Source organism: Bos indicus, chromosome 2 (genome assembly GCF_029378745.1).
Source record: "Bos indicus isolate NIAB-ARS_2022 breed Sahiwal x Tharparkar chromosome 2, NIAB-ARS_B.indTharparkar_mat_pri_1.0, whole genome shotgun sequence".
In the NCBI taxonomy this organism is placed as follows: domain Eukaryota; kingdom Metazoa; phylum Chordata; class Mammalia; order Artiodactyla; family Bovidae; genus Bos; species Bos indicus.
In genome coordinates, this window is record NC_091761.1 from 103,928,904 (window position 1) to 104,073,082 (window position 144,179).

At 42.5% G+C, this 144,179-nt stretch overlaps 2 protein-coding genes and 1 non-coding gene across 3 annotated transcripts in view; 1 reads left to right on the plus strand and 2 right to left on the minus strand.

The window, feature by feature from the left end:
• Nucleotides 1–1,146: 1,146 nt before the first annotated feature.
• MREG (melanoregulin) lies at nt 1,147–70,873 on the minus strand. Its single transcript, XM_070771891.1, has 5 exons — nt 70,398–70,873; nt 51,114–51,273; nt 5,527–5,617; nt 4,243–4,406; nt 1,147–2,990 (listed from the first exon to the last, which is right to left on the minus strand). The coding sequence occupies exons 1-5, from the start codon at nt 70,490–70,492 to the stop codon at nt 2,856–2,858; spliced, it is 645 nt and encodes a 214-aa protein (XP_070627992.1). The 5' UTR covers nt 70,493–70,873; the 3' UTR covers nt 1,147–2,855.
• Nucleotides 70,874–94,010: 23,137 nt separating this feature from the next.
• LOC139179219 (small nucleolar RNA SNORA40) lies at nt 94,011–94,131 on the plus strand. Its single transcript, XR_011563640.1, has one exon. It is a non-coding gene; the product is annotated as a small nucleolar RNA SNORA40 (small nucleolar RNA).
• A 5,747-nt stretch (nt 94,132–99,878) lies between these two features.
• PECR (peroxisomal trans-2-enoyl-CoA reductase) overlaps nt 99,879–144,179 on the minus strand; it is a 50,938-nt gene continuing 6,637 nt past the window's right edge. Inside the window, exons 2-8 of the mRNA XM_070771881.1 lie at nt 139,705–139,838; nt 137,574–137,739; nt 128,985–129,066; nt 122,468–122,564; nt 119,332–119,442; nt 103,698–103,809; nt 99,879–100,379 (exon numbers count right to left, since the gene is read on the minus strand). Coding sequence (XP_070627982.1) covers nt 100,294–100,379; nt 103,698–103,809; nt 119,332–119,442; nt 122,468–122,564; nt 128,985–129,066; nt 137,574–137,739; nt 139,705–139,838 — 788 coding nt within the window. The 3' untranslated portion in view covers nt 99,879–100,293. The remainder of the gene's footprint in view (nt 100,380–103,697; nt 103,810–119,331; nt 119,443–122,467; nt 122,565–128,984; nt 129,067–137,573; nt 137,740–139,704; nt 139,839–144,179) is intronic.

The window sequence follows — 144,179 nt, forward strand, 5'->3', positions numbered from 1 at the left end:
TTGTTGTGGAGCTCGGGCTCCAGGGTGCATGACCTTCAGTAGTTATGGCTCTCAGGCTCAACTGTCCCATGGCATGTGGGGATCTTCCGGGACTGGGGATCAAACTGGTGTCCTTTGCACTGCAAGCTGGATTCTTAACCACTTGATCACCAGGGAAGCCTTGTCCTTGAGATCTTTTGATGGTAAAGTGTGAGGAGTATTCTTATTGGCTGCCCATCTATTTTGCCCCTAGAGAGGCCATGTTTCATCAACCATCTCCAAATCTCTCTACAGGTACTCTTCAGATCTGGTCACTCATTATAATTGTGCCACTTGGCTTCTGACGGTGAAGCCTTGCCACTGAGCACCTCTTCTTCCATCCCCATTGCTACCAGTGAGTGCATTCCTGGAACAGCCCCTGCCCTACAGGGATACACCAAACTTTCAGTGATGTTAGTGACTCCTCACCAAAGCATTCTTTATCACTTTGGTCAGTGTGTCCACTCTGCCTTCCTGGGGGCCCCTTTAAGGAAACACAAATACTTTTTATTGTTGGTTGTAATTATATTCATGGAATAGGAAATCTCATGATCTATCTGCTAAATTACAGCCTCCTCCCCCCTTGCTGCTGCTTAGTCACTTCAGGCATGCCCAACTCTGCAACCGTATGGGGTGCAGCCTGTCAGGCTCTTCCGTCCATGGGATTCTCCAGGCAAGAGTACTAGAGTGGGTTGCCATGCCCTCCTCCAGGGGATCTTCCCGACCCAGGGATCGAACCCAGGTCTCCTGCATTGAAGGCAGATTCTTTATCACTGAGCCCCCAGGAAGTCCCCACCCCCTTGCTTCCTTGGTACATGTTAAAATAAATAACTATTAATATAAAATTTTCCATCCGTCACCTGAAACTGCCCTGCATATACACACGAACCCCTGGATCCTGTTCCTGCTGAGCACCCTGTGACTTCTGAAGTGGTCACTCCCGTCACCCTCAAGCCCCTCTCACATACTTCTCAATGGACTTGAGCTCAGACTGGCCCCTTGACTGGCTTTAGAACAACCAGAGGTCCTTAAGCCCATCTCTCTCAGCCTCTTTACCTTTAATTTAAAGGGATTAAGGAAAGAATATCTGTTTCCTCTTTATTCTCGGAAATATAACACACATTCAACTGAAAAGTAAATATAGAAACTTTTTAATTCTTTGCAATGAAAATTTCCTGGATAATTCCATGAGTTTTTATAATCATAGAGACAGTTTTAACCTTACTTATTCATTACCAAAAATAAAGACTATCGTTACAACTTATTCTCTATAGATGCAAACAATCTCCTCTATTTTGACATCAAAAAAGGCAAAGACAAAACACAAATTCCATGGACAAGGATGAAAACAGTATGATCTTCAAATGTATTTTGTTAATTTACTGTTTCTTTTTGGTTTTGTTTGTCTGTCTCACTGTATGTTTATCTTGCAAGAGCCTACAGAAGTGAGAGAAAATATCTGCAGGCTAATTTTAAACAACATGAGAGAGGTATTAAGAACTAAACAAAACAAAATAAAAATGGATTATTTATTTTAAAAAATAAAACTTTTTGTTTACTTATTCAACTACAAAAAATTTTCCTGAAACATGTCAGTTAATTGGTCTGCAATGTACTCATAAATGGATAACATGGATCTCCTCTGACAAATATTTTAAACAAAGTATTCACTACCAAAAGAGTTAGTTGGGGTAGGGAAATCTTCAAGTCACAATCCCCTGCACAGACTACATACAAGTTACTTTTAAACCTGAAGTCAGAAAAGCAAAATCTGTAAAAGTAAGAATACTGCAATTATTTTCAGCAGTCTACTGATAAACCTGAAAAGCTCTTTTCAATACAATGAACCCTGATTTCATGACAAGCTCCTTGCTTAAGGGGCTATAACTTTTGAAGCTGAGCTACTCAACCTGTGGCAAACTGTATTGACAGAAATGCTCCATTCTGAAAATCATCTTCAGGATGGAAGAAAGTCCAGCAATGACTTTCTTCAATGCAGCACGGCCTACAGAGTTGCAAATATGCACGAGAGGACTCTGGGCAGGTGTAACTTTCAGTCAATAAGCTGGAAACAGGCTAAAGAGTAGAGAAGACAGTGAAGGTAAAATATGCCTGATAAAATATCAGGCAGGGGCTTGTGGCCCAGAGCTGGACACTATGCAAAAATGACATAACCAGATCTCAATAACGTTAAGAATTTGAGATGCCTGTACCACAACTGAAGACAGAGCTTTTTACATGGAGTTCTGCTTGGGATCATTCTACTTAGGACTCCCTCCTGAGCAGCACTCCTAGATATTTCTATTATTTGGTACACCTAAACTTCTGGATATTCTCCAATTGATGCTCTAAACACCTCCAAGGTTCTGTAGGTGCTCCAAAATCAAGGAAGGTCACATCATGCCTGGTAGTGTTTTGGTGTTAGCCTATATTATATAACAGTTATTTAAAAATTGGTAATCCATATTTAGGCTCAATGATGGCTCCAGGAATCTTATTAACTGGAATATCCCATTCTCCCAATAGGATCAGTGGTCAGAGCTCATTATACAACCAAAACCAAAATGGGGGCAACAGAATCTAATCACCCATGATAAAACAGCCCACTGACCAACTCTCTGATGCAAGATCACCACGATGTTTCAATGCAACTTCAACATTTCATAGAGTTTCATGATGACCAGCTATCCAAACTCTTAGGTTTTAGTAGGATTCAAAACCCTTTTTCTCTTAGCTAGCTCTCTCCTTGCTCATTCTCGTTTGCATGCATTTGCCCAACTTTGGTTGGCTGTTGAGGTCCAGCGGAAGAATTCCCATTCTGCCTCGTAGCTTCTCCTTTAGGGACTTGGAAAAGGAAAGTAGTGCAGTTCTTTCTGGCCATCTGCCAGGCATGGGACCCCAGCCTTCTTGGGGTAAGTTCGACTGGCAATTTTAAAGAACTCTTCCGCAGCATCAAGTGCAATGAGACGGTCCTGCCAAAAAATAAAAAACAAAAGTGTTGTCAAAATGGAAACAAAGCCGTGCCTGTGGCAAAAATTCATCTAAAAATCACATCCATCTAGAAATAACAATGAATGAGTAGAACATTTATTAAATTTTTCTCAACAAATTTAGAGACACTCCTTAATGACTTACATTCTCCAGAAAACATTCCCCTGCTCTTCGAGTCCTTTCAAATCATTTTTCAATCTTAGGCTGTATACCCAATTTCTCACATCTCTTTGACCTAAAAATGGCTCAAAAAACTGACTACCAAACAAAATTGGCTGAAAAACACAGATTCTTGAACTACAACCCAAGTCTCAACTGCTCTAAGTGTATTCCAAAAACCTGAATTTTTAAAGCCCTCCAAGTGATGATGATGTGCTGGCTACTGAACACCAAGGCATAAGATGCCAGCACCATCTCCCACACCTCATACCACGGTGAAGTTCATGGGGTCAGAATGATGAATAAGTACATGGACAACAGAGAAGCAAAAATTTAAAGCAAAATTGGGAACCCAAATGTCCATCAATAGAGGAATGGATAAAGAAGATGCAGTACATCTATACAACGGAATATTACTCAGCCATAAAAAAAGAACAAAATTGGATCATTTGCAGAGATGTGGATGGACCTAGAAACTGTCACTCAGAGGGAAGTAAGTCAGAAAGAGAGAAACAAATATTACATATGAATGCATATATGTGGAATCTAGAAAAATGGTACAGATGGTCTTATTTGCGAAACAGAAATAGAGACAAAGATATAGAAAGCAAGTGTATGGGCACCAGTGAGAGGGAGAGGGGAGTGAGTGGGATGAACTGGCAGGCTGAGATCGACATACACACACTAGTGACACTATCATAAAACAGACTAACTAATAGGAACCTACTGTATAGCGCCGGAAACTCTACTCAGTGTTCTACCAACACAACATTTTAAAGCAGCTATGTGAGATAAGTTGCTTCAGTCGTGTCTGACTCTGTGCAACCCTATGGACTATAGCCTGACAAGCTCCTCTGCCCATGGGATTCTCCAGGCAAGAATACTGGAGTGGGTTGCCATTCCCTTCTCCAGGGGATCTTCCCAACCCAAGGATAGAATCTGGTCTCTGAAATCTTCTGGATTGCAGGCGGATTCTTTACCATCTGAGACACCCTCCAAAAGGACAAAAGCATCTATACTCTAATAAAAATTAATTTTAAAAAATTACTAAAAAATAAGCAGATGGACACTTACCATAACAAAGAGATATCTCTCCGAGAGCTCCCAACTGGTAGGGAAAATACTGGTCTCTTCAGCCAGTCTCAACAGTATTTCCCGAGCTTTCCTTGTGTTTTTAGAATCACTGATGGTGCTCAGTTTTGTCACTGACAACAAAGAGTCTGCTTCTCTTTGAAAACCTGTGTAAAGAAATTAAACCCTCACGTGAAGCAGTCACAAGGAGACAACAGCCTGCAAGGGATGAGGGGACCGGCGACAGCTGTGAAGCAAATACGAGAAAGCTGAAGCCCAAAGCACCGCTCCCTTTGCTGCCCTGCAGCTCAGTGAGGTTGGTCGGGTCTTTAATTAAAATGCTTTTGCGGTTTCTTCGTATCAAATTTTCTTTGTCAACTTTTCCCTCCAAGTTAAGCCTCTGCTACTCACCCACTGACTGCCTGCCACCCACTTTATCAGTTTGGAAACCCTCCTCCCATTTCCTACTCTTCACCCCCTCCCCTGTCCCCAGAATTCCTACTTGTCCCCTCAACCTGCAAAATGGTCATCTTCAGGTCCAGACTCCTCCAAGCCCAGGTTCCCTCCCCCAGGGCAATATCGTTGGCTGGCTAAATTACTTATACAAAGGTCTAAAAGACTCATAGATTTAATACAAGCATAATATAAGCAACAGGGGATAGCAACTTGGTACCCACATTTGCAAAGTTATAATGCCAAGGTGTAATGTTCTGTTTCAAAGGAGAAGGACTGAGGACTTCAAAATTGATAAATCCATTTTTTCTGAACATGAAAACAAGCTTCTTTATAATGTGAGGGCCATATTTACTGAATTACAAGCCTGGCAGAATTAAGAAAAATCAATACCAAATAGCTACTCTAATACCACAGGTATTTGCGGTCTCTCTTACAAATAACATTTCTCCTAATCTGCTCTATCTTATAAAGCTATGAGTAATTGGCCAATCACTCCATTTAAATCAATCAATGTACAATGCCCCCAAATTCAATGATCTTGATTGAACGAATATCCCGTTATGATTTCACTGCCCTGTCCTACTTGATACTGAAGACAGATGGGGTAACACATGGCAAAATATGTCCTCAAGACAACGGCTGATGATAAGAGAAACATCAGATGTTTATGCTGGAGGATACAGAGAGGATGGTATTGGGAAAACAATTAGTACACAGTAGCCTTAATCATCAGTTACTGACATTCCTTTTATAAAAACCAGGCTGGAGAAGGTAGAGAGGAATAACCACAACTGGTTATTTTTGCCATTTTATAATCACTTTTAGACTCACCTAAATCTTCTAAAATATGTTTCCATCTACTTCTCACTTCCCTTCGAATCTGTCGCAGGGTGTAGATATCATAATTGAGTTTTTGCCACTCCTGTAGGAAAAATTAAACTTCAGTTTTATTTTTACACTTTGGTCTAAATCTCTATCTAATTCCCAAAGTTAAGTTGTTAATGCATGCAGTTCTCCTCTTCACTAATCTTCAAGGCATATCCTAAAAGAAGAGAAGGAGCTGGGTGAGATGAAGTCAGCAGGAATACATCACCTCCATGTCTGGGATATCAGCTATGTACCAGGTGATGTAACATATCTCAGAAACTATCCTAATTAACCTCTTCACATTATCTAATTTCCCAACTACAGTGATAGCACCTATAAAGTGGGGATAACAACAGTGAATATTCCATTTAAGGATGTTATAAAGATTAAAGGTATAAAAAAACTTTTATATATAAAATACCTGCACACAGTATTACTAAAGACTTTTTATAGATAAATAAACTGACGCCCAGAAAGTTTACCTAGCTAATACAGTATCATCCAGCTAATAGGTACTGGACTTGGTATTTGAATCCAGGTCTGACTCAGAAGTTTCTGAGAAAAAATGAGACCCAAAGAATTTGTATCTTCCTTTGTTATCAGAATACAGTGGAGTTGGGAATCCCAAGTTTCTTGATTTCCAGCCAATGTTTCCTTTACCGTATTTCAGCATTGCTCTCTTTCATTTGTATTCCCAAGACAGGATAAATTTTCAGGCACTCAGCAGAACTATTAAAAGGTTATCTTTTTGAATACTTCAACCTTATGGGTAGTAGGTCATCTTTGTTGTTGTTCAGTCACTCAGTCATGTCTGACTCTTTGCAACCCCATGGATGCCAGGCATCCCTGTCCTTCACCATCTCCCGAGCTTGCTCAAACTCATGTCCATTGAGTCCGTGGTGCCAACCAACCATCTCAACCTCTGTCATCCCCTTCTGCTGCCATCAATCTTTCCCAGCATCAGGGTCTTTTCTAATGAACCAGCTCTGCACATCAGGTGGCCAAAGTATTGAGCTTCAGCTCCTCAAACAGAACTTAAATCTTCCAGGAACGTAAGAATCTTTACTGCAGAGAAGGAAATGGCAACCCACTCCAGTGTTCTTGCCTTGAGAATCCCAGGGATGGGAGAGCCTGGTGGGCTACCGTCTATGGGGTTGCACAGAGTCGGACACAACTGAAGTGACTTAGCAGCAGCAGCAGCAGAATCTTTACTGAGCTACGGATTTCTTTTAAACACCATGGAAATATGTTTTCAAGGAGCCTTATCTACATGAAAAATTCGTTTTATAGAGTATACCTTTTCTGTGCTAAAGTACAGCTTAAAAGAGCATCATTCTAAACGCTCAATTTGAGACTCAGATTATATGGTATTTTGACTCCTCTAACTGAAAATGTTTCAGTGATGCCAGGCTTGCCTTGCTCATCCCTAATCAACTTTCATGACTGGTTAAGAGAAATCAATTTAGCTGCCATTCCCAAACATTTATAGATACCACTCTAAGAAGGAAAAACTAGTAAAATAGAGCATATTTGGTTATGATTGCATTTTAAATCTTGTATCTGAAGGTACAAAGCTATCAGAAGGTCACGGGTTTCACAAAACTATAATTCAAAAAGATACACGCACCCCTATATACACAGCAGCACTATTCTCAATAGCCAAAACATGGAAACAAACTAAATGGCCACGGACAGAGGAAGGGATAAAGATGATGTGGTACATATACACAACAGAATACTGCTGCTGCTGCTGCTAAGTCACTGCAGTCGTGTCCGACTCCGTGCGACCCCAGAGACGGCAGCCCACCAGGCTCCCCCGTCCCTGGGATTCTCCAGGCAAGAACACTGGAGTGGGCTGCCATTTCCTTCTCAACAGAATACTACTCAGCCATAAAAGAGAATGAAATAATGCCATCTGCAGCAACATGGATGGACCTAAGTATTATCACATGAAGTGAAGTAAGTCAGAAAGACAGACAAACAGTCTTTCGTATCACTTACATGCGGAACCTGAAGTATGGCACAGATGAACCTATCTATGAAACAGAAACCGAACTGTGGACATAGAGAGGAGACTGGTGGTTGCCAAGGGGAGGGGGTGGGAAGGGGTGGATTAGGACTTTGGGGTTAGCAGATGCAAACTGGTATATATAGAATGGATGAACAAGGTCTCACTGTATAGCACAGGGAACTATATTCAATATTTTGTGATAAACCATAATAGAAACGAATGTGAAAAAGAATGTGTGTGTGTGTGTGTATATATATATATATATATAAAATGAATGAACTGCTTTGCTGTACACCAGAAATTAACACAACATTGTACATCAACTGTACTCCAATAAAATAGAACTGTTTTAAAAGTTCATGAATTTCAGCTGTTGTTTATCAGTCAGGAAGTGGTGAATCTGAGTACTCTTGCCTGGTCCTCTGTTTCTGACCAAAGGTGTGTATGCACATGCATATGCATGAGTGTGCAGTGACTGGAGTCAGGGTGAAGCCTGTGACACTGGAGGGCAACGTAAACTGGGTCATCTCAGAAATGCACAGTCCTCACCATGTCCTTAGCACCATGTTAAAGCACTCCTATCCAATGCCCTACAGACTGTCTAAGTATTCAGTAGAGTATTGCCATTTTCATTGGATGTGCCATTCAGTATACATAGCATCTTGGAAAAGGGCACAAAGGGGTTGAATTCCAGTTCCATTACTCATTAAGAGCTTAACTTTGGGCAGGTTCATAAAGTGACAGCATGTCACTGGCCTACTCTGCAGTATGGGATAATAATATTGGCTTCCTCTCGGGCTTATTATGAGGATCAAATGCTTTCAGGCAAGCCCTGAAAATACAGCTTGGTGCACATTCTCCTCCAAAGCAGTGCAGCCACAGCTACGAAACAATATTCCAAGACTCAAGATTGATTTCTATTACAAGGACTGAGGACATTATACATGGCATGAGGCAGTATCTCATCGGTGAGGACCTTCAGAAGAAACATTTCTCTGTTCTTCACATCAGGTAGGATTTTGCCTTTCCCCAAAATTATTTCACTGTTCTGAACACTGAATTTTTATAACTGATCGGTTTCCATGCTTTCCTGAAAACGTAGAGTCCTATCATGGAAAATGTACAGAATCTCGAAAACGTTTTTTAATTAACAGAAGTTTTTACTACTTTTTACATATTTTTTTTTCCTCTTCTAGTTTGTGCTCTCTCACAGTAGTTTCATATAAGTTAACTTAACTCCTTTCTGATTTTAAAAAAGATTATAAATATATAAAAGATTACACAGAGCACCGCTGTGCTTCTTCTCAATGAAACTGACCCTCCTTGCCGGACTAAATGATAAATGATCAAAGTCCTATTCATGCTTGATAGAGACCCGCTCAATCAATTCACAAGACACTTTATACATTCACATAACCTTAAATTATCTAACAAACCACTAGGTGGCTTCACTACCTTGCGATGAAAAGTCTGCTAATTTTCCTTTAGCTCCTTGGGCTGATGGTCAGAACTTCTGTCCTGAACTAAGTGTAGCCAAATCTCTCTTTTTCAGACACCCATTCATCATTGGGTAATCTAGGCTTCAGGTTTTTTAAGTCTTTTCTTGCTGTCCATATGTTGGTTATTTTGCTATTCCTAAACACTAACAATGCTACACAATCTCATTGCATTTTACTGTCCGTTCCTCTGATAAACTGTCAAAGGAGAAGCAACGATGCAACGTTTTAAAATCTGCCGAGTATGGATGCATGTGATAAGTGCCTATTAAGATTAACAGAATGAAACTCAGCATTTCATAAATCCACATTTCTTCTTTTGACACAATAGTCATGGATAACCATATATGAAAGCATTCTGAAAGCTTTGTGCAAAATGTAAAGCTCTAAAACCAGAAGTAGCTTGGGCAGAGTTTTAATAAAGAATTGGCTTTTGAAAACATAAATGATGATAAGAGAGGATTTGAATTTTTTCTTAGCATATGATCCCAAAGAACAGAATCTAAATGTAGCAAATAAGAAACAATGATGAACAAAATCTTACCCACAACTAAAGAAACTAACTCATTTATTCCTTAGTATTAGAGAAAAACAAGATTTATGATGTCCTTCTACATTTTAAAAACTGCAGCAATTTTCTTCAGACAAATAACTTGAAAATAACAAGTCAAATATTCTTCACAAATGACTTGACACTCAAATCTACTAGACATCAAAAGTTAACACTCTTACCTTCTAAAACAATCTTTGTTTACTCATAATTTCTGAAGTAATGCAAGGTGGTCATTGTGTCACTGTGGCCTCCAAGTTGAACAATGAGTACATTAGCAGAGGTGTAATCAAAGAAATCATGCAAATTTAATTTCATAAGGTATCTGGGAACCAAGTCAAACCGAAAAACATCTGATTGAAAAAGAGCAACTGAAGATACTTAGCTGAATCCTTGAGGATTTTCTCCTCTCTAGTTTTTGGCCAGATCAGATTAGAGCTGCTAGATAAGAAGGCTGAGGTCAAACATGAACAGCAGAACAAAGAACAATCGGCTTCCACAGTCAGGAGCCAGCTTTCCTGCGGCTTCTCCATCCCATGAGCTGGTCTTGACCTTGAGCTCTGATTTAAGCTCCAGGGGTCATCTTCTCAGACATAAAATTAAAACATTTTATTCACACCTATTCTGTGTTACTGTGAGGTTGTAGATACATGGCACAGTTAAAATATACTTCTTACTTCTTCCTAAAATGGAGATTTGTACATTTGAAGAAATGTACTCTAACAATAGATGACATATACTTTAAAATCATCTTATGAGCAACTTCAAAAGAGATTAATTTACTTTTAACTATACAAATATAACTAATATATAATTAATATAATCACAAAGAAATAAAAATTCAAAGAGAACAGAGGGCATAAAATGAAAACTTGCTGCATCTGCTTAGCTTGAGTTGGGTTACGTGCCCATCCTTGAGCCAGGGGGATATGCTGATTGGCTTATGTTATTGGATTTCAAGCCAAGCACCCCTTCAAAGGATTCTGATTTTGTTGCTCTGAGAGATAGGTCCCACACAGATATTTTAAAATAGTCCCTTATTGGTTCTAATATCCAGCCAGGGTTGAGTTTATTAGCTTAAGCCAATCAGTGTCCTGTTTGAGCTGTGGTGCTGGAGATTCTTGAGAGTCCCTTGGACAGCAAGGAGATCAAACCCGTCAAAATCAGTACTGAATATTCATTGGAAGGACTGATGCTGAAGCTGAAACTGCAATAGTTTGGCCTCCTGATGCAAAGAACTGACCCACTGGAAAGGACCCTGATGCTGGGAAAGATTGAAGGTGGGAGGAGAAGGGAATGACAGAGGATGAGATGGTTGGATGGCATCACCGACTCAGTGGACATGAGTTTGAGCAAGCTCTGGGAACTGGTGAAGAACAGGGAAGCCTGGTGTGCTGCAGTCCATGGGGTCACAAAGAGTCAGACACGACTGAATGACTGAACTGAACTGAATCAGTGTCCACTCTTAGAACTGAGAATGTAACTGTTCTCTCCAAAGGAAATTTGGGACAAACCTGATAGATTGATGAGAGAAGAGGAAAACAGGTCTTGGAGAAGCGAACATCAAGCATCTGCTTGTGGCAGACAGATCAGTTACCCCAGGGTCTGTATTATGTCTTTCTTTTTTGCTACTGGAACCCAGATTTCACTGGGGGCTGCAATGTGCCAGCCCCAGGGAACAGATCGTGATCTGTGCAAATGCTAGTGAGACTCTGTATCCCCACTTGTCCTCCTCCCTTGCAATGAGAGACAGAGAAAGATGGAAGAGCTATATTGCCCCAAGTACCAACATGTATCATACACTGTGTATATCCCTATGGGAATTCCCACTTCAACTCAACATCCACATTAAAAGAAGACTCCATACGACTGTAGTTATAACAACATTATATTGCTAATATTAAACATCTAACTCAAGGAACTACAAGGTGCAGAGTAGTCAAATACTTTTACTTGAAAGTGATAGCTTTTTGATAAAATGAATTCTTTGAATATTGTAACTGCTATCTCTTTCCTTTCAATTTTCACCAATTCGTATCATCTTATGCTACTTTCTATTCAAAATGGAGTTTCCAAAAGATATTTAAAAAATATATATATTGACTGCTTCTCCCATTTCATTTTCTTTCATTCTGCAGGTAGATAAGTAAGAAAGACATGTGATATATGGGGGTGGAGGAATATCTGCATTTTAACAAGCCTCTAACGGATTCTCTCATGCTTGCTTTTCACAGAGAAATGTGAAGTGGATAACACAGACTAAGGTAGTCTTCAAGCTACTGAAGAGCATTCAAAGCTGTTGACGTCAGCTTGGAGGAAGGTTTTTAGTGACACAGGAAAGGGCTTGGTTTCTGAGCTTAGCCATCATTTTCATCAGGTACTGTATGGGGTCAAAGTTCACAAAAGTAGCAGAGATGACTAACACAGGGAATGTAAGAATCAAGGCTTGAAACCTGTAACAAATAAGGCCTATGATATAAAATCTACAAGTTGAAATTTATTAGCAGCAGTTCATGCAAAAGACACGTCCCTGCATCTGGTCCTTTGGCTATGTTGACTTTTTTCAACCTAAGAGTTGGGTGCATTTTTATTTGCTCCTAATAACAAGAACTAATAACTTTATTTATTCCTTGTTCCAGTAAGACTTGTTCGTGTTAGTGGAAGCCACAGAAAGATCGATATTAGATGGGACTTTCCACCCAGGATGAAGGTTTTCTAAGAGAATGGGCTCTCCATCACTGGAGCTCCATGTGATAGCTGCTGTACTTTAGGGGCTTCCCTGGTGGCTCAGACAGTAAAGAATCCACCTACAATGCAAGAGACCTGGGTTCAATCCCTGGGTTTGGGAGATCCCTAGAGGCAAGCACGGCAACCCACTCCAGTATTCTTGCCTCGAGGATCCCCATGGACAGAGGAGCCTGGTGGGCTACAATCCATGGGGTCGCCAAGAGTCAGACACGACTGAACGACTAAGCACACAGCACGGTGAAAATACACTATATAATTTATCATTTCTAGAAATATAACTTCTGTAGGCTCTTTCAACATAATATATTCCTTCTGTGTCACCTGGAAAAATTAGAAAAGGATTTGAAGGCATTTACAAAAAAAGAGAGTCAGACAGACAGTAGACAGATATAGATAGATAATATTGACAGAGTACCTATAACTTCCCAGGTACTACTCTAAACTCTTTATATGTATTTATTTAGTTAATTCTCATAATATGACATGTATGAGATGGATTTTCTAAAATATTTTTATTTATTTATTTGGATCTTATTTGCAGCAGGATCTTTAGCTGTGGCACGCAAACTCTTAGTTGCAGTGTCTGGGATTTAGTTCCTGGACCAGGGATCGAAACCCTGGCCCCCTGCATTGGGAACGCAAGGCTTTAGCTACTGGGCTACCAGGGAAGTCTCAATGAGATGGATATTATTATAACATTTGAAAAATGAGGAAACTGAGGCTCAGGGAGATGAAGTACTTGCCCAGGTGTACACACTAGTAGATAAGGAGCTGAGATTTCTGACCCAGGCAGTCTGGTTGTAGGGCCAACATGCATAGCCACTGTCCACCCTGTCTCTTCAAACAGGAAAGTGCTGGGAGGTGGGGGGTGTGGGGAGGAGTTGGTGCATGAGCAAGGTAAGAAGGCAGTTAAAGACAAAAGAGCAGATGATTAGAACAGAGGTCAACCTGAAGGAGGAACAGAGGAAACACAATTAAAATCATGGAAGAAAAAAGAACTTTTCTAAAAGCAAAGTATCACCAGGCTTTAGGCAAGAATGCAGCCACGCAAGAACATCCTTCTCAAGGGTTGACTCCCTGGGAGTCCTTCCTTTGGGGACTTCCGTTCCGTCTCCCCTCCTCAGAGCAGGTGGAGGGACCTCAACCCCCTGAACTACCCCTCTCCCACACCCTCCTGTCCACCTGGCTACTGTCACCTCTGAGGAGTGAGACAAAGGCAAAACCACTCCCTTCAAGATGCAGATGGGGTGGGCAGTAAGGGGTGGCAGAAGCCAAGGTCTGAGATTCCGAGGACAGAGGAGAAAAGGTCAATGTCTGGGATCGGGCTGTGCTTGTCTGCAAGGCAGAGACAGCTGAGAAACTGCCCACACTTTTCTGAAACTAGGCTTCGAAACTGAGAAAGGCCCCAAGGTTCTTAGACTCATCTACCTACTGGATACTTCCTTTGCTCTTCCCTTGAAGCCCCATCACTCATTTCAGAAGGAGACAGGTCACACTGTCTCCCTTCCCTTGGAAAAGTCCCTGGAAAGCCGGCGGCCCTCTCCTCCCAGGCTTTCAAGATGACTGGGTCACAGGACATCTAATTCAGAAACCCGGCCGGGGCCCCAACGGGCTCACAAGACCAACCACAGTTTCCCTGGCTCACGTGACAGACTTCTTCCTTCCAGAGTGCATCGGCTGGCATCTCTGAACAAACACCCGAACGCTTCAACCCCAGATGCCAAATCCAAGAAATGGATTTCTGCCAGGAACTAGCTCCCTCTTCCTGAGAGGTCAGAGGGTTTCAGTGACGCACTACCAAGACGCCCTTCCCTTTACCCTGCTTCCTCTAATGCCACGTGGTTGTCCACCCTCCCTTCTCGGCTACGTGGTTTCAAAGGGAGCTTCCAGAGCCTTCTCTCTTCCTCCTCATCCCCTTACTCATCAGCGCCTGGCTATCAGCTTTTCAGACCTGCTACCCACGGCAAGTCCGTCCCCCATCTCCTCAGCTCAGGAGTAACCCAACAGGAGTGTCCTTTCCTAAAGCATAGGATGCTGATGTGCCCCCCACCCTACTTCTTCCCATGCCTCCCCAGGTCTCTACGGGAAAGAAGCAATAAGCATCTACTAAGTGCCCTTCAGGACACCTGGTGGGGTAGGGTGGACATTAGTACCCCCATACGGCAGTAGAAAGGTCTGGTTCTTGCCTGGAGTCAGCCAGCAGGAGGTCAGAGGTTCAGACTCCCTGCCTCTAAAGTGCCTCCTCCGGCTCCACTTCCTCACTCTCCTCCCTCCCTCTGCAGGTCTTCTTCCTCCTCTGCCTCTTCTTGTGTGGTCCTCTCCCAAGGCTCTGTGTCGGGTCTTTCCCCTTCCACCTACCTGGATGATTTCCTCTAACGCCCCACCTCTGCTGTCACTACTTCTCGGCCGGTGACTCCCAGGCCTCCTTCTGGGGCCCTGAACCCAAGCCCCAGGTCCAGGTTTCTATTGTCCCCTTTCTGTCAGATGCCTCCACATGGACGGGTGGCTGACCCGGCCACTGGACAGAGCCCAGTCTGACTCCCCACCGGCCTCCACCAAGCCAGCACAGGCCCTCTGACACTCCCAACGTGGCCATCTACCGCTCACTTCCCTTCCAGCCCACCTTCTCAATGCATCCAAATCAGTCACCCAGTCCTGGTCCTTCTGCCTCTGTCACAAGATTCCTCTCATATCTATCACCACTGTCTCAGCCTTCATTGGCCTAAACAGCTCCAGTAAAGGTCCCTCTGCTTCCAGAAGCTAACTACTCCAGTCTCCTCCCAACCAGCTATCTTCCTAAAGGTCAGACTGGGTCATTTCTCTCACAGAGAACTCCAGTGGGTACCACTTACTGAAAAAGCAGTGTCAGTCCCAGACAGGCTCTCCATCTTGACCCTGTCTGCCTCTGACCACATTCTACTGTCATCTAAATCCTACCCTGTCTTCCAGGATGATGCTGTGAAAGTGCTGCACTCAATATGCCAGCAAATTTGGAAAAACTCAGCAGTGGTCAAAGGAATGGAAAAGGTCAGTTTTCATTCCAATCCCAAAGAAAGGCAATGCCAAAGAATGCTCAAACTACCTCACAATTGCACTCATCTCACACGCTAGTAAAGTGACACTCAAAATTCTCCAAGCCAGGCTTCGGCAATACGTAAACCGTGAACTTCCAGATGTTCAAGCTGGTTTTAGAAAAGGCAGAGGAACCAGAGATCAAATTGCCAACATCCACTGGATCATTGAAAAAGCAAGAGAGTTCCAGAAAAACATCTATTTCTGCTTTCTTGACTATGCCAAAGCCTTTGACTGTGTGGATCACAATAAACTGTGGAAAATTCTGAAAGAGATGGGAATACCAGACCACCTGACCTGCCTCTTGAGAAACCTGTATACAGGTCAGGAAGTAACAGTTAGAACTGGAGATGGAACAACAGACTGGTTCCAAATAGGAAAAGGAGTATATCAAGGCTGTATATTGTCACCCTGCTTATTTAACTTATATGCAGAGTACATCACGAGAAATGCTGGGCTGCAGGAAGCACAAGCTGGAATCAAGACTGCCGGGAGAAATATCAATAACCTCAGATATGCATATGACACCACCCTTATGGCAGAAAGTGAAGAGGAACTAAAAAGCCTCTTGATGAAAGTGAAAGAGGAGAGTGAAAAAGTTGGCTTAAAGCTCAACATTCAGAAAATGTAGATCATGGCATCCGGTCCCATCACTTCATGGCAAATAGATGGGGAAACAGTGTAAACAGTGGCTGATGTTATTTTTCTGGGCTCCAAAATCACTGCAGATGGTGACTGCAGCCATGAAATTAAAAGACGCTTACTCCTTGGAAGGAAAGTTATGACCAACATAGACAGCATATTAAAAAGCAGAGACATTACTTTGTCAACAAAGGTCCGTCTAGTCAAGGCTATGGTTTTTCCATTGGTTGTGTGTGGATGTGAGAGTTGGAGTATTAAGAAAGCTGAGCACCAAAGAATTGATGCTTTTGAACTGTGGTGTTGGAGAAGACTCTTGAGAGTCCCTTGGACTGCAAGGAGATCTAACCAGTTCATCCTAAAGGAGATCAGTCCTGGATGTTCATTGGAAGGAGTGATGTTGAAGCTGAAACTCCAATACTTTGGCCACCTGATGCGAAGAGCTGACTCACTGGAAAAGTCCCTGATGCTGGGAAAGATTGAGGGCAGGAGGAAAAGGCAACGACAGAGGATGAGATGGTTGGATGGCATCACCAACTCAATGGACATGGGTTTGGGTGGACTCCGGGAGATGGTGATGGATAGGGAGGCCTGGCATGCTGAGGTTCATGGGGTCGCAAAGAGTCAGACACAACTGAGCAACTGAACTGAACTGAACTTCCAGGCACAGCCAAATGCCGCCACCTTGAGAAGGCTTTGCTTTTCTTACAGCTCAAAGGAACTGCTGCTTCTTTTGAAATTCCTCAGCCCCTTTATGGGAACTGCTGTAGAGTTATTTACTGTCAAGATATTGTCATATAGGGGTTTCCCAGGTGGGTCAGCAGTAAAGAATCTGCCTGTCAATGCAGGAGACACAAGAGACATGAGTTCGATCCCTGAATCAGGAAGATCTCCTAGACAAGGAAATGGTAATCCACTCTAGTATCCTTGCCCAGAGAATTCCATGGACAGAGGAGTCTGGTGGGCTACAGTCCATGGGGTCACCAAGAGTTTGATGCAACTGAGCACACACGTTGTCATCCAGGCACTTGTAACATCTCTTTCACTTCTAGACTGTGGGCTTTGAGGTTACAAGAGTCTGAATTCATCCATGCCGTACACAGTCCTCTGTACACAGCAGGCGCCCAGTGGGCTGGCTGAACCCAAATGAAAATGACAATTCACAGAAAGGCCACCTTCTGCTGATGACTGAGTGCCTGCTTTGAATCTGGAAAGCAGCACTAAATTTTATCAGAAAAAGCCACATGAGTTCTACTCCATGTGGATTCTCAACAAGGGAGTTTTATATAATCAAGGTATTTTGATCCCCATATTTTGGGGAAGCAGAATAAATTCAAGAAAGATGAAATAAAACAAAATAACCCATTCACCTCTCCTGCTGTGTGCTGATCAAGCAGCTGACATTTGAAAAGTACTTTTCACATAAGTCTCTTTAAATAACAATAGATATTGAGGCTAGACGGTGAGGCAGGCCCTGTCCTGAGCACTCCACATGTGTCCTTGTTTTCATTAGAAAATCTGATGAGCTGGGTTTGTGGATCCTTTTCTAGAAGTGTGTTAAGTGAGACCCTGGGAGGTTAAACAACTCAGCTGCGACCTCACAGCTGTTAAGTAGGGAACCTAAAATTTCAACCCAAGTCTCTTTGACTCCTTAACCCAGGCTTCTCCCAGTATCCTAAGCTGCACCAATTAGGCCCAAATTTAGCTCACTCCATGGCCCTTCCCTGTCACCAATGTGGAAACTGGGACACAGAGAAAGAAAGGGAACATAATGCAGGGACTTTCACTGCTGAAGCGGCTCTGGCAGGGCCACTAGGATCCAGAGGACAGACAGGCCCTGCCCTGCTCTCCACACCCTGGACCACACCCCCCTCACTGCCCAGCAACCGGGTCCCGGTGGGGAGAGGAGGAAAGAGGAGATTATGCAGAAGAAGCTCAGAGCTTGGTGTGGACAGAGTCAAGGCCACCCACCCAAGAGAGGCACCCTCTGTGGGGACTATAAAAGCCCATTCTCTCCACCCTCCACCCCACGGTGTGTGAGCAGCAAAGACAAGACTGTATTTCACTGTTCCTAGATTGCCGCTCCACTCATCAGCTTCTGCTTCCACCTCAGCCCAAGATCAGATGAGAAAGTCGGTGTGATAGAGGAGAAACCGCAGACCAGATGAACACTGCAGGAGGTGGCAGTAGGGAGCAGAGGCCAAGGAGGAGCCAGTGCCTGGGGCCCTGGTGCTCAGTCCTTGGAGGCTCCAGAATTTGGAGGGCCCTCCAACAGCTCCCAACAAGGCTTGGCCTGATCGAGGCAGGAGAAAAGGGGATAGGACACAAACTTTAAATGAATGACGTAGTGGGGCTTCCCTGGTGGCTCAGTGATAAAGAATCCTCCTGCCAATGCAGGAGACACAGGTTTGATTCCTGTTCTGGGAAGATCCCACATTCCTCAAAACAACTAAGCTGTGTGCCACATCTATTGAGCCTGCGCTCTAGAGCCCGGGAACTGCAGCTATGGAGTCCGTGTGTCGCAACTATTGAAGCTGGCATGCCCTAGAGCCCGTGCCCCACCACAAGAGAAGCCACTGCAATGAGAAGCCCGCCCACCTCAATGAAGAATGGCTAGCTCTCCCCTCACCACAACTAGAGAAAAGCCCTTGCGGTGACGAAGACCCACAACAGCCAAAATAAATAAATAAAATTATTTTTTAAAAAAAGAATGACATAGTTGTTCAGGATGCAACATGAACTGGTTAGAACCTAACAGGCCCAAGATGGCAAAAGATTTAACTTCCAGTAGACCTTGAGCCTCATTATATGCTTATTATAATACATTAGCATATGCTAAATGACACACCCACCAGCACCATGACAGTTCCAAAGCCAACCATCAAAGTGGGCACTGGCCCGATTCCTGGAAATCTCTGCCCCTGCCCTAAAATAATTGGGATAATCCCCCCACTCATTAGCCTATGAAATTACCCAGCCCATAAAGAATAACCAACCTCACACCTCGTGGCCTCTTAACTTCTGAAACAGCCCACACTCTGTCTGTGGAGCATATCCCTCCTTGAATGAACCTGCTTTCCCACTTAGCTCTCAGGGCAGAGCCCTCCTGCCTGCCCATTTGTGTCTTTCACAAGCATTCTATATCATTAATAATAAATCTACTTCTTGCTTATCACTTGGCCTCTTGCTGAATTCCTTCTGTGCTAAGACGTGGGGTTTCCTTTCTTTCTTTTTTTAATATTTATTTGGCTGCATCGGGTCTTAGTTTCCAGCCTGCAGGATCTTTAGCCAACTCTTAGTTGCCGAATCTAGTTCCCTGACCAGGGATCAAACCCAGATCCCCTGCATTGGGAGCATGGAGTCTTAACCCTGGACCACCAGGGAAGTCCCAGACTGTTTCAACTGGGAGACTGTGGGTTCGAGTCCCCTTCTAAGCCAGAGATTGTGGGTTCAAGTCCATCTCACGTGCGGCTGAATTCCAGCCCCTTCCAAAGGAGAGAAGTTAGAAGACTTGGGCTCAAGTCCCAGGTGAGGTGAGCCTGGGATCGGGTTCCAGTCTGAAGTGTGTAGTTTCATTACTGCTTCAGCCCAGACATCTCGCTACTCTGGAACGTCCGCTCCACACAAGACCTATGGGTCGGTAACTAAGGCCTATGGAAACGAGCCTTTTCAGTTTGGAAGGTCAAACTCTGATGAGGTTCTCTCTCCCCTAATCTCCTCAGACCCACCAATCCAGGGAGATAAGAACAAGCCTCTGGGGACTTCCCTGTCATTTCAATAGTTAAGACCTCACTTTCCAAGGCAGGGTGTGCAGGTTCCATCCCTGGTCAGGGAGCTAAGACTCCCACATGCCTTGTGGCCAAAACAAACAAACAAACAAAAGTTGAACAGAAGCAATACTTTAACAAATTCAATAAAATTTAAACTTTTAAAATGGTCCGCATCAAAATAATCTTTAAAAAAAATAAAGCTCACATTAAAAAAAAAAGGGGGAACAAGCTTCTGACTTACAGGTTTCCATCTCTGAGCAAACTCTGGGAGATAGTGAAGGAGGACAGGGGAGCTTAGCGTGCTGCAGTCCATGGGGTCGCAAAGAGTCAGACATGACTGAGCGACTGAACAACTCCTTCCTCCTGACCTTCCAGAGCCATCTACTTGCCTTCTCTCTGAATCCCAGAGAAAGCTGGGCCTTAGTTGGGTAAGCTTGCTGCACAAACTGCTAGGCTCTGAGACCCCCACCCCAGATGCTCTAGTTAACAGGAGTCCCCAGGCTCCAGGCTGCAAAGTAGTACCTCCTGTCAGATCAGAGGTGGCATTAGATTAGAAATAAGTGCACAATAAATGTAATGCACTTGAATCGTCCCCAAACCATCCCCCGATCCCTGGTCTTTGGAAAAACTGTCTCCCACGAAATCGGTCCCTGGTGCCAAAAAGGTTGGGGACCTCTGCTCTAATACTTAAAAGACAATAAAGTGAAACTTGCCCAAGGTCTGGCAGATTGGGCAGTTTGACCCGACCTACCAGGCAGAGCCTCAAACCCCAAACAGCATTCTGCAGTTCCTGCCCGAGGCACCATGGAAAAGTACATCCTGAGATGGTTGGGTGGCATCACCGACTCAATGGACATGAGTCTGAGCAAACTCCAGGAGACGGTGAAAGACAGGAGAGCCTGGTGTACCGCAGTCTGTGTGGTCGCCAAGAGTCAGACACAACTGAGCTACTGAACCACCACTACCCCTGGTTGCTAATGTAGATCCACTGCCCTCTGCGAGCTCTTGTGTTAAGACCTAGAACCAGGGCTAGAAGTCGGACCCAGAACAAGTCAAATGCAAGTACCAAGTAATGCTTTGCCAACTCTCCCTGCTGATTTATATTCCGCAGTTCGGCCGGAGTTCTGGAAACAGACTGCCTTGCAGCCAGTGGCCACTGACCTAATTCTTTTTCTGGTTTTAACCAGATTAAGCCGAGGGATAACTTGCAGCTTCGGCTGTGGATGGATGCCAGCAAAGCCACGGATGGGGCCGTTAAGCAAAGAGATTTCAAGTCAGTCCTGTCGAATTTGCGTGGTTCCAGCCTACACACAATTTTAGCAATGGTAGAAGGGCCCCACTCCAGGAGGCAATGTGGCCAACACAGCCAGTGCAAAGAACTGGGCCTCGGTGTTTTCCTGTGACACTATAACTCACTGGAACCCATTCTCGGATCTGCTGCTCAGGCCACAGCAAGAAAGAGACAATTAGTTGTTGTCACTAAAGGCATAGGATAATAAGTCAATTCCTGTGCATGGAGTGGAAAGAGGGGCTTGAATTTCTGGCAAGACAGAAACAGCCAATTACCTTAACTGTGTACCTTCAAGGAAGGCAGCATCTTCAAATTACCTAGCAAGTCTGGATGTAACCATGGATTGTCTTCGTGCAGAGTCTAGAGGGCATCGCAAAGGTCAGCCACCCAACCTCAGCCTCTAGCCCTGGGCTGTGCAATATGGCAGCTGCTGACCATGCCTGGCGAGTCAGCACCTCCAGTGAGGCTCACCCAAATGGAAAGATGCCATAAATGTAAATACATGCTGAAGAGTGGCAGTTTGCAAAAGGACACCTCTTTATCCAGACCTTACCAGAAAACATTTCTATGTGGGTCTGTAAGAACTGCAGGTTCTTTCCAGGTGACAGTCGGGGGAGAAGTCACTGCCCCTATCATTGGTAGCGTGTCTTTCACTGTCTAAAAATGCTTTTGTACCATAATCTCATTGAACTGATTCCTATACCTGGGCAAATGTCATACTACTTTGAAAGACCTCCAAGGCAACAGAAAAATATATAATTTGACTAAATAAAAACCTGAAACTTAGTCACGGAGAAAAAATAATATTAAAAAGACAAGTAACATAGTGGAAAAAGCATTTGATACAAGTATGGTTGTTTAGTCACTCGGTTGTGTCTGACTCTTTGTGACCCCATGGGCAGAAGCCATGGATAGATAATTCATGAAAGGATCAATTAGGAAATAATTATCTACCCTTCAAGAATTCTCAATGAAACAATAAATTTTGTCTTGTTGTTGTCTAGCCAAATTGTATAAGGGCTTCCCTAGTGGCTCAGATGGTAAAGAATCTGCCTGCAATGCAAGAGACCCAGGTTCAAGCTCTGGGGTGGGAAGATTCCCTGGAGAAGGGAATGGCAACCCATTCCAGTATTCTTGCCTGGAGAATCCCATGGACAGAGGAGCCTGGTGGGCTAAAGTCCATGGGATTGCAAAGAGTCGGACACAACTGATCAACTAAGCAACCCTTATGAACCCTTACAATTAGCCAAATTATCTATTAAAAATAAAAGAAAATGAGAACATCCAGTGCTGGGAAGGATGTGGTGAAAGGCGCTCTTTTGTATTGAGAGTTATGAAACTGGTGTTACTTTATTTTTTTCACAGATAGTGAAAACTATTTGGCAGTATATATCAGAGTATATAAAAATGGATAAAATCTTTAATCTATGAATTACAGTTTGAAGAATCTAGCCTAAGGAAATAATCTCAAATGCAAAAAAGGTCAATGCAAATAATGTGCTTTAAAGCACTAATTAAAAGATGATGGATGAAAAAAGACTTAAATGATACATTAGTGATCAGTGTTAGTTAAAGCAGACTATATATATTTATCATAACATATTTTTGAAACAAGTGTATATATTCACATTAGTATATATACATTATATACATATATACACACACATAATATACAAGTGTATACACATAATATATATAATACATACATATATATATGTATGTATAGTCTATATACATAATATATACACTATATATAATATTATGTATATATGTAATATTATGTATAGTGTATATACATAATACATATATATATTCTCCCTTCTGGAGAAAGGAATGGAAAATATTCTTGCCTGGAGAATTCCATGGACAGAGGAGAATAACTACATACATGTCTGTGCATATCTATATATATGTATATTTTGTCTCAAAAAAAGCAAAAGAAAAATGCAATAAAGTAGTATAATAGTGTTTAATCTAAGGATAAGATTATGTGTAGATGATTTTTTTCCCTATATGTTCCAAATTTTCCATAATGATCATGTACTTCTTTTATATTCAGAATAGAAACTTTAAAACTTTAATATCCCCAAGAATTATTTTTATTGATTTTTGTTATTTTTAATGATTTCCTTTATTAACCTAACCAAGTATCTAACTGCTTCAAAAATAGAAAAATCTAGCTATGGGTATTACTGTAAGTCGAATTTATTTTTAAAAGTATTTACCGTGTTCTGGATTCAATGCACAGACCTTAGGTCACCTGATGCTGAAGTGAAAAGCCTGTCAATAAGTCTGCAAGTTCCTGTGCATGTTACAATATTTAGCTGAAAACACTGTTGCTTCTGTGGGCATTTACTCTGAATTCAGGATCTCTGCCAGCTTCAAAGAGAAGGAAGCAAAAGGGGAAGGAGCAAGGACAATATGATAACCCGGAAGGGGGTGGCCGGTACATGCAAAACTCAGCAGAGCCAGGCAGACAGACAGCAGAGAGGAGGAAGGAGAGAAAGGAGGAAGCTGTCATTTGCTTTGAAAAACTAACAACCCCCCAAATCTGACCATTTTCTACTTTTTTTAATGAAAGTAATTGTTTATAGTGATAACCCTTTCTGTAATTACTCTTTTTCCATACTTTATTACCAGGAACCCAAATTATAACTGTCCTTCCTTTATTTGAAAGCTGCCAAATTGCTTTTATTTCTGCCTAACCCTGAATAATTCCACTTTTTTATACCTTCAGGAGTTAAATAGCTGGCCTGTGGTCCATTTACTGGCTATGTGTGTATGTGTGTGTGTTGAGGGTAGGCGTGGGTAAGCCTCCCCAAAAAAGGAAAGAAGGCAGGTGTGTGCATTCATGCTATGTTGCTTCAGTCATTTCCGACTCTACGTAACCCTATGGGCTTCCCCAGGTGCTCAGGAGTAAAGATTCTGCCTGCAGTTCACAAGCCACAGGAGACACGGGTTCGAACCCAGGGTCAGGAAGATCCCCTGGAGAAGGGAATGGCTACCCACTCCAACATTCTTGCCTGGAGAATCCCATGGACAGAGGAGCCTGACGGGCTACAGTCCATGGGGTCACAAAGAGTCGGACACTACTGAATTGATATCATGGACTGTAGCATGCCAGGCTCCTCTGTCCACGGGGATTCTCCAGGCAAGAAGACTGGAGTGGGTTGCCATGCCCTCCTCCAGGGGATCTTCCCAACCCAGGGACTGAACTCGCTGCATTGGAAGGTGGATTCTTTACCATGAACACCACCTGGGAAGCCCAAGAAGCCAGGTAAATCTATCTGATTTTCTTATCAAGTGAACCTCCAGGTAACTAGACTAACAGTATTTGCTAGGAAGAAGGTTTGACTATAGAATACCCTTAGCAGGATGTCTCTGGCCATAGGATGACTTGGACTCAAGACATCAAATATCTTTGGGGTATAGTCCCTGGAGAATGTCACATATTCTACAGAATAATGAGGGGGCATACACCAGAGCTCTTTCATAATTTAAATGCTTTGCACTGTGTGAGGTAACCCCATGAACCTCATCTAGTATTCTGAGTCAGGGGTACATGTCCTGTGGGGTGCAGGGGGCCCTGGGAGACATTCTCAGTGTGCCAGACTTCTCTCTGCTTCTCCCAAGCCTCTCAATTGTCTGTGTCACTGAAAGTGCTAGTAAAGCCTGGAAGAGGTGGTGGTTTAGTCGCTCAGTCGTGTCCGACTCTTTGCGACCCCATGAACTGTAGCCTGCCAGGCTCCTCTGTCTATAGGATTTCCCAGGCAAGAATACTAGAGCGGGTAGCCATTCCTTTCTCCAGGGGATCTTCCTGACCCAGAGATTGAACCTAGGTCTCATGCATCACAGGCAGATTCTTTACCAACTGAGTTCTCAGGGGAAGTTTGACGCTGGGTAAAATCTATGATCCGTGTGAATCTGATTTAACAATCTGCGTTCACCCCACCTCTCCCTCACTTGACTCCTACTTTCTAATTTTTCTGTATTTTCATTGTCTACTCCAGACCTGCTCTAAGTGATCTATGTATGTCTTTTTGAAGACACGGACCTGTAAACTGAACCACTGCCCAATCACTCGAAGAACATCTCCAGCACGGGCACACCGCGGAGTCACAGAGACCCTTTCAAAAGAGGCACAAAATGCTTGCTCTGTCAGCTGTCAATGACGACAGGGTTCCTATAACAATCGGAAGTTATTATTTAGAGTCAAGCCTTGTAAAATATTTTTCCTTACAACTCCAGTATCTCGCCTGCTGTCCATGTTTTACTCCTCTACCATCTTCAGCAGAACCCAAAGATGACGCTCCCCTATTCAAGTGTTTGGAGGTGACTCTGACAAAGTCCCTAGCGTGATGTAATGCCTCCACCTCAAGGCAAAATAATGGTTTAAGTGGAAGCAGTCCTGTAATTGCCCAGAAACACACTGGTTAACACATGGTTTATAATTACTTCAGTCTTCACTGGCTGTCATAAACACATGGATGACCCTTTGTCAAGCCAATTAGGAAGCTGCCTTCATGAATCCTAAATTCGGCAACCATTTCCAGTTTTCCAGACCTCTGCCTTGTCAGTCACCTGCCTGTTTCCTTATTAACATGGCAGGCTTTAATTAATTCAAACAAAGCCCCTAAAACAATCCCTCTGCATTTAAAATTCTCAGATTGTTAAAACAGTGGCACCCATCCATGGTAAAATTAACATGTTTAGAAATGGTAGGTTGTTTTTTAAAATGTTGACTAATCTAACATGATACATAATTTCTAGGCATTTTTCAAAAGAAAAAAGCATCAGGAATTGACAGCTGTTTTGCACCCATAAATGAAAAGGCTCAAAGGGTCTCTCAGGTTCCAGAGAGGATGTCTTCTTCCAAAGTATCATCAAGCAGTGGATGTGGGGAGCCCTCCTCAAGGGGCGTTGATTATGTGTCCTTGTTGTTTGAAAAATTTTATCTGCCACACAAGCATTTGAGCCAAGTATGTTGCTGTTGTTTGGTTGCTAAGTCGTTTCCTACTCTGGGACACCATGACTGCAGCATGCCAGGCTTCCCTCTCCTTCACTATTTCCCAGAGTTTGCTCAAATTCATGTTCATTGAGTCAGTGATGCTATCTAACCATCTCATCCTCTTCTTCCCTCTTCTCCTTTGGCCTTCAATCTTTCCCAGCATCAGGGTCTTTTCCAATGAGTTGGCTCTTTGGATCAGGTGGCCAAAGTATCGGAGCTTCTGCTGAGCACCAAACCACAAGCAAAGCTTGGATGGCATCAAGCCAGATACTAAATATTTTAGGGTTTACAAGACACATTTAATGGCTTTTCATATTTCACAACACATATTTGACAAAACATATTTCATATGTTTACAAGATGTATTTAATGGTTTTTCGAGTAGTCATGTATGGATGTCAGAGTTGGACCACAGAGACAGCCGAGTGCCAAAGAACTGATGCTTCTGAACTGGGGTGTTGGAAAAGGCTTTTGAGAGTCCCTTGGACTGCAAGGAGATCAAAGCAGTCAGTCCTAAAGGAAATCAGTCCTGAATATTCATTGGAAGGACTGATGCTGAAGCTGAAACGCCAATACTCTGGCCACCAGATGCGAAGAGCTGACTCATTGGAAAAGTCAGACACAACTGAGCGACTGAACTGAACTGAACTGACAGAACACAAGGTCTCCATCACAATTACTCATCTTTGTCACTGAAGCACCAAAGCATCCAGAAAACACATATAAACAAGTGGGAGTGTCTGTGTTCCAATAAAACTGGAATTTGGCCCGTGGACCACAGCTTGCCTAGACTGTGGAGAGAGACACGTGGCATGGAGGAATCCAGTCCACCTGACTTACTCTCAGAAACACTCCCACCCCCATTTCCACAGTGCACACATCTCACTCAAAGGAGGTCTGAATCCTTAAAATGCAGGTACCCAGGATGACAGCACTTAACATTTCTTACATTAAAAGCCGCGTCAGTGCTCCATGGTTCACAGGCCATTAAGCAGAGAAACTTCTGAGACCATGTCCTCACCTTGCCCTCTAAGTTCTTGCCTTTCCTCAGACTAGGGCAGTTTCAATTAGATCTGTTTTCTGGTAGGTTTCATGGAAGAGGGAAGTGTGAAGAGTTCCAAAAATAACAGAAAAAAAGTTTAAAAACCACACACATACACCAAAGCATTGACCCATGGTCAAACTTTCAGTCATGATGCCAACATGAGAACTATTTTAAGGGTGTTGAGAATTGTCAAGCATCTGAGATTTGACTCACAAGCTTAGAAACTAACATGGTCTTCTGCCACAGTTTCATGAGTGTTGGAAAAAGACACAAGACTCCAGGGTCAGAAACAAAGACTCCAGCAGGAGCAGATCAGCATTCTTCAGGCCAAATCCCACCCAGTAATGAGAAGAGAGCTAAATGATGCCTACACGTGCAGTAGGCTACATTACAGGAAAGGAACCCTAAACTCAGGGAACCTGACCTTTTATAATGGGAAAGACCCACCCACCCTTTGCTCCAGAAGGAGACCTGGCTCTACCTCCCAAGGCTGTTCACTGTAAAACACCCTGACAAGACAGTCCAGACAAAGGGCAGACAGTCTCTGCTCAGGGTGTGTGCAGAGATCAGGGTTCCCGTGGAGACGTATCTCGCAATGCGGAGGAGAGGCACAGTGCAAGGCCAGGCCTGCTCGGGACTCCCAGGGAGTGCAAGTTGCCCAGAGTAGAAGTAACTGGGGCCAGAGAAGAACAGATCTTGCAAAGGAACAAAGTAGCATTTCCTATTTGATTAATTCAAAAGCACTCCCTACCCCTCTTAGAATTCTAAACCCTCACAGTGCCTATCAGGCCTGAGGGGTCTGGTCCTTGCCAGTCTGCTCAGGGTCATGCAGCACAGACCCTCCCCTGGCTCCCTCTGCTGCAGCCACGCTGGCCTCCTTGCTGTCCCGGCACACCGTGCTCATTGCTGCCCTGAGCCTCTGCACGTGCTGTCCCTCTGCCTGGAATGCCCTTTACAAGGCTCAGTTCCCAGCCCAATCAGGTCTCTGCACTGAGCCCAAAGTCACTTTCTGTTCCCTCATATTATCTTATTTTTCTTCCAAATGCTTATCACAACTGAAAGGGGAGAAAGTTTTGTTACCCTAAAACATATCTCTTTGGCATAAGGATTACTGGGTTGGCCAACAAGTTCATTCAGGTTTTTCCATAAGATGTTCCAGGAAAATTTGAATGAACTTTTTGGCCAACCCAATATTTGAGGGTAAAGGCAATCAAAACCCATCACATTTAAGAAAAGTCAACCACCTAAATTTATATTGGAAAGGTGGCCTGTACCCATAATTATTTTTTATCTAGGAAAAGTATCTGCATAACAGGGAAACTTGTTTTTCAAACATCTCCTCTGCCTTCCCATGAATGGCTTTCCTCCAACTTTGAACCCCCAGACTTCTACACCCCTTTTCTTCATTCAGGATGTTACATAAACTTCAATTATGTGGTTGCCCTTTGAGTCTTCATATCTTTATGGGAATCTCATATATACATAATTAAGTTTATTTTTCTCCTGTTAATCTGTCTTATATCAATTTAATTATCAGTCCAGCCAAAGAAGGGAAGAAAGGAAAATTTTTCCACCGCTACATAACCTTGTGTTGTTGCTCAGTCACTAAGTTCTGTCCAACTCTTTGTGACCCCATGGACTGCAGCACGCCAGCTTCCCTGTCCTTCACTATCTCCTGGAGTTTGCTCAAACTCATGTCTAATAAGTCAGTGATGCCATCCAACCGTCTTCATTCTCTGTTGCTCCCTTCTCCTCCTGCCTTCAATCTTTCCCTGCATCAGGGTCTTTTCCAATAAGTCAGCTCTTTGCATCAGGTGGCCAAAATATTGGAGTTTCAGCTTTAGCATCAGTCCTTCCAATGAATATTCAGGGTTAATTTTAATCTTTAGGATTGACTGGTTTGATCTCCTTGCTTTCCAAGAGACTCTCAAGAATCTTCTCCAACACCACAATTCAAAAGCATCGACTATTTGGTGTTCAGCTTTCTTTATGGTCCAACTCTCACATCCATACATGACTAATGGAAAGACCATAGCTTTGACTATACGGGCCTCTGCAGCCAAAGTGATGTCTCTGCTTTTTAATACACTGTCTAGGTCTGTCATAGCTTTCCTTCTAAGGAGCAAGCAAAACCTGCATTATTTGTTGTCAGTGTCCTTTTAATAGAATGTAAGCTCCCTGAGGGCAGGCTCTTTAAACACTGCTATAACCACAGGGTCTACATCTGATGACCAAACAAAGTAACTATTTCTGGTCCCCACAAAATTTGTATGCCAAGTCCTAACCCCCAGTGCCTCAGAGTGTGACTTTATTGGGAAACAGTGTCTCTACAAAAGTGATCAAGTTAAAATGAAGTCATTAAAGTGAGCCCTAATCCAACATGACTGATGAGCTTGCAAGGAAGGTGACATGTGCCAGAAGCACACTGTACACGGCCACGATAGGTTGAAAAGGTGACAGACAGCGCCAGACGTCCCTGGTGATCCACTGGCTAAGACTCCACACGCCCAGTTCCAGAGGCCTGAGTTCAATCCCTGGTCAGGGGACTAGTCCCACATACCACAGCTGAGAGCTCACACCCCACAGTTAAAGATGTCATGTGCCTCAACAGAGATCAAAGGTCATGCATGAGGCAACAAAGACCAGGTGCAGTCAAATAAATAAACACTTTTAAAAAAGAAAGGAAGAAAGGAAGAAAATAAGTCACTGCAGTGAAAAAAGAGAAGCAGCAATAGTAACTACTCTCCACCCAACAGAGAATGGTCCCTCTGAAACACTTCTAGTGTTTATGTTCAAAGTGTTAGTCATTCAGTCGTGTCTGACTCACAGCGACCCCGTGGACTGTAGTCTGCCAGGCTTCTCTGTCCGTGGAATTCTCCAGGCAAGAATACTGGAGTGGGTTGCCATTCCCTTCTTCGGGGAATCTTCCCCACCCAGGGATCCAACCTGGGTCTCTTGCATTACAGGCAGATTCTTTCCTGTCTGAGCCACCAGGGAAGCCCAAATATGTTTGAAGATGCTTTCTATCCCCTAAATGTCACTTTAAAGCAGGTAAAAGATAAACAGCATGTCATGGATCAAAATACGAAGGTGAGAACTGAAGCATCAATGAAAATGCTGAGAGTTCAAAAACACTCAGCAATGAAAAACCTAGATACATGTGGGCTTGAGCCAGTTCCTCTCAGTGACTAAATCTAAGCCCGCATCAGCCGAGACGTTCACTTTAAATGCAAGCCCAGACAAGGGTGAAAATATGAGCAAGCAAAATGCAGAGAAGGATGGACAAAAAAAATCAGGTTCTGCTTGTTTCCCTGCTGGGACACATTACAAAGCCCTGCCCTCTGCTTTCCATGGCTGGAAGAAGAGCCAGGAGCAGGAGAAACCAGAGAGGAAGGAAAGACCTTTCCAAACTAGGGCAGAAGAACAGGCAGAGTGAGTGGTGTGAACGGCAGCCAGTGTTTCCACATCAGCAGAAGATCTGCCAGCTCGAAGGGAGATGGTGTTCAAATGTCCCTGCCTTACCTGACCTGTCAGATGGCTAGCATACCCAGGCACCCCCAGCTCACTGTCCACATTCTTATGCAGCTCAAGGCTGGTGCTTGCTGTGCTTGATGCTGACTGCCAGTCTATGCCAAAGTCCACTCCTTTCAACAATTCAGCCCTTAGGCCCCACAAAATCCTTTGGGATAAGAGGCAGACTGGCTCATCCAGTGCCCTGACCTCCATCCTCAGGGACCTCAGACAAGATTCTGTCCCTACCCCAGGAATCTCACATGGCATGCGTCTGGCAGTGTTTCCAAGGTGATGAGGTTGCTCCAACCCCATCAGGACCAAAAACCACAGTGACAACAGGCATGAATACATCTGGATGCCCAGCAAGAAACCACCACACTGAGGGACCTCTCTGCTCAGAAAACCTCCGCTCTTTCTCACATTTCACCAGTGATGATGAGTTCAGGGTCACACATTTCCTCCTTCAAGTCATTCATACTCTTCACTGAATTCCTCTAGCTTTGACCTAATACTTGTTTCTTTTTAAATTTCCAGTTGAGCTGAGCCTACAGAGAGTAAAAGGATGTTGAATTGGGTGGAAAGATGGGAGGAAAAAAATGTTAGTGATGGGATAACTGGGGGTAGGGGGCCCAGGCTTGGTGAGGAGCCAACAAAAGGGGCATGGCCAGAGGGCACCATGAGAAGAATCCTGGTGGGGGCAGGGGGCGGGGGGTCGAGAAGTCAATGGGGTCCCAGAAAGGCAGGGAGAATAGTTCTGCACTCGAAGGTTGCCCATCTTGGGAGTGACAAATACATTCCTGGGTAGCTCAGTCTTACTTCAAGCAGTCTCCTGTTTGCACATCACCTTTTTCCTCACACCCCATCACCCTTCCCTCCAGGCTTCTGCCTAGAGGCAAATGGATGATGGCTGAAGAGCATGGCCTACAGTCATTTCCCAGAAGGAAAAAATACAGAAACCACACTGACTTTAGACAGATGATAGTCTATGCAGTGTAAGATGACAAGAGGGCATTTTAAAACTTATTTTCGCACATTGCCAAGGCTGGGCTGGAAGAGCAGACACCCTGACCAGTCCCTGGTCTGAGGGTCTCTCTCTTCTTACAAGCTGTGGACACTCCCATCCATAGCTCTCCTCGGAGTCCACCAAGCTTTAAGTGACTGCTGGCAAAGAGTCAACAGATAAAAGCTCGTGTCCCTGAAGCATGTCCTGTGTTTAACAACAAACTCAACCACAGGGACATTTTATGTCGACCACTTGTACATGGTTTCAAAACTTCCTGGTAAACTCGCCAAGGCTGGCAAAAACAAGTAAGAGTAAAAACTAAACTCCGAGAGACTGAGGTGCATTCAACTGCACAATGAAACAAAAAGTATCCTGGTGGGTCTGTGAGCCCTTCCTCCTGCCTGGCCCCTCCCTGATGACTGCCCAGCATCGGGGCCTGGGGAATCGGCAGGAGCACAGGATCTTCTGGTTCTTGGATCCACAGCCAGGACAGATGACGTGGGGCCCAAACACACACTGCTCATTGCGTGTGGCCTCCTACCGCAAACCACATCCATCGGAGAAGGAACCAGGTAAACTTGACTCAGGTCCACTGAAACTAGTTACAAGTTATTTACTTTTTTAAGGTTTTGTCTATGTTTACTTAATAATAATAATAATAATAATAACTCGGAGCAAGTTTCAGTGGATTTTTCTTTTTAAATCTTTGTTTATGCTTACCTACCTACTCCAGTTATGCCTTAAATCAAATCCCTAATGATTATACAGTGGAAGTGAGAAATAGCATATTAAAAAGCAGGGACACTACTTTGCCAACAAAGGTCCATCTAGTCAAGGCTATGGTTTTTCCAGTAGTCATGCATGGATGTGAGAGGTGGACTCTAAAGAAAGCTGAGCACTGAAGAATTGATGCTTTTGAACTACAGTGTTGGAGAAGACTCTTGAGAGTGCCTTGGACTGCAAGGAGATACAACCACTCCATCCTAAAGATCAGTCCTGGGTGTTCTTTGGAAGGACTGATCTGAAGCTGAAACTCCAGTACTTTGGCCACCTCATGCAAAGAGCTGACTCATTGGAAAAGACCCTGATGCTGGGAGGGATTGGGAGCAGGAGGAGAAGGGGACAACAGAGGATGAGATGGCTGGATGGCATCACGGACTCAATGGACATGAGTTTGATTAAACTCTGGGAGTTGGTGATGGACACGGAGGCCTGTCATGCTGCAGTCCATGGGGTCACAAAGAGTTGGACACGACTGAGCAACTGAACTGACTGATCCACTCCAGTACTCTTGCCTGGAGAATCCCATGGACAGAAGAGCCTTGTGGGCCACAGTCCATGGGGTCACACAGAGTCAGACACGACTGAGCAACTAACACACACACACACATTTAATTTTCAAAAAATATTTTAATGTTGTTGGAGTATAACTGATCTACAATGTTTTGTTAGTTTCAGGTGTACTGTAAAGTGATTCAGTTACACTTATGCAAATAGTCATCACTTTTTAGATTCTTTTCTCACATAGGTTATCAGATAATACTGGGGAGAGTTCCCTGTGCTATTCAGTAGGGCCCTTCGGTCATCTACCTTATATATAGCAGTACTGGTGTGTGCATCCCAAACTCCTGATTTATCCACACATCCCTCAACATTTCCTCTTTGGTACCCGTTAAGTTTTTTTTCAACATTTATAAATCTGCTTCTGTTTTGTAAATGAGTTCATTTGTATCTTTTTTAAAAATTAGATTCCACATATGAGTAGTATCATATGGTATTTGTCTTTCTCTGTATGTCTTCCTTCACTTAGTATGATAATCTCTAGGTCTAGGCTCCAAGTTATTTAATAATGACAACAGCAATGTGGTAAACAAGCTTGGGAGTGACTTTACCTCACCTCATTTCTAATTAAACAGAAGGATTATTTCAAGAGGGCAGACCCAGTTTGTATTCATTCATAAGCCACCTGACCTGCCTCTTGTATTGCAAACCCATCAAAGGGCACAGCTCCCTCCAGGGTTTCGGGGACAGCATGGTCACATGGTCTAATTATGATGTAAAAACAGCTACCCAGGGACTGAATACCTAAATGGAAGGTTGGTTTCATTTCAAGAAAAATATGATCTCCTTTCAGAACACTCTGGGGATTTTAGGGCGGAGAAACGACAGATCTGGGCCCCCAACAGAACCGGGCGGGTGCTGCCATCCACCCCGCCTCCCTGCCAGCTCCCACTCCCTGCATCCACTCAAAACCAGAAAGCTGTTCTTACAGAGGACTCCCCGTAAGCCTTCCGAGATTCCCCAGCTGAGCACATTCACACCCTGCAGTCCCAGCGCACCAGTATCCAGGGCTCTGGCAGGCTCTGTGCAATTAAGAGCCGTTTTCTGTTACTCTAAGACAACCAAGACCAATCAAAAGAAGTGGTGGGGGAGGGGTAGTGGAGAAAGTGGGGGTGGGGAGGCAGCAGACAACCACAGCTCTGTTAATTACCATGTGAATTCACAGGCGGTTGGAGGGGAGGTAAGCTCCAGAGAAAGAGCCTGCTTTATCAGATGAATCTTAGAATGTTAAAAAGATAAATACCAACTGACTGCTTCATGCACATTCTGCCCTTCAGTCCATTTTGGCAGGATTCCTCAAGGCGTGCTCCAGTTCCTCCTAAGGTCTCTCTCATTTTCTCTTCTAATCTCTTGTCTCTCCCTTCCTGTCTCTCTCCTTCTTCCCACTTCTTCCCCTTTCTTCAAACATACCCACACCAAAACAAGACAGATTAGAAAGACCCAGGGAAATAGCCTCCACAAAATGTGCTGTGAAATAATTATTTTATACCAAGTAGACGTATACAGATGGAGAAGGAAATGGCAACCCACTCCAGTGTTCTTGCCTGGAGAATCCCAGGGATGGGGGAGCCGGTGGGCTGCCGTCTATGGGGTCGCACAGAGTCGGACACGACTGAAGAGACGCAGCAGCAGCAGCAGCAGCAGCAGCAGCAGCAGCAGCAGTATACAGAAGCAACACAAACGTATGCACTGCGGTCAGACAGTACAGAAGATCGTGGAATTCAAAGAGAATGTATCCTTTTTTCCACCCACTTCTACTCCCCAGAGGTCACCAAGGCTTAAAAAAAGTTCATAGGTGACCTTCCTACAAAGAAATTGTTAGTTATATATTAGCATACATATACTTTTATACAAATGGGACATTTTTCTACACATTATACATACCCACTTAGCAATAGATCATAACTATCTTTCCAAGCCAGGATCTGTAAATCCTACCTCATTATTTTTCTCAAGACAAATATTTTAATGCAATATTTTTTAAAAATAACATAAAAAATACACAGTGAACAAATAATAACATTTTTCAATACAAACAGTATAACTGACCTTTCTTTTTGCCTCAGGCTTCAGACTGGCTCATCACAAGCACTGCTTTCTTTTTTTTTTTTAACCTCATTATTTTTTAACCATCAAAGATTTTTATTTCAGATGTTTACTTTTCAAAATACTACTGCAAAGAACACGTATCTTTGTTTAACGGTAAAAGAATATGTATAGGATGGACTGCCAACAGCAGAACTGCCCCGTGAGTTGATGTAACTTGGATTTGATACTTAGGCTACTCCACCTTAAAAGAATTTCAAGCCAATGAATGGGGCCAAAAGGACTGATGAGGAAGCAAGGAGCTATTTTGATCACAAGGGATACCACTCAGAGGCCACCACTTCCCCTGGGCTCTCTCCTTTCTGCCAAGAGGAAAACATACTTTGCTGAAGGCTGCCACAGTCTATTTAGGCAGAGATTCCTCAAAGCTCAACAGCCTCCTCAATTTCTATGCTCTCAGTCCAGCTTTATATATTAAATAACAAATTAAGAAAATGAATGTGTCTTCAATTTTAGAAGTGTAGCTGTCCATAGGCAACACGCATGACATCACTATTGGACTGAGAAAAGAGTCAAGGGGTTCCATGGGAGAAAATGGGATAGGGAGGACTTGCCGAGCCTTGGCAATGCATTAAATCATATCTGCAATAAATCTACATAGATTATTTCCTTGGAACTGAAATGTCTATAGATCTTACCTTCCATTACTAATCTGCTGGCTCTGTTGGGTATCTGCCTAGCCTCTTCAGTTTAAAATATCTGAAATATCTCCCTTGCTCTCTGGAGAAGGAAATGGCAATCCACTCCAGTATTCCTGCCTGGAGAATCCCATGGACAGAGAAGCCTAGAGGGCTACAATCTGTCAGGTCGCAAAGACTCGGACACGACTTAGTGACTAAACAAACAGCCCCTGCTCTCAGTCTGCTGCTGCTGCTAAGTCACTTCAGTCATGTCCAACTCTGTGTGACCCCATAGATGGCAGCCTAGATTCATCTAATATTACATTATTCTGGATCTCCCTTGATTCCATATCCTATTGCCTGCCCTCCCAAATCCCTGCTTATGTCCAGTTCCTGAAGCTACAAGTCACCTGGAGGTGATGTTCAGAAACCTCTATCCACCACCATCAAGGGGCCAGGTGTCCTAACCAAATCAGAGGAATAACTTTATACCGGGGGTGAAAGTTCTAGGTTATCACATCTGGAGGACAACAGCTGTCAACACGGTATATGGATGGCTTCCCTGGAGACTCAGTTGTAAAGAGACACAGGAGGTTCAATCCCAGGTCCAGGAAGTACCCCTGAAGAAGGAAATGGCAACCCACTCCAGTACTCTTGCCTGGAAAATTCCATGGACGGAGGAGCCTGGTAGGCTACAGTCCATGGGATCGCAAACAGTTGGGCACGACTGAGCAACTTGGCTTGGCCTGGAGAAGAAAATGGCAACGCACTCCAGTATTCTTGCCTGGGAAATCCTATGGACGGAGGAGCCTGTCAGGCTGCAGTCCACAGAGTTGAAGAGTCAGACATGACTTAGTGACCGAGCTCAAGCACAATGTCATGTACTGAGAGCAGCACTGGGTGCACAGCAAGTACTCCACTGATGTCAGTGCTGCTGATCTCTGATCCCTCTTCCCCAGGCACCTTCCAGTATGGTCACTAGTTTCCTTTACATATTTCATTATATGGGAGAGGCTGGACAGATTAGTCAACTTTATGGCCCATCAAATGGTTACATACATTCGGGTTTACATGGCAGTCTCTTGCAAATTTGGTTAGTGTTAGTAAAATCCTCTATGATGGTTCATCTATGTGTCAAGTTGGCTGAGTCACAGTGCCCAGATATTTGGTCAAATATTCTGGATGTTTCTCTGAAGGTATTTTGTGTAAGAGATTAATATTTAAATTATCACACTGGGAGTAAAGCAGATTACTCTCTATAATGTGGGTGAAGTCAAAGTCACTCAGTCATGTCTGACTCTTTGCAACCACATGGACTATACAGTTCATGGAATTCTCCAGGCCAGAATCTACTGGAGTGGGTAGCCTTTCCCTTCTCCAGGGCATCTTCCCAACCCAGGGATCGAACCCAGGCCTCCCACATTGCAGCCGCATTCTTTATCAGCTAAGGAAGGAAGCTCAATGTGGGTGGGCCCTACCTAATCACTTGAAGGTAGTGATAAAACAAAGATTACCCTCCTCTCTGCAGGAAGGAATTCTGCCTTTGAACTTGAATTTCAACTACCCCTAAATCTCCAGCCTCCCCCATCAGATGCTGACTCACCAAGTCTCCACAATTGTGTGAACCATTTCCTTTAAACAAAAAAATGTAAATAGATAGGCAAATATGATAGAATGATAGAGACAGATAAGATAGAAAAGTAGAGAGAGATAGATATAGGGGTAAATATACAGATATAGAGATATAGATACACACACACACATCCTCCTGCTTCTGTTTCTCTGAATAATATGCCCCCTAAATTGAAACAGCTCTGTGTGCCCTGAGAAAATCAAGTGCAAGACCTGCAAAGCTGATTACTAGATCTGGGGCGGAAGTGACACACCCAGGGTATCATAAGCCTGTGAGATTTGCATGAGCAAACAACCAGGTCCCCTGGCATACATGCCCAACATGTTGACCTAAGAACAGTTGTGAAATTGAAAGTGGGTCCTTACTTTGATGAAAGCAGAAATTCTAACTGCATGGCAAATAGAAATCAGTTTGTCCTTATACTGAGTTGAGAGGAAGGAGATGCAGGAAGAGCATAAAGGAGTTTTCTGCATTGTTAACACTAAATAAACATCAAGACTAGAAAATACTTGATTCTCGGGGATATGAAGAACTGAAAGTACTCATTTGAAATCAAGCTTGCCTAACTGAACATTAGACACATTGTTTTTAATAAAATTAACTAATAAATAGGTTAGACACATTAGGCAGAATTTTGTTGAAACAAACCCTAAATAGAAGATACCTTGAAAAATTAGACACACTGGTATTTTTTGAAGAGGGAAATAAGCTGGAAAGTGTTTTACAATCTTCTGTATAAAGTTCTAGGGCCATAGACTTATTTTACCACATGATTATTTTTGCTCCCATTTAAAATATAGAACAGAGACAATCATATAGCTATCTGCCCTAAATCCTCAGATCCTGTAGCTCTGCTTCTCCTCCCCAGAGGGAAGGGCGTCGAACCCTGAGTCACAAGCCCATTTCTGGATGCTATCAGGAAGAGAAAACCTCTTAGGGTCTCTCTCTCACATTCTTTTTTTTTTTTTTTGGCTGAACAGGGTCTTAGTTGTGGCATGCAGGATCTTTAGTTGTAACATGTGGGATCTAGTTCCCTGACCAGGGACTGAACCCGGGGCCCCATGCACTGGGAGCTCAGAGTCTTAACCACTGAACCACCAGGGAAGCCTCTCTCACTTTTTTTAAATAACTCATTTATACCAAAAAACTGCTGTGAAAATCCAGGTATTCTGTGGAGGAGTCTCCCTGACTCTACACAGGCAGGTATTTCTGATGATCTCACTTGTTCAAGGAAAAACCAAAGTCATCACAGAAGTAGTTCACTGAAGGCTTAATTTGCTGATAATCCCTCATGTTTCAAATTTATAACTAGTTAACTATAACTTAAAAAAATACAACTTGAGGCACTTGGATCACAACAAACTGTGGAAAATTCTTCAAGAGACAGGAATACCAGACTACCTCACCTGCCTCCTGAAAAATCTGTATGCAGGTCAAGAAGCAACAGCTAGAACTGGACATGGAACAACAGACTGGTTCCAAATCGGGAAAGGAGTACGTCAAGGCTGTATATTGTCACCCTGCTCATTTAACTTATATGCAGAGTACATCATGCGAAATGCCAGGCTGGGTGAAGCACAAGCTGGAATCAAGATTGCCGGGAGAAATATCAATAACCTCAGATATGCAGATGACACCACCCTTATGGCAGAAAGTGAAGAAGAACTAAAGAGCCTCTTGATGAAAGTGAAAGAGGAGAGTGAAAAAGTTGGCTTAAAGCTCAACATTCGGAAAACTAAGATCTTGGCATCTGGTCCCATCACTTCATGCAAATAGATGGGGGAACAATGGAAACAGTGAGAGACTATTTTCTTGGACTCCAAAATCACTGCAGATGGTGACTGCAGCTATGAAATTAAAAGATGCTTCCCCCTTGGAAGAAAAGCTATGATCAACCTAGACAGCATATTAAAAAGCAGAGACATTATTTTGCCAACAAAGGTATGTCTAGTCAAAGCTATGGTTTTTCTAGGAGTCACGTATGGATGTGAGAGTTGGACCATAAAGAAAGCTGAGTGCCAAAGAACTGATGCTTTTAAACTGTGGTGTTGGAGAAGACTCTCGAGAGTCCCTTGGACTGCAAGGAGATCCAACCAGTCAATCCTAAAGGAAATCAGTCCTGAATATTCATTGGAAGGACTGATGCTGAAGCTGAAACTCCAATACTTTGGCCACCTGATGCGAAGAACTGACTCACTGGAAAAGACCCTGATGCTGGAAAAGATTGAAGAAGGGAGGAGAAGGGGACGACAGAGGATGAGATGGTTGGATGGCATCACTGACTCGATGAACATAAGTTTGAGTAAGCTCTGGGAAATGGTGATGGAAAGGGAAGCCTGGAGTGCTGCAGTCCATGCGGTCACAAAGAGTTGGACACAACTGAGCGACTGAACTGAACTGAAGCGAACTGAGGCAGCTTTATGGTTTCTGTTTCTTCTCAGGCCTAATTGCTTTATGCAAGTTGTAGAAAAACTAATGGAGAGATACAGCTCTTATCATCAAATGATCCTGCACATGAGCACCAATAAACATGTGGTCTGCCTTCTGGAAATTCACCAGCACAAGCACGGTAACTTAGGAAACCCAAAAATGCAGCCACTAGTTACTGTGACAGTGAAGTTCTAGTAATGGAAAGAGATGGACAGCTCCCTGCCCTTCTCCTCCAGGCACTGCATCTTCCTGGAGGTCCCCAAGGCATTGTCCATCTTCTCTGTCACTGACCTGTCAGTACTCCCAAGGTGTATTATCTACTACCTTTCTGGAGCTCCAAGGATAGGAGGCCAGTAAGGACAATCTAAGGAACAGGAATAGAAAGAGGGCCTGGCCATTACACGTTAGCATGTGGATGCTTAGGAAAAAAACAGAACTAAATTCACATACAAAGAGCTCTCCCAGTCTTCTCATCCTCTATTTATCTTCCGTGGACAAGTGGCTCAGAAGGAGGCTCTGCTAAGACATCAGTTTCTTCTGGGTTTATAACCCTAATGCTAATATTCAGTGGTGATGAATGGTCCACAGCTGCAACTGTCTCTATCTGGATGTGAAAACTGATCAATCTGAAGTCATCAGCTGTTTCATTGACCAGTGTGGAGGTTAAGAAAGGTGATCTTACTAACAAGTGTTGGTGAGGCTGTGGATAAATTAGAACTCTCATGCTTTGCTACTGAGAAAATAAAATGGTACAGACGCTGTGAAAGAGTATGGTGATTCCTCAAAAATTAAACACAGAATTATGGTATGATCCAATTACTCCACTTCTGGGTTTGCACCCAAAAGAATTTAAATCAGGGACTCAAACAAATATTTGTATACCCACATTCATAGCAGCATTACTCACATTGGCCAAGAGTTGGAAGCAACCCAAATGCCTGCTGACAGAAGAATGCATAAACAAAATGTGGTTTATACATACAATAGGACTTCCGCGGTGGCTCAGATGGTAAAGCGTCTGCCTACAATGCAGGAGACCTGGGTTCGATCCCTGGGTCAGGAAGATCCTCTGGAGAAGGAAATGGCAACCCACTCCAGTACTCTTGCCTGGAAAATCCCATGGATGGAGGGGTGTGGTAGGCTACAGTCCATGTGTATTCTATACACACAATAGAATGTTATTCAGTTTTAAAAAGGAAGGAAATTCTAACACATGCTACAACATGGATGAACTTTGAGGATCTTAGGCGAAGTGAAGTCAGCCAGTCACAAAAGACAAATATTGTATGATTCCCTTAATACGAGGTACCTAGTATAGTCTCATTCATAGAGACAGAAAGTAAAAAGGTGGGTTTCAGGGGCTGTGAAAGGGTAGGAGGGAGTTATCGTGTAAGGGTTATACAGTTCTACTTTGGGAAGATGAAAAGTCCTGGGGGTGGATGGTGATGACGGCTGCCCAAAAATGTGAACGTACTTAGTTGCCACTGAACTGACATTTAAATATGGTTAAAATGGCAAATTTTATGTTATTTATATTTTACCACAATTTTTCTAAAAAGTGATCATACATCCCAGTTTATCTAGAGCAGTTTCAATTTCTATCTTTGGCCTGGCATACTTGGCTCAGTGGTAAAGAATCCACCTGCTAATGTAGGAGACTCAAGAGACACGGGTTCGATCCCTGGGTTGGGAAGATCCCCTGGAGTAGGAAATGGCAACCCACTTCAGTATTCTTGCCTGGAAAATTGTATCACAATAAACTGTGGAAAATTCTGAAAGAAATGGGAATACCAGACCACCTGACCTGCCTCTTGAGAAATCTGTATGCAGGTCAGGAAGCAACAGTTAGAACTGGACATGGAACAACAGACTGGTTCCAAATAGGAAAAGGAGTACGTCAAGGCTGTATATTGTCACCCTGTTTATTTAACTTATATGCAGAGTACATCATGAGAAACGCTGGACTGGAAGAAACACAAGCTGGAATCAAGATTGCCGGGAGAAATATCAATAACCTCAGATATGCAGATGACACCACCCTTATGGCAGAAAGTGAAGAGGAACTCAAAAGCCTCTTGATGAAAGTGAAAGTGGAGAGTGAAAAGGCTGGCTTAAAGCTCAACATTCAGAAAACGAAGATCATGGCATCCGGTCCCATCACTTCATGGGAAACAGATGGGGAAACAGTGGAAACAGTGTCAGACTTTATCTTTGGGGCTCCAAAATCACTGCAGATGGTGACTGCAGCCATGAAATTAAAAGACACTTACTCCTTGGAAGGAAAGTTATGACCAACCTAGATAGCATATTCAAAAGCAGAGACATTACTTTGCCAACAAAGGTTCGTCTAGTAAAGGCTATGGTTTTTCCTGTGGTCATGTATGGATGTGAGAGTTGGACTGTGAAGAAAGCTGAGCACCAAAGAATTGATGCTTTTGAACTGTGGTGTTGGAGAAGACTCTTGAGAGAGTCCCTTGGACTGCAAGGAGATCCAACCAGTCCATTCTGAAGGAGATCAGCCCTGGGATTTCTTTGGAAGGAATGATGCTAAAGCTGAAACTCCAGTACTTTGGCCACCTCATGCAAAGAGTTGACTCATTGGAAAAGACTCTGATGCTGGGAGGGATTGGGGGCAAGAGGAGAAGGGGACGACAGAGGATGAGATGGCTGGATGGCATCACTGACTCGATGGACGTGAGTCTGGGTGAACTCCGGGAGTTGGTAATGGACAGGGAGGCCTGGCGTGCTGCGATTCATGGGGCTGCAAAGAGTTGGACACGACTGAGCGACTGGACTGAACTGAACTGAACTGAGGAGCCTGCTGGGCTATATTCTGTGGGGTCACAAAGAGTCAGACATGACTGAGCACACATGCCTATACATATTCAATATTAGGAAACTTCTTTCTTCTTCTTCTTTTTAAAAATTTTTTGGCCACAGCATGCAGCATGCTGGATCTTAAGTTTCCCGACCTGGGATCGACCCTCCGTTCCTACACTGGAAGCAGAGTCTTAACCACTGGACCACCAGAGAAATCCTCCCCCTGTCCTCTTAGTTTAAGACCTTGCGATCGTGTCCCAAATTGGACAATAAACAGTAAGAACTCCCTGAGGTCAAATAACTGACTATTCAGTGTCATCTCAGGACATGGCAGAGGTATGCCTCTCATCCCCAACTGTCTAATTCCAAAACGCATGCTTTTCACCACCTCACATCCTACTGAATATCTAATGATTTTCCCTTTGCCTGCTTAATTTTCTGTCTCAACTTTGTTGGCTTACATAGAGTTTTGATGTGCTACCTACTTGCTAAGAAACACGTAAGACCTTAATGCTAATATCCAAAATGCTTAGATTTTTTAAGTCAGGGGTGGGCAAAGAATAGAAAAGAACATTACAGACAGACAGACAATGTCTTTGGTGGAGCCCAACAGATCTTTTGTACCCAGAATGGTGCCCGAGGTGTTAAAAGTTCCCAGGCGGCAGCACCTGGAGGCTGTTGCGTGCACTGCACAACAGAGGTTTGCTGTTTTGTTAGTCTCTCAGTCGTGGCCAACTCTTTGTGACCCCACAGACTGTAGTCCACGAGGCTCCTCTGTCCATGGGATTCTCCAGGCAAGAATACTGGAGTGGGTTGCCATTCCCTTCTCCAGGAGATCTTCCTGACCTAGGGATCAAACCCAGGTCTGATACACCACAGGCAAATTGTTTACTGCCTGAGCCACCAGAGAGGCTGATACTAAACAAATACCAACATCATCCACTCTGTGATTCAGCTGGTGCAGGGTGAAAAACAGCTGACAAATACACAGCCCAGGGCAGCTACTTTGGCAGGAAGTCAACACCCATTTGGCTTCCCTACTGGCTCAGATGGTAAAGCATCTGTCTGCAATGCAGGAGACCTGGGTTTGATCCCTGGGTTGGGAAGATGCCCTGGAGAAGGAAATGGCAGCCGACTCCAGTACTCTTGCCTGGAAAATCCCATGGACGGAGGAGCCTGGTAGGCTACAGTCCATGGGGTCGCAAAGAGTCGGACACAACTGAGCGACTTCACTTCCCTTCACTTCAACACCCATTTGATTAACACCCATTCACTTTGTCTTTGACCAAAAAGATTCCACTGAAGCTCTTTCTAAGCTCAAGAGAGAGATGGCAGCAAGTGTTTCTGTTCATAGAGATTTCCAGGTCATACACACAGACTGAACTACCATCCCAATTGTCCCACTCTCAATGCCTTGGACAGATGGTCAAAGTCTCTGATCTTATGTGTCAAAACCCCTTCTTCATAGGGTTACTGTGAGGCTTGAGTTTTTGTCTGGAGCACACACATTAAGAAGGGCGCTTCTGCTCAGCACCCAGCATGAACCCCCATAAATATTATTACCTAGAACACAGAGGGTAAGATGGCTTGATTCTCAGATCCTAATGAGTGTTTTTATTCTCTCCCCCTCTAACCCAAACAGTCACTAGCAAAGTCAAATAAAGAATGCTTGCATGCCTGGATGGGAGGGGCGTTTGGGGGAGAATGGATATGCATATGTGTGGCTGAGTCCCTTCAGTGTTCACCTGAAACTACCCGCATTGTTCATTAATCGGCTGTACCCTAATACAAAATAAAAAGTTAAAAAAAAAAAGAATGGTTACATTAAACAATCTGGATCATCTGCATCCTAAACAAAGAGGCCTTTTGAGAAGCCCAGAATTATCTAGAGAATCACTTCCATTTTCCACTGTTATTTTGCTCCTTGACTGCTTGACTTAAAACTTACAGTCCTATCGCTAACTGTAGCCAGTGTTCACCCACGTGCAGAGAAGTCAGAGGGCCCGACCAGAGCAAGCCCCACCCAGCACGTGAAGACTTGGAGGGAGTCATGCTGAGCCCAACCAGAACATCCCCGCTCCAAGCGCTTCCAAGTGATGTGGCTGGTACCCAATCAACTCAACCCTCTCTCCACCTCCTCACATCCTCTGACCAGATATTCCACTTAACTCTCTTTTGTCCTTTCTTTCAGTACCAGGGATATGACAGGCTGAGCGTATAATCCAGACGTTGCACACAAACCCCTGGGAACATCTGTCGCTCTTTTAAACATTTTATAGGAACTGTTTACAATGCCTGGCAACACTCTGCCAGCAGGGAGTCCTGACACACAGGAAGAACAAATTGTAAACAGGAACATTTTATGTTTTTGCCTGTAAAGTTCTGAAAAACAGTAACATACAGCCCATTCCCTGGGGCTCAGCAGAGGGAGATTTTCAAGTTTTCACGGGATTCCTTGAGCCACATAGCATCTGGTGTTCACGTGGCTCCTGCCAGTGCATAAACACTACTTCACTCATCATCAGAACGAGGTGTGTTTCCGAGCGCGTAATTATTTGATAGATTTAAAAACAAGCCTAGCACTTCTATCACCGATTGTGCCAAATAAACATTACCTATTTTGAACCAAAATAGTCCTTAATCGTTGTTTATGACAACGGTTTGATTTTCAGCACTCACATTCTTAATAAAAAATGTAAGTATTTTTGAACAGAGTAAAAATCTTAAAGCCATGCACAGACTCCTAAAAGATCTATTACTGAACCATCGAAAGAGGCACCAAATAACAAGAGAACACTAAACAAGATGAAGAATCTTGGAACTAATAAAACCGAAACACTTGGTTGGAGTCTTAACCAGCTGTACTTAACCAGTCTTAACCAGCGTGTAGATCCATAATGTGGGAAAGGTGGATTTTGACAGGGACCACTTTATGAACTTCGGTCACAATCCCCAAACCACACACAGTTCTCATCCCACTGATGTGAGACTGCTTTTCACATCACTGGTTTCAAAAAGTCACAGAAATAGACTCTGGATAGATTCCGCCCGCGCATTCTGAAATCTTCCTGGAATCACAGACAATATCTAGTCCTCTCTTACAACTTCAATCATGGTGCTCATTACATTTTGCATCTCTAGATTCACAAAGTCCAGATTCAGATCCTGGCTCCACATTTCAACGGTGTGGCCTTGAACAAGGTGATTCAAAAAGAAGTAACAATGGCATCCACCTCACAGCTGTTGTGTAGAGGACTTAATGTATGTCAAGCAGCTGAACAGTGCTTGGCACGGTTTTCATTATTATCTTAGAGGGCAGGGTGGGTCAGTATGATTAGAATTATTTATAGAAAACAAATAAATAAGGTGCAATGATATTTCATTAACCATTATTAGGCCCCCTAGAATACAGAGTGTTATATGAAGTATACAGCTAGGTTAATGAGAATGAACATAAGGACAATGATTTATTGACATGATTTTGTGGTTGTTTACTATTTAAAAAATTTTTTTGGTGGTTTGGAATGTGGGGTGTTAATTAGTTCCCCAACCAGGGATTGAACACATGCCCCTTCCATTCAAAGCACACTGGACCGCCAGGGAAGTTCCTATTGTTTCTTAGTTAAGCATAAAATATTTTCCAAAATTAAAGACAAGAGCAAAATTTTTCCACTACTTGGCGGTCTATAAATGTGTCAGTTCTTCTGCTGTATTCAAGCTTTTGAAGGTTTGCGTAAATGAAAGTGGATTGTGTTAGAATTAACTAATGTTACTATTTTATTTTCTGACGCTGCAAGTAACTTTAAATTCAGGCCATGTTTCATTATTTGCCCTCGTATATATCATCTTCTCTGATTTTTTTTCCACTTTGGGACAACACTGCAAATTTAGCCTTAACTATACTCATAGCCCTTCTCCCACCAGCTCCAGATTCAGTAAGGGAATGTCGGTGATACATACACTGTTTTGAAATTACTCTTCAATTTTCAAAGAATTCCAAGTACAGACGTTCCTAGGTTTTTCACGATATTGCTGCTCAAGGAAAAACATAATGTTCAATTTTCCTTAATGCCTTGCTTGAGTTTCTAAATCGTCCTCATGCAAAAATATCTAGGGTTCCTTATTCCTTAGTAGGTGGAATTTGTTTTTCTCTCAAAAAACTAAAATGCTCTATTTTATTAAAATTTGTGCCAATTATATCCTGCATGAAAAAGAAAATAAGCAACAGGTACACCTACCACCAGCTTTCTACTTCTGCCTTCTAAATTCACAGTTAGTTCATTTTTCAATCCTATTGAACAAAGTAACAATAATATTGAATAGTAGTAGTCTATATTCTTGTCTGGAGAATCCCATGGACAGAGGAGCCTGGTGGGCTGCTGTCCATGGGGTCACACAGAGTCGGACACGACTGAAGCGACTTAGCATGCATGTATGCATGCATTGGAGAAGGAAATGGCAACCCAATCCAGTGTTCTTGCCTGGACAATCCCAGGGATAGAGGAGCCTGGTGGGCCGTCTATGGGGTTGCACAGTCATATGACTGAAGCGACTCGGCAGCAGCAGTCTGTATCGTAAACATTAAGTATATAGCCCATAAACATATTTTGTTTAGCTGACACATGTTTAATCTGAGCTATCATTTAATAATCTGTACATTTTATATGTAAATTTAGGGTTTTAGTTTCTCTTAAAAATCCAGAGTTCTGGCACTTCCAGATCCACAGTCTCAGCAAGGCAAACAGCTATCTAGAGATCAGCAGCTGCTCCTCTTAAACACTGTGTGAATTTCCAGTGCTAGTCAGTTCTGCACCTTAAAGTGTTTTTCCTAGGTTCTTCCACAAAGGAAGCACTAAGACAATTGCTACAATTTAAATACACGTGTACTCTCTGATCCAGTAATTCTATACCTGAAAAAGCAACTAAAGATCATACAAGTATATATGGATACCCACTGAGGCATTGCTTCTGTTCCTAACAACAAAAAACCTGAATCAACCTAAACAACAATAGGGACTGTCTGAATAAATGATGGGAAATCAATGCAAGAGAACAGAGAGCCCCTCAAAACAATAAGGGAAATCTACACATGGTGAAATGGAAATATGTCCAAAATATATTATTAAATGGAAAAAAAAACAAAGTACAGAATGATATATAATATATGATCCAATCTGTGTGGAGAATGATGCTGGGAAAGATTGAGGGTAAGAAGAGAAGGGGGCAACAGAGGATGAGATGGTTGGATGGCACCACTGACTCAGTGGACGTGAGTTTGAGCAAATTCAGGGAGATAGTGAAGGACAGGAAAGCCTGGCGTGCTGCAGTTCACAGGGTTGCAAAGAGTCAGACACGACTTAGCAAGTGAACAACAATCCTTTTATATGCATATCATACTTTCGGTAGAAAATAAACTTTTTTTAACCACGTGTATATATATTCTTGCCTGGAGAATTTCATGGACAGAAGAACCTGGCGGGCTACAGTCCATGGGTCGCAAAGAGTTGGACACGACAAGACAACTACCACTTCCACTTTCTTTTTCATATATTATGTATGTATGTACAGATACTGCTGCCACTTAGTCACTTCAGTTGTGTCCAACTCCATGCGACCCTATGGACTGCAGCCTTCCAGGCTCCTCTGTCCATGGGATTCTCTAGATGACAGTACTAGAGTGGGTTGCCATGCCCTCCTCCCGGGGATCTTCCCGACCCAGGGATCGAACCCAGGTCTCCTGCATTTCAGGCAGATTCTTTACCACTGAGCCACCAGAGAAGCCCATATACCTTAAAATACATACTTTATAAACACCTTTATATGTGTAGGGCTTCCCTGGTGACTCAGCTGATAAAGAATCCACCTGCAATGCAGGAGACCTGGGTTTGATCCCTGGATTGGGAAGATCCCCTGGAGAAGGGAAAGGCTACCCACTCCAGTATTCTGGCTTGGAGAATTCCATGGACTCTATAGTCCATGGGGTCACAAAGAGTCGGCCACGACTGAGCGACTTTCACTTTATGTGTATATATGTGTATATATTTATGTATACACATAGATATAGTGTGTTAGTCACTTCAGTCATGTTTGACTCTTTGTAATCCCATGAGCTATAGCCTGCCAGGTTCCTCTGTCCATGGAATTCTCCAGGCAAGAATACTGGAGTGTATAGCCATTCCCTTCTCCAGGGGATTTTCCTGATGAAGGGATTGAACCCATGTCTCCTGCACTCCCGGCAGACTCTTTACCATCTGAGCCACCAGGGAATATATTTGTATACATATTTTACACCTAAAAAGAAGGAAGCACTATGAATAGACATTTCACACCCTTTCATCTTCATCATCACATCTTCATGTTGTTGACCTGATGGCCTGTCCTGGTTGCAGGGTTTCTTTCTCTAGAGTTAAACTTGACTTTACTTCTTAGGCAAGCCTTCTGGAAGGCCCTTCACACGGCCCAAGAGCAGCACAGAACGACACAACGGCCTCTTTGGAAGCTGTGCTTCTTCAGAGCGATTTGCAGCTCACATTGCCTCCTGCACTGATTCAATAGCAAAGGTAAACAGGGCAGAGAAGCTGGAGCTCCTCTGAGAGCTGCCAGGCCCAGTGCAAACACCCTTCACGCCCCTCTCCTAGTTGGCATGAGACCCTGTCGGGGAGAGAGAGAGGAGTACTATATGTTTCATTTCCCTATTACAGTCACAGCTTTGAAGAGTGTGGAAAGAAAAGGGAAAAAAGAACTGGTTCCATGCTCACCAGCAGAAACCCTAGCTGGTCAGCCCAATACAGTAGGGTAAGGACTACCTCTTCCCATTAAAGGAAAAACTAGGTCATGCATGCATTCCCGTCCATATGCTCAGGAGCGGCAGCCAGGATGGCTGTTCCTGGCCTAAGCAGCCTGTACGATGTCTTTCGAACGTTACCAGTGGAGGAGGGGATTGCAGTGGGGATAAGGGAAGCCGGGGTAGCAGGTGCACGGCCACTAGTAGGATGCTGGTGGTGGTGGTTTAGTTGCTAAGACATGTCCGACTCTTTTGTGACTCCATGGTCTGTAGCCCGCCAGTTCCTCTATCTATGGGATTTTCCAGGCAAGAATACCAGAGTGGCTTGCCATTTCCTTCCCCTAGTCTTTGACTTAAGCCCTGTGACCAATATTTTGTAGAAGTGGTCCTCAGCAAGACCCCACAGCCAATAAAGGATGCTCATCAAAGCCACTGGGGGACTCTTCAGCTGCCCTTCCCCAAGGTCTTAAGAACCAGAGGCAATTGTGATTCCTCACTTCTATGTCTACCTCCATCCCCGTAAGGTACTCCAGGTCACACCAGAATAAAAGGACTGGGACACGAGGCTCTTCTAAAAGTTACTGGGACTTCCCTGGCAGTCCAGTGGTTACAACTCCTCACTTCCACTGCAGGGGGTAGGAGACTGATCTCTGGGCTGGGGAGCTGAGATCCTACAAGCCATGTGGCCAAAAAAAAAAAAAGTTATCATATCCTGCTACAGCATGTTTTGGAGAAAAGACAATAATCAAAAATATAAAGAAACCTACATAAGAAACAGACCTCCCTTGCCATAACTGCCCCATACACACACGCTCTGGTACTTTACTTCAAAACAAGAGCCTGACGTTTTAAATCTCCCTATTCTTCTCAATTACTATAAAATACAAAGGAACACACAAAGTCATATCTAATATAGGTATCTACTCAGAACTAACAGTTGAACACAGAGGTTAGAAAACTCAGGCTGTATTATATGAAAAAAAACACCTATAATATAACATTATACTGTATTGTTATAGTACATAATACTACTTTTGAAAAAAAAAGAGAAAATAAAATATGATCCCTTTTGCTGTTTTCTCTTAATTTATGAAGTCATCTCCTTTTCAATAGTCTAGTGTTCCTGTATCAATAACTTTGATTAAAAGTCCATTAAGAGTGATTTCAAGCCTTATTACACAAATCATCTCAAATACACCAGATATACTATTTGATCAATAAGCACAATTCAAGAAGATAAAACAGAAAAAAAAAAAAAAACAATTCAGGCTCCATTAATTCAAACTGGGGATAATGCAAAGTACCCTCCAACCTTCAGTTTGAATGTTGAACTGCGGATGGCCAAACAACTGGAAAGATTAGACATGGAATGGTTAAGCTATTTAAGACCATAAAGTATCTTCATGATCTGAACAGCACTGCCTTGCTTTTTCCATACAGTTGTAATTTATATCATTAAAGCAACAATTAGAAATCAGTCTTATCTGTATATTAAGCAGGTATACCAAGACCAGCTATAATTCGTGACTAGATGCTGCTAAAAGACCTGCCCTTCGTTTCACACATATCACGCTTCATTCTTTTCTCTACTTCAAGCTGTTCTTCTCTGTCATTGCTCTCTTTTGCTGTGCATTACCATCTGCACATAGCAAGATCTCAAAAGCTGCTTACCTCTGAATCTTTGGCCTGCTGATTACGAACGACAATCAGGTTGTACAGGATCCTGTCGTCGTCTGCCTCTGTGTGGGACACATCGTGAGGCATGCTCCACAAATTCTTTTCATCATCCCTGGCCAGCGTGGCTCCAAACGAAGAATATGGATTGCTACCACTACGGGATAAGAAAAGGGGGAATAAGGGCTTTGTAATACGTATTACATGTACTACATACATCAGGCTTCCCTGGTGGCTCAGTGTAAAGAATCCACCTGTCAATGCAGGAGACATGAGTTCAATCTCTGGTCTGGGAGGATACACATGTCACAAAGCAACTAAGCCCAAGAGCCACAACTATGGAGCCTATGCTCTGCAACAAGAGGAGCCGCACACCGCAACTGGAGAGCAGCCCCTGACTTCCACAACTAGAGAAAAGCTGTGCAGCAACAAAGACCCAAAATAATCAACTAAATATATATATACGCCACATGTAAGTAACACATAAATTAAAATATATTACGTATTACATAATGTAATGATAGCTTACGGTGAACAGTGCCACTGGATTCGTGGTCTCCAAAGGAGAAGATTTAACCCTGGGACCAAAGACAGGTCTCAGTCACTCAGAGCTCTGTATGCACAATTTTATTTAAAGTGACAGGACAAAGAAAGCTTCTGACATAGACATCAGAAGTGGGTAGAAAGAGTACCCACCTCACTAGTTTAGCAGGGCATTATATACTTTTCTGCCAGCTGCTGAGAACAGAAAAAAAAATACCTCAAGGCTGTGAGAATTTTGTCCAGACTGTTCCCCATAACATAAGTCCTAGGATGACATCAGCATGAGATTAGCCAGAAGAAACAGGTTAACGCAGAGCTCAAGGCTGTTAAAGTTTTTACCCAGATTTTCTCCCATAACATACATCCAAAGCTCAAAAAAAGGCAGGTCCTTGAACAAGAGATACTGCTGCCTATGAGGCCTACTTGTCTAAGGCAAAAGAATGTGAAAAAGAAAAAACATTTATCTCTTCCTTAAAGGGGCCTTAGGCTTGGACTTCTTATCAACCTGCCTGTTAACTCTCCTTAATGCTTGCTCCTTGGAAGAAAAGCTATAACCAACCTAGACAGCATATTAAAAAGCAGAGACACTACTTTGCCAACAAAGGTCTGTCTAATCAAAGCTATGGTTTTTCCAGTAGTCATGTATGGATGTGAGAGTTGGACCATTAAGAAAGCTGAACGCTGAACAATTGATGCTTTTGAACTGTGGTGTTGGAGAAGACTCTTGAGAGTCCCTTGAACTTTCAAACCAGTCAATCCTAAAGGAAATCAGTCCTGAATATTCAATGGAAGGACTGATGCTGAAGCTGAAGCTCCAATACTTTGGCTGCCTGATGTGGAAAACTGACTCATTGGAAAGGACCCTGATGCTGGGAAAAATTGAAGGCTGGAGGAGAAAGGGACGAGAGAGGATGAGGTGGTTGGATGGCATCACCGACTCAATGGACATGAGTCTGAGCAAGCTCCGGGAGTTGGTGATGGACAGGGAAGCCTGGTGTGCTGCAGTCCATGAGATGGCAAAGAGTCGGACACGACTGAGTGACTGAACTGAACTGAACTGAACTCTCTCAGTAACATGTAATAGTTGTGGTGGCAGGGTTCACCTGTTGTGGAGCACAGGCTCTAGAGCACAATGGCGCTAATGATAAAGAACTTGCCAGCCAATGCAGGAGGCTAAGAGATAGGGGTTTGATCCCTGGATCAGGAAGATGCCCTGGAGGAGGGCACGGCAACCCACTCCAGTATTCTTGCCTGGAAAATCCCATGGACAGAGGAGCCTGGTGGGCTGCAGTCCACAGGGTCGCAAAGAGTCAGACACGACTAAAGCAAGTTAGCATGCACACACAACATATAAACATATATTCCAAGCAAAAGAATCTGCACTGATTTTAATAATGAAGCATAACACAACAGAACAATTAAAAGTCACTTTTAAAACAACAGAGGACAACTAAAATAGGATACCTGGCAGAGGTAATTTTACCATGTTAAACATGAAATTTATCATGAATACCCTGGCAGATAAGACAAAAAAAAAAAAAAGGAATTCCAATGAGGAATACAATTCTCATGTGATTAAAAGGAGCAAACAATTCATACAAAGAGATGAAATTTTTACTGGTTCTGAATTCAAGGAAATAAGAGTGAATTCAAAGTACAATGGTATGTATTAATATTATCTATCAAATTCCTTACAACAAGAAAATTAAGGAATAAACATGCACATCTGAATACTTTCAATAAGCAGTACTAGATGTTGAGTAAGGATTTTAGGAGCCACATGCTGACACCTGTGTCATGATTTACCCTTGATGAGGCCGTATCTATGTTTACGAGGAGCTGAGTGGCAGAGTGTCATACCTAGGACATGCTTGTACAAAGACCTGGTTAACTTCTGTGGGACTGGTCAGGTCAGGTCATGCTGGGGTCATCCCCTTAATCTGATGCTAATAATATGTACAAGTCCCTGACTCCACGTTACTCACAGGGCTTATAAAATTGTGAACAACACAGATGTGGTCCCTATCCTTGGACCTTGGAGTCTAGGGAGGGACAGAGAGTAATGAATGATCACATGACAGTATAATTAAAAACAGTGGTAACTGCTATAAAGGGGGAATTCAGGGAGCTGTTAGAGGCAGTGGGGGTAGGCATTAGGTAGGCGTTGTGAAAAAGGGATTTAAATGGGTTTTAAGCTGAAAGACAAGAAACAGAGTTCCAAACAAAGGAAATGGCATGTTCAAAGGCCCCGGGGTAGACTGAAGCAGGGCCAAGGTAGTAAAAGAAGGGGGCTGTTGGCTTGTGAGTGAAAGAGAAGCTGAGGAGACAGCTGGGGCCAGATACTCTTGGCTCTGTAGGCCATGTTTTCTAACATTCTTTAGAAACGTGGTCTTTATTCCTAGGAGCTAGGTAAGATGCAGAAGGGCTTTAAAGCAGGACTGCAATGTGACATGAACAACATTACACCTTTAAAGATTTTTCTAACTTACACACAAAAAAACTAAGAACATGGCATCTGATCCCATCACTCCATGGCAAATACAGGGGAAAAAGTGGAAACAGTGACAGATTTTCTTTTCTTGGGCTCCATCACTGCGGACGGTAACTGCAGCCATGAAATTAAAAGACGCTTGCTCCTTGGAAGAAAAGCTATGACAAACCTAGACAATATATTAAAAAGCAGAGATATTACTTTGCCAACAAAGGTCAGTATAGTTAAAGCTATGGTCTTTCCAGTAGTCATGTACGGATGTGAGAGCTGGACCATAAAAAGAGCTGAGCACCAAAGAATTGATGCTTTTGAACTGTGGTGTTGGAAAAGACTCTTCAGAGTCCCTTGGACTGCAAGGAGATCAAACCAGTCAATCCTAAAGGAAACCAATCCTGAATATTCACTGGAAGGACTGATGCTGAAGCTAAAGCTCCAGTACTTTAACCACCTTATGTGGAGAGCTGACTCATTGGAAAAGACCCTGATGCTGGGAAAGACTAAAGGCAAAAGGAAAAGGAGGTGGCAGACGATGAGATGGTTAGATAGCATCACCAACTCAAAGGACATGAATTTGAGCAAACTCTGGGAGACAGTGGAGGTCAGAGAAGCCTGGCATGCTGCAGTCGATGGGGTTGAAAACAGTCGGACACAACTCAGCGACTGAACAATGACAACAACAAAGAATACTCAAGTTCATCGAGTCAGAAAGTACACTGGGGACTTCCCTGGTGGTCCACTGGCTAAGGATCCCAACTCTCAATTCAGGGGATTCAGGTTCTATCCCTGGTCAGGGAACTAGATCTCAGATGCTGCAACTGAGACCCAGCGCAGCCAAATAATAATTATTTTTTTTTAATAAAAGAAAGTCATTGGTAGATGAGAAGAGCCAGGAGTGGGAGGAGGTGGGGAGCGGGAAGGGAGTCTTAGTGTTTAATAGGGATAGAGTTTCAGTTTAGGAAGGTGAAAAATCCGAGAGGTGGATGATGGTGAGAGTTGTACAACAATGTGAATGTGCTTAGAGCCACTGAACTGTACAGTTAGATATAGTTAACACGGCTTCCCTGATGGCTCAGATGGTAAAGCGTCTGCCTGCAATGTGGGAGACCCGGGTTCGATTCCTGGGTCGGGAAGATCCCGTGAAGAAGGAAATGGCAATCCACTCCAGCACTCTTGCCTGGAAAATCCCATGGACAGAGGAGCCTGATAGGCTACAGTCCATGGGGTCGCAAAGAGTTGGACACGACTGAGCGACTTCACTTTAACATGAAAGTGAAAGTCGTTTGGTCGTGTCCAACTCATTGCAACCCCATGGACTGTACAGCCCATGGAATTCTCCAGGCAAGAATACTGGAGTGGGTAGCCTGTCTCTTCTCCAGGGGATCTTTCCAACCCAGGGATCAAACCCAGGTCTCCCGCATTGCAGGCAGATTCTTTACCAGCTGAGCCACAAGGGAAGCCCAAGAATACTGGAGTGGGTAGCCTATCCCTTCTCCAGCAGATCTTTCTGACCCAGGAATCGAACCGGGGTCTCATGCACTGCAGGCAGATTCTTTAACTGAGCTATCAGGGAAGACCATGGTTAACATAGTATGCTTTATATTATGTGACTTTTACCACAATTAAAAAAAAAAAAAAGATCTTTCTGGCTACAGTGTGGAGAATGCTTCAGAGGGGTGAAGAGTGGACCTGTGGGATTCATTAAGATGGAACTGAAGCAACTCAGGTGAGACAGGATAGGTATTACCCACATAATCCAGGAGCAGGAGAGGTTAAAAGCTCTCTGGCTTTTCACCTGCACGGTGAGTGATGCCCTCGTCTGAGGCAGAGCTACAGTGCCCCACAGCCACAGGGTGGCCAGCACATCTGCAGGTGTGATGGGAGGAAATGGCAAAGGAGGACAGACAGTGGGCGCCTGATAAGCAGACAGCATCTGGGAAGGAAGGATAAGAGTAACCGACAACTGGGCTGAAGGTAATGTTAAGGCTTAAACCAACATGAAATATTCAGAAGTTGGCACTAAGGAGATGTTGCAACAGGAAGCAAAGTTTGGGTCTCCAAACTGGTGTTCAGCACAGGAACTCTCCCAGCTAGGGACGGACTCCAGCACTTGAGTGATGAGGTCTGGGTCAGGCTTGGGAGAGCCAACCACGGCCGGCTCATGAAAACTGGGACAGAGAGGGGATGGGAGCTTGGAGCCAAGGTCTACAGGAGGCCAGCTACCTGAACGGATATTGAAAAGTGCTCTTGAAGTCTCTCCAGTTCAGAAGTGCAGGGGCTGAGACTGGATAGAGTGATCAGAACTATGGAGAAGGAGCGACTTTCAGGGAGTCAGACACACATCAGCCACAAGATTGTCAGAAATGCCCTGTTTTCCCTTAGCTGCCTGACACTGCAAAAGCTGAACAGAGAGACCCACTACTCACTCCTTTTAAGAATGATGAGCCAACAAATAGGGAGGCAAATGATGCCTTGGTGCCCATGTGAGCTTTACCAAGCATGTCTATCTCATTCATTCATTCATTTATTTAACAACCGTAAACTGCTACTGGGCTGGATGCTCTAGAAACTCACAAATAAACAGGGCATTGCCCCTGTTGCTGGTGTGACTATAATGCAAGGAGGCAAGTGAATTTTAAGTGCAAACAGAAAGTTGTAGGAACAAAGAAAGAGAGACACATTATGTGTGATGAGAAGGAAGTTGAAGACAGGTTACATGGAGTAAATACTAACCCAGACCTGAGGAGTACAGCCTTTCTCCAGGAAGAGAAGCAAAGGGAATGGTGTTCCTGACAGAGGGAACACCACCTACAGCGTATGGAAACTCAAAGTGTCCGCAGGGTGGGGGAACTCCCAAGTGTTCACGCAGGGCTGACCACACAGGCTCCCAAGGAGGGAAATGGACAGACAGAAAGAAAAGGACATTTGGGGTCTGCTGGAGTTCAACTTTTGTTCTGGGAACGGTGACAAGTTATCGAAGCGATTTTGAGCCTTGTCAGGTCTGAGTTTTACAGCAACAACTCTCGATAAAGAAGGAACAGGGCTTAGGAGGCTGTCACAATCAACGGTCACAAGAGGGTAGGTGTGGCTTTCCTGCCGTGGTCTTCGAGTTCCTAGTGTCGGGGGCCTCGGGGCCACTGTGGGGGAGCGGTGGGGCAGGAGATGAGCAGGGCTGCTCGGCAGAGAGAGGAAGATGCTCATAAACCAAGCACAACCACAACAGCTGGTTCAATCTGTAATTCGTGAGAGTTACAGAGAAGATTCCTTTGGGGCATAGGAAAGGTGGTATTCTATTGCTAAATCAGTCCACGTTTAATTCGAAACATTTTGAGATACTGGTTGGGGCACTAGTGAAGGAGGGCGCGGGCTTGAGGAACAAGAGGAAGGAACAGCAAGCATGGGTTCCTGCAGCATCAGAGACTCAGTCATGGCTGCCCTATTGACCCCAGATGGGTGACACGGAGGTGGGAGGAGGGGAGTCAGTGCTGACCACATGAGGGTGATGCCTTTACGGATGATGGGAGGAGCCACAGCTGACCTGCATACCTGCAGGACACGCAAAGAGCACTCAGGATCTGGGCTTAGGACCAAGGACAGGGCAGGAAACCTAGATGTGGGATAAACACTCATGCATTTCCATCACCGCAGAAGCCAGGGGAGCAGAGGAAGCATCTGGGAACAAGGAGGAAGGAAAGGGAGGGAATGAAGAAGGACCTCAGAGGAATGGAAAAGGAGACTACAGAGAGCAGGAGAGCCCAGGGAGCGAGAACGCTGGACAAAGAGGAATTCTCCAGAGCAGGCGGCACCGGACAGTGTCAGAGCGTGAAGAGCATGAACTCCAACATCTTTATGCCCAAACAATTTTGTGGCCAGTAAAACCACACAGCGCTTTACCCCAGGCCCTCCACACTCTATCCCTCCCTCTGTACAACCATCTGAGGTCTCAGGGGGGCAGGTGACAGTGACGCTATCCCACTTGGCAGATGCGGACGAGACTCCACAGTTGTTTGACTTCTCCCGGGACAGGATGGTCCCCACCCTCCAGCACAAAGTCCTTGATGGGACATCTCTAAGCACCCACAGTCATAGAGTTCATAGAGTGCGTCCAAGTGCTGTGATGGGATGGGTCCTCAAACATAGGGGCTCAGATACTGACTCCAGGTATGAAGTGGTTCCCGACTTCCCTGGGAAGCAAATTCCCCTGGGACTTCTCCTCAAGGCATCCAAACCCCGGGGGCACAGTTTTCACCAGGGCAGTACACATCCCTCTCAGATCCTGAAACCTGAGTTACATTCCAGAAACTCAGTCTTTCATTTTTCCCCAAATCTGTTTCATTTGCTTGTCTCAACAAGTTGATAGGTTCCACTCCTCTAAGGTAGGGATGAAAAGTGAAAGTGTTTGTTGCTGGGTCGTGTCCAACTCTTTGCGAACTATGGACTGTAGCCCGCCAGGCTATCTGTCCATGGGATTTCCCAGGCAAGAATACTGGAGCAGGTTGCCATTTCCTTCTCCAGGGGATCTTCCCAACCCAGAGATCAAACCTGGGTCTCCTACATTGCAGGCAGATTCTTCACCATCTGAGTCACCGGGATGTACTCAGTATTTCTTCACAACCCACATCACCTGGTGAGGGCGGGCACAGAGAAGCTGCTTTACAAGTACTTTTAAAAGTTACAGAGCTGTTACCTCAGTGTACTAAAGGAAATCCCAGACATAACTCATTACAAGTTCCCTAATGCAGGAGGTTTAGACATTAGCCAGAATCCACTTGAATGAGTGTGTGCTTAATCGCTCAATTGTATCAGACTCTCTGCGACCCCATGGACTCTAGCCCACAGGGCTCCTTTGTCAAATGGAAATTTCCAGATAAGAATACTGGAGGGGGTTGCCATCCCTTCTCCAGGGGATCTTCCTGATCCAGGGATCGAACTTGAGTCTCTTGTGTCTGCTCTGGCAGGCAGATTCTTTACCACTATGCCACCTGGGAAGGTGATAAACAGCATCTGACCTTGAATAATCTGGCCACTTTTGGCTTCGTAAGCCACAATTTCCTGGCTTGTTTTGAGAAGATTATGACAAGTGCCTTCTTGGCCAGTCTCTCATTGTTGTTTAGTAGCTAAGTCATGCTCTTCTCTTTGCAACCCCATGGACTATAGCCTGCCAGGCTCCTCTGTCCATGGGATTTCCCAGACAAGAATACTGGAGCAGGCTGCCATTTTATTCTCCAGGGAATCTTCCCAACTCAGGGATCAAATCCGCATCTCCTGTATTGGCAGGTGGATTCTTTACCACCGAGCCACCAGGGAAGCCCCTTGGCCAGTCAGTCCTACCCTCTCACCATCAGTTAATCAATATTTCTCTGTCTTCTCTCTCTTCTCCCCACCCCACAAGCACATACACATACACACAGACACACACATACGACTCCAGCCAACATCTAACAGTACCACCCATCCTTAACCTAAAATCCCGAAGGCAGCTGTGTAGGAAGGTCAACACTGGCCTGCTTGGATGTCTCCAGACAGGCAGTGCCTCTCCAGCAACCCCTAATTAGGAGCAGTGCTCCCCTGACAACCCCAGAGTCTCAGACTCTGCCTGCCTAGTCACTGATCCTCTCCCCAGGGGACAATATAAAACAAGGGAGAGAACCAAGGGCTTCTGCCCCAGGGTGAGCAATGACTCTCATCCGAGTGATGCTCTCAAGCTCGGGATCTGGGCAGTTGTTCTCCTCTGCAGAGCAGCCCCCTACTCCACTTGGCTGCCTCCTCACTTGGACCTCACTCCCACCACCTTCTTCTTATCTATTCAAGTTACAAACCTGGTTTCTTTGAAGGCCTAGAGAGGTGGGAGCACACCACTAAATAAATCATTAAGTTAATAATTTCACGAAAACACCAATCAAGGTAAAAGTGAACGAGGGCTTGAACTCATAGAGAAGGACCTGTCAGACCAGCCTGGTTCCCAAGATCCCTGCTCCCCATTCCTTTCATCCTGCTCCATCACCCAGGCAAGGCAGTATCTGCTTTGTTTTAAAACTTTGAACCCTTAGTGTGGAGAGTCCAGAGTGAAGAAAAACCTAAAGCGAACTAAAGCAGCAGCTCGGGAAACCTCTGTGCACGCAAGCCTGCAAAGCACTGTGGGATCTTTGTGTAAAGAGAACTCCGTGCGAAGGCCCTGGGGTCTGGGAGAGAGCCCAGGACGACAGACGGCAGGGAGAAGAGGGCACTGGATCGGAGCTTCATTCTCCCTCCCTCCCTCCCCTGTGAAATGATCTCTAAAGGTTCTGAAGAAAGTGAGAGAGCCCGTTTTGCCCCTGGCCGCCATCTGCTGATGATAAATATTTTATGAACTTAGGGCATCTGAGAGGTGACTCTGAAGTTACACACGAAGCGAAGCAAAGGCTGTTTTTTCTCCCAGAAGGTAAGATGAGCAAAGTTTCAGCTTCCATCCCCAACCCCACCGAGGGTGTGAGGCCAATCCTCTCGGGATTCTTTTCTTCCAGTACCAATAGGGCTAAGGGAGACTCCAGGCTTAGAAACATCAGTATTAATCCAATGTTTGAACATGATTGAACCCCAAGTCTAAACATCGTCCCAAGGATTCTGGCGCTTTTCTCAGTGTTTAAACACTTGGTCTCATGACATCCTTCAACAGCAGAGGTATCTACCTTCTCAATATGTAAGAAGAAAACTCCGGGTGCTTTTCTGGGCCCCTCTTGCTCCCTGACATGCTCTCACCCTTCATGCCTTCCCATCCCAAGGCTGAAACAGAGTCTCACATCATCACGGGTTTCATTCACTGCTTTAAAAGCCTGAAGATGGTTCTGACAAGAAGTCTGTGAAGAAGGCAGGGGAAGCCTGATTTTTCTGCCAGATGAGGAAACACTGGGGCTCGGGAAGATTAGACTCAGCCCTTGGTCTCTGCCTTGTTTACACTAACTAACTCCTCGTCTCACGGCTTTAAATGCCATCTTCTTGAGGAAGATTCTCAAACCTGTAACTGAATCCCCAGCTCAGACCACGTTCTCAAGTCCCAGACTCCTGCACGGCCTGCCTTCTTCCCTTCTCCATGAGGATGCCTGGTTCACAGCTCAAGTTCAACATGGTGCACCAAGCCGCTGACCTTCCCTCCAAACCTCCCCACCAACAGTCTCCCCACCTAGAAGATGGGAAACCTATCCTTCCTCAGGCCAAACCCTTCAAGTCATCCTTGGCTCTCTCACTCCCAACATCTAATCCAACAGAAAATCCTACTGACCGTACATTAAACAAATGCCCATCTCTAGCAGTACCACTCCTCAGGTCAAAGAAGAATTCCTGCAATTTTTTTTTTCCACTGATCTACCTTTTTCCAGGTTTGGAAGATCCCATGGAGAAGGGAATGGCTACCCACTCCAGTATTCTTGCCTGGGAAATCCCATGGACAAGAGAAGTCTGGAGGGCTACAGTCCGTGGGCTTGCGAAGAGTTGGTCGGACACGACTGATCGTCTAACGCTTTCTTTCACTTTCACCTTTTTCAACCACTGTCTCTACCAATTCTCTTCTTAACACAATTAAAGTGATCTTTTCAATATGTCAATCGATTCCTGTCACCCCTCCCTCACAACCCTCCAGGGGCTTCCATCTGACATAGAATATAAGCCCAGGTCACACCGTGGTCTATAATCCCCACATGACATGCCAGCCACTCTGGTCTCTCTGCTGTTCCCTGAACCCACCAGTCACGCGGCCATTTCCAGGCCCTTGCACTGGCTGATCCTTCTACCTATGATCGTGCTCCCTCCCCACCCCCACCCCTATATCCACATGCCTCGCTCCCTCCCCTCCTTCATATCACTGTTTAAATATCCCTTCTTCAATGAGGCTTACTCTGACCAATCTATTTAAAACTGCATGCATGCTCTCCTGCCCCGACTCGATTTACGGGGTCTACATCCCTGGGTTGGGGGAGGTGCAGAGCAGATGGTGGTTTTTGGAATCAACTCCCTGCAGATACTTAGGGATGACTGTATTTGTTTACCTTCTGATTTATTTATCAATACTATGTTTACTGTTTGTTGTGCTCCCCTAAAACCATAATAAAAGCCCCCTGAGGATACAATCTGTATCTCTTTTGCTCAATGATGTATGTGGAGTGCTTAGAACAGGACCTGACACTTAATGGATGCTCAATTTGCTGAATGAATGAATGTTGACTTCCCAACATCAGAGGACTCTGAATGGCAGAAACGAGGCTGGAATCCCACTCTCCAGACTCACAGACAAGCTCTTAACATCTTTGAGCTGTTTAAATTCATGAAGGTGGGGCTCAGAGTCTTCCAGACGAAGGAGACAGTAAGCATATATATTCATGTCTGGTGGTGATCAGCCTCTGAAGGAATAAGGGCCAGAGTGAGGGTGAAAAGTACTGTTTGAAAGAGTGTGGTCAGGGAAGATCTTTCTGATAAAAGAACTTTAAATAGAGACCTGAATTGAGGAAGGGAGTTTCCCAAGTAAGTGAAGAAAGAACACGCTAGGCAGGGAGGGCGCTAAGAGTGTATCTGAGGACCCAGGAGGAGGCCAATGTGACTGAAGAATGAACAATTTGCCCCCTTGTGCTGACTTTAAAATCTATACCGTGTATAATAGCCCCAAACTGGAAACCACCCAAAAGTCCACCAACAGAAGAATGGGTGAACCAAAGGGAATACACTATAAAATCCACTAACAGAAGAATGGGCCAATCAGTGGGAATACACCATCAAGCAGTGAGAACCACTGCATGCCCCAGCTGGGGCCGAGCTCACAAAGTCAAGCACACACACAGTTTGACTCTACGTATGTAAAGTTTAAAAGCAGGCAAACTAAAGTCCATTTTTAAGGTGCATACATAGGCGGAAAAGCTATCAAGAAAAGCAAGGAAATGACTATCACAAAAGTCTAGATATAATCAGGGGTGGGGGGTGGGGTTGCCCACAGCTATCTCTTGCCTTGGGTGGTGATTATAGGAGTATCCATCTCGTAGTTTTTTTTTTTTTAAAGTTTGTGTGTGTGTGTGTGTGTGTGTGTGTGTGTGTGTGTGTTTTAATGTGGACCATTTTTTAAAGTTGTTATTGAATTTGTTTCAATATTGCTTCTTTTTTATGTGTTTGGTTTTTGGCCACCAGGCATGTGGGATCTTGGCTCCCCAACTAGGGCCTGAACCTGTACCCCGCGCATTGGAAGGCAGTCTTAACCACTGGACCACCATGGAAATCCCTCTAGTTGTGTTTTACACTGTATATGTGCTTGTATATTTTCAGTCTTTGATATACAAACACAAGATTTTAAAAGTTAAGAAAAAAATAATGAGAGGCAATACAGCAAACTCTTAACTCCTTTCCAGGCAGTACAGGGGTTCTTTAGATATATACAGTCTCACCAAAATTATTTTCCAAAAAAAAAGACACCAAAGAACAGAGTGCAGGGCCTATTACTGGTTGTAAAACAAATATGTACTGTTGTTGTTCAGTCGCTCAGTTGTGTCCGACTCTTCACAACCCCACAGACTGCAGCATGCCAGACTTCTCTGTCCTTCACTATCTCCCGGAGCTTGCTCAAACTCATGGTCAACCAGTGAGTGATGCCATCCAACCATCTCATCCTCTGTCAACCCGTTCTCCTCCTGCCTTCAATCCTTCTCAGCATGAGGGTCTTTTCCAATGAGTCAGTTCTTCGCATCAGGTGGCCAAAGTACTGGAGTTTCAGCTTCAGCATCAGTCCTTCCAATGACTATTCAGGATTGATTTCCTTTAGGATTGACTGGTTTGATCTTGCAGTCCAAGGAACTCTCAATAGTCTTCTCTAACACCACAGTTAAAAAGCATTGATTCTTCGGTGCTCGGCTTTCTTTATAGTCCAACTCTCACGTCCACACATGACTACTGGAAAAACCATAGCTTTGACTAGACAGATCTTTGTCGGCAAAGTAATGTCTCTGCTTTTTAATATGCTGTCTAGGTTGGTCATAGCTTCCAAGGAGCAAACGTCTTTTAATTTCATGGCTGCAGTCACCATCTGCCATCAGCTATAAGTATACATAAAACCCCTCCCTCTTGGACCGCTCTCCCACACTCTCCCTATCCCACCCCCTAGGTCATCACAGAGCAACAAGCTGAGCTCCCTGTGCTATACAACAGTTCCCACTAGCTGTCTACTTTACACATGGCAGTGTATATATGTCATCCCCAATCTCCCAAACGATGCCACCCTCCCCTTTTCCCACTGTGTCCACACATCTCCTTACTACGTATACGTCTCTATTCCTACTCTGCAAATAGATTCATCTGTTCCATTTTTCTAGATTCTACATATATGCCTTAATATACAGCTATCAAGTTTGTGGCAACTTGTCACAGCAGTCCTGGAACCTAATAACAGGTACCCCACTGTTTCTTTTAATTAGCAACATGAAATCTTGGGTCAAAACGTCATTCGCTATTTTACAGACAAATAAATAATGATCCAGCCATTCCAAAATGATCCATTTGCATCATCGTCCTGTCCTCAGCACATATGGATATTTTGTTGTCACTGTGATCATTACTTACTCTACTTGAGAAAAACAGTGCGGAGAAGAATGGCTTTCAGAACTTCAAAATTTACATAGATGATGGACAAGATGAACATTCCATGATTCATTCCTAAACCTGGGATGAAGGTGAGGAAATAGTGAGACTGAATAAAACCTTTGGCTTTTTTATCACAGAAGCCTGGTGTCAAGCCCACATCCGGCCATGGATCATTTCTCCAAGCCTAGACTTGTTCTAAGCTTCCTGTGTTAGAAATGCCTACTCACATATTTGCTGGTGAAGCCGACCTTGGCAGCTGGATCACAGTCATGATTCACACATTGTAGGCCTTCAGGCTCCTTCCCAGGACTACACACAACCTTGATGCCCCTGTATTCCATGTCAAACAGAATTTCAGCTGACATAAGGCCACAGAAAGAAGACAGTCTGCATCAAGCCTGGAACAGCGCTTCAAGGCTGCACCTTAAAGTCAGATGCCTTCCCTGGACAGAAGAAGAAACTAAGATTCAAGGAAGTTACAAGACTTCCCCAAAGTCCCACAGACAACTAATAGTTGGGACAAGGACTCAGGTTTCTTAACTCCCCCTGGGCTTGGCTCTCAAGGTGAGGTTGCCCCTGCATCCAGGCAGAAGAATTAAACTAAGGAAGGACAAAGAAGAAAGGAAAAGGAGCAAAGAGTCACCATGGGCAGGAGCTAAAGCTAGTGACATCTACCAGTGTCTAGGATATAAACACCATCAGTTCAATTTGGAAACTGTTTGGTAGCTTTCTAAATTTTCTGCAATGCAAGGAATAAACTCTGAAGTCAAACAGACATGGATTCAAATTCTGACTCTCCAACTTACCAGTTGTGACTGTGAACTAATTATTTAAACACTCTAAGCCCTGAGTTCCTTCCCTATAAAATGAGGAATAAATAACACCTATTTTATCTGGTCACTATTGCTGTTCAGTGGCTAAGTCGTGTCTGACTCTTTGGGACCTCATTTAACTAATTAACTGCAGCACGCCAGGCTTCCCTGTCCACTATCTCCCAGAGGTTGCTCAAACTCATGTCCGTTGAGTCGATGATGCCATCCAACCATCCCACCCTCTGTCGCCCCCTTCTCCTCCTGCCCTCAATCTTTCAGCATCAGGGTCTTTTCCAATGAGTCAGCTCTCCACATCAGGTGGCCAAAGTATTGGAGCTTCCGCTTCAGCATCAGGACTTCCAATGAATATTCAGGGTTGATTTCAATTTTTAGATCCTGGTTTGATCTCCTTTGCTATTCAATGGACTCTCAAGAGTCTTCTCTAGCACCATAGTTCAAAAGCATCAATTCTTCAGTGTTCAGCTTTCTTTGTGGTCCAACTCTCACATCCACAGATGACTACTGAAAAAAACTGGAGTTTGCTCAAATTAACGTCCACTGAGTCAGTGATGCTATCTAACCATCTCATCTTCTGCCACCCCCTTCTCCTTCTGCCTTCAATCTTTCCCACAGTGACAGAGGATAGAATGCATGGCTTGTAATCTTTCCCATAGCAACAAATGACAGAATGCATGTAAAAAACCTTATACAATAGCACAGTATAGTATGCGCCATTTATATAAGCTTAAGAATGCTAAATACAGATTTGGTGTAGAGGTTACTTATGCAGGACAAGGACAATGCAGTCATGGATGGATACACAGGGGGGTTCCACTCTACTGTTAATTTTTTTTTAAGGTGGGTGCTGGTATGTGGGTATCTGTTCTGTTATCCTTTATAACATTTTGTTCCAAATATATTTTTTAAAATTACACATAGGAAGAAATTCATAAATTAACAGCTATTATAATTTTTATTAATCAAAAAGTATTTATTCAGTTCTGACTCCACGTGGAGGACTGTGCTGGACACAACAGGGGATGCTAAAGTAGTAAGATTCATCCCCCCCAATCTAGATTAAAATCTACAGTCTGACAGGGGTCACAGCCCCCACCTTACAAGTGAAATAATACCAGGGAGAGTGCAGTAAGGGACTTGAGGGGTAAACAGAAAAAAAAGAGACACCATAACTGTCTGGGGAGACTTTCTAAGACTTCATCATATAGGCGGCAACTGAAATGGACCTTAAAAACCAAGCAGAATGTTCCACAGTAGAGCAAACAAAAAGATGTCTAGCTAACAATTATGCCATTGACAGCAACACCAGAAGGGAAACCAGCAGGATTAGATGGATCACAGGCACAGAGACGAGAGAATGAGAAATCAGAGGCCAGAGAAGGAGGAAATAGGAAATCAGGCCTGGATGGTCAGCACAGGGGCACTCCATGTACACCGAGAAAAGAACAGCAGATTTCTTTCTCTTGTAACTTTCAAGAGAAGAGTTCTCATGTAGTCATGCAGGGGAAGGAACCATATCTCATGATGAGTGGGAGGTGAAGGAGGAGGTGGGGGTACAATTGACTGCACTTTAAAGACATCTGCGCCCGACACAAGGGAAAGCAGAGGATGCCAGCTAAAGAAAACAGCAACATGGGGATGAATTTATAGTCAGGGGAGGCCCCAGCATACTTCAAGAGAAAGGGCAAAGAAAGAACTCATGGGACAGAGAAAAATATAGATGCAAGCCAGACAACTGACAGCCATTCCCTTTAGGTCCAAAATTCCAGAAAACGCAAACAAAGCAAGATCAAAAACACAGGGACTTTCCTGGTGGTCCAGTGGTTAAAAATTTGCCTTGTAATGTGGGGGACACCAGTTGGGTTCCTGGTCAGGGAACTGGAATCCCACATGCTGCGGGGCAGCAAAACCCATGCATTGCCACAACTTCCAAGTCTGTGTGCCCCAACTAAGACTCAACGCAGCCAAATAAATCAATAAACATTTCTTAAAAACCACAAGCGGCAATGTCAGATTGGCATAGGAGCTGAGATTAAAAACTAGTTTTGCTGAACTAATGAGGTTCCCTGGTCCGTTTTGGGAAAGGACTGCAGGTGACCACGCACACAAGTGACGAATGTCTTCCTTTCGACCATACCTCTTCCAGCACTATTGCCTTGGGGTATGACATAAAGCCTGATAACCACTGTTTTATGATGGAATAAAGGATTCAGCTGAGGGCAGGCAATGTCTGTACAAAATCTTTTTTTTATAAATGAAAAAAAAATGACATGAAGAATGAAGTTCTTAATAAAATAAAAATTAAGACCATCTGGCCATATGACTTCACCACGTCAAGATTTCAAACCAGTCACTTTGGAAAACAGCCTGGCAGCAACTCAGAAAGTTAAAATGTAAAATTTACTATGTGACCTAGCAATTCCACTTCTAGGTGTATACCCAAGAGAATCAAAAACATACGTCCACACAAAAATGTGTACACTAATGTTCACAGAAGCATTATTTTTAAAGCCAAAAAGTGGAAATCACCCAAATATCTATCAATTGATAAGTAAAATGTAAAACATCTATGCACTGGAATATTATCCAACAATAAAAAGAGTTAAGTGCTGATAAACCTACAACACAGATGAAACTTGAAAACATTATGCTAAGTGAAAGAAGTCAGATGCAAAAGGCCACACATTGAAGGATTCCGTTTATACAAAATGTCCAGAAGAAGTAAATCTCTAAAGACAAAAAGTAGATCAGTGGTTGACTGTGGGCCTGGGGGATGGCAGGGAGTGGGCAGGGAGGGGAGGGCAGCAAGTGACTGCCAATGAGTATAGTGCTTCTTTTTGGAGTGATGAAAAATGTCCGGAGTTAAGAGTGTTGATGACTGCACAGCTTTGTGAATGTATTAAAAAGCACTGAATTTCACATTTAAAAAAGATTTCAATCTAGACCTTCTAATGATTTGGGCAGGAAAGAACATGCAGGTATCTATACACTGCATCCTTCTGAGGTACATACTATTATCATTCCCGTTTTACATATGAGGAAATTAAAGCACAAAAAGTTTCATAACTTGTGCCAGGTCACCCAGGCTGGAATTTAACCCCAGGCAATCTGGCTCATGAGAACCATGCTATTCTGCCTCAACTGACTCTAAAGCCTTAAAATCACTTGAAAATTCTCTGACTTACAATGTAAACCAAGGCAGGAGAGGGTTGAGATTTTTTAAGACAACCAAAACTATTATCTTAAATAGCAATTCCCAACAGAATATTGGAAAGACCCAAGGCTCTGAGAATGAGACCAAGCTGAAGGCTGTTATTTCAAGTTATTATGAATATTGACAAATTGAGGGTATAATCCAAGCCTGAAATTCCAGACTGCGAGTCTGAGTGAACTCCGGGAGTTGGTGATGGACAGGGAGGCCTGGCGTGCTGCGATTCATGGGGTCGCAAAGAGTCGGACACGACTGAGCGACGGAACTGAACTGATCCACTATTTTAAGACTAGGGGTAGATTACTGGGTTTCTCCCTACCCACAACAATCTAATAATCGAAGTGGGAACACCATTGCAGGAGCAAACAAAAACATTGTGTATGGTGTGTATATTATACACAGAAAGCAAACAGGACATACATGTTTATGTATATATGTGCTCACTAAACCATGAGGAGCAGATAGCAAGTTCTAAACCCTAAGTCATAGGCGAGAAAGATGAATAAGGACGAAAAAATCAAAGACCGACTGACTGAGGGGGACTTGAAAACTAGCATTTAAGAACAGGCAGGAAAAATAAAGGTCACCACTTTGAACAAGCTTGGAGGGAATAAGAAGCTTAGATTGTTCCTAGAGCAGTAAGGATGCCTGTCTGATTAAATCAAAGAGTGCACAGCGTGTAATATACCGGAAAACAGGAGTGGACAGGAGGGAAGGGGTTATGTAAGATCTCAAAAGTCATGGGGAGTGTTTGGACTTGACAGAGTAAGAAAAGGTAAATCGTGTTTTTAAAAAGTTGTGAAAGCTTTATCATATTAGTTGCATATTTCATAAGAAACACTGGCTTCCATGTTTTTGTCTACGAAACCCTGGAATTTTGCCTCACCTACTATTTCCTAATTTCATTTCAAATATTTTGTTTCTAACCTACCTACCCCCAAGTCATGCCGAAATGAAACCTTGATTTCAGCAGTCAAGATATAAAATAATTGCTTACAATCACAGCCCTGAACAAAGCCGTGTTGTATGGTCCCTTCACAAAGGCCCTTAGCGCATTGCTAACTTGCATTAATTTCCTCACACTTAATAGCTTAATCTGTCATGAATCAACGTTCCAGTGTCCCCTGAGAAAAATATGTACTTTTTTTAATGTAAAAAATATTTCCTTGCTCTCCGTCACTGTAAATGTCTTCTCTTCCTAATAAAATTGAGTAACTTTTTTCCTGGGTGAAAGAAATTCACAGTCGCCCATTTCACTGAAATATGCCTATGAAACAGACAATCACAGTTGTATTTAATAGGACCCCTGTGCAAACTTCTCTCCGGTAGTTCTCTGCCCGGGGAACTGCACCCGAGCTCTTGCCGTTTCCCACACACATCTTCTTGGGTCCCAGGCGCCTCCAAGAATTTGTGCATTCTGGCAAAAACTTTACCCAAGGAACAACCCCCAAGGACCAGGATCTTCTTTAAGGAACCAAGGGGCTTAGTCTGTGCCTCCGTGTGAGCTTAAAACAAGCGCACCTCCCCAGCTCAGAGGAGCACACGGGAACCCCGAGTCCGTGATGCCCGGCGGCGGCCAGGGAGCCCCAGATTACGGCCGGGACGTGCGCGGCACCCACCTGACCAGAGGCTCCTTCTCCGGCACGGCGGGCTCCTCCAGGCACTTGCAGGGGCAGCAGCAGCACGCGGTCCTCAGCCAGTCCCTCAGCCCCATGGAGAGCGAGGTGCCCCGCCGGCGCCGGGCCACTCTGGGGGAGCCGCGGCGGCGAGCGAGCGCGACTGGGGCGCGGCCACCCGACCGGCGTCCAGGTGCGGGCACAGTGGCGGCCGGGGCGTCGCGGGTCGGTCCGTGCGCATCCCGCCGCGGCCGGGGACGCGAGCGAGGCGGGAGGCGCCTCCGCTGCCCCGGAGCTGCGGAGCCGCGCGCTTTCCTCCACTTGGGTTTTGTTTGGGGCGCGGGTTTCGTTGGGGCTTTTCTTCTCGCTCTTTAATTCCCCGGGCGCAAATTGGGGCGCATGCGTCCCCGAGACGCTCCGCTGCTGCCCTCTAAGGAGGAAGCCGGGACTCCAGCCGCCAGATGGCAGAATCCGAGGGCGCAGCTGGGGATGGGGCTGGGGGAGGGAGGAGCCCGCCCCCGAGTCACAGAGCACGAGGTTGGGCTGGATCTATTCACACGTTTTATTGGCTTCACTGCCCGAGGAAATAAAAGGTCCTCCTTCCCACCCCCACCCCTTGCCTTCAAAGCAGAGGTTAGGGCATATTTTTAGCCTGTCAGCGCCACACGGGGTAAAAGTTAGCAAAAATGGATTCATGCATTATAGAAGTGAGCTTTTTAAGTACAACGTTCACAACGAATTTTAAAAAATTGTTTACAAGTCACCCAGCCCTTGAATAATTTTCTGAAAAAAAGGCAACCTCTGTCATTAGCTTTTTGACTTCCCCAGTTGCTCAGTGGTAAAGAATCCGCCTGCCAGTGCAGGAGAGGCTGGAGAGCCAGGTTGGATTCCTGAGTCAGGAAGATCCCCTGGAGGAAAAAATGGCAACCCACTCCAGGATTCTTGCCGGGAAATCCCACGGACAGGGGCCCTGTCCATGGGACTGGGGGGCTACAGTCCATGGGGTCCCAAAGAGTTGACTGCGACTGAATTTTTTACTATTTTCCAGATTTTAAACACACACACACATACACTTAATGCTTATGCAAACATGTAAGTATAGGCACCCATAGCCTTTTCCCTTTATACTCAGTGCCATACTCCACACATTTCTGTCCCTGGCTTTTTTCACTCAGTTTACAACACAGACTGTCCCACCAGCACATGAAGAACTTCTTCTCTATGATCTTTAACGGTTGCATTTATGTAGTTGATGCCCTTATGTTTTTTTAACCAGATGCCAATGGATGAATAACAAGTTCATTACAGCCATTTATTATTAAAATAATGCTGCAGTAAATATCCTTGAACTATGTGTTTGGACATGTATATCTCTTGAATAAATATTTGGCAGTTGAATTTCTAGGTCACAGGTAAGATGCCTTTTTAATTTTTGATGGATCTTGCCAGAAAGTCAAGTGAAGTGAGGTCGCTCAGTTGTGTCTGACTCTTCGCAACCCCATGGACTGTAGCCTACCAGGCTCCTCCGTCCATGGGATTTTCTAGACAAGAGTACTGGAGTGGGCTGCCACTTCCTTCTCCAGGGCATCTTCCCACCCCAGGGATCAAACCCGGGTCTCCTGCATTGCAGACAGACGCTTTACCATCTGAGCCACCAGGGAAGCCTGGATCTTGCCAAATTGCCCTCCAAAGAGGTAATTCCAATTCACACTCTGACTGGCCACATCTGAAAGTATATTTCCCTAGACAACCACCAATACTATGGAATTTTCATCTTTATCAATCATGTTTATTCAACAAATGTTTATCAAACATCTGTAAGTTCCAGGCATGTTCTAGGCTCTGGGAACACTGCAGTGAATGAAAGAAATAAAAATCCTTACTTTTTTGAAGCAAACATTCTACTAGGGGAGTTAGACAAATGAAATACATTATTGAGTGTGTTAGAAGGTGATGTGTACTATGGAGAAAAGAAAGGGGATAAGCAGTGCCAGGAAGGCGTGTGTGTGTGTGTGTGTGTGTGTGTGTGTGTGTGTGTGTATGTGTGTGTAGTGTAGTGTACTGGGGAGAGGAGTGGTGGCTGAAGTTCTAAATGGGGTGGTCAGGGAAGGCCTCCCTACATGGTGACCTTTAGGGAAAGATTGAAAGATGATGAGCAAGCTAACCCAGGTTTCATGGGGAAGAGTATTGCTGGGAGAGTGAAGGCTGCATGCAAAACCCCAGAGGAGAGAGAATAACAGTAGGGTGCCCAAGAAAGAGCAGGGGTTCCAGGGGCCAGAGAGAGGATTGGGCCACGAGGAAGAGTAATAGGAGATGATAGAACCAAGTGGCCTCTTAGGACGTGGTAAGAACTCGATTTTGTCCCATGTGAGTGAGCAAACCTTTGGAGGCTTTTGAGTAGAGGGAGAGATGTGGTCAACATGGATGGCGATAGGATCCATTGACTGCTGTCTTGAGAAGAAACTGGGTAACAAGGACTGTTTTAGAAGAGGCGAGTGGAGGCCATTCTAATGACCCACGTGATAAATGACCATCATTTAGACCAGGGAGGAAGCAACTAGAGGTGGGAAGAAATAACTGGACTCTGAATGGAGTTTGAAGGCAGAGCCAATGAGATTTATAATGGATTGGAAGTAAAGTATAAATGAAAGTCAGCAGTGAGTCCAACGTTGGGGGCTCACAATTTGTGAGAGTAGAATTGTGTTATTGATTGTGATAAAGATGGATGTCGCGTGGGCAGGTTTGAAGAGGCAAGGAAGAAGAGCAAGAGTTTATTTCCAGAAGTGTCAATTCTCATGGGCAGTGTGTTCATTTAAAAGTGTGTTACTACACCTAAGTTTATCCTGTTCTGGCTACATTATGAGGCCGAGGGAACTAATCAAGTGCATATTCATTGAGAGGCTGACTACTGAGAGTTAAGGAAGGATAAGAGAAGTTTCCTTAGAGCTCTGACTTAGCTGGGGAAACAGGATAGGGACCCATCATGAAAAGTTAAGAGGACATAACAGAACACCAGTTGTCACCAGGGAGCACAGGGCTGTGGTATCGAACCCAGCACCGTGTCCTTGATCACTTACAGCTGTGCCAGGATGGAGACTGTTGTTCTTGACAGCAGACTTGCTAGCAGCTGGGCAGTCCCTTTGGTGGATGAACTTTGTTCTGAAATTGGACGTTGGATTGAGTTCACTCACCTACGTTCAGGTAGAAAGTGGACCAAGGGGCTGCTAGCAAGAAGATGAAAGCCAACATCGGACAACTTGTATTAACTGCTGAAGTTGGATTTGTTGAGAATGGAGAAATCAGAGAAGGTGTTTAGTTCCTGGAAAATACAGGTTCTCTGCCCTTTACTAACCTTGATTTTAGATAAGTCATTTAACCTACCTTTTTTAAGAAGTTTTATTTATTTACTATTCCTTTTTGGCCGTGCTGGATCTTCATTACTACACTCAGGTTTTCTCTAGTTGCGGAGAGTGGGGGCTACTCTCTAGATGAGGTGCGCGGTCTTTTCATTTTGGTGGCTCCTCTTGTGGAGCACAGGCTCTAGGGGGCAGGCTGAATAGTTGTAGCGCATGGGGTTAGTTCCCTGGAGCAGGTGGGATCTTCTCAGACTAGGAATCAAACTCAGGTCCCCAGCATTAGCAGGCAGGTTCTCAACCACTGGATCACCAGGGAAGTCCCACCTCATTTTTCTGAGCCTCAGTTTTCTAATTTGTGAAATGGAGATGCTGAGTCGTGAGACTCAAATGAGACCATTGGAAACCCATAAAGTACTATAGGAAGTCGTAGAATTCAACACAGTTGACTAAATCCAAATAGTAAGGCCTGCTGAACAAATGTCAGTTCCAGTACTACTTTGCTGACATATGACAATATTTCTTTTCACATTTGTACCTCTGCAGTGTGTGGGCATCTTTCATGTGGCCCGTTTCAGACTGGATATTTCTGGAAAGCCATAGAACTATGTCCATTTTAACAAACTTGATCAGAAGGTTAATGCTCTTCCTTACTAAGGATTACATCTAGTGTTTGCTTGCTCTAACAACTATTAATATTTTTAATTAATGTTAACTGTTAAAACTTTTAAATGAAATATTCCTCTAGAAGATTGAAATGTTACAAAGTTCCCCGTGATCACTATCCACAGTCCTGTCTCCTTTCTAGCCTCCTCAGGGTAACCATTATTATCAGTATGCTACAAACCTTTTTTTGGACACACACATACACATATGTTCCCTGTAATGTATATATACCATCATTGTGTGTGTTGTCTTTTTTTGGCCGCACCATGAAGCATGAGGGATCTTAGTTCCCCAACCAGGGACCAAACTCTCTCCCCCTGCAGTGGAAATGCAGTCTTAACCACTGGACCACAGGGGAGTCCCTATCCATCATTTTTGGTAGTGAGTTTGGTTTTAATATACAGGGCATGCATTCATCTACCTGCACGCTTTCTCCACTTAATGTCTTAGAGACATAGCCTTTTAGTACACATAATACTACCTCATTCTTCTTAACCGACGTGCATCCATGCTCAGTCGTTCAGTCATGTCCAACTCTGTGCGACCCCATGGACTGTAGCCTGCCAGGTTCCTCTGTCCATAGAATTTCCCAGGCAAGAATATTGGAGTGGGTTGCCATTATCTCCAACAGGGTTAAAAGATGTGGATGTTCTATTTATTAGTTTTCTAAAGATTATCATATTGGTGTTCTCAGGTATTAATCTTCCCAGAAGTTAAATACCTTCATGATTTCCCTGGTTTTGTTTTGGGGTTTTGTTTTTTTTGTTTTTTGGTAACTTGAGGAATGACAGTGTTACCAAACCCTGCAGCTTCAGCTAGTAGATAGCTGAGACCACATTTTGACACCCCCACTTCCTGTTTCAGATTTCATTAGCAGGAGAGCAGCAAGCTTTCCTTTTTTTAGAGTGATGTTACATTGTTCCTCCTGTCTGAATTGACGCCTACACCACCCACCACTGGCAGCAACATCTGACATTTACCAAGAGCCCTTGAGCACCTGATGTTGCAGGAGTGGGCAGTCCCCTGGAACAACTGGTGACTCAGAGACCCATCAGCTGCTTGTTACAAGATAGAACTGCCATCCTATAGTTTTCGATTTCTCCATGGCATAGAAAACTAGAGTTTTCTTTTGAAAACAAGAACTGGACACAACTGAGCAACTAAACAACAATATAGTTTGAAGTCCTATTTCTTTAAGAACTTACTGAGAACTGGAGGAAAAGGCATACTATATGCAGGGTGGGGAAAATTTTTGCATTCCAACACCATACGATTAGCATTCCACAAAAAAGCTATGCTTGCAGCAACATAGCTCAAGTTGGTATCATTCCGTTATTCATTTAACAAATATTTATAGAGTCCAGTACTAGGATACAATGGTGAACTAGAATGTAGGTTCCACTCATGAAGGTGGGGATATTGTTGTTCTTTGCAATATTCTAGCATCTAAAATATCAATAACCTCAGATATGCAGATGACACCACCCTTATGGCAGAAAGTGAAGAGGAACTCAAAAGCCTCTTGATGAAAGTGAAAGTGGAGAGTGAAAAAGTTGGCTTAAAGCTCAACATTCAGAAAATTGTAGATCATGGCATCCGGTCCCATCACTTCATGGGAAATAGATGGGGAAACAGTGGAAACAGTGTCAGACTTTATTTTTGGGGGGCTCCAAAATCACTGCAGATGGTGACTGCAGCCATGAAATTAAAAGACGCTTACTCCTTGGAAGGAAAGTTATGACCAACCTAGATAGTATATTCAAAAGCAGAGACATTACTTTGCCAACAAAGGTTCGTCTAGTCAAGGCTATGGTTTTTCCTGTGGTCATGTATGGATGTGAGAGGTAGACTGTGAAGAAGGCTGAGCACTGAAGAATTGATGCTTTTGAACTGTGGTGTTGGGGAAGACTCTGGAGAGTCCCTTGGACTGCAAGGAGATCCAACCAGTCCATTCTGAAGGAGATCAGCCCTGGGATTTCTTTGGAAGGAATGATGCTAAAGCTGAAACTCCAGTACTTTGGCCACCTCATGTGAAGAGTCGACTCTTTGGAAAAGACTCTGATGCTGGGAGGGATTGGGGGCAGGAGGAGAAGGAGATGACAGAGGATGAGATGGCTGGATGGCATTACTGACTCTATGGACGTGAGTCTAAGTGAACTCCGGGAGTTGGTGATGGACAGGGAGGCCTGGCGTGCTGCAATTCATGGGGTTGCAAAGAGTTGGACACGACTGAGCGACTGAACTGAACTGAACTGAGCATCTAAAATAGCACAGACCTATCACAGAGAATAAATAGAAACATATGCTGTATCACAACTTTTAGAACAATGTAGGTATATGGTAGACACTCAATAAGTGTGTTGAATAAATGTGTGTATGAAGACAGAAAAAGAGCTAATGAACCGAGAGTTTGCATTATGCCCTTTTGTGAAGAATCTGTTAACGAGCTTCCCGAATCCAGTAAAGACTTCAAAAGCATTGTCTTCCTTAGAGAAAAAAGACATCTTCTGAAACAAACGAGCACTCCAAGCCAAGGCCAGCATTATCATCCTCCCCAAGGGGCCCAAGATGGACAGCCCACATGCCTCCTATGGGACTCTGCAAAGATCCCATCAGAGAGTGGACTGGATGTCACCAAGGTAAAGCCAGCCAAGGGTTCCTCTTGGGTCCGTTGTTTCTGCCACTGCACTGTGCCTCATCCCTCTTTTGTTACCAGCTCTTTGTTTTCCTTTGAGGAACACCCCCCCACACACACACCTTTCAATTACATGAGCCAGCAGACAGTGAAGGCACTTTCCCCACCTCTCAGTCCCTGATCCCCAGTGAAGGATGAGCCTGTGACCAAGATAGACCAATCAGACACTCTTCTTGAAATTTGCAACTTAAGGGCAAGGACCCAAAGGAGGAAAATAATTGAGTTGAGATGTGAATTATTTGGGGGACATCATCTTGAAGAGGAGGTCCAACAGTAATGGACATATTTATCCCTGTAGCATTTATGGTTCTATATTTTCCAAAATCTAGCCATTCTAGCTCTTTAGTTTTCCCATCATTCTGAGGGTTACTCCATAACTTGTGGATCGATAGTTCTTTTTTTGCTTAAGTAATTAAGAATCAGATTCTGTTGCCTTCAGAAATAAAGAGTTTTACAAGGCAAAAAAGGGTAATTGTGACAGGAGAGAGAGAATTAAAGAGTTCTCTTTCAAGCCAAGCACAACAGTCCACTTTGATTTAGTCAGGTGAGACTTTTATTTCTGTTTCTCTGCTTGGCTTCTCTCTGAAGAGAAACATTCATTATCCACTATCTGAGAATTTGTCAGTTACATCACTCTGTGGTTTCCCATAAAACTTTCTAAATTTTGAAACTATTTTTATTTGCTATAGTTTGCTGGTCAGTTTCACTTCCTTCCCTCTTCCCAAATGTATATACTCGGAGAAAACTTTAATAATCAGTCTTTGTTCCTTCTTTAGTTCCAAGCAACAAACATCTTGTCTCTCCTCAAAATTCAGTTGAATGTCTCTTTTGAAGTAACTTAATACTTAGGAACAGGTCAGACCTTTTAAAAAGAGGCCCTTGGAGAGAATAAAAACACAGTAAGCTAGAAAAAGGTATAAAGCATAAGGAAAGATTCTCCAAGAAAATTGGATTCCTATAGTCCCAACGTGAAGGGAATCTAACCCTGCTGTGTCTCAACTCTGTGTAATACTTTTTTTTGTCTAGATTTGCGTAACCTCTGTGATAATCATTTGGGTCTTAATTCACTAATTTTGAATGACAAAAACATCACTCGGACTAGTTTAAGTATAAAAGGAAATTTACTGTCCCAAGTATCTGAACATCAGGAAGTCATGCTAGCTTTAAACATAAATGGATCCAGGCACTCAAAAGGTTAAAAAAAAGGATTGGTCTTTGCTAGAGACAGAATGTTTGTGTTTCTCCCTGATTCATATATTGACACCTAAGCCCCAATGTGATGGAATTTGAAGATGAGGCCTTTGAGAGGTGATTAGGTCATGAGGATGGAGCACTCATGAATATGACTAGTGCCCTAATAAAAGGAGCTTCCCAGGTGGCACAATGGTAAAGAATCCACCTGCCAATGCAGGAGACACAAGAGATGTGGGTTCGATCCCTGGGTTGGGAAGATCTCCTGGAGAAGGAAGTGGCAACTTACTCCAGTATTCTTGCCTGGGAAATCTCATGGACAGAGGAGCCTTGCAGGCTACAATCCATGGAGTCACAAAGAGTTGGACATGACTGAGCACTATGCACCCAATAAAAGAGACCCCAGAGAGCTTCCTCACTCCTTCTGCCATATAAGGACACAGAGAGAGGATAGCTATGTATGAATCAGGAAGCAGGCCCTCACTGGGCATTGAATCTAATGGTGCCTTAATCTTGGCTTTTCCAGCCTCTAGAACTGTTTATAAGCCACCCAGTCTGTGGAATTTCAGTTACAGTAGCCCAAACAGACTAAGTGGAGAAGGGAATGGCAACCCACTCCAGTATTATTGCCTGGAGAATCCCATGGACAGAGGAGCCTGGCGGGCTACAATCCATGGGGTCACAAAGAGTTGGATACGACTGAGCGACTGACACACGAACACACAACAGACTAAGATGCTCCATAGTCTTCTCTGGGCTCTGAGTTAGTGACACTCTCAGGCCCCAGGTAACACTGGATTTCCCCATCTTTTCTGCTGATAATCTCAGCAGAAGATAGGAGCTCCTTCACAGGCCTGGGTCCAACTTTAATTGGCCTGAAATGGAACCACTGCTCTTTCAGAGGGAGGAATATGTCTACTGAGTCTCAAGTACACCCTGTAGTGTTCAAGTGAAGAGGAATGGGGGAGAGAGAAAAAATAAGCCAGTTGGATTGAGTGGGAGGGTTTCCTAATGAAAACCAAATGGGGCCACCAAAAAAGGAATCCATGTTGGCAAGGGAAAACAACATATGTCATCAACCCCTGTGGCTGAGGTCAGGATTAGGTGAGATAATACACAGAAAGCACTTAGTACAATTTCATGAAAAATAGGAAGCGCCCTGTAAATGCTAGCCATAATCATTGTTGTTAATAAAGCATACTTTAGTCAACTTCTAACCTATCACAGCCAACTGTGACCACCTAAATTGATCCGATTTAAGAAACACCTGTGCTATGCTGTGCTAAGCCACTCAGTCGTGTCTAACTCTTTGTCACTCCATGGACTGTAGCCAGCCAGGCTCCTCTGTCATGGGGATTCTCCAAGCAAGAATACTGGACCAGGGATCAAACTCAGGTCTCCTGCATTGCAGGTGGATTCTTTACCATCTGAGCCACCAGGGAAGCTCAAAAATACTCCAGTGGGCAGCCTATCCCTTCTCCAGGGGATCTTCCCAACCCAGGAACTGAACTGGTACATGTGTGCTCAGTCATGTCTGACTCTTTTAGACCCCATGGACTGTAGCCTGCCAGGCTCCTCTGTCCATGGAATTTTCCAGGCAAGAATACTGGGGTGGTTTGCCATTTCCTACTCTAGGGGATCTTCCCAACCCAGGGATCGAACCCACATCTCCTGCGGCTCCTGCATCAGCAGGAGGATTCTTTACCACTGTGCCACCTGGGAAGCCCCAATTGAACTGGGGTCTCCTGCATTGCAAGCAGATTCTTTGCCAGTTAGGCTACCAGGGAAGCCCAAGAAACACTTATTTGGTGTGTTTATAAACATGGCATTGTGCTCAACTTCTTATGAAATTAAAGACGAAAAATAAATAGTACTCATCTTCAGAGCACGACACAGAGCAAAAACTGGAAAATAATGAAACAAGTGGTTCATCCATGCCCCAACACACCCATCATTTGATTCTTGCAATGTGCCCTTTCTTACTTCACTCCTGACTTCCCACGTTTACCTGCTATGCCTCACTATGCTCTCATAGCTGACTGTCCTGTTGGACATTTACTAACTAGGCTCCCCCAGCTAGCTACCTTGCCATACCCAACCATGTTCCCATAGCTAATTATACTGCTCCTTCTAACAATACCCCCACTCTTACTATATTCCCACATCTAACTATACATTTATCTAACTCTACTGTCATACTAACTATTCTGCTACAATAAACACTTTTCAGATACCCAGAGCAGCTTCAATTCTCACATCTTCAGATGTAATCTAGAATGAGACCTTTTCCCACCTCTGGAAGACCACCTACTCCTACAATCCCAAGAATTCTACATTCTCTAAAGTCTCTCTACATTCCACCGAACTAAAGTTAAACATAAACCAAGACCCTTCCATCATGCCACAATTATTCCTAATCCAATTAAACGCACCTTAATAAACATTTATTAGTGCTGGTGGCTCAGATGGTAAAGAATCCACCTGTAATGCAGGAGACCGGGGTTTGATCCCTGGGTCAGGAAGATCCCCTGGAGAAGGGACTGGCTACCCACTCCAGTATTCTTGCCTGGAGAATTCCATAGACAGAGGACCCTATCGAGCTACAGTCCATAGGTCGCAAAGAATTGGACACGACTGAGCGACTAACACTTTCACTTTTCAATAGCAGAAAATTTGATAATTCTGAAGCAGCATTAATCACTGTCTTGTGGGTGTAATAAACTGGAGGCTGGTTGTTACATTCATCAAAACATACAGCTATTTTATCTGAATAAAGGGAGGCAGCTTGATGCACCAAAAAATAAACAAACACTTATTAAACATCTGCTATACACAAGGTGACACAAAGTTGTGTAAGACATGCATCAAAAACCACAGTAATGGAGAAAACATGACCACCTTTCATATTTGCTATGAAAGGCCCCTGAAAGTTTGCCCCAACTTAAACCCAGATCTTACCAATATGCATGTTAATAGACAAATTTATGCCAATGATTCTTCATTTTCCCATTCATTTATGTTACCTCTTTCTCCACAACACTCACAGAGATACATAAACAGACCAGAACTCTGCAACTTTTCCACACCAGTTCTACCACTGTAAACGGACTAGTTGAATCTCCCCATCAGTCCTGAATATTCATTGGAACGACTGATGCTGAAGCTGAAGCTCCAATACTTTGACCACTTAATGCAGACAGCTGACTCGTTGGAAAGCACCCTGATGCTGGGAAAGGTTGAAGGCAGGAGAAGGGGACGACAGAGGATGAGATATTCGGATGGCATCATCGACTCGATGGACATAAGTTTGAGCAAGCTCTGGGAGTTGGTGATGGACAGGGAAGACTGGCGTGCTGCAGTCCATGGGGTCGCAAAGAGTTGCACACGACTGAGCGACTGAACTGAACTGAAATTTCCCCATGAAGGTTACATGTAAACCCCCTCTAATTCTCTATGCTGCCACCTTGTGGGCCTCTGTTGTAAATGAACTACAGTTTCTCTGGAGATGGGGCTAAGGATCGTTAGCTTAAAGGGCCAATTGAATTGTAGTATTCAATTTGGAATTGAATGAAAGAAAGAAATGGCAACCCACTCCAGTATTCTTGTCTGGAGAATCCCCGTGGACAGAGGAGCCTGGCGGGCTACAGTCTATGGCGTCACAAAGAGTCGGACACGACTGAGTGACTAAGCGCACAGCGCATTCAATTTGGAGGTTCAAACTGGCACAAGGCTAACCTCTAAACCTGTATAGGGCACTACTCAACTGAGCGATAACTCCTCTCTTGACTTGCATGGGCCAAACAGCACTGATTACTCTTTTAATCTTTCATTTGACCTTATTAACCACTACTACTTGATCTGTTAGCTTGAAAACCATAGAAAAGAGCAGAGGCTATTACATATATTTCTTGACTTATATAAAAGGAGGAATGTAGGTAAAATGCTTAAAGTGGAAGTGCTTTGGGTTTTGCATTTTAATATTTTATTTTGCATTTTATCAACTTTAATAAATCTATCTTTGAAACAGCTGGAAGACATAGATCCAAAGGTATGCGTACAATTTCCCAGAACATCATTTTGGCACATTTGGCTTTATTATTTTTCTCTTTTATACACACCTACACACCCCTATATCTATGTATGTTGTCAGTTTTGGGGGGGGGTTTGGCCTATTTGAGATAAAATTGCAGCAGTTGAGATTCATCAGCCCTAAATAATCTAATGTATCTGCCAGGACTAAAATATGTCCTTATATAACCCCAGTGTAATTATTAAGTTCAAAGAATTTAATATTAATACAACATTATTTTTAAACATACACAATCAATATTCAAACTTTGCCAGTTGCCCCAATATTGTCCTTTACATCAACTCTTTTTCCCAATACAGAATCTGTTATAATCTCATTCATTTAGGTTTTTTTATGTTAAACTTTTTATTTTGAGATAATTACAAGAAATAATGCAGAGAGATTTGAGTTTTCCCATCTTGTGGGAAATATGTGGCACATATCCCAAGCAGGATATTGACACCCACACAGCTCATCTCAGTACAGAACGTTTCCATAGACTCAAGAATCCTGCAGGTTGCCCTTCATAGACACACCTGTTTCCTTCCTGCTCCACCCTCTCACCAACCTCTGGCAACCATGATTCTGTACTCCACTTGTGTTAACTGTCATCTCAAAAATGTTATATAAAGGACTTCCTTGGAGGACCAGTGGTTAGGACTCTGAGCCTTCATGGCAGGGGGCACAGGTTCGATCCCTGCTGGGGGAACTAGGATCCTGCAAGCCGTGGATGTGCAGCCAAAAAACCCAAAATGTTATACAAATGAAGTCACACAATATGTAGCCTTCGGGAAATGGCTTTCCTCATTGAGCTTAGCTCTCTAAATCCATCTGGGTTGTTAAGTGTATCAGTAAGTTTGCTCCTTTTTATTTTAATGGATCACAGTTTGTTTATCCATTCACCCACTGGATAATATCTGGGTTATTTCCTGTTTTTGTCTATGACAAATAAAACTGCTATTAACAATAATAATAAAAAAAAGAACAGTCTTCATTTGGTGAAAGGTGTTAATAGGTCGTTGGGCTGTGTAAAGATTCCCTCTGACAAATGGTGTAGAAAAGGGGGAAAAAGAGAACTACATTGTTCTACATAGAGACGGAGGCTGAGTATGAGTGTGAGGAGCAGGGGTGGGGACAAGCTGGAACACATAGGACAGAGCAGGAAGGAGAGAGGCCAGTACCAGAAGACCAGCAGCAGTGAGTTGTATCTGAAGGGAGGTGGTCTTCTGCCCCTCCATCACAGAGTAGCACCATATGCCAGTATTTGGACAAGGAAAGAGTGAAACTCGGCAAGCTGATAGATGCTTAATGCTCTGCTTGGCTGGAGTTGAGGCTCTTTTCAGTATAAGCCATGAGGGTCCTTTCCTATGACTGTAAAGACTGCTACTTAAAGTCTGTAAACTCCATTCTCCCTTCCCTTGCTGAACCCCACATCAACTCTGCCTGAGCTGTTTCCAATCTAGAAAGGTGTCTGTCACTTCAGGCAGGGTTTTTACATAGAGCCACCCTCCATGTACATCTTTCCTATACACCCTATACGGATAAGTTGCCCTGGTTTCTTTTTTTTGTCTATCAGTTCACTTCAGTTCAGTCGCTCAGTCATGTCCGACTCTTTGCAACCCCATGAATCGCAGCACACAAGGCCTCCTTGTCCATCACCAACTCCCAGAGTTCACTCAAACTCATGTCCATCGAGTCGGTGATGCCATCCAGCCATCTCATCCTCTGTCATCTCCTTTTCCTCCTGCCCCCAATCTCTCCCAGCATCAGAGTCTTTTCCAATGAGTCAACTCTTTGCATGAGGTGGCGAAAGTATTGGAGTTTCAGCTTTAGCATCATTCCTTCCAAAGAACACCCAGGGCTGATCTCCTTCAGAATGGACTGGTTGGATCTCCTTGCAGTCCAAAGGACTCTGAAGAGTCTTCTCCAACACCACAGTTCAAAAGCATCAATTCTTCGGCGCTCAGCTTTCTTCACAGTCCACCTCTCACATCCATACATGACCAATGGAAAAACCATAGCCTTGACTAGACAGACCCTTGTTGGCAAAGTAATGTCTCTGCTTTTGAATATGCTATCTAGGTTGGTCATAACTTTCCTTCCAAGGAGTAAGCGTCTTTTAATTTCATGGCTGCAGTCACCATCTGCAGTGATTTTGGAGCCCAAAAGATATGCCAAAGCCTTTGACTGTGTGGATCACTGTGGAAAATTCTGAAAGAGATGGAAATACCAGACCACCTGACCTGCCTCTTGAGAAACCTATATGTAGGTCAGGAAGCAACAGTTAGAACTGGACAGGGAACAACAGACTGGTTCCAAATAGGAAAAGGAGTACGTTAAGGCTGTATACTGTCACCCTGCTTATTTAACTTATATGTAGAGTGCATCATGAGAAACACTGGGCTGGAAGAAGCACAAGCTGGAATTAAGATTGCCGGGAGAAATATCAATAACCTCGGATATGCAGATGACACCACCCTTATGGCAGAAAGTGAAGAGGAACTAAAAACCCTCTTGATGAAAGTGAAAGAGGAGAGTGAAAAAATTGGCTTAAAGCTCAACATTCAGAAAACTAAGATCATGGCATCTGGTCCCATCACTTCATGGCAAATAGATGGGGAAACAGTAGAAACAGTGTCAGACTTTATTTTTTGTCTGTAGGCTACTTTAATCATAAGGACTCCTCAGTTAAAGGGAGACCCATCCTTGCCCAGGTCATATTAAACACTGATGGTTTTCTGCTTCTAGAAAATGTATTATAAAAATGAGGAACTGGTATAACAATTTAACCCCAAATTTGAGTATATCCCCTTCCTGATTCCTAGCACGACTGAGACCCTTGACAAGGCAAAAGAACCCTTGAACATGCACATCTTGGCCAGATGGGAGAATAATTTCCATGGGAAATCAGTTCAGTCCCTCAGTCATGTCCGACTCTTTGCGACCCCATGGACTACAGTACACCAGGCCTCCCTGTCCATCACTAACTCCCAGAGCTTGCTCAGACTCATGTCCACTGAGTCAAGAGATGCCATCCAACCATCTCATCCTCTGTCGTCCCCTTCTCCTCCTGCCTTCAGTCTTCCCTAGCATCAGGGTCTTTTCCAGTGAGTCAGTTCTTCGCATCAGGTGGCCAAAATATTGGAGTTCCAGCTTCAACCAAAGTATTGGAGTTTCAGCTTCTATATCAGTCCTTCCACTGCATATTCAGGACTGATCTCCTTTAGGATGGACTGGTTGGATCTCCTTGCTGTCCAAGGGACTCTCAAGAGTCTTCTGCAACACCACAGTTCAAAAGCATCAATTCTTCAGCACTCAGTTTCCTTTATAGTCCAACTCAAATAAGACTTACCAAAAAAAAAAAAAAAATCCTTAATTGCTCCCCATCCAATATCCAGAAGAGATGTTGCTTTAAAGACCTTGAAAGGAGAAATTATTTTAACTTGGAGAGGTGATCTCTGGTACAATGGCAAGTCTCCAGTAGGAAAAAGCTAAGCTTCTCAGCTTAGAGAAGGTGACTGACTTCATTTCCTGGAATGCCTGGTGGAACCATGCAAAATTTGGGACTATACATTGGGTTTCCAGGGAAGCAAACTCTGAGAAGGAGTGAGTTTACAGAAGATTAGTAGGAATCACTCAGGGCTTACAGGAGGCATAATGGAAAGCACAGGGCTTCCCAGATAGCTCAGTGGTTAAGAATCTACTTGCCAATGCAGGAGACATAGGTTCCATCCCTGGCTCAGAAAAATCCCCTGGAGAAGGAAATGGCAACCCACTTCAGTATTCTTGCTGGAAAATCCCACGGACAGAGGAACCTGGCAGGCTTCAGTCTTTGGGAAGAATCAGACATGACTTAGGGACTAAACAACAAACAATGGAGAGCACATGTCTTACAGGAGGTCTAGCTGGGAGTACTCAGAGGTATAGGAGGCTTAGTGAGGAGCACTCATGGAATCAACACCTGTGGAAAGGAAGGGAAGAAAAGGCAGCAGCACTGGGTCTCAGCCAGCTCTATGCGGACTTCACAGCTGAGCTGTTCTGTGTTGGTACAAGAGGGCTTAGCCTTTCTACCGCCATGATATCAACCTTTGGATGAGGGCCACCTGGAAAGGGAATATGACCTTGGCTAGGGCAGCTCTCCCGCTGAGATTGGCCGGCAGGGGGCTGGTAGCTGCTGAGGGCTGACCGCTGGTAGCACTTGCAGTAGTCGCCCCAGTAATTCCTTTCTTCCTGAAGAAGATCTGGGTGGCACGTCATGGCATCCATTGCCTGGTAACCCCGAGACCTAAATCTATACCCCTGGTCATTCCATGAGCTCAGAATTTCCTTCCTCTGAAAATGCCAGGAATTCTTGTATCAGACTACTTCAGAGTGAGATAGGCTGATCTTTATTTTCTTCCTCCTTTTATCAGAGTAAAACATATTAAGTTCTCTAGGCATCATCACAAAATCCTTTTGCTCTTAAGAAGGAACATCCTATAAATAAGGTTAAGAGAATTAATTCTGTCCAACAGTGGAGGCAATCTCACCTACATAAATTGATTAAAAATGCATGCTACAATTTGGATGAACCTCAAAAGCATTATGGTACATGAAAAAAGCTAGACACCAAGTATCACATATTGTACAATTCCATATACATGACATATCCCAGAGTGGGTAAATCCATTGGGACAGAACTCTGCCTGATTGTTGCCAGGGATGCAGAGTGGGGAAATGCAGAGCAACTGCTTTATGGAGTTTCCCTTTGGGAATATTTTGGGACTAGATAGAGGTGGTGGTTACAGAACACTGTGAACATACTAAATGCCACTGAATCGTTCATTTTAAAATTAATTTTATGTCAATTTCACCTCCATTTTTTAAAATAAAAATGACTTTTTAAAAAACTTCTTTGGAAGCAGTGTACTATATTAAAACTAACCCTCTACTGCAGGAGCCTTCACTTTCGAGTAACTTGTTTAGTCGCTAAGTCATGTCCGACTCTTTGCAACCTCATGGACTGTAGCCAGCCAGGCTCCTGTCCTTGAGATTTCCCAGGCAAGAATACTGGAACAGGTTGACATTTTCTTCTCCAGGGGATCTTCCAGACCCAGGGATCAAACCCTGAATCTCCTGCACTGACAAGCAGATTCTTTACCATTGAGCCACCAGGGAAGCCCCTTCTGAGTAACTAGGTATCATCAAAATATTGTTACTCTGTCCTCAAAGCAAATTTAGATTACACAAGGCAAGTCAGCTACTACTATTTGTTTTTAAAATCAAGCATCTAGTCAAGTAAATCAAAATTATGTATAACTATAAGCAATTCATTTAAATGTAGATCAAAATTAAATCAAAATCTAGTCAAGCAGACACTGAATAAATCAAAATTATGTATAACTATAAGCAACTCATTTAAATGTAACGAGTAATTTCTATTTAAAACTAAAGGGTATTTTCCTTCAAAAGGAGTTGGAAATATTGTGACTCACACAGCCTTGAAAATTTGTTGAAATAAAAAATTATGTTCAGAGATTTTAGAATCTCCAGAATGATTTGAAAAGGCACACTCCAAACGAACAATTTTTAAAAATACTTGATGAAAATCATTCATCTTTTATTGGTAAAACATGAATAACTGCATCTGATTGTTTTCCTTTAATGTGTTTGGTATTTGGAAAACAAGAAATAGCAAAAGTTCATGTTCTAGACAAGTGAGAGTCAAATCGACTATCCCGTCTCCCATCCTCTCTGAAAAAAGAAGCACTTATAAATTTCATTGTTTTTTTAAAAATTCCAAATTTGAAGATTTTGTATAAAATGCTTTCTAAATTTCAAAACACATTTAAAATGTACTATATAAGGACATTTAAAATATTAATGTTTACCTGAATTTTCAAGAACGCAATGTTCTTTATTTTTTCTTCAGTACAACTTCTTCAATCTAAAAATTTAAAATTTGAAGCATGGCATTTTGAATTCCATACAAGAATTTATATCTTGCATTAAAACTAACTAGCTAAAATTTCATGTAAATATAAAACATGTGCTTTAGATTGAAATAAACTACATTTGAAGTGTGTTGTTTGTAAACCAAAGATGCCTTTTATGAATTGACTCCAAAAAACTTAGACAATCCAAAAATATACACAAATCAACAGCAAAATTTCTACTTGATCTTTCTAGGCAGGATTTAAATGTCATATTTTGATGTTTTCCCAGTTATTGTGTATTAATTTAATTCTACTTGATCTTGCTATATTCTGGATATTTTCTCAAACAAACTTGAAGTTTGAAAATTTGTATTTGTATACCATCAATGTAATAAATATTTGAATTTACTTTTGAACTGTGGTGTTGGAGAAGACTCTTGAGAGTCCCTTGGACTGCAAGGAGATCCAACCAGTCCATCCTAAAGGAGATCAGCCCTGGGTGTTCTTTGGAAAGAATGATGCTAAAGCTGAAACTCCAGTACTTTGGCCACCTCATGCGGAGTTGACTCATTGGAAAAGACTCTGATGCTGAGAGGGATTGGGGGCAGGAGGAGAAGGGGACAACAGAGGATGAGATGGCTGGATGGCATCACCGACTCAATGGATGTGAGTTTGAGTGAACTCCAGGAGATGATGACGGACAGGGAGGCCTGGCGTGCTGCGATTCACAGGGTCGCAAAGAGTCGGGCACGACTGAGCGACTGAACTGAACTGATTCGAGAAACTGGAATTCTGCCTTAGGGTTGCCTATAAGTAAAATAAGGATCGCATACCTAGAAATGGGTAAAATGGCAAGCTATATTATATATGTACTATAATTAATTATATTATATTAATATATATATATGGTGGTGGTGATTTAGTTGCTAAATCATGTCTGACTCTTGTGACCCCATGGACTGTAGCCCACTAGGATCCACTGTCCATGGGATTTCCCAGGCAAGAATCCTGGAGTGGGTTGCCATTTCCTTCTCCATATAATATATATGGCCACATCTTAAAAAGAGGAAAAAAGCAAAGACAGATCTATCTATCTATCTCAGAGAGAAAGAGAATTGTATTTCTGATTATTTACCCTATCAGAATATAGAACTATGTAGACCACTCAATATTTACAAATAGCAATTCTAATTAAGATAGTAATACAATCAAAAGGACATGTCATGTTCTTAATTATTTACTTTTAAAATAAAAGGACTCAGGTAGTTTCATGGAAGGTGATATAAAGTAGCATTGGGGGAATTCCCTGTGGCCCAGCGGTTAAGAATCCGACTTGTGATGCAGGGGACACGGGTTCAATCCCTTGTCAGGGAACTAAGATCCCACATGCTGCAGAGCAGCTAAATCCATGCACTACAACTGAAGAGTCTGTGTGATGCAATGAAAGATCCCACGTGCCACAACTAAGACCTGGCGCAGCCAAATAATAAATAAATAAATACTAAAAAATAAAAAAGAAGAAGGATTGAGACTGCTAAGTTAGAGCAGACAAGGCAAACGATTAAAACCAGTCAGGAAGTGTGATGAACACTTCCCACTGCCCAAAGGCTGGCACTCCAGGTCTACTAACAAACCTGTTTGCAGATCTAGAAACTCAAACTTGTATCTCTCTCTCCAGAGTTCTCAGAATTTAGGGATGCTGAGTCATGCTCACAAACTCACCAGAAGTTGAAGGATGTAGCCTAGACTTACACACAGCTCTCAAACTGGCTGAAAATTCCTACGCACCAGACCAGCCCATTAGTTCCCTTTATCAAAGCGGCCCAGAAAATCAAAATTTATTTATTTTTGGACATGGTTTTGGAGGAAAGGGAAGTGGTTTAATTTAGCACTGACAGTCTGATGCATCCTTCTGCAAAAGAGGGATGTATACACCAAGCAAGACGCCGAGCAAAGCAAACATTTGCAGCCCAAGGAGGGGGCGTGTGCCTTATGGCCAGTGGTAGGTGAGCACTGCTGTTGCTGGCCACGTGGGTTTTTCTTATGCTATCATGGTGAATCACTGTCCCACTTTTGAGAGTGATCTATGTTTTTCTGTTCACATTAATATTTTCAATTAGATTAAAATTAACTTTCTGAGAAATGACAGGACATATGGAATTTGCCCTAAAATACTTAAAAATCAAGTAGGAGAGAAATAAAAATTTGGAAAAATATAGATCATTATTAAAACTGGGTTGGGGCATGATGATATTATTCTCTTTACTTTAACATGTGTTCAAATAGTTCCATTAAAATTTTTTCAAAATTTTATTTCAAAAATTATTTCTTGATGTCTTGGTTCTAGTCATTCTCAGTATACTGCATTGGTCACAGGCTCTAAAGCTAAATTCCTTTAATTCAAATTCTACTTCTGCCATTTGCTAACTGAGATCTTAAACAAGTTACTTGCGTGTTTATGCCAGTTTCCTCATTGTAAAATACTGTTACTGATGAAACCTACCTCACATGGTTTTTGTATGGTTAAAATAAAGTCATTCATGGAAAGTGCTTGGCATTGTCTGGCATATAGTAATCACTCAATAAAGGCTAGTTATTATTATCCATCATTAGTGATTCTGCAGTTTGTGGGCAATGTATTTTCTATTCTCCAATGTGAGCTCAAAAGCCAACTACAAGGCCCATTCCTACACACACACAAACACACACACACACACATGCTTGTTCGGCAAAATGTACTCTTGTATCCACTGAAATCTCTGTAGTTTCATTCCTCCAAATGAAATAGTAAGAACTAATTAGTAAGAATCAGATAAAGGTAGCCACCCTCTGAGGTCCCCTAATCTCCATCTCAACAATGTAGAGAGAAGGCTGCTCCATCACTTTTCCCTTCTCGCCACAGTCAATCCCACTAACCCCAAATACACACTCAATGCCTCACAAGTGAATCTTCTTGCAGGAAGAAATAGACTATACTTCTTGGTTTAAGAAGAAGCTGAAGAAGCCTAACAGGGAACTGAAGAAACCTAACAAAGCAAAGATTTGATATATAGCTCTTACTTCAGTGTTAAAATTAGAGGGTAAGGAATTCTGGTTAACATCTACTCTGAATCACCCATAGAAATGACTTTTTAAAAAATCTTTGCTATTTAAGTCCATGGTAATTAGTAGCATTTGAAAGAAGGTGATTCTGTTGAGTCATGCTTAGAACTACAAACCCTAAATAAATGTGTGATTCAGTCAGGGCAGATGAAAAAAGAAACAGAATGATTCAAAATATGCAACAGAAGCCAGGAATATTGTTTTTACTTTGCTGATTTGAGTTTTTCTATACCAACTGGACATCATGTCCCCATTCAAATATATGAACTCAAGTATATCAGCGTTATCAGAATATCAGATGGAGTCCATCTCTTGCAACCCTCCATGTTTCCTTAACTGGCTTGTATTAGAACTAACTAGTCATGTTGACTAAGCCAGTGTAGGAGGCTGGCCAGGAGTTTGAATGGGTTATATCCAAGGTCTATAGGGCAGAATTCAGTTTAAGAAGCAATGGCTTTGTATCACCAAATACATATTCCATTTGGAATTGGTCTCCCATGCCCTCTGTCACATAAACCACTAGCTGTCCAGTGAAAAGTCTTCCTGTTTCTCCCAAATAATCCTTATTTATAACCAATTAACTCTTGCCCATGTCACCCTCTATCCAAGTAATTAATGAGACCATTTTTATTTTCTGTTTATTTTTTAAAATTTTATTGGAGCATAATTGCTTTACAATGTTGTATTAGCTTCTACTGTACAGCAGAGTGAATCAGCTATATGCATACATATATCCCCTCTTTTTTGGATATTCTTCTTATTTAGGTCAACACTGAGTCGTTTCCTGTGCTATGCAGTAGGTTCTCATTAGTTATCTAATTTAAGCGTGCATGCATGCTAAGTCACTTCAGTCATGTCTGACTCTGCGACCCCATGGACTATAACCTGCCATACTCCTCTGTCCATGGGATTCTCCAGGCAAGAATATTGGAGTGGTTTGCCACGCCTTCCTCGAGGGGATCTTCCAGACCCAGGGATGGAATCCAGGTCTCCTGCATTGCAGGCAGACTCTTTACCACTGAGCCACCTTATACACAGTATCAAGTGTGTATATGTCAATCCCAGTCTCCCAGTTAATCCCACCCTTCTTCCCCCTGCTTGGTGTCCACACTTTGTTCCCTATATCTGTGTCTCTATTTCTGCCTTGCAAATAAGATCATCTATATACAGTTTTTTATTTGGGGAATTTCTAAACTTATCCAGATGCAAAGAGACTAGTAGGATCAGCCATATACTGTATATATATACATACATGGCATCTAGAGTATCTGTCACCTTGCTTTAACAATTACTACCATGCTTCCAATGTTGTTTCGTCTGCTTCCTGCCTCCCCACCACCATCTTTTCCTAAACTGGAGTACTTTAAGGCAAATCCTAAAACCAATATTTCTTCCCTAATGGGTAAAGGCATTAAAAAAAAATGTAACTGCCATATTATTAGCAAATCTAACAAAATGACCAGTAATTATTTGACATTATCTACTAATAATCAATCCACATTCAAATTCCTCAATTATCTCAAAGCTGTCACCAGAGTAATTAAGTGGTAGAAGCTAGGATTTGAACCCAGGCAGTTGGGACTCCGGCAGACTCTAAAATCCATAACTCATGGAAAGAGAGCCCACCAAGAGCTCTGCAGAAATGGACAGTAAAGGACAAAATAAGAAGGGGGAGATGATACAAGGCAGCAATTAGCATAAAGGTTATTAATGACCTCAGGGCTTCCTTGGTGGCTCAGTGGTAAAGACCCCATCTGCCAATGCAGGAGACTCAGGTTCAATTCCTGGGTTGGGAAGATCCCCTGGAGAAGGAAATGGTTAGCCACTTCAGTACTCTTGCCTGGAGAATTCCATCGACAGAGGACCCTGGTGGGCTACAGTCCATGGGGTCACAAAGAGTCGGACATGACTGAGCAACTAACACTTTCACTTATTGGCAACCTCAGCCAAGTGGCTTCAAACATTTTGAAATGTTTCCTTTTAGAGAACTGACAGCCTCCACGAGAGGAGGTTTGGAGGCTGAACAAAGGTGAGGAGGCTCACCTTTCAGAACTAGGTGAGAGGGCAGAGGAGGAATCAGGAGATGTCCAGGAATGCAGTGCTGATGATGAAATCATCAGGACCTGGCAGGTCCCCGCAATCTAAACTCCTACTAGGGCAGAGGGCAGGCGTGCCTCTTACTCAGAGGGGCATGACTGGGCTAACCAACAGATGCATTTAGTTGCCATACAAGTCATAAACAGTGTTGTCCACAAGATTCAAGATATCCCTTTAGATAACTGGAGATAAGTAGCCCTTCAGATGACTGTCTCAAAACAAGGGCTAGCTTTTGATCTAACACGCTAGCTAGTGATTTAATCACTAGCTTTTGATCTAATAACACTTTTTTGAATATGGTTCAAATCTTCCTTCTTATTTCAATGAACAGCCACTTGGTGAAGTGGAACCCTTGTAAACTAGGAGTGGAGAAGAAATCCCGAGAGGAAACCACAGCTCAAGTTGAAGCTCTGCAGCCAGATCTTAGAAACCCAAAAAGGTGCTGTTCAGACAGGCTGGTGTTCCACCAATAACCACAAGGGGACACTTTTGAGCCAAGCACCTGGTAGTGTTAAAAACAAATGGGACAGCACTTGTTTGTTTTTAATTTATAGACAAAGACTTATAGATAGGTGCAAAAAGAAATCCTCTTTTGCAACCCATAACTCGTTGCTCAGTATGAGTTTTGATACAGATAAGAAGGAGCATGACACTGAAAAGAGATTCAAGTGATGGGGGTGTATTGGTGAACGTAAAGTTTGCTTCCAGGACTATATAGCTGATACTCTTTCCTTATATCTTAAGCTTTCAAATTATCAGTTGTATTGATTTAGTACTCTAATTTTAATGTTGACATGAAACAAAGATGGCTTCTTTTTTTAGGCTTTTATCTTAAGAACACAGTATCTGATTTTTAAAAGGCTTTTAAAAGGGGAGTTTTGAAGTCTGTCTGTATTCCATTGGAAAGCAAAGTATATATGTGTTAGTCACTCACTTGTGTCTGATTCTTTGCAAGTCCATGGACTATAGCCTGCCAGGCTCTTCTGTCCATGGAGTTCTCCAGGCAAGAATACTGGAGTGGGTTGCCATTTCCTTCTCCAGGGCATCTTTCGAATCCAGGGATTGATCCCAAGTCTCTCACAACTGCAGGCAGATTCTTTACCATCTGTTGTTCAGTCACTCAGTCGTGCCCAACTCTTTGTGACCCCATGGACTATAGCATGCCAGACTTCCCTGTCCTTCACCATCTCCTGGAGCCTGCTCAAACTCATGTCCATCGAGTCAGTGATGCCATCCAACCATCTTGTCCTTTGTCATCCCCTTTTCCTCCTGCCTTCAATCTTTCCCAGCATCAGGGTCTTTTCTAATGAGTCAGCTCTTCACATCAGGCAGCCAAAGTATTGGAACTTCAACTTCAGCATCAGTCCTTTCAATGACTATTCAAATTCAAAATCAAAATGATTTTCTTTCAGATTGACTGGTTTGATGAGCTCCTTACACTCCAAGGGACTCTTAAGAGTCTTCTCCAACACCACAGTTCAAAAGCATCAATTCTTCTGCGCTCAGCCTTCTTTATAGTCCAACTCTCACATCCATACACGACTACTGGAAAAACCATAGCTTTGACCATGTGGACCTTTGTTGGCAAAGTAATGTCTCTGCTTTTTAGTACCCTGTCCAGGTTTGTTAGAGCTTTTCTTCCAAGGAGCAAGCATCTTTTAATTTCATGGTTGCAGTTACAATCTGTAGTGATTTTTACTGTCTGAGCCACCAGAAAATCAAAAAGGCCCAACTAAAAGACTTGTGGACTGACTGACATTACAGCTGTGGACTGAGCAAAACTTCTTTTGGAAAGGGCTGTCTTGATGTTTATGGATGTACTGCTTCTCGGTTCAGTTCAGTTCAGTCACTCAGGCGTGTCCGACTCTGCAACCCCATGAATCGCAGTACGCCAGGCCTCCCTGTCCATCACCAACTCCCGGAGTTCACTCAAACTCATGTCCATCAAGTCGGTGATGCCATCCAGCCATCTCATCCTCTGGCATCCCCTTCTCCTCCTGCCCCCAATCCCTCCCAGCATCAGGGTCTTTTCCAATGAGTCAACTCTTCTCATGAGGTGGCCAAAGTACTGGAGTTTCAGCTTTAGCATCAGTCCTTTCAATGAACACCCAGGGCTGATCTCCTTTAGAATGGACTGGTTAGATCTCCTTGCAGTCCAAGGGACTCTCAAGAATCTTCTCCAACACCACGGTTCAAAAGCATCAATTCTTTGGCACTCAGCTTTCTTCACAGTCCAACTCTCACATCCATACTGCTTCTCAGCTCTGTGAAAAAGTATCTAGGCCTTTTAAGTAGCCTCTCCTTTGCCAGCGAGTGCTGAAACTTCGATGGAGAGACACTGCACAAGGGAAAGGGTTTTGCTTCCCAGTTCAGTGCTTCCTCTACTGATTACCTGGCAGCCCCCAGTCAGCAATGCACTTGGGTCAGCAATAGCAGCAGCTGCCTTGGCACCCTAAAGGGCAAATTTCAAGCAAATTCCAGAGGGCAGATTTCTAGCAAATTCCACCAGCAAAGCCCCATAGATGACTAGTGACTTCTCAGCCATCCAGTAAACCAGAGCTATCCCCTCCAAACAGGGTCTGTCAGCCTTGGGTGAGTGGGTGGGAGAAGCTCTTCTCTTCCTATCAGCCCAGTCACAGCCAGTTCTTCTACTACTCCTATAGTCTTTAAAATTGTGTTTACTTCCTACTATCCAGTCTGCTGCTGTGGTTAATGATTCTTCACATTAAACTTTTCCTGTTTAAATGACTGTGTGGTATTTGTGTCATGCCTTATAATGACAGATACCATTCCAGTTAAGTGAAAGAAAGTGAATGTGATTCAGTTGTGTCCGACTCTTTGTGACCCCCATTGACAGGCTCCTCTGTCCATGAAACTCGCCAGGCAAGAATACTGGAGTGGGTAGTTGTTCCCTTTTCCAAGGGACCTTCCTGACCCAGGGATCAAACCAGGGTCTCCTGCATTACAGGCAGATTCTTTACCAGCTGAGCTGCCAGGGAAGCCCTACCATTCCAGGTAAGAGTTTGACTTTCCTGTTCACAGGGACTCAGATACCACCGCTATCTAGGACAAGGGTCTCCAATTCCAAGATCTAATGCCTGATGGTCTGAGGTGGAGCTGATGTAATAATAACAAAAATAAAGTATATAAAAAATGTAACTCACTTGAATCATCTGGAAATCCTCTCTCCAATACACAGTCTGGAAAACTGTCTTCCACATAACTGGTCCCTGAGGCCAAAAAGGTTGAGGATCACTGATCTAGGGGCTTATACAAGGTGGAATACACAGCTATGGAATCCCGTGCACCAATATCCAACCAGGTGATCAAAGTGGGTCCCCTGATCATGGAACCATTGATTGTATCATACCCCAGACTTCCAGAGAAAACTAGCCTCACAACAGGACTACAATAATCAAGACACAGCAGAAGTACCATCGACCCTCTGAAAGGATGGGGCACCATCTTTCAGGATGCATGTCCTCATTGGCTTTGGGAACACGTTGGGAACCAAGGAATGGAAGTGGTAGTGGCCCTACTTGCCATCACCCGCTAAGACCCACTGTGGGCCTTATCCCTGCGGTTCTGGACTCTGCAGTTTTGGGGATCCTAGTCCCAAAGGGCAATTCTTGCCAAGGAACACAGCCAGGTTCCGTTGAACTGAAACTGATTCCTGTGACCAGGTACCAGCTGGTGAGAAAAGGCATTGCCATCACCAGCAGGAGGAATCACAGCTACTTTTACAGAGTGGGGACAGGGAGGAAGGGCACATGTGGAGCAGGTGACCCACTGAGCACCTCCTGATACCCTTTTGCCCCACTGTGTTTCCTGCCCATTCCTCTCTCCCTCCCTCTTCTACAAGTGTTAGACACCATCATGGTCTGAAGGCTATGGATGCCTTCTTGGGCTCCCTGCCCTTTATCCTCCATGGGCACATTCTCCAGACATCTCATGCACGTTTTACCGTGTCTTGGCATCTTCTTCTCTGAGAACCTGAACTAACACAAGCCGCAAACAAAAAGACCAGTGCGTGTGTGTGTGTGTGTGTGAGAGAGAGAGAGGTGATAACATCCACAAAGGTCATCTTATCAACAACCTCTTTTGACATGAGTAACTATAGAAAGGTTTTTTTTTTACCCTTAGATGTCCTTTTCTTCCTTTCTTTCTTATATGCCTTTAGTACCATGACCTTATCCTTGTTAGCACTTAAAATAATAGAGAATTTTATGGTGGAGAGGGTGCAGAGAAAAGGGAACCCTCCTATCGTGCTGGTGGGAATGTAAACTGGTACAGCCACTATGGAAAACAGTATGCTGCTGCTGCTAAGTCGCTTCAGTCGTGTCCGACTCTGTGCGACCCCATAGACGGCAGCCCACTAGGCTCTCCATCCCTGGGATTCTCCAGGCAAGAACACTGGAGTGGGTTGCTATTTCCTTCTCCAATGCATGAAAGTGAAAAGTGAAAGTGAAGTCGCTCAGTCGTGTCCAACTCCTAGCAACCCCATGGACTGCAGCCTACCAGGCCCCTCCTTCCATGGGATTTTCCAGGCAAGAGTACTGGAGTGGGGTGCCATTGCCTTCTCCTTGGAGATTCCTTAAAAACTAAAAATAGAGTTGCCATATGATCCAACAATCCCACTCCTGGGCATATATCTGGAAAAGAGGAAAACTCTTAATTCAAAAAGATACATGCACCCCAATGTTCATAGCAGCACTATTTATAATAGCCAAGACATGGAAGCAACCTAAATGTCTACTGACAGAGAAAATATGGTACATGTACACAGTGGAACACTACTCAGTCATAAAAAGCATCAAATAATGCCATTTGTAACAATATGGATAGACCTAGAGATGACCATACTGTGTGAAACGTCAGAGACAAATATCACTTATATATGGAATCTTAATAATACAACTGAACCTATTTACAACACAGAAACAGACTCCGTAGAAAACAAATTTATGGTTAACAAAGCAGAAAGGGGGATTAATTAGGAGTCTGGAATTAATAGATACATACTACAATTACAAAATAGATAAATAAGGACCCATTGTCTAATACAGGGAACTATATTCAGTGTCTTGTGATAACCTATAATGGAAAAGAATCTGAAAAAGAATATGTGTATGTGTGTGTGGGTGTGTGTGTGAGAATCACTTTGCTATACACCTGAAACTAATACAACATTATAAATCAACCACACTTCAATAAAAATAAATAAAACTTAAAATTTATATTTCTGTATTATATATATATATTTTTTTTTTTTTCTTTTTCACCACTGAATGTCCAACTCCTACCATAATGTTGAGCACATAGAATGGGCACCAAATTATTAGCTGAACGAATGAGTTCCATTCAGGAACATCCAGTCTACAGCAAAATTTACCAAGTGCAGTCACAGAAGAACATTAGTGACAAGGCACTATTATGACACACAGAAATCCTGGAGTGCAGACTTCTAATTCTAGAACACAGATAATGATCAGCTGTACAGCAATGGTCGAACAAGATCTAATAAGGAGTTGGAGCTAAGTTTAGTGCTACATAGGGGCAGGCTCCATGCGTTAAACAGAAATAAGCAAATTTCAACCTAGGGAGATACAAGAGGTCGTCAACCATCATCAACAGGTAATTTGAAAAGCAAGCCCTGCTTCTTTCATTTTCTGCACCAACCTGTGCTGGGGCCATCCTGCCCTTTAAGTCAACTTGTAATTCTTAGGAGCTGTGATGTTATCACCTTCAGAAGGCTACTATTAAAATGTAGTCTAGGAGGAAAAGATTTCTGCTACATACATAGCATGCACACAATGTTAAAGGGAGCTTTGGGCTCACTCTCAAGGGCGATCCTCCCCTGTTCACACACAAGAGTGAGCACCTCCTTACACGCGGCACCCACAGCAGCTCATTAGCCTCATTCTAGTCCCGGACCTGCTTGGGATGCTGATAAAATTGCACATTCTGCAATTTCTGCAGCCGATAACCGCCCTGCCCCACCCAGCTCAGGGTTTGGTCAATCATATGCTTTGAACTGAGTGTTACTGTTAAAGAAACTACTTCACTTCAACAGGAAGAAGTCAAACAGGTTTCATTGATGAAGAGAGAAAAAAAATGAACATATACAGTTTGTAGATGACACTCCACAAATCAAGATCAATGGACAGAAAGGATCAATGGAAGGAAGAATACCGAACCCTAATACAGCTGCATAGATTTTAATTAAAAATTTGTTTGCATATAAAAGGAGAAACATGGAGAAAGGGGAATACTTTGGCTAAGAAATCAAGACATATCAAGCCAAGGACGGAAAAAAAATACCACTTATGACTTCATTTTTCTTTTTTATTAACAGGGTTTGTACAAATATGACTTCATGAACAAACCACACATCAATAATTATATAAAGCTTTATTGATCCCAAAGTATTTGCCATCAAAAATGAGTCATTGTTGTAAAAATCATAATGATGCCACAATTTAGACTTATTGTGAACCTTATGGGAAATCATAATACCATTATCATTAACTTGAAACTATTTCATTTTTCAAAGACCTTTCTTAGAATTAAAAGTATAATCATAAATTATGTTAATTTCCAGTTCTAAAATTTTTTTTTGATCACAAATGACGTTGGTTGGCACTTAATGTGTTTATTTCAGGAATAACTTTTGCACAGATGTAATTGATTAACATTAAAAAATCAGAATGTGAGTTTCCCATACAGATTATGAGTTCCTGTAAAGTACAGAAGTGCACTGTCGAGATGTTAAGGCACTTGGGGACAAAAGACACTTCCATGTTTCTTTAGCTTACAGCTTGGCTTTATGGTTAGAAGACTCTTTTATGCTTTTGACAAGAGAAGGGTCCCCTGCTCCCTGGGGCCAGTTGTCATGATCTGTTAAATGGAAAACCTCAGGTCAGATACGAATCTATTAACCTCATCAGTTCTCTTAGTTCCCACCAAACCCATTTGTCATTTTCCCTGGATCACCCCTTTTCTTAGCAAGAAAAAAGAAATCATTGGGACAGGTGGCAAAGGTTTTGAGAAAAATCTCAATTTGAATCCCATCTCTGTCACTTAATAACTTTGTAGAAGTTACTTCTACAGATTTGGAGAAGTTACTCTTGCTAAGCCTCAGTTTCCTCATCTATTAAGTAAGTGTTAGTCGTTCACTTTGCGACACCATGGACTGTAGCCTGCCAGGCTCCTCCATGAAATTCTCCAGGCAAGAAAACTGAGGGGTTTGCCATTCCCTTCTCCAGGGGATCTTCCTGATCCAGGGATTGAACGCTGGTCTCCTCCATTGCAGGTGGATTCTTAACCAGCTGATTCACCAGGGAAATCCCCATCTATTAGCGGAGATACCAACATCTCTCTGTTAAAGGTGAGAGGGTCCATGTGATCCCTGCATATAGCACTGGACATAACGTAGACATTCAACCAATCTTACTTCCTTAATAACGGTACCTTCTGAAACATGCTTACTTTGTACCAGACACTTAGAGTTGCCCCGTCCCGGCATCCAGTCTCCCATCTCCTCTTTCCACTTAGAAACCCATGAGGTTCTGGAGAAGTGACCCTACTTGGATCACAGATTGATCTAAGTAAGTGTACTCTATTCCCCTTGCTGAGGTTACTGGTCAAACATGGACACTTGCATAAGCTAGTACCAAGCAGAGAGAATCTCAGAATTTGGTTAAAAATGCTGAGAAAAAGTCATCCCCTCCCCTCTGTCTCTGTCCAAATGGACGTGAACAAAGAAGCATGGAGCTTCAGGAGTGGCAGGCACCAGGAGAGTCCATCTTAAGATATGGCCAATGTAATAGCAGCAAAAAGAGAGGGAAAAGGGAAAAAAATGCCCTCGATAAAATCAGTGAGCTGCAGAGTGAAGACTCACCTGTTATTTGAGACAATAAATCCCTTCATTGCTTGAGCCAGTCTGAGTTTTAACTAAAAGCATTCTATCTGATACAGTACCTTTAATGTGATTAACTAATCTAATTCTCCCAAGAGCCAATGAAATGAATACTATAAGGGACCTCACTTTAAAGAAAAGAAAATGAAGGCATACAGAAATAAATACCCTCAAGAACATCAGCTAATAAGCTTAGCTTTCATCCCAGGCATTCTCACCGTAGGACTAGCAATCTTAAAATTTCAGAAGGAATGGCTATTCCCGCTCATTATTTTAAGAGAGTATATTCTTAAAGGGAAGCCCAGGTGGCAGAGTGGAAAAGAATCTGCCTGCCAAGGCAGGCGATGCAAGAGATGCGGGTTCCATCCCTGGGTCAGGAAAATCCCCTGGAGAAGGAAATGGCAACCCACTCCAGTATTCTTGCCTGGGAAATCCCATGGACAGAGGAGCCTGGCAGGCTACAGTCCATGGGGTCGCAAAGAGTTGGACACAACTGACCGACCAAGTACGCACATATTCTTAAAAGATGGATGTGGCCGCTTTCTTCAAAAACTTAAAAAATATTTTTTTGTACTGATTAAAAAAAAACAACAGTGTTAGAATTACAAAAGAAAACCATTTCACTGGAGGCCTGGAGAAGCAGTCACCTAGAGGGGTTTTTTTCCCCCTCTAAAAAGGAAAGGGATGTACCTCACTTTAACAAACACTGACTCAACTCCACTGGTGAGGGAAGTGGAAAGGTTCTCCCTCCACCTTTGCTACTTTAAATACTATCAGAATCGCGCATCGAACCTGGACTGGCAACTCGTTTCTTACATGATATTCTACATGTTTCAGTGTTACTCTCCCAGAGGGATGGTGTGGGGAGGGAGGAGGGAGGAGGGTTCAGGATAGGGAACACATGTATGCCTGTGGCGGATTCATTTTGATATTTAGCAAAACTAATACAATTATGTAAAGTTTAAAAATAAAATAAAATTTTAAAAAAATAATAAAAAAAAAATAAATAAATACTATCAGAAAACAATATTATATAACCATGAAGGCATTTCTGTGTTTCCAAATGAGATCCTTAAAGCCACAGAATCTCATACACATTACTACAATGGTAGTGTTAGTAAAAAATTATGCCAGGGGAAATAATGAGTAATATTATAGATCCAAACCAATCAATGATTAATGCAAAGAAGGGCTGAATCATTGATGAGACTATTAGCACATGAAAGAGCAGGGTGAAAAGAGTAAGTCCTGAACAGGAAATTCAAGTACATACATGCTACATCAACCACATTTTAATTTTGTGTGTGTGCTCAGTTGTGTGACTCTTTGCAACCTCATGGACTATATCCCACCAGGCTTCTCTGTCCATGGGATCTTCAAGTCTAGAATACTGGAGTGGGTTGCCACTTCCTACTCCAGGGGATCTTTCCAAACCAGGGATTGGACCCATGTCTCCTGTGTCTCCTGCACTGGCAGGCAGATTCTTTATCACTGTGCCACCAGAGAAGCCCTTTAATTCACTGGCAATCATTTAATCAACTATCTTTGGCAACAGTTTGGACACATTTGAATTTCATATCCTTTTCTACATTTTGGGAGTGATTAGCTTGGACATGCCTTGCTTTCATGGATGTGTTTTGTCATGTATGATGTAACTGTGATACTTGACTAATTTTTTAGGATCCTTTCAACTCCAAAGTTTGATGGTCTAGTCATAAGATACATACACACACACACACACACACATTTGCATGCAATATCTACATTAGATTGAGAAATATAAACTTGTTTTGTACATCAAAAATGAATGAACACAGCATATTCCTATGGTTTCCCTCAATCTATAACCTGAAGATACTGTAAAATAGCATCATACCACCCCTCCCCATCTAACAGGTCTGATTCTCCCACTAATATACACAAGCCACTAACTGGATAAACAAAGAGAAGTTAAATATCAAAAGTATGGCACGTTCCTGCCTCTGTTCTCGTCTCTCTCCTGTACATATATATTCACACTGAGAATATTTTTCAAGGTTAAATTCCACTAGCCTATGCACACGCAAACAAGTCCTTAAACAGGTAAAGCTGTGTGCTATAATAAAGATATTTAGATATTTGCTGCACTAGGAATATTGCCTTTAAAAATCATATGATGACTATAAATATTTTGTACATTTTTTGGATGTTCTACAAGAAGGAAAAAAAAACAAAACCCTTATCTCTTAAGTACCTAGAGGAATTTTGAAAACCTGAACAGGAGAAGGCACAAAGGCACTCATTTCTTGGCCACTCACCTGGTATCTCAAATAACTGTGTGTACAGAGACTGGCCCCCATCCACATACACCAACTGTCCGGTGACAAAGGAAGCAGCAGGAGACAGCAGGAAGCATACCAAGGAGGAGACCTGGAAACAGAAGCACACATATGCACTCATAAAATTAGATACCCCTCACTTCTGGCTGCTTCCCATTTCCGAGTAGACACCTCTGAAATGACAGAACTGTAACCTGAAGCCTGCAGCCTTTAGAATGCCAGGCTGTGTGTACTATAATCTGAAGGTACATAATAGATGCCTTTTTCTATTTGAGCATCATTAAAGTCAGGGATGTGACTAGGGTGAAGGCAAAATAAAAAGAGCCTTTTAGGTTGTTGTTCAGTTATTAAGTCGTGTTCGACTCTTTGCAATACCAGGGACTGTAACACGCCAGGCTCCTTTGTCCTCCAGTGTGAAATGAATCACACAATGTGACGTAGTTAAGGGACCTTCCTCGTGGTCCAGTGGTTAAGACTCCATGCTTCCACTGCAGGGGGTTTGGGGTTCAATCTCTGGTCAAGGAACTAGGAACCTGTAGCCAGGGTCACGTGGCCAAAAAAATTTTTTGAATCTTTTTTAAAATACAACAACATGAAGGAACCAAAAGTGAAAGCAGTGCTGTGTCTGCTCTGTCCCATCAAATAATTCAGTTCCTTCCATGATCCTCATTGTTTTCAACACCATCACATGCCTTTTATAGTTTTCTCCCTGAAACGCTCACTGTGTCTGTGTAACAATAAACTGGCATTCTAGCTTGTTTAGTCCATGGTCCTCGCAGGCCCAAAGCCCAGGGTCTCAGAGTACAGGAGCTTTCTATCAGGGGGACTTCAGAATCCTGCTGCAGCCCTGAGAAACAGATAGGTGACTGGCGAGTTCAGCAACAACCACTCCCAAAACCAAAGAAAAAGATGGAAATATTTCACTGGATGTAAACGGAGTCTCACATGAGGCTGTTGACACAAGCAGAGTTTGTCAAAGGGTGATCTTAAGCTCCTACATCAGAATCCCTAGGGCTGCTTACTGAAACTCCAGACTCCAAGATCCTACACTTAAGATCATCTGGGTTGTCAACTCTGGGGTTAGAGCCCCAGAATCTTCCATTTTATCAGGCTGCCAAGCAGGGCTGAGACAAGGGGGAGACTAATGAGGTGCCTGGGATGCAGCAGTTAAGGAGGTGCTTGCTCTAGGGGGCAGGTGGTCCCTAAATACTGTTTGTGCCTTGCTTGCCTCACCCCAGTCCTGATCCTGTATACAGCACTACAGCCTGTGTGTTCACAGGGCTGTGCCTCTTTGAGGCTCTGAGACCTGAGAGAAGGCGGGCGCAGCCTTCCCTCCATCCCTGTGTCCCCAGCAGGTAGTATAGGACTACACTGTCCAAAAAGGAGGCCACGAACCACATGACACAACCAAAACGTTTTCACACATCGAAAAATGATCGAAAAAGCAAGAGAGTTCCAGAAAAACATCTATTTCTGCTTTATTGACTATGCCAAAGCCTTTGAGTGGATCACAATAAACTGTGGAAAATTCTTCAAGAGATGGGAATACCAGACCACCTGACCAGCCTCTTGAGAAACCTATATGCAGGTCAGGAAGCAACAGAACTGGACATGGAACAACAGACTGGTTCCAAATAGGAAAAGGAGTACGTCAAGGCTGTATATTGTCACCCTGCTTATTTAACTTATATGCAGAGTACATCATGAGAAACGCTGGACTGGAAGAAGCACAAGCTGGAATCAAGGTTGCCGGGAGAAATATCAATAACCTCAGATATGCAGATGACACCACCCTTATGGCAGAAAGTGAAGAGGAACTAAAAAGCCTCTTGAAAGTGAAAGAGGAGAGTGAAAAAGTTGGCTTAAAGCTCAACATTCAGAAAACGAAGATCATGGCATCTGGTCCCATCACTTCACGGGAAATAGATGGGGAAACAGTGGAAACAGTGTCAGACTTTATTTTTGGGGTCTCCAAAATCACTGCAGATGGTGACTGCAGCCATGAAATTAAAAGACGCTTACTCCTTGGAAGGAAAGTTATGACCAACCTAGATAGCATATTCAAAAGCAGAGACATTACCTTGCCAACAAAGGTCTGTCTAGTCAAGGCTATGGTTTTTCCAGTGGTCATGTATGGATGTGAGAGTTGGACTGTGAAGAAGGCTGAGCGCTGAAGAATTGATGCTTTTGAACTGTGATGTTGGAGAAGACTCTTCAGAGTCCCTTGGACTGTAAAGAGATCCAACCAGTCCATTATGAAAGAGATTAGCCCTGGGATATATTTGGAGGGAATGATGCTGAAGCTGAAACTCCAGTACTTTGGCCACCTCATGCGAAGAGTGGACTCATTGGAAAAGACTCTGATGCTGGGAGGGATTGGGGGCAGGAGGAGAAGGGGACGACAGAGGATGAGATGGCTGGATGGCATCACTGACTCCATGGACATGAGTCTGAGTGAACTCCGGGAGTTGGTGATGGACAGAGGCCTGGCGTGCTACGATTCATGGGGTCACAAAGAGTCGGACACGAGTGAGCGACTGAACTGAACTGAACTGAATCTGAATTGAGAGGCACTATAAGTATAAAATCACATACCAGATTCAGAAGTCTTTTTCTTCTTGGAAAAGAAAAATGTAAAATAGTCTCATTAGTAATTGTTAAAATGATAATGTTTTAGGTATACTAAGTTAAATAAGATTTATTTTTTAAACTAATTTCACTTTTTAAAACTTTTCTTAATGTGGCTATTACAAAGTTTAAGATTACATATGTGACTATTACCACAGTTCTATTGGACAGAGTTGGTGTGGAATTAATGATTTAAAAGTTCCCACATTCCTGGGAAAGGGCTGATGGGGCCTGGGAACAAGTAACAGTCAGAACTAGCTTTCCCCTGTGTAATCAATCAATGACAACTCACCCTGTGAACACTGTTTTGTTACTCAACCAATCCGTGAAAGTTCCTTGACCCTGTAAGTTAGCCAGTCAGGAAGACTCATGCCAATAAGTCCCTTTCTGAGTGTCAGCCAAACAACAACCCTCTCACTCAAAGTCTGCAAATCTCTAAAACCAAACTTCCCCCAAGGGAAAAAAGAAAACTCAATAGTCTACTCCGAGAGACTGTGCCTGACCAGGAATAACTGTGCTTTGGTGCTGAGTTCTGTTTCAAATATCGAGTGGTGGCCTCATCCTTTGACAGTGTTTACAATAAAGTAACTACTTATTAAGTGTTTACAGAGTGAAGGAATCTTTTTGCATCTCTCCCCTTCAAATAAAGAGATTTTCTGTTGCCTAACTCAAAAAAGACACGAACCCTTTGAGAGAGTCATTTCCTAGGCAGGTTGATAGGAAATCTAGGGGTCCCCAAGGAGAGAGGGGTCTGGAATTCTCAAGGAGGAAGGACAAACTTTTTTTCTTTCTCCACATTCCTTAGGATTATATAACAATAATGTATCCTGCCTAAGGACAGTCTTTGGATTCAACCTTCTGTTATCTTAAAATGTTAATTATGGGAGTAGACCTGGTCTTTACAAGGATGTATCTTGCCTGAGGACAGTGTTATCTTAAAATGTAAATTATGGGAGTAGGTCTGATGAGGTCTTTACAACCTCCAGACATTCTTTGGATTCACTGGAGAGTATATAACTTCATTGTTAACACTAGCAAGCGGGTACTCTTTCTACCCCCTTCTGATGCCTATGTCAGAAGCTTTCTCTATCTCCTTTATACTTTAATAAAACTTTATTACACAAAACCTCCGAGCGATCAAGCCTCGTCTCTGGCCCCGGATTGAATTCTTCTCCTCCGGGGACCAAGAATCCCGGTGTATTTGCGTGATTCAACAACAACCTTTCATCTTGGGGGCTCGTCCGGGATCCTTCAGGACAAGGTAAGGATGCTTGGAGCTTTAGTTTTTTGTTCTCTTAGCGAACACGTTTTCTGCCGTGCTTTACTAACTCTACCGTGTGCTTGTGTGAATGAATGGCATGCCCTGCGTGAAGCAAGTAAGGGGCCCTGCTCTGCGGTTCCACGGTGATCTCATACAGCTTATGGCAGAAACCTGTCGGGGCGTTATACCGACCTGCCAATGCCAAGAGGCACCCAATGTCTCCTTCGGGAACCGACCAGAAATGGGCAAAGCGTGTGGACCGAACTCTCCTTTCTCGGTCAAACTTTTCGGTCTCTTTGACCATTTCATAACTCCTTGGGAATTAGAAGTACTAACCTAATCTATCAGATCATAGACTTTCAAGGGACTTGTGATCTATACTGTTACTGTGTACTGTGGCTTAGGTCCCAAACTTGGATTGGTAGTCAAGAAAGTGTCTAGCCTCGCTAGGAATCGAAAGTTCGTAAGCTAGATGGAGCTCTAGCTCCCAGAACATCTCTGAGGTTAAAGATTACTCAGATTGGGACTGCGATGGTTTTTTTTCTTTGGTAACACCGGCTCTTAGTGGATCAGAGGAGGCTGTTATACTGGTGTGGTGATGCTTGGAAAGACCATCTCAGTTTTATGTTCATGTCGGTCTTATTGTAGTCAGGAAATACTCAGGGTCGTGCACAGGCACTCAGGTGACGAATGTTTCCTACAGCGGTCTTAGCTTGGGAGGCATTCTGGAAGGTTACTCTGATTCACCCCGGGTGACATCAGAGGCAAACAAGGTTAAGGGTGAAGAGCTGGACGTCAAGTAGGGATGCTATCAAGTCTACCCCTGGTACATCCCCACCCCATCTCGGTGGTAGAACCGGGAGGGACGAGTACGGGGCCTGCGTCAGTAAGGGACAGACTAAGTCCGACCAGGAAGGAAAAGCTTTTGGTGTAACGTCTGTCTACACCCCCATCTAGAGCAGGGAGGGACGCCTCCGGTAGAAAAATGGCCTTGGTCGCTTTTTTTCTCTCTTACAGATGGGAGCTAACAATTCCAGCCTCACTCCTTTGAACTGTATCCTGAAAAACTGGGATAGATTTGATCCCCAGGGCTTAAAAAAGACACACCTGGTCTTCCTATATGATACTGCATGGCCACGGTATCCACTGGAGGATGGCGAACGGTGGCCAGTTGGAGGGTCTCTTAAGTATAATACTGTTCTACAGTTAGACCGGTTCTGTAAGGAACAAGGGAAATGGGTAGAAGTAGCATATGTGTTGCCCTTTTTCTCTCTGCGAAATATGCCAGACTTAATGTCCTAAGGGTATAAATTTGGGTGTGAAACCTTCAGCTCCCTCCTGTCCTCTTACTTTGCCCCCGTACCGGGGACTCCAAACTGGGATTCAAACTGCCCACATGGAGGTCCAAATAACTCCTGTCTCAGTACGACCTCAGACTACTCTGGTTTCAGTAGAAACTCAGACCATCGAAGTAAGAGATGAGATGGAGGACAGGAGACAAAGAGAAGAGGAAAAACAGGTTTCTCCAATCTATCCCTGGGATCATATGCGCAGAGCAGCCAGAGAGACTGAGGAACAGCCACACAAGCTGTTGCCTCTTTATGAAACACCCACCGGGAGAAATAGTCTGTGAGTTAATAAGCCTTTCTCTTATTAAGAAATACAAAGAATCAAGGAGGATCTGGGAGACTATTTAGAGGACCCAGAAAAATATATTAGAGCCTTTAAAGGTGTTACTCTGCTTTATGACCTCACTTGGAAGGATGTGATGTATATCTTGGGACAAACGCTGACTCCTGAGTCAAAGACTCGAGTTTTGGGAAAAGCGGTTGCTTATGGAGATGAGTGGCTTGGTAATGAATCAGTAGGGAAGAGGGAGAACGAGATAGCGGCCCTCCCCACTGAGAATCAGGCGGTCCCAACTATAGAACCAGACTGGGACTACAACACAGCTAAAGGAAGATGGGATCAGAGTCATTTTGTTAGATGTATTCTTGAGGGACTTAGGCAGGCGCGTTCTAAGCCTTTAAACTATGGCAAATTGGCAGATATAGAACAGGAGGAGAAAGAAGCTCCTGGTAAATTCCTAGATAGACTGAGAGAAGGCCTTTGCAGATTCACTGAGATTGATCCCGAAAGTGAAGAGGGAAAAGTGATCTTAAAGGATAGATTTCTCACTCAGTCGGCTCCAGATATCCACCGTAAGCTATTAAAACAGGCGTATGGACCAAATCAGTCTTTAGATACTCTGTTACAACTGGCTCAGACAGTCTATTATGGTAGGGAATATGAGGAAAAGAAAGAAAGGCAAAAAAAGACAAAGGAAAAGGCGGAAGCCTTCGCCATGGCTATGAAAAACGTTCTTAAACAGCCTGAGAAAAATGCCCAGAGGGGCCCAGGTGAAAAGGGATGGGCTTGCTACTGCTGTGGAAAGGAGGGGCACCTCAAGCGAGATTGCCCTCAGGCATCTAAGCCGCCCCCGGCTCCATGTCCAGTCTGCAAAGGACCACACTGGAAGAGAGACTGCCCCCAGAGGCGTAGGTCTCCGGGGTCGGACTCACAAGACAATCAGGACTGAAGGTGCCCGGGGGTCCCCACACAAGCTCCCATCCTAATTACACCTGAGGAACCCCGGGTATTAATAGTTGTGGGGGGCTAATCCGTCGATTTCCTTTTAGATACTGGGGCAACTTTTTCTGTGCTTACTGAAGCCCCTGGCCCACTTTCTTCCTGATCTGCTTCCGTAATGGGACTGTCTGGACGAGCCAAAAGGTATTATTTCAGTTATTCTTTATCTTGCAACTGGGATTCTGTGCTGTTTTAACACGAGTTTCTGATCGTGCCAAAATCTCCCTCACCCCTTTTGGGAAGGGATATACTGAGCAAGGTCCTGTGGGCTGATGGAAAATCTGTGGGTCGAGCACAAAATTCTATTCCTGTAGTTGTTAAGCTCAAAGACCCACACATATTTCCACATAAGAAGCAGTATCTACTGAAACCTGAAGTTAAGGAAGGGTTAAAACCCATCATCGAAAATTTAAAGGAGCAGGGACTATTAATTCCCTGTAACAGTCCTTGCAACACTCCTATTTTGGGTATAAAGAAATCGAATGGTAAATGGAGACTAGTTCAAGATTTACGAATAATAAATGAGGCTGTAGTTCCTTTACACCCCATGGTGCCTAATCCTTATACTCTATTGTCTGAAATTCCTGAACCGGCCAAATATTTCTCAGTAATTGATTTAAAGGATGCCTTCTATTCAGGGCCTTTGGCGGAAGAAAGTCAATTCCTATTTGCCTTTGAAGACCCTACACAGCCAGCTTCTCAGTTAACCTGGACAGTTTTGCCCCAGGGACTTCGTGACAGTCCTCACTTATTCGGACAAAGTTTGTCACGGGATCTACAAAATTTTAATAGCTCTGAAGCAGTGGTGTTACAATATGTAGATGATATTTTGCTCTGTGCTGAGACAGAGGAAGCTTGTTCGCGAGCCTCAGAAGATTTCTTAAACTTTCTGGCAGGCTGTGGTTACAAGGCATCAAGAGAAAAGGCTCAGCTTTGTCAACAATCGGTTAGATAACTGGGCCTAATCATATCAGAAAGGACTAGGGCCATAGGCCCTGAGAGAATTAAACCTATACTAAATCACCCCCTACCTATGACTTTAAGACATTGAGAGGATTTTTGGGAATCACAGGTTACTGTCACATTTGGATTCCGGGTTACGGGGAACTTGCTCGGCCTTTATACAAACTTATAGCTGAAACTCAGCAGGCCCAAACCGACAAACTGGTTTGGTCTCCAGAAACTCAAAAGGCTTTTAAGGTTCTTCAGACTGCTCTCCTGCAAGCTCCAGCTCTGAGCTTGCCCACAGGGTCAGAATTTAATTTGTTTGTCACTGAAAGAAAAAGTGTGGCATTGCGAGTTTTGACACAACCCCGAGGGCCTCACCAGCAACCTATTGCTTATCTAAGCAGAGAATTAGATGTAGTTTCACGTGGGTGGCCCCACTGCCTAAGAGTAATTGGGGCAGCGGCTTTGTTAGCACCTGAAGCTTTAAAAATAATTAATGGATGAAACCTTACTGTACTGATTTCTCATGATGTGAGTGGAATCTTAAATTCTAAGGTTAATATTTGGATGACAGACAGTAGGCTTCTTAAGTATCAGTCATTGTTGTTAGAAGGACCAGAAGCTAAGCTTAAAGTTTGTGGAAATTTAAATCCTGGCACTTTCCTGAGAAGGAAAATGAAACACCTGATCACGATTGTTCTCAATTCCTAACTTTGAACTATGCAGCTTGGGAGGATCTAAAGGATACCCCATTAGACAATCCTGACATGGAAATATTTACAGATGGCAGTTCTTTTGTTCAGGATGAAAACCGTAAAGCAGGTTACGCCATGGTGACTGCTGAACAGGTTTTGGAAGCAAAATCTCTCCCCCAGGGAACCAGTGCTCAGTTAGCGGAGCTTGTGGCCCTGACCTGAGCTCTAGAATTAAGCAAAGGGCAGCAGATGGGCCTGATAATCTATGTGAGTCTACTTCTGCTGACTCCAAATATCCTGAGTCTGCCGTTGGATCCTCAAGACAATGTCCTCCTGTCCTGGGCTCACTCCTATGCTGCATTCCACAATCGGTCTAACTGCTGGGTCTGCGGAGAGCTCCCCTCTTCGTCAGTGGAAGGCTTCCTGTGGTGGACATCCCCACTTCAAGAAAAAGACTTTCTCCAAGTCTGTGAATACCTTCGACAACAATCACATGCGATGCCTCTTCTTCATCTGATGACATCTACCAACCCTAAAATGGACTGGTGCAACTTTGTACTTTAACTATGGACATAATGTGACTTTTAATTTTGATTCTGATCGTTTTGTTTTTGCTGTTTGCTCCCTGCATCTGTAATTGTATAACTGGGTTTGTTTCTAGCCGCATGAAAGCTTTTAAGTTACAAATGGTTGCTCAAACTCCTGCTACTGCTGTAGCTTCCTCCAGCTACTATTTGGGGCCCCTGGATCAGATATCCTCAATATGAGGATTAGGAGAATATGTTGCCTCACCAATTTAGGGACAATGCCCCTTGTCAGCTCGGAAGCAGTTATGGAACGAGAACGATGCCCCTTTTCCCTAGGCAACATAATTCTCCTAAAAGAAAAGGGGGGAATGAGAGTCATTTCCTAGGCAGGTTGATAGGAAATCTAGGGGTCCCCAAGGAGAGAGGGGTCTGGAATTCTCAAAGAGGAAGAAAGGACAAACTTTTTTTCTTTCTCCACATTCCTTAGGATTATATAACAATAATGTATCCTGCCTGAGGACAGTCTCTGTATTAAGGACAGTCTTTGGATTAAACCTTCTGGCTAATTCTGTTATCTTAAAATGTAAATTATGGGAGTAGGTCTGATGAGGTCTTTACAACCTCCAGACATTCTTTGGATTCATTAGAGAGTATATAACTTCATTGTCAACACTAGCAAGCGGGTACTCTTTCTACCCCCTTCTGATGCCTATGTCAGAAGCTTTCTCTATCTCCTTTATACTTTAGTAAAACTTTATTACAAAAGCTCCGAGCGATTAAGCCTCGTCTCTGGCCCCGGATTGAATTCTTCTCCTCTGGGGGCCAAGAATCCCGGTGCAGTGTATTCGTGTGATTCAACAACCTTTCACCTTGTCTCTTGCATCTCCTGCACTGGTAGATGGATTCTTGACCCCTAGACCACCTGGGAGGCCCCCATGACTAATGTATGGCTTCAGGCAAATTACTGAACATCACTGGCTCTTGGTTTCCTAATTTGTAAAATTAGTAGAGAGTACAAGTACAAGCCATTTGAGGGGTCTGCCAAGTGCTGTATTCTGTCTCCAAGAGATGTGGAGGGACATCGTAGGAGCTCCGGCAGTTCCTTTTAAAACTACAGCTACACTGACCCTCGTAACTCAATCCCAATAACTATTACTTAAAAGAAGACAACTCATTGATAAGCAGTTCTGAACAGTTCCACCAAGAGCCTATTGTCAAAGCTCAGCCCCAAAAGTGACATTAGTGATTAGCTGGGGCCACCAGAGGATCTTGAAAACTTGACCTGGAAGTGCTAGGACCCTATGAGACAGAGACTGAAACTCTCTCCTTATCCTGCAACTTATTGCAACCCATCATCTCACCTTCCCAATTAGTCACAGTATGGTCGGCAAAACTCTGGGCATACCTAAGATCTTTCCAGGGGATCTGTGAAGTCACAACTGTTCTATGACAATACTGAGTCCTTATCTGTCTTTTTCACTGTGTTGACATTTGTACTAATGGTGCCAAAGCAATGATGGGAAAAATGCCTGGACCCTCAGCACAAGTCATAGCAGGAAAACAAACATGAAGCATCGTACTAACAGTCACAATATTTTTCACCAGCAAGTACTCCTGGAGTGGGCGGGGAGAGTCTGCTTCACTTTCAAATGTCCTTGATGAGCACTAAAATTATTAATCATGTTAATCTTGACTACTGGGTACACATCTTTTTAATATCCTGTGTGATGAAGTGGGAATTACACCTTCAGCTCTTGTGCTATATATAGAAGTATAAAGCCTGTTTCGAGGAAAAGAACATGTCCTTGAGCTGCAAACCAAACTAATCATTTTTTTCACAGAACATTTTTTCAGTTTGTTTTCTGCTTGAGAGAATGACTAACAAACTACATTATTCACACTTGGGTATCTGGCAGACATTCTTCCAAAAATGAACCAAGTGAGAGCGCCACTCCAGGCAGCTGAAACAACTGACAGCATTTGTTGTCAATGACAAGATTTGAACTTTCAAGTGAAAACTAGAACTTTGGAAAAGTTGCATCAATACATGTCACCATGACCTTGACAGTTTCCCAATACCCAAAGAGTTTTTGGAAGAGATCAGTGGTGACATTCATAAATGTGAATCTGGTATTGTACCATGAACTGTGTATCAACATTCAGAAGATGTCTATAACTCAGTGAATCAATATTTTCCAAAAGACCAATGTCTGATGTTACAAAATCATCTATGCATGAAAGACTCAGTAAAAGTGCAAGGAATACTAAGGAATTTTAATAATGGAATACAGAAGTTCACTGAATGGCTTCAGATTCCAGATTGCAATTAATCTTTAAGAAACTGCCATTTGTTAAGATTGGATATTAAATATTTTTATACTTTGAGGTCAATTTTCTTATGCATTTTAAGCACTGACTTATACCTTACGGTTGTTGACCCTGGAAAACAATACTCTGTATAGGCTAAACTACCTGTTGTTTGACTGTGCTAAGACCTCAGATGGCCAGAGTTGCCCACAGATTTTTAAAAATTCAAATGTATGACACCATAGTTATGTATGCACATGAGCTGATCAGTCATTAGTCCAACAAGATGTCTTGTTTAGTGAGGAAAAACTGGGAGATTTTATGAAATACAAATTTATATTTATGAAACATAAAGATATATTTATATAAAAATACACATAAAATCCCAATGTGCAACAACAGGGTCTAATTAAATATACTATGCTACATCCTTAGCAAGTTGCAGAAAAGAACATACAGTAGAATATCATTTTTGTAAAAATGTCAGTAAACAGAAATATTTTTAAAAGTAAGAACTAGATGTCAGATACAGTTCAGGTCTAGAACCCACCACAAGCTATGGGCCCAAAGCAAGAAGAGAGGCATGTTTATGGATGAGCTGTGGGTTTCTCAAAACTTGGGATTAAGGAAAGTCATTGGTTGTGATAAGTATGGAGACTAGAGTTGATATGACTTGATGCAATTTGTACAAATAACATTTTGTTCTACGTAATTATGTAACAGTCATACTTGGTACTCATGCATGAAGTAAACGATTTAATTATGTAATAGTTATACTTTGTCCTCACGCATGAAGAAAATGATATGAGTATATACAGAATGTATCGTCAGTACAAACATCAAGTGTGTACTGTGTGTGCTAAGTCGTGTTGGACTCTTGGTGACCCTATGGACTATATGTAGTTCACCAGAAAACTCTGTCCATGGGATTTTCCAGGCAAGGATACTAGAGTGGGTTGCCATGCCCTCCTCCAGGGGATCTTCCTGACCCAGGGATAGAACCTGCATCTCTTATGTCTCCTGCATTGGCAGGGAGGTTCTTTACCGCTAGTGCCACCTTGGAAGCGCCATGTATGTACCAATACATTGTAATGGGGCAGGTCATTTAATACATAAAATACAGAGCAATAGGAAAAAAAAAGAAACTGTCACTTGTTGAATATTAAAGAAGAATGTCCACCGTTACTCAAAAAGACTGCTAAAATACTCCTCCTTTTAACTGGCATGAAGCCAGATTTTCTTTGCATGCTTTACCAAAACAACATATTGTAACAGACTGAAAGCAGAAGCAGATGTGAGAGTCCAGCTGTTTTCTATTAAGCCATACATTAAAGAACTGTGTAAAACATGTAAAACAAAGCAAAAATTGTTCATTTTTGTATTTTAAAATGCAGCTATTTTTCATTAAAAATATTATAGTATTAAATGCCTTTATTTGTTGTTCAACTGCTCAGTCGTATCCAACTCTTTGGAACCCCATGGACTGCAGCATGTCAGGCTTCCCTGTCCTTCACCATTTTTCAGAGCTTGCTCAAACTTACATCAATTGAGTCGGTAATGCCATCCAACCATCTCATCTTCTGTCATCCCCTTCTCCTCCCACCTTCAATCTTTCCCAGAATCAGGGTCTTTTCTAATGAGTTGGCTCTTCACATCAGGTGGCCAAAGTACTGGAGCTTCAGCTTCAGCATCAATCCCTCCAACGAATATTCGGGATTGATTTCCTTTAGGATGGACTGGTTGATCTTGCAGCCCAAGGGACTCTTAAGAGTCTTCTCCAACACCACAGTTCAAAAGTATCAATTCTTTGGCACTCAGCCTTCTTTATGGTCCAACTCTAACATCCATGATTTTATTAAGATTATTTTAAATGAATTCATAAATATTTCTTGAATTTCTCAATGTCAAATTTTAATACAGTAACTATAGACTATGGACACAGGATCCTGGTGGGCTATAGTCCATGGGGTCTCAGAGTTGAACACGACCGAATGACTAAGCACAGCACAGCATATAGACAATATATAATTGTTCAGAAAACATAAGGAGGGTTCTCTCCAAAATAAAAGCTTAATCAGATAAATCCCTTGATTAAAATTCTTTCAAAATCACTCTCAGTTTTCCGAATAAAAATCTGGCACCTTGCTCAAAATAGCTCATCAAATGTTGGATTTAACAGTATCTTCTAAAATTTAATATGCAAGTCTATTTTAGTTCAGGAATTCTACTTCTAGAAAGCTACCCTCCACATAAGAGTTCATGACTATAGTCAAGAATGTTCACTGCAGAATTATTACAATATAAAAAAATTAATAAAATCTCAATGTGCAGCAACAGGGTCTAATGCTACAGCCATAGCAAGTTGCAGAAAAACACACAATAGAATCCCATTTTTCTAAAAAAAAAAAAAAAAGGTCAGTAAATAGAAATATCTTTAAGCATACACAGTAAATTTCTGGAAAGATATACATCAAACTGATAATGAAAGCTAGCTCTAGGAATTAGAACACATTTTTCTCTTAGAGTTCTATGGCATTGCTTTTATATTTAGCTTTTTAATATATCTGAAAATTATTTGGTATGTGATATGAGATGCTGAATACTCTTTCCTTGTAGATTTGAAATGTTACTTTTATCCTATAAACTGTGTGTGTGTGTACAGTACTGATATGACAGTCCATTCTATCCCACCACTTTTAATCTCTTCCAGTACCAGCCCCAAATGTAGGAAACAACTGTAGCTTTATAGTATGCGTTTTGAGGGGGTGGTTAAATAATTTTATTTCTTTTTGGCCATGCTGGGTCTTCACTGCTGTGTGGGTTTTTCTCTAGTTGTGGCAAACAGGGGCCACCCTCCAGCTATGGTGAGCAGGCTTCTCACTGCAGTGACTTCTCTTGTTGCAGAGCACAGAGCACAAGGCATATGGGCTTCAGTAGTTGTGGCTCCTGGGCTCTAGAGCACAGACTCAGCAGTTGTGGTACATGGGTTTAACTACTTGTAGCATGTGGGATTATCCCGGACTAGAGATCGAATACGTGTCTCCCGTGTTGGCAGACAGATTCTTTACCACTGAGCCACCAGGGAAGCCCTACAGTATGTTTTGACAGCAGGAAGGTCAAATCCCCTCATTATTCTTATTCAAAACCTTTTGGGCATTTTGGCATAAATATTTTTCTAGGGAAAACTTTAGAATCAATGTATTAATTCCAAAGATATATTAAATGTGTATGTGTGATTTAGGGAAATTTCATTTTAGTAAAATTGAGTCTCTCCATTGAGGAATATGGCATGTCTCTATTTATTTTGGTCTTTTTTTTTTCTGTTCTTCAGTAATAAACTTTTTTTCGTTTAGAGTTAAGTTCACTTTGGGTTCTTTTAGTTTTTATTCTTATTATTGTGAAATATATCTCTTTTTTAAAAAATTACATTTTAAGACTGATCTTGCTGGCATTTAAGAAAGCTGTTGATTTTTACAGACTTAAAACTGGTCACCTTACAGAAATCAGGTACGGAACTTCATTTTGTCATAATTGTCTGACTTGCTTAGATTCTGTGTTCAGTTCAGTCACTCACTCTTGTCCGACTCTTTGTGACCCCATGGACCACAGCACGCCAGGCCTCCCTGTCCATCACCAACTCCCTGAGTTTACCCAAACTCACGTCCATTGAGTCGGTGATGCCATCCAGCCATCTCATCCTCTGTGGTCCCCTTCTCCTCCCACCTTCAATCCCCCCCAGCATCAGGGTCTTTTCAAATGAGTCAGCTCTTCACATCAGGTGGCCAAAGTATTGGAGTTTCAGCTTCAACATCAGTCCTTCCAATGAATACTCAGGACTGATCCCCTTTAGGATGGACTGGTTGGATCTCCTTGCAGTCCAAGGGACTCTCAAGAGTCTTCTCCAACACCACAGTTCAAAAGCATCAGTTCTTCAGCACTTAGCTTTCTTTACAGTCCAACTCTCACATTCATACATGACTACTGGAAAAACCATAGCCTTGACTAGACGGACCTTTGTTGGCAAAGTAATATCTCTGCTTTTGAATATGCTATCTAGGTTGGTCATAACTTTCCTTCCAAGGAGTAAGCATCTTTTAATTTCATGGCTACAGTCACCATCTGCAGTGATTCTGGAGCCCAAAAAATAAAGTCTGACACTGTTTCCCCATCTATTTCCCATGAAATGATGGGACCAGATGCCATGATCTTCGTTTTCTGAATGCTGAGCTTTAAGCCAACTTTTTCACTCTCCTCTTTCACTTTCATCAAGAGACTTTTAGTTCCTCTTCACTTTCTGCCATAAGGGTGGTGTCATCTGCATATCTGAGATTCTGTGTACTATAAAACAACTGAAAAGAGCTGAAGAGTGCAATGAAACAATAAAAACATGCTGCTCTTAACCGACACTGCATTCATTTCTGAATAAATACTGCTGTGAGTATTCAAGGCACCACGAGCGCAGTATTCCTGGCAGCCAGAAAGCACAGGGAACATAGTTTGAGGGCATGGGAGCAATCTTCTCTATTAACCAATCAGACTATGTGAAAAGGACACTAAAATGTTACAAATCTCCAAAGTATAAAACAAAGTAATTCATCAATGTTAGAAATACACATTACCTCCTCAGGAAATCCAAATCTTTTAGCTGGGATCTTTTGAATGTACTTGTTAAGCAGGTCTTTTGTCAAATAATCATAGTTGCTAAAAGCAGTCTCGGAATAAATGGTTCCCTATGTTTAAAATAAAACAGGAAAAAACAAAGTACATAAAATTAAATTTTAATTGGAAAGACAAAAAGGCAGTCTGTCATCCAACACTAACAATTAAGTGGTTTAAGTTTAATAGCGGTTTAAGTTCACATTTGTAATGTTAATTTTTCTCAATATGGTCAAAGAAATACAGTCAACCTCTACTAAAAAAGGATAATCTGAATGCTCATTTTGTGACGTCCCCTCCCCTAATAACCAGCCAAGCTCGGGATGTTTTCATAAAAGACTTGGCTTCTGAAAGCATAATCATATGAGCATATCAGAGAAGCCCTTAACTGGGGACAATGGAACAGGATAGTCTATTTTGTCTTCCACTAAGGCTTCTATGTTTTACGATGGAAAACTGGCCTATGGTTAAGTAGGACTTAGAAAATACAATATTTTCATGGCTTTTTATCTGGAAAGAAATCACAAACAAAAAATTTGAATCCAATATAAATAAATTAAAATTTTGTTTAAGAATTATTTTATTCAACTTTTAGTAGCTTTCAATGGTTTATAAAAAAAAAAAATTACTCAAAAGCTGTTTAACACAGGATAAAGCTGCTTGTTACTGGCTCATAACTACAACAGATTATTCGAAGGAGAGGAGAAGACAGGAGGGATGAGAATGTGAGGAAGAAACTTGGCAGTATTAATTACTCCAAACAATACTGGGGTGATATACTGGTTTCTGATTAAACAACTTCTCAGGCTTTCATTTAAAGAGGACGGAATCTTCCAGAGGTATTAAGCTTTAGACATTAAACCCCAAAACATCTCTAGAGGACAAATGTGACTTTAGTATTATGGTTACAGCATCAACACATCATTAAAGGTTGTCCAGAAATGCGTATGTGGAGACCAACATTCCAAAGAATCAACATTCAGAATGGAAATCTATCCAATCTGTCCTATAAATATTTAAGAATAGGTAGAAAAGGTAATGTCAACCCCAAAGGATTAAAAGGATGTGAAGCTTCTGGCTAGGAACCTGCATTTGTTAAAGATAAGATCTCTCTAACATCCACAAGTCAGCTCATGCTTTAGTTTCCACTGAGTAGCACAGATAACAATATCTATAGATATTATCTACATATATATATATTATCTGTAACTATATAGATATTAATAGATCCACAGGTAATACCCCCAGACTAGGGGATGATGACTCTCTTAGCAATGACCAGGAATCATCACAGAGAAGTGAATTTGAGCTGAGTTTTGCAGGATATGTGCAAAGTCTCATTTATTATCCCTCTTGGATTATGTGGTCGACATAAAAGGACCAAGGAAGCTTAAAGTTCTGTCTTTAAAAGAAAAAACCTATTCATTTATTTTGACTGCGTTGTGTCTTAGCTACAGAATGCAGGATCTTCATTGCATAGGTTATGTCTTATGAACGTGAAAGTCGCTCAGTCACGTCTGACTCTTTGTGACCCGATGGACTATACAGTCCATGCAATTCTCCAGGCCAGAATACTGGAGTGGGTAGCCTTTCTCTTCTCCAGGGGATCTTCCCAACCCAGGAATCGAACCCAGGTCTTCCACATTGCAGGTGGATTCTTTACCAACTGAACTATCAGGGAAGCCCAACATAATGTGACAGTTTCTGAAGCTGAACATATGGTAATTTTTTCCCCTATTGTTTACATTATGTTTCAGAGAAGTTTTCCCTTGACTTTCAGTTGACCTTCAACTGGAAATCCCTTCCTAGAACTTTGACTTGAAGTTTCTCTCTCTCCTAATAAAGAATTAATGACATACCAAGAAACAACAAGATAATCTAGGAAAATTCATTCCTTAAAGCAGTGATTCTCAACCTTCACTGAATCTGAATTTCCTTCACTGAGAAAGTGAACCAGCTTTTAAAAACACCAATACCTGGTTTCCATAGTTGGGTTCAGTTCAGTTCAGTCGCTCAGTCGTGTCTGACCGTTTGCAACCCCATGGACTGCAACACGCCAGGCCTCCCTGTCCATCACCAACTCCTGGAGTTTACTCAAATTCATGTCAATTGAGTCGGTGATGCCATCCAACCATCTCATCCTCTGTTGTGCCCTTCTCCTCCCGCCTTCAATTTTTCCCAGCATCAGGGTCTTTTCCAATGAGTCAGCTCTTCACATCAGGTGGCCAAAGTACTGGAGTTTCAGCTTCAACATCAGTCCCTCCAATGAACACCCAGGACTGATCTCCTTTAGGATGGACTGGTTAGATCTCCTTGCAGTCCAAGGGACTCTCAAGAGTCTTCTCCAACACCACAGTTCAAAAGCATCAATTCTTCGGTGTTCAGTTTTCTTTGTAGTCCAACTCTCACGTCCATACATGACCACTGGAAAAACCATAGCCTTGACTAGACGGACCTTTGTTGGCAAAGTAATGTCTCTGCTTTTCAATATGCTGTCTAGGTTGGTCATAACTTTCCTTCCAAGGAGTAAGTGTCTTTTAATTTCATGGCTGCAGTCACCATTGCAGTGATTTTGGAGCCCCCCAAAATAAAGTCTGCCATTGTTTCCATTGTTTCCCCATCTGTTTGCCATGAAGTAATGGAACCGGATGCCATGATCTTAGTTTTCTGAACGTTGAGTTTTAAGTGAACTTTTTCACTGTCCTCTTTCACTTTCATCAAGAGGCTCTCTAGTTTTTCTTCACTTTCTGCCATAAGGGTGGTGTCATCTGCACATCTGAAGTTATTGATTTTTCTCCCGGCAATCTTGATTCTAGCTTGTGCTTCATCCAGCCCAGCATTTCAAGCTTATATATCACTATTTTGTAACTATTTCACAGATAATTCTCGTATACAGCCAGGATTGAGAATCACTGACTTAATTTAACCTTCTTGACAATCTGGTTGTAAATCAAAGCATACTTCTTTCTGATTTTATCTATTTTTAAAAGCTAATCTTTTCTAGTACACATGCATATTAACAAATACCTCTATGAACAACACAAATGAAATCAGAAAAGCACAATTTGTCAAGAGCTTTCATATTGAACATTTACGTACGGGGGCAACACTATTGATCCTTACTCCACTGCTGGCCCATTCCAAAGCTAAGGACTTGGTGAGGTTGTAAACACCTTCTCTGGCAGCTCCGCTATGCCTTTAAAAGACAAAATACAAACATCACCATCAGCTTCTATTGACCATGTCTCATATTACCTAAACTGATATGTTTACCAGTGACCTGTCAGAGTCCCGCAAGAAGATTCTTATTATGAGTCCCTGTCTGAGCCATAAAAAAGAACCAGGTCCTTCAATATTAAAGTGAAACCATAGCTATCTGCTCATCAAACAAATCTCACATAAGTCAAGGCCCACATCTTCCTGTTTGCATGCATGTTCCGTCATGTGCAACTCTTTTGAGATCCCATGGACTGTAGCCCTCCAGGCTCCTCTGTCCAGGGAATTTTCCAGGCAACACTACTGGAGTGGGTTGCCATTTCCTACTCCAGGGGATCATCCCAACCCAGGGAATGAACCTGCGTCTCTTGCATCTCCTGCGCTGGCAGGTGGATTTTACCATTGCGCCACCTGGGAAGCCCCAAGGCCCACACAAGTTCCCCCCAAATCACCATGTGCAAAACAGGAATATTTTGGGAACTTTTAATTATGAAAGAAAATAAGTAAATTGGTAATTTGGAGGGTTACAAGTGTGGTTATTCTTTAAATCAATTTTAGGTAATAAGGTATACGAAATTCATATGTCAGGCTAGAAATAATATCAAAAGAACTTCTAGACATACCAAAATTTAAATAAATGTTAAGATATTTCCAGGGAAGAGGTTCAAAATATTTTGGTCTGCACCCATATGGTGCAAAAGGTAGAGACATACCATGGTTTAGAATTTCCAAGCATGTAACCACTCCTCACTAGAGATTACCTCTAGAGCCCCAATTTCCTGATGAAAGCCCACTCCCACCCCAGTGTCGGCTGCAGAGCCCTAGCAGGACTCCAGGCAGAAGCCAACTGCTCCCATCTGCCAGAGTTACCTGAGCAACCTCATCATCATCAAATGCAGCGAACACCTGTGTCACACTACATCCACCCATCCCGGGGGGATTCACACGACGGGTTTCCTTGCTTGACACCAATGCTAGGAGGGGCCCTTCTGGAGTACCTCCCAGCTGGGCAGGGTCACAGGGTTAATGCGTTGCTTTACACTACCGGAAGCAAGAGGCGGGAACAGAACAGATGAGCGTCTGCAGGACGCACAGTCAAGTCCGGGCCCTCTTCTGTGAGGAGGACCTAGAGGTGCTTCTCCCCTTGTCCTCATCCCCTGACCACCAGGGCCACCACATAAAGTCCAGACTCTCGAACAGCCCTCAACCCCCCACACGCCTCTCGAGAGAAAGAAGCAGGTGGAAGACCAGAGACAGAAAGTACTTTCTGAATTTCAGCATGGGAAGCAGTCTGCAGAATGTGAGCAAGAGGCGGTTGAAGGGTGGCGGAATACGCCCCCCGAAGTATGCTGCTGCCCTGGTGGAGCGATCATTTTCAGCTGGGGTCCCTTGAAAAACAGCAGATGCAGAGATAGGCTTTCTCAGAGAGAGGCTTTCTCTGAACTCCCCTTATTGGCCAAATGGAACTGAGTGTCATAAATCCCCTCCCCGGGAGTCTCTTCAACCAGGGGAGGCTGACTGTTGTCACGGGTGGGAGACTAGAGGTCAACGCCACATCCGAACAAACATCGTCACCGACTATCATATCTCCCATCTATTCTTCAAAAGGCCCATCCATCTTTCCTAAAGATCATCTACTCCCCACCCCAAGAGGCCTATAACCCCTCTCCCCATTCCCTATTAAGTGAAAATGAAAGTCAGTCATGTCTGATTCTTGGCAACCCCATGGACTATACAGTCCATGGAATTCTTTAGGCCAGAATACTGGAGTGGGTAGCCTTTCCCTTCTCCAGGGGCTCTTCCCAACCAAGGGACTGAACCCAGGTCTCTGTATTGCAGGCAGATTCTTTACCAGCTGAGCCATGAAGGAAGCCCAAGAATACTGGAGTGGGTAGCCTCTCCCTTCTCCAGTGGATCTTCCCGACTCAGGAATCGAACCAGGGTCTCCTGCATTACAGGTGGATTCTTTACCAACTGAAAGATCAGGGAAGCCCATTCCCTACTAAGACAGTGTTTAATCCTAAATTCAAAGCCCCAACAGGCAGTCACTTATTTTTCCCTGGGTATCTCCCATGTATACATGAGGTACACATGTGAATCAACTTCTTTTTGTTTTTCTCTTGCTCATCTGTCTTTTATTACAGGAGTCTCAGCTAAGAGCTCACAAGGGCACAGGGAAAATTATTTTTCCTCCCCTGCATAGTTCTCTCAAGGTTAGCTGATGAAGAGAAGGACATTTAATACAGACTCAGTGCAACCACAATAGCATCTTCAGACTACATCTCCACACTCAAAGATCTACTGAAGAGGCTGGCAGAGAAGAGTGTGATGTCAGAAGGGAAACTGCTGCTGGATGGTGAGACCACCTACGACAGGTATGACAACCTGAAGCCCCCAGCTCTCTGTTTGTTCCATAAGGAAGAAAGGATATGCCCTGCCTCTGCAGTATTTGGCACTGAAGAAAATTACACAGAAATTGAAAGTTACTCTGGATCTTTGAAACAGCACATCCTAATCTGTTTGTTTCTGGAGATTGAAAAAAAAAAAAAAGGTAACATTTGTGAAGAAAAAGCAGAGAGTTTATCCAGAGAGATTTACTGCTTATCCAGTGTTGCAGTGAAAAGGGGGGCAAAGAAAAAGTGACTTTTTCTTTCCTTTCCTGAGAACAAAGAAGATGGAGAGAACAGTGAGCAGATCTGGTTATTCCTCGTTTTTACTTTAACTGTTCCTAACCTGTTCTGCCCCCTAACTCTGCATGGACTACATTCTGCACCTACTGTCCTTTAACTCTGTGCTAATTACATCCTGAATTTGGTGCAACCTGTACAGAAGTCTCTTGGCAAACCACCCCTTGTGATTTTTCTCTTTTGCATTATAGAAAGAGGGCCGGAGTACAGTTCATAAAAGACAATGGATCCAACCACCAGGCTACTGGACTGCCAGACCCAATTATTGGGCTATCTGAACCAACCTATGACTGTTTTTGAATCAGTGCAAGAGGAAGAAGAATACAAGATCCTTATACCTTTATTCCTCATCTCCAATCCCTGACTGCTAGCCCGCATCTATATAATCCTCCAGATTCCTCTAGGAAGGCGGGGGCACAGCTCTTGAGGCACAAGCCTACTGTGTTCGCCCCTCCACTGGGTGAGGATTAAAGCCACCTTTCTAGTTCCTCTAAACTCTCTGTATTTTTTTCTTCAGCTTCAATGGGCATAGGCAAGTAAGATTTTGGCAATATCACCAGCAGTCCTGTGTTCGGAAGGATTTGATTCTGGCTGGCATTGCTGGGAGTTCCAGGTGGGTGAGACACCTGAATGGACCACAGGGTTTATAAAAACACCCTTTCCAGGAAGGGAAAGTGACCCCCATCAAAACAGAACAGATGGCGGACAATTCAGCTGCAGGTTGGTGACCGTGCTATATGGGCTTTGTTCCAGCCACTCTTCTTTTAAAGCAAAAGCCCAGAGAGAAGGAAGGGAAGGGCATTTATCTGGACTACAAGTTCTGTGAGATTTCATTTCACCATCTGAATAACAAGCCTCATAGCCATTCTTTCACCGAGAACAGTTTCTGAAATACTAAGGCCTTACTTCTGTTATCAGATGTGATTTAAAATGTCTACCAATCTGTGCAGGAGGAGATTATGAGTGATAAGCCACCTGAAAGGCTATCACACTGCTTCATTTCCTTCCTATAATTTATGAATAGGAGGTAGAATAACATCCAACTCTCAGTGAATCTAGCACTAACAAAACTTTTAAATCCTTCTAAAACTTAAAACATATAAATGAAATCATACATACATGATCTTTTCCATCTGGCTTCTTTCACTCAGAATATTATTTTCGGATTTATCCACATTGCTGCATGAATCAATAGTTCACTTTTCATTTCTGAGGAATACATTATATAGCTAAACCGTAACTTGTTTATTCATTCCTTCATTGATAGGTATTTGGGCCATGAATTCTCTCTCCATGAGAGATCCCAAGCCTGTCTCTTGCCCTTGTAATTATTGACAATGACCCAAAAGATCAGCCGGTCAGTCGAAGCTCCTTTGCATAGATTGCAGTGGAAATTGGACTACTCTTAGATGATACTGAAAATGTCAGGAAATGATCAGAACCAGAGAAACATGTGTGAAAACAACAATGCAATTCAAACACACAAACAAGAGATACTCAGGTAGCCTTTTAACAAATGAATAGATGATCCACTGAGATACTATATCTTGCCCATCAGAGTTGTCCAGAAATTGACAAGACACATTTTGCGTGAGGCTCTGAGGAACAGGCACTCTCGTTCATTGCTGATGGGACAGCAAAAAGCAAAGAAACTTGCAAATGCCTAACAGGATGCCTTTACCCTCCACCCAGCAATCCAACTTTGGGGATGTACCCTGAAGATGCTGCTGCTGCTGTTGCTAAATCACTTCAGTCATGTCCGACTCTCTGCAAGTCTATGGACTGTAGCCCAGCAGGTTTCTCTGTTCATGGGATTCTCCAGGTAAGAATATTGGAGTGGGTTGTCATGCCCTTCTCCAGGGGATCTTCCTGACCCAAGGATGGAACCCATATCTCTTATGTCTCCTGCATCTGCAGATGGGCTCTTTACAACTAGCACCACTTGGAAAGCCCACCCTAAAGATATACCATATACCTCTGCAAATATGAAAGAAATATTTATAATGTTATTCATTGCAGAATTATCTGTAATAGCAAAATATAGAAACAACACAAATTTCTATTAAATTTGAGACAATGTGTGTTTTTGAAATAATCAATTTGAAAAGAAGTCTGTGACTTCATAGTGGTATACTAAAAAAGTTAATAATAATAATAACATATATTAAAGAAGTGATGGTTGTAATGTTAATAAAAGTCTTTCTACAAAAGAGTATCATCTAAAGAATCTGCCTGTAATGCAGGAGACCTAGGTTCAATCCCTAAGTTGGAAAGATCCCCTGGAGAAGGAAATGCACTCCAGTATTCTTGCCTAGAGAATCCCATGAACAGAGGAGCCTGGTGGGATACAGTCCATGGGGTTGCAAAGAGTCATACATGACTAACTAAGCACTGTACCATCAACTAAAAAGCACAGAAGCAACTATGAAATCAGAAAAACCCACATTTTCACAGCCCCAGTGTAATGAGTGATTCACAAAAGGGTCAACAATGGTTGCTAAAATCATGGTGGCAAACAATATTAACAGAGTACCAAATTATTGCCGTATCAATTACTTACTAATTGTAAAGGGATTAAGATCACCACCTTACTTAACAGGTTATTTCTGGGATGAAAGAGTATGGAGGACTTGACTTTCTACATTATATAGTTGTTTGTTTAAACTAGCATGCATAATTTAATACTGAGATAGGTCTACTCCACAAAAACAGAAATTCTGTGTTGCAAAGTTTTTTATAAAATTTTAATTTAAAAAATGGAAAGAATCAGAGCTTACAAGATACAAAAGGAATCAGCATAACTCATTTTTTTTTTTAATCATACTCTTTAACTATTAAACTTGGTCAAGTAGCTTCCTGGTATGTTTTTCAACTTTTTGTTTTGAGTAGCCTTTTAGCTATTATGAAAGAATCTACTACGCCAGTAGGCTGTTCATTTACTTTCTTTAAAAAAAAAATGTTAACCAACTATAAACCAATATAAAATAAAAAAGTTAAAAAAAATTTTTTAAATCAGTTTCCAAAATAACAATTTATTAAAATCAGAATAAGAGTCAAATAGGTCAAATTCTATTATGGAACAATAATTTACTAGCAGTTCTATTTAAATCTGGATAGGTATATCCATAATGCTCAAAACTAAATTATCATAGATTGGTTTCATTTCCTCATTTTAACCAGAAAGATGTCTCCAGATACATTTAGTTACATCTGGATTAGGACTGCCAGATAAAATACAAGACATTCAGTTAAATGCGAATTTTTACAGGAGACAACAAATCATTTTTAGCATAAGCATGCCCCATGTGGAAATTCCCTGGCAGTCCAGTGGTTAGGACTCCACCCTTCCACTGCAGGAGGGCATGGGTTCTATCCCTGGTGAGAGAGTTAAAAACCCGAAAGCGCACTGTGTGGCCAAAACAGACAAAAACAACAAGAATGCTCCATGAGATATTTGGGACATACTGATAAAAAAAATTATTTAACTGGGCCTATTACTGTTTTTATTTCCTTGGAAAATTGGGTAACCCTAATATGAATGGTAATGTTTTAGAAGTACGTTTCAAAGTTCAATAAAGGGAATTTTAAGTACTGGAGTCCCAATGCATTATAGGGATTAACAATCTCTATTTAAGAAAACTGCTCTAACCTACTCCCCAGCTACTCAACGGACAAACCCAAAGACATAGGAAGAAAAAAATGTAAGTGCTTACACAGCTCCTGGAAATCCATTTTTAGTCAGTACAGTGATATTGACAATAGATCCTCCATGTTCTTTCATCCAGGAGTTGTAAACTGCAGGAGACAGAAAGACAATCCTATTAAATAGTGTCCTGACTCTTCCCTGATACCGTGTTCCAGCTTGCTGCTTATATGATATTTTTAAAATTCTAATTTATATTTTTTTATAAAAATATTGAGGTATAATTTACTTTGACAGCACATATAGATAACATAAAATTCATCCATTTTCTGTGTATGACTTAATGGTTTTTAACAAATACATATCACCACAATCCAGTTTTCAAATATTTCTGTCACTCCAAAAAGTCCCTTTGTGACCATTTGCAGTCCAACCCATCCCCAGGCAAACGTTCATCTACATTCTCTTTCTATAGATTTGCCCTTTCTGAATATTTCATTTATTTGGTCATTTGTGCCTGCCTTCTTTAACTCAGAATAGTTTTGGGGAGGTTCATTCATACTGTAACACATGAAAATAAAAATGTTACTTTCTATTTAGTATTTAGCTAAACAGTATTCTATCGTGTGTACATTCCATATTTTATTTACCCATTCACCAACTGATGAACAACTGGACAGTTTCCATTTTTGGATGATTATGAATACAAGTCTTTGTGTGGACATATGTATTTGCTTCTAGTAGGGAGCTACCGACAAGTGGAACTGCTGTGTCATATGCTAAATCTGCATATGACCTGGTAGCTCAGATGGTAAAAAATCTACCTGCAATGCAGGAGACCCTGGTTCAATCCCTGGGTCAGAAGATCCCCTGGAGAAGTAAATAGCTACCCATTCCAGTATTCCTGGGCTCCAAAATCACTGCAGATGGTGACTGCAGCCATGAAATTAAAAGACACTTGCTCCTTGGAAGAAAAGCAATACCAAACCTAAACAGCATATTAAAAAGCAGAGACATTACTTTGCTGACAAAGGTCCATATAGTCAAAGCTATGGTTTTTCCTGTAGTCATGTATGGATGTGAGAGCTGGACCATAGAGAAGGCTGAGCATTGAAGTGAAAAGAAAGTGAAAGTGGCTCAGTTGTGTTCGACTCTTTGTGACCCCATGGACTATACAGTCCATGGAATTCCCCAGGCCAGAATACTGGAGTGGGTAACCTTTCCCTTCTCCATGGGATCTTCAGAACCCAGGGATGGGAACCCAGGTCTCCCACATTGCAGGCAGATTCTTTAACAGCTGAGCCACAAGGGAAGCCCTATTAAATAGTGCTTGACTCTTACCTGATACCATTCCAGCTTGCTGCTTATATGATATTTTTAAAATTCTAATTTATATTTTCTTTTTATAAAAATTTTTATTGAGGCACTGAAGAATTGATGGTTTTGAACCATGGTACTGGAGAAGACTCTTGAGAGTCCCTTGGACTGCAAGGAGATCAAACGAGTCCATCCTAAAGGAAATTAATCCTGAATATTTATTGGAGGGACTGATGCTGAAACTGAAGCTCCAGTAATTTGGCCACCTGATGCAAAGAGCTGACTCATTAGAAAAAGACCCTGATGCTGGGAAAGATAGAAGGCAGGAGGAGAAGGGGACCACAGAGGATGAGATGGTGGATGGCATCACCGACTCAACGGACATGAGTTTGAGCAAGCTCTGGTGGATGGTGAAGGAGAGGGAAACCTGGCGTGCTGCAGTCCATGAGGTCTCGAAGAGTTGGACACAACTGAGCAACTGAACAGTAACAACCAGTATTCGTGCCTGGAAAATTCCATTGACAGAGGAGCCTGGTGGGCTACAGTGCATGGGGTCGCAAATAGTCTGACACAACTGAGCGACTAACAAACACACATACATGTTAAATCTATGCTTAACTTTTTAAGAAACTGCTTAACTATTTTCCAAAGTGTTTTCACCATTTTACAGTCTCATCAGAAATGCAGGAGGGTTCCAGTTTCTCCACAAAATTATCTGGCTTTTTGGTTAAAGCCATTCTAATGGGTATAGTGTGGTATCTTACTGAGACTTTGATTTGCATTTTTTTAATGACTTAAATGGTGTTAAGAATCTTCTCATGTGCTTATTCACCATTTGTATATCTTATTTTGTGACCCATCTATTCAAATCTTTTGCCTTTTTTTAAATTTGGGTTGCTTTTATAAGACTTTTTGTACATTCTGGATATAAGTCTGTTATCAGATATGTGATTTGTAAAACGTTCTTCCCAATCTGTGGTTTATTTTTTCATTTTCTTATTGGTGTCATTTGAAGCACAAACATGTTTAATTTTGATTAAGTCCAATTACAATTTTTTATTTAATTGATGTATTTTTAGTGGGTATCTTAGGATTCTGCCTAACCCAAAGTCATAAAGATTTTTTCCCTTACTTGCTTCTAAGTTTTATAATTTTATTTCCTGCGTTTAGGTCCATGATCCTAATTTTGGACTTTCAGTTAACTTTTATTTATTATGTGAGGTAAGACTCTTTTGCATGTGGATATCCAACTTTACCGGCACTGTTTGTTGATGAGACTCTCATTTCCCCAGAGAACTGCCTCGGCACGTCTGATGAAAATCAATTGATCATAAATATTAGGATTTACTTCTGGATTCTCAATTCTGTTTCATTGATCTATACATCTATTCTTATGCCAGTGCTATACTGTCTCATCCTAAAATCAATAAACAGTTTGGAAATCAAGAAGTATTTCTTCTTTTGTAAAACTGCTTTGGCTATTTTGAGTCCTTTGCATGTCCATATATATTCTAGGATCAGTTTGTCCATTTTTGCAAAAGGATTGATAAGGACTGCATTGAACCTACAGATCAATTTGGAAAGAACTACCATCTTAAAAATATTAAGTCTTTCAATTCATAAACACAGAATGTCTTTCCATTTATCTACATCTTCTCTCGTTTCTCTCAGCAATGTTTTGCAGTTGTTAGCATATAAACCTTATACTATTTTGCTAACTTTATTTGTAAATATTTTATCCTTTTTGAAGGCAATTTGAAAATTAGCCAAACTTTCTATTCACACAAATCAAGGCAATATTAAAGATGTACATCAGGACTCACTTCAGTGGACGTCCAGTTTTTAGAATGGAAAGACCAGAGAACAATTCAATACCTATTTCTATTAAAAGCTTGAGCAAAAGCAAGCTTTTCTATCCACTACTATTTAATGCTTTCTAGTGAATTCTCACTAAATTGTGTTATGACAGAAAAAAGGAGGTAAAACCACAAGAAAACATAAAATACAATATTTTTAAAATCTAAGACAATTTTTTCATACCCTGGTGGCTCAGATGGTAAAGAATTTGCCTACAATGCAAGAGACCCTGGTTCGATCCCTGGGTTGGGAAGATCCCCTGGAGAAGGGAATGGCAACCCACTCCAGTATTCTTGTCTGGAGAATTCCATGGACGGAGGAGCCTGGTGAGCTACAGTCCATGGCTGGCAAAGAGTTGGACATGACTGAGTAACTGGTCCAGTGGCTAAGACTCCATGCTCCCAATGCAAGGGGCCTGGGTTCGATCCCTGGTCAGGGAACTAGATTTCACATGCTACAACTAAAAGATCCTACTTGCCACAACTAAGACCCAATGCAGCCAAATAAATAAATAAATTTTTTTTAAAAAAGAATTAATAATTAGGAAGTGTGAAGATGTAGAAACAAAGAATAGGTGTTGGGCTGGGAAACTGGTAAAAACTTATAAATCAGACACATAGCAGAGTCCCTGAAAGATACAGATAAAGGCTTGACACACATTCCTAAGTTGTTTTTACAGGAAGACCCTCACCAGATGAAAACTGCTGGCTGCAAGCACGCATAAGCTAGACCAGTTGAAACCAAAAGACCAGTGATGCTCAAAACTTCACCTGGACGCCAACCAAGCTGAAAATTGTGCACGAGCTGATCACCTGCCCTGCAGCTCCCTCCCTAACACTGACGTTAAAAACTCTCCCTTGGGGCTTCCCTGGTGGCTCAGTGGTACAGAATCTGCATGCCAACGAAGGACACATGGGTTCCATCTCCCATCTGGGAAGATCCCACAGGCTGCAGAGCAACTAAAGCTGGTACGCCACAACTACTGGGCCTGTGCGCTAGAGCCCAGGAGCCTCAACTGCTGAAGCTCGCCTGCCCTAGAGCCTGTGCTCTGTACCAAGAGAAGCCACTGCAATAAGCCTTCCCACTGCAACTAGAGTAGGCCCCGCTCTCTACACTACAGAAAAGTGAGAGCAGCAACAAGACCCAGGACAGCCAAAAGTAAAATAAATAAATAAAGTTATGGGGAAAAAAAACAAAACCCTTCCCTGAAAGCTATTAGGGAGTTCACATCTTTTGAGCATAAGCTGCTCACTCTCCCCATACTTTCCTTCACGGCAACCCAAAGTTCAGTTGACTGGCTTCACCACATGCAGGCGAGCAGACCCAAGTTTGATTCAGTAACATATCAGTATAGCTTCCTAGATTTCTGTTGGAACAAAATATTCTAGGCTTATCATGCACATTTGCTCCCCCAGACCTGTAATAAGCTGTTTCACTAAGGAATCCCAGTTCCTTTTAACTGGAAGTAACATTCAGAGATCACATAAAGGATGCTAGGAGGACACACTGTCACTGAATTAATAGCTGTTTCTTTTCAGGGGACAAAGCCAGGGAATACATATTTTATTTTAAAGAAAAAATATATCTTGAGTCCATGCTAATGTTTCTAATTAAATTCTGGACTATAGGGGTTTTTATTCAGCCTCATCTGTCTACATTCACTTCTCCTTTTGCCAATGCCAAAAATCTTGGTTCTCAATTGCACTAAAATAACTTATTTACAGAGACAGGGAGGCCTGGCATGCTGCAGTCCATGGGGTCGCAAAGAGTCAGGCACGACTGAGCGACTGAACTAAACTGATTTACTCGCTTTAGCCCACAGGACACACCATAAGTCTCCGAATAATATCGCCAACACTACTAGATTTTAAGGGAAATTCCAATATGATTATGTGATAATTGATCTTACTGAATTACTGTATATTTGCTTTGGTGTGATAATGGTATTGCAGTTGCATAGACAACATTTCTTTATTCTTTAAAAATGTAAGTCAAAGTGTGATGATGTATGCAATTCACTTTTAAATTATTTGTGAAAAGGGTGTGGGGTGTTGAGGGGAGATAGAAAGGGAGCGAGGATGAGAGGGGGAAAGACACAGAGATTAGAGAATGCAAATACAGCAAAATGTTAGCACTTGGTGAATCTAAATGAAAGGTATATAGACAGGGATCAGAGATACGGTAAGTTCAGTTCCAGACCATCACAACAATGCAATATTGCAATAAAGTGAATCACACAAATTTTTTTTCTTTCCCAGTGCATATAAAAGTTATGTTTACACTATACTATAGTCTATTAAATGTACAACAGCATTATGTCTAAAAAAAAAGTACCTTAATTTAAAAAATATTTTATCACTAAAAAATGCTAACCATCACCTGAGCCTTCAGCAAGTCATAATCTTTTTGCAATAGCATCATCAAAAATCACTGATCACAAATCATCATAACAAATATAATAATGAAAAAGTTTGAAATATTGTGCTAACTACCAAAATATGACACAGAGACCCAAAGTAAGCAAAAGCTGTTAGAAAACATTGCTGACAAATTTGCTTGATGGGCAATAAAACAAAACATAATAAAACAAGGTATGCCTTAGAAGAGTTCATTGCATTATTATTTCTTTAGCTTTTTCATATATTCAAAATTTTTCCAAAAACAAATGGAGAGAAAAAAATTTCTACATTAGTAAAATGAATAATTAAAGGTTATAAAAAAGTCTAAATTCACCAGAAATTTAAACGTGGATCTTTACACAATTCTTTAACAGCCGCATATGGTGTCAAAGAGTACAAGCTGAAGAAGCTGAAACTTCAGGGCAGTCATGACTTAAATCATTTTAATTACATAAACAATACACATTCAATTTAGAAAAATTAGAAAAAGCAGAGAAGCAAAAAGAAAAAGATGAAAATAATATGTAATTTTACCTCCCAGAGATGTCAATGTTTTATTAGAAACTCTTTTAGAATTATCTCTATTTATATATAGCCATATAATAAATATATACTGTTTTTTGCAGAAATGTGATCACACTGGATAGAGTGTTTTAAACCTTTTTTTTCACTCAGTGATATCTAGGAATATCTTTTCATACTGAGAAGTAGACTTTTGTACCTATATTTTTAGTGGCTGCATAGTACTTTATCCTATAGATGTATAAACTTCACTCAACTAATATTTTACTTTAAAATATTTAAATGGTTTTCAGTTTTTCACTATTATTATTCTGGTATAGAAAAATATATGTCCCATATTCCTTGCTGTCAAAACCAAAAGCTAAGTCCCATTGTTTAAAGTAAAAACAAAATAAAAACTATAGGCCTTGGATTCTTTAATTCAATTCTGGCTAATAAAAATCATAACTGAATCTAGACTCTGCAAAGTTCTAATTAATGGAACTGATGGTTTGTAAGAGATTGCTGATTTGAGTGCTGGAAGATGTCAAAGCACTGAACTATGAAGGCTGAGTCAGAGACTAAAACCTGTCTCCTAGCACTCATTCTCCTCTTCTTACAAGAAATTGAATTTGTACTTAGGCACACAGCTAAAGATTCTATTTCCCAGTATCACTTATAGGTAGGCATAATCATTTAACTGAGTTTGAGTTGATGATGAATGTCAGTAAATGTAATGGTGCTATTTCCAACATACAGATGGCTAACAAACACATGAAAAGATGCTCAACATCACTCATTATCAGAGAAATGCAAATCAAAACCACTATGAGGTACCATTTCATGCCAGTCAGAATGGCTGTGATCCAAAAGTCTATAAGCAATAAATGCTGGAGAGGGTGTGGAGAAAAGGGAACCCTCTTACACTGTTGGTGGGAATGCAAACTAGTACAGCCACTATGGAGAACAGTGTGGAGATTCCTTAAAAAACTGGAAATAGAACTGCCTTATGACCCAGCAATCCCACTGCTGGGCTTACACACTGAGGAAACCAGAAGGGAAAGAGACACGTGTACCCCAATGTTCATCGCAGCACTGTTTATAATAGCCAGGACATGGAAGCAACCTAGATGTCCATCAGCAGATGAATGGATAAGAAAGCTGTGGTACATATACACAATGGAGTATTACTCAGCCATTAAAAAGAATACATTTGAATCAGTTCTAATGAGGTGGATGAAACTGGAGCCTATTATACAGAGTGAAGTAAGCCAGAAGGAAAAACACCAATACAGTATACTAACGCATATATATGGAATTTAGAAAGATGGTAACGATAACCCTGTATATGAGACAGCAAAAGAGACACTGATGTATAGAACAGGCTTACGGACTCTGTGGGAGAGGGAGAGGGTGGGAAGATTTGGGAGAATGGCATTGAAACATGTGAAATGTCATGTATGAAACGAGATGCCAGTCCAGGTTCAATGCACGATGCTGGATGCTTGGGGCTGGTGCACTGGGACGACCCAGAGGGATGGTATGGGGAGGGAGGAGGGAGGAGGGTTCAGGATGGGGAACACATGTATACCTGTAATAAAAAAATTAAAAAAAAAAAAAAAGAATGAATTTTACACTTCTCTGAATTCCTGCTGTCTAGAATGCAGTTATGATGGCAGGAACTGAAGCAGCCATTTTGGACTAGGGAATGGACATGTTAAAGACTGTAAAGAAGAACAAAGATCCTTATTCCCTAATGATTATGAAACTACCATACTATCCCGGGACTATACACCTTGAATTTTTATGTGAGGGAGAAATTAACTATCTTATTCAAGCTCCTATATTTTTCTGGATCTCTACACTTCAGTAGTCAATCCAGTTGTCACAATTAATACAGAACTCTGTATTACCAGTTAGATAAAGCCTGAAAATGTCTTCAAGACCTTTGACTTAGAAATGTTAAGAATATAAAGCCTAATCCATGTTGGGGTAAACACCCTGTGGGTCAGAATTATACTCATTTCACATTTTGCAGCATAGAAATGTCCTGAATAGCTTGTAAGGAAACTCTTCAGTTACCCAATTTCAGGGTTGAGTATTACCACCTATGAAAGATAACCTTTAATCCAAAAACTATGCATGTGTGCTAGTTAATTATTAGTCAGAAAAAATGTAGACTCTGGTATTCTCCTTGAAGGTTTCACGGAATTAATAGGTCCTTACAATAGATTTAACAGATTCATTTCTTAAAAACAAAGTAAGTATGGAGTTTTCCTTAATTTAATGAAGCACTTTGTAGCTATATCTTTGTACAAATTCTTAATCATTTTTACATAACTTCCTAGAAATAAAATCAACAGATCAAGCAAATTCATATTTTTAAAATACTGCCAAATTACTCTCCAGAAATGTAGCAATTTACATGGCTATATTGTATATAAGTTAAATTAGGGCAATAAGTGTTGATGACAATAAGTGTTGTGAGGGGCTCAGACACTGAGCCCCTCACAATTTCTCTTTCAGGTGCCCTATGATCTTAACATAAATACACTTTGACTTTTTGGATTATTGATCACACTTGCCTGCTTTGCACATGTAGAAGGTGCCCGTCAGGTTGGTTTCAATCACAGCATTCCACCCCTTTGAACTGATTTTTTCAGCAGGAGAGAAGAACTGGCCTCCTCCGTTGTTTACTAAGAAATTGATCTTACCATAAATATCTAAGGTGGATTTGACCAAATTATTTACCTAAAGAAAAACAGTAAAAGTGAACTAGTTATAGACAAATACTGTATGACAGCATTTATATGTAGAATCTAAAAAGTACAACAAACTAGTGAATATAACAAAAAAAAAAAGAAGCAGATTCATAGAGACAGAGCATAAACCAGTGGTTAGCAGCGTCAAGAGGGAAGCAGGGAGCAACAATGTAGGGGTAGGAGATTAAGAGCTACAGCCTGTTAGGTATAATATAAGTTAAATGAATATATTATACAACATGGGGAATATAGCAAATATTTTATGGTAACTATAAATGGAGTATCACCTTTAAAAATTATGAATCACTATATTATACACCTGCAACCTATGTAATATTGTACATCAATTATACTCCAGCAAACAAATAAAATTTTAAGAGTGAACTGGTTAATAACTAACTTGCTATTTGGACTTTATCATGTGCTTTAGGAGAGTAGCAGAGCTTACAATATCTCACAGTGAATAGTAACTCTGAGAACCATAATAAATGAAGATGTAGTCACAATAAATAAACCTGAAAACCCTGTGTCACCCACAGATCAATATGCTAAATACCCATATGCTTCAATATGCTTCATATCAATATGCTTCAATACCCATAGATCATAATGCTAAATTTAGAATTTTGATGACAAGATTTATCCAAGGATTTGGATCACTCATCCAATAATCTGTAAACTGTAAATATATATAATATCCTGGGTGTTCATTGGAAGGACTCATGTTGAAGCTGAAACTCCAATACTTTGGCCACCTGATGCAAAGAGCTGACTCATTTGAAAAGACCCTGAAGCTGGGAAAGATTGAGGGCAGGAGGAGAAGGGGACAACAGACGATGAGATGGTTGGACGGCATCACTGACTCAATGGACATGGGTTTGGGTGGACTCCAGAAGTTGGTGATGGACAGGGAGTCCTGGTGTGCCGCAGTTCACAGGGTCGCAGAGTCGGACACAACTGAGCGACTGAACTGAACTGAGCTGAATCTGTAAACAACTAACTCAGAATATTGGAGAGTGATGAAATAGACATTACAAAATGAGTTAAAGGGCAGAAGGCATGAAAGGTAGCCTCCAGACTAAACTGTTCTTGCTTAGCTTCCCTCCATGTCTTCCCTTCCTCTCTTTCTCCTGAGGCTACTTGCTGAGCGCCAAAGAATGGATGCTTTTGAACTGTGGTGTTGGAGAAGACTCTTGAGAGTCCCTTGGACTGCAAGGAGATCCAACCAGTCCATCCTAAAGGAGATCAGTCCTGGGTGTTCATTGGAGGGACTGATGCTGAAGCTGAAACTCTAATACTTTGGCCACCTGATGCCAAAAGCTGACTCATTTGAAAAGACTCTGATGTTGGGAAAGATTGAGGGCGGGAGGAGAAGGGGACAACAGAGGATGAGATGGTTGGATAGCATCACCAACACAGTGGACATAGGTTTGGGTGGACTCTGGGAGTTGGTGATGGACACGGAGGCCTGGTGTGCTGCAGTTCATGGGGTCGCAAAGAGTCGGACACGACTGAGCGAGTGAACTCAGAACTCAGCAAGATGGATGGACCTTGAAAATACCATACTATGTGAAATAAGAAAAACAAATACTATATGACCTCACTTATATGTGGAATCTAAAACATGACACAAATCAACATGTCTACAAGACAAAAACAGACTCACAGATACACAGAACACATTTGTGGTTGCCAAGGAGGAGGGAAGAATTGGGATGTGGGATTAGCAGACACAAGGCATTATATAAAGGATGGATAAACAACAAGGTCCCACTATATAGCGTACGAAACTATATTCAATATCCTGTGATGAACCATAATGGAAAAGAATATGAAAAAGGACACACACACACACACATATATATAACAGAGTCACTTTGCTATACAGCAAAAATTAAACATGACATTGTAAATCAACTGTATTTCAATTAAAAAAAAAAGAGATTAGCTTTACCTCCTCTTCATTACGGATGTTACATTTTATGGGAGTAACTTGAGCCTGGACCGTAGGAGACAGACTGGCATTCAGTTCATCTGCAGCAGATTTTAACCTATCAAACTTACGGGACGCAATGACCACATTACATCCTGAGGAGACAACAGTCAAAGAACAAGTAAATATTGATATATTTTCATTAATTGTCTACATTCCAAAAGCAAAAATGTTTAGAAAATATGAACAGAAATATGAATGAGAACGTCTGTTATGGTAATAGGAACTGAACTGATCCTAATTCAAACAGAACAACTAAAATAACTAAAACACTGAACAAATTATGCAACAAGGATTTCCAGGCATTGGGTATCAGGCGGCACAGGACAGTGACAGTGAACACAGGAAACAAATGTGAGCCCTATTATTATTCCAGACTGCTGCCTAGAGAGAGTTTTCAGACTGCAGCGTAGGCAGGAAGAATCCATTCAGAGCCCAGCAGGCTCCTGGGTAGAAGAGATGAAGTTGGGAGTCTGAGGAGGCTAAGACAGCTAGATTAAACAGCAACACAGAGACAAAGGAGGTACACAGGGAGAGAACTCCAGAGATCTCTCGAGTTCCCTCAGATTTTCAGCTGAGCACTGATCGGTACATATGAGAAAAGACACTATCTGAGGCTGGGGAAAGAACCAACCAAAATAAGCAGAAGGAACAAACCCTGACACTCGTACAGCAGTAGACAAAAGTTAGTGTTCCAACCAGGAAAACACTCTGACAAGGTATTGGGCAAAGTACCCGGAGGGTAGGGCCTCAATAGTGAAGCAAAATTAACGCTAGACTAAAGGCTGTTTAGGACAGTACTTAACAGAAAGAAAGCCTCTTTAAAGTATCAAACTGCTACCAAGTTAACTACATCACAGAACAAAGTTCAGCAATGTTTGCAACAATACAAAAATATCCATACAATGATAATAACATAGTTACCTAGGACCACACAAACCCAGGCATATTGCTCTGAAGCAACAGCATACTTAAGAAAAATAAGTAATTTTTATTTTTTAATTTTGCAGAATGCAAAACTTTTGGTCGAGAGATTGAAGGAAGCCAAAGAAAAACAGCAGGAACAGATTGCCAAGAGAGGGAGGCTGTCCTCTCTGGGAGCTTCTACTTTCCAGTCCAGTCAAAATGTTCTATGAGTAACAAATAAATGTTAGTAACATTTGTTAACAAGTAACAAATAAAATGTTCCATGGGTAACAAGATGTTCTAAGAGTAACAAATAAATAAGAGCAGACATCAAAAAAACAAAAAACAAAAAAACCAGCCTCCAACAAAGTAAAATTCAAATGTCTGAGATCCACTGAAAATCCATAAGGTACATAAAGAAGCAACGAAATACAACCCAGAATGAGGAGAGAAGTTAATTAATAAAAAGAGACCCAGGAATAACATTGACAACATAATTAAACAAACCAGAGATACAGTGGAAAATATTAAAAGCAGCCAGAGAAAAAGAACACAAAACACACAAAGAAGACAGAAGACTTCTTTTCAAAAACAACACAAGCCAAGACAAGTACTTGAAAGTCCTAGGGGTGGGGAGATGACATGGGGGTTTTGGAACCTAGAACTCTTACCCCGTGAAAACAGATTTAAATTCCAGTTTCAGGGAAGAATGAATGGTGCTGTTATCCACTAAAATGAAGCCTGAATTGTTTGATGTTATCAGCTGGGGTTTGAAAAACGTACTGCTTGCCATTGTGTTTTCTCCTCCCATTAATACATTAATGTTCCCACTTTTGTTAAATTATATTTATCTATTAAATAATATAAATATTTTAAAAAAATGGCAAAATAAAGATTCATTCACACATATAGTATCCAGAAGAATTCTTGAAAACAGAACTTCACTACAAAAAGATTAAAGGAAGTTCTTTAAGCAGAAAGGCAATGATACCAGATGAAAATCTAAATCTACAGAAAAGAAAAGAGAGAACCAGAAATGGTCACTATGTGAGTAAATAAATATGAAGACTTTTCTTATTTCTATTGAAATCCTGCAAAAGTTGGTGATTGTTGAAAGTAAAAATGGTATCAATGTATTGTAGGCGTTATCACACATGTAGAAGCAGAATGTATGAGGACAGCATTTAATTGTTACATGAATGTCTCCTGTACGGGAGGCGGGGTTTTCACCTGTAGCACGACCTGGGAAGCCCACTGTATCCCTTACACTAATAGAGCATTTAAGCCTGTACTGGATAATAATTAACAGTCTCCTCCCACTCACTTTCGTCTCCTGGAGGACTGGGACCCTGTCATTGTTATAACTGTTATACTACAAACAGGCCACATATTCAATATTAACATATGGAACAGATGACATTTGGAAAGGTTAAAAAGTAAAATGGCTCTGCATTTTGGCCAGAACTAGTTGTATACACGGAGAAGGCAATGGCACCCCACTCCAGTACTCTTGCCTGGAAAATCCCACGGATGGAGGAGCCTGGTAGGCTGCAGTCCATGGGATCGATAAGAGGCGAGATCGCTAAGAGGCGGACACAACTGAATGACTTCACTTTCACTTTTCACTTTCATGTATTGGAGAAGGAAATGGCAACCCACTCCAGTGTTCTTGCCTGGAGAATCCCAGGGACAGCAGAACGCTAGAAGCACAAGCAGAGCCTGGTGGGCTGCCGTCTATAGGGTCCCACAGAGTTGGATACGACTGAAGCGACTTAGCAGCAGCAGCAGTTGTATACGAGGAGATAGTTTCTGTATATTAAAATAAGTCACTTAAAAAAAAACTATCTTTCAAGCTGAGGTTATAATTTAGTGAATTCCAGATGCAGACAATTTTTGGAAATTCTGATAGGTAATCTGAGAGCTTTACAAAGCAAGTATTAACTTCACCATGAATTCCTTGTAAGACAAGACTAAAAGAATTCAATTTATCAAAATTGATGTGTAATTTTCAACAAAGCATATATTATATTGTTAGGAGAACTGTTATTCCTTTCTACTTCTGTTCCAAGAAGGTAACTTATGCTCTGAGGAGGGGAAAGAATTGAAACACACATTTTCAGCCCAGGTCTAACTAAGTTTCCCTGAGTTAGGAGGAAGAACTAATCTGATTCAGTTCAGTTCAGTCGCTCAGTCCTGTCCAACTCTTTGCGACCCTATGAATTGCAGCAAGCCAGGCCTCCCTGCGGAGAAGGCAATGGCACCCCACTCCAGTTCTCTTGCCTCGAAAATCCCATGGACGGAGGAGCCTGGTAGGCTCCAGTCCGTGGGGTCGCTAAGAGTCGGGTACAACTGAGCGACTTCACTTTAACTTTTCACTTTCATGCACTGGAGAAAGAAATAGCAACCCACTCCAGTATTCTTGCCTGGAGAATCCCAGGGACAGAGGAGCCTAGTGGGCTGCCGTCTATGGGGTCGCACAGAGTCGGACACGACTAAAGCGACTTAGCAGCAGCAGCAGGCCTCCCTGTTCATCACCAACTCCCGGAGTTCACTCAAACTCATGTCCATCGAGTCGGTGATGCCATCCAGCCATCTCATCCTCTGTCATCCCCTTCTCCCCCTGTCCCCAATCCCTCCCAGCATCAGTCTTTTCCAATGAGTCAACTCTTCTCATGAGGTGGCCAAAGTATTAGAGTTTCAGCTTTAGCATCATTCCTTCCAAAGAATACCCAGGGCTGATCTCCTTTAAAATGGACTGGTTGGATCTCCTTGCAGTCCAAGGGACTCTCAAGAGTCTTCTCCCACACCACAGTTCAAAAGCATCAATTCTTCGGTACTCAGCTTTCTTCACAGTCCAACTCTCACATCCATACATGACTACTGGAAAACCATAGCCTTGAATAGACAGACCTCTGTTGCCAAAGTAATGCCTCTGTTTTTAATATGCTATCTAGATTGGTCATAACTTTCCTTCCAAGGAGTAAGCATCTTTTAATTTCATGGCTGCAATCACCATCTGCAGTGATTTTGGAGCCCCAAAAAATAAAGTCTGACACTGTTTCCACTGTTTCCCAATCTATTTCCCCTGAAGTGATGGGACCAGATGCCATGATCTTCGTTTTCTGAATGTTGAGTTTTAAGCCAACTTTTTCACTCTCCTCTTTCACTTTCATCAAGAGGCTTTTTAGTTCCTCTTCACTTTGTGCCATAAGGGTGGTGTCATCTGCATATCTGAGGTTATTGAGATTTCTCCCAGCAATCTTGATTCCGGCTTGTGCTTCTAGCGTTCCTCATGATGTACTCTGCATATAAGTTAAATAAGCAGGGTGACAATATACAGCCTTGACGTCCTCCTTTTCCTATTTGGAACCAGTCTGTTGTTCCATGTCCAGTTCTAACTGTTGCTTCCTGACCTGCATATAGGTTTCTCAAGAGGCAGATGAGGTGGTCTGGTATTCCCATCTCTTTCAGAATTTTCCACAGTTTATTGTGATCTACACAGTCAAAGTGGAGAAGGCAATGGCACCCCA

Coding starts and splice junctions, on each gene's coding strand:
- MREG (XM_070771891.1), bottom strand. CDS start 70,492: ATGGGGCTGAGGGACTGGCTGAGGACCGCGTGCTGCTGCTGCCCCTGC. Junction 5,618..51,113: donor AGCAGGCCAAAGATTCAGAG/GTAAGCAGCTTT, acceptor TTTTTCCTACAG/GAGTGGCAAAAACTCAATTA. Junction 4,407..5,526: donor ACATATTTTAGAAGATTTAG/GTGAGTCTAAAA, acceptor TTCTTTACACAG/GTTTTCAAAGAGAAGCAGAC.